The sequence below is a fragment of the Acipenser ruthenus genome, chromosome 4 (assembly GCF_902713425.1).
Source record: "Acipenser ruthenus chromosome 4, fAciRut3.2 maternal haplotype, whole genome shotgun sequence".
In the NCBI taxonomy this organism is placed as follows: Eukaryota; Metazoa; Chordata; class Actinopteri; order Acipenseriformes; family Acipenseridae; genus Acipenser; species Acipenser ruthenus.
The window spans coordinates 59,458,545-59,582,661 of NC_081192.1; the positions used below are offsets into that span (position 1 = coordinate 59,458,545).

General features: G+C 39.6%; 2 protein-coding genes across 4 annotated transcripts; both read left to right on the forward strand.

Annotated features, from left to right (window-relative positions):
• Nucleotides 1–11,611: 11,611 nt before the first annotated feature.
• On the forward strand, nucleotides 11,612–12,612 carry LOC131737055 (uncharacterized). Its single transcript, XM_059023466.1, has 2 exons — nucleotides 11,612–12,384; nucleotides 12,526–12,612. The coding sequence occupies exons 1-2, from the start codon at nucleotides 11,667–11,669 to the stop codon at nucleotides 12,579–12,581; spliced, it is 774 nt and encodes a 257-aa protein (XP_058879449.1). The 5' UTR covers nucleotides 11,612–11,666; the 3' UTR covers nucleotides 12,582–12,612.
• A 39,052-nt stretch (nucleotides 12,613–51,664) lies between these two features.
• Nucleotides 51,665–121,217, forward strand: LOC117399520 (zinc transporter ZIP6-like). 3 transcript variants are annotated; one of them, XM_059022602.1, is made up of 11 exons: nucleotides 51,665–51,726; nucleotides 54,035–54,841; nucleotides 66,964–67,132; nucleotides 73,945–74,004; nucleotides 77,746–77,915; nucleotides 83,294–83,500; nucleotides 92,931–93,024; nucleotides 102,535–102,915; nucleotides 108,426–108,506; nucleotides 111,784–111,974; nucleotides 120,225–121,217. In XM_059022602.1, the coding sequence occupies exons 2-11, from the start codon at nucleotides 54,038–54,040 to the stop codon at nucleotides 120,375–120,377; spliced, it is 2,310 nt and encodes a 769-aa protein (XP_058878585.1). In that variant the 5' UTR covers nucleotides 51,665–51,726; nucleotides 54,035–54,037; the 3' UTR covers nucleotides 120,378–121,217. The 3 variants fall into 3 exon arrangements, with proteins under 3 accessions (XP_058878585.1, XP_058878584.1, XP_058878586.1); XM_059022601.1 differs by having other exon boundaries at nucleotides 51,670–51,819; XM_059022603.1 differs by lacking the exon at nucleotides 73,945–74,004 and having other exon boundaries at nucleotides 51,670–51,819.
• The last annotated feature ends 2,900 nt before the right edge of the window (nucleotides 121,218–124,117 follow it).

The window sequence follows — 124,117 nt, forward strand, 5'->3', positions numbered from 1 at the left end:
TTTTAAATGTAAATGGCTGATTAGAAAATTAATTGTTTATAACAAATGTAAATTGTTTTTAATAGAAGTTTTGATCTAAAAAAAACTAATAAACTTTCAGTCTTAATTTATAGTTATCATAAACTCATAATAAGCTCTGATCTAAATACTGTAATCTATCTTTTCTAATTTGTGCCACCAAAAAATGAATAAGAAAAAAGAAACCAACTTTCATCAGTTTCAATATGCATTTATCTCAGGTTTTTCAAAGTCTATTACATGTTCTTGAAAATGTATTTTGTGTAAGTTTCAGGAAAATCTGTGGGATGCATAGATTTATTTTCCAGTTTGCTCTGAGACTTTTTTTTTTTCACTGTGTAAATAATATGGTTTAATAATTAAAAACACACAGGTAGAGTAAAACTGTGTAAAACTCATATATAACTAAACCTGAAACTGAAACTACACTAATGGTTTAACCTGTAAAAACACTAAATTGTTATATAAATGTCTAATAAATAAAAATTGTTGGCATCTTGAATTGAGTGATTTATGAAAGCATTTACACTTCTGAGGTTGGGGGATTCTAAAGGATGTGAATACCTCTTAAAGGTATACATTTGTTTTTTCTCAGATGAACCACAAGTTTCTACATATCACTAAACTGGTGTTTCCATATTAACTAAAACAACCCTCCATAGAATGTTAATTGTAAGGTTAATTAGAGTAACTCAGATAGTTCTATATTAAAGCTCAATGCAAGGTTCTTCAGAGGAACCAATATGGTTCTGTATTATACCATTAATATAAGAACCATGGTGGTTCTTTATTAAACCTCTAATGCAGGGTTTTTCCAAAGAACCATTTTAAAATGGTTCCAAATCTATACCAGCAGATAGAACCTTTTAGGGTTCTATATTGTACCCTTTTTTCTAAGACTGTACTGTAAATAAATAAAGTAAGTAAGTAAGTAAGTGACAAATTCGTTATATTGACACATTTGACAAAAATAAATTGAAAAGGCTTGTATTTGTGGTCAACGCGGTATTATACACTTGTCGTTTGCAGTTTCCAAATTAAATAACTAACTTTTTTATTCATCGATTAAATGAAATATTCTTACCTTGAGAATGCGCTCAGTCAAATGAAGTAAAAAAAGATATATAATCTTTAATCTATCTATATGTCTATAACCTAACATTATATATAGTCTATTTATATCTATCTATATAACTATCTATCTAACTATAACTAACTCTCTACTACTAGCTATCTACTGTCTATCTCTGATGATGATTTATCCTTTTCAAACTGTCGCCTACTTCTGCGACTTTGCTCAAGAAGTTTCTTGATTTAAGCTCTAGAGTACGGAGCCCAGGAGGTGACATGGGCTGCGCACGAGATATAAGACTTTTATAGATATAATTCTATAAAAAGGTCTGCATCTCTAGTCCCCTCACTCCAAAAGCAGCGAAGCATACGTATTCAATCATCATCATTTTGCTGCCGTTGCTGTTGTACATTAACAGTACTGTATTGATGATGATAAAATATAAATTTCAAGTCATTACATGCATTTGAGTGAATATGCAAAGAGGGTGAAGATGTTGATTAATTTACTGTCACAGCAAAATAAATGGCATGCGCTGAAACCTGTCTGAAGTCACTCTCTGTGGTCTTTTACACCTCAAACGGTTAAAGCCCACTGTATGAACATGACAATGCTACTGTCCTGGAAAAGAGGTGTTGGGGCCACTTTTACTATGGAGGTGTACCGAGATTAATCAGTGGAAATGTGATTTATTCACTGTCCATTTTTTTTGTTTAACATTGTTGTATGGATACTGTATCACCAAAACAAAAGTATAGGCTAGTGGATTGCAGCACAATGTTACCATTACTTCCATTGCACCACACATTCAGGAGGAATAAGACTCCAAAGATGATTGTCATGAATGATTTCATCATCACATCCAAAAGAAAAAGTATGGTGGATTCTGTGGAGCACAGTGTTCTTTTCATTATTGCCTCTGTTTTTACTAAGTTTCCAGCTTCATTACATGGGTTGTGTCATTTGTTGGTAACCCGGTCATTGATGGTGTGTAGAGTTGTATAACTGTACCACACAAGAACCTATAATAACACTGAGGAATAAAGGAACACCTAAACTGAACATTCAAGTGCTTTAAAGTGCTTAAAGTTATGAATAATGTAAATTCACAAACTATGAAATACTAAAAGTACAAATTGTAACCAAATTGAAATCAACCCTGGAGTATCTGACAAAATTAATCAAAACAAGCTGGAAATGAAGTTATTGAATAAAAATGTAATGATCTGAACATTAAACTTATTTCAAAACTTCCACAGACATACTGACGTTGTGCATACATTACAAAGAAAAAAAGGGTTTAGGGTTACAAATTTGACAACAGGTGGGAAGCTCATAAATAGTAAACACTACATTTCTTATAAGGCATTGTGGGTGGGTGTTACATGTCATTGCCAGTTTGTACTGCAGTGAAAACAGTCTGGGCTTTGCAGTAAAACTCATAAAAAGAGTAAAAGAAAAAGAAAAGAATCAAGCCTTCAGACTGGTGTGTAGGGGTTGTTCTACTGTACAACTCAGAGTAAGTACTTACTCTTTACTTGCCAAGCATTCTTATTCCCTACCCTTCCCCCAAAGTGTACACTCATACATTTCCCCCCCATGGATTTCAAACCATGGACTGGTGTAAGGAATATGGTGGAACCTCCCTCCAGCCATGCTTGCACCAATCCAATGCTATCAAATGTATGAGGGGGAGTGAAGGAGTGCACGCTAGGTGAAGGGTAGAGAATTGGAAAAGATAACTTTTTTGTTTGTTTTCAAACACAAACAGTATAGGCTAACATGAAAATGACAAATGTGCACTTCTGCAGTTTAATCCAACATTGGATTCTGCAGTTTAATCTAACATTGTTGTACTTTTGAGGTCATTTCTGACAGTAGTATGAAGACACATTTTTAGCTCTAAAGCTCTTACATTAAACAACGTGTTCATTGTCATTCATTCATTATCTTTTCACCTTTGTCCAAAAATGCATATCATTATAAAAACATGTTGTGCTGTCCTGTAGTACAGCTATCTGCCTGAGCTCTTTATTCATGACCATGGCCCACACAGAGCTCAAGAGTACTGCATTTAAATCTTTGACCCAGGCATGCATATTGTCATTGAAGCTCCATTTTTTTAAGTGCTAAAACAAAAGGTAAAATCCTTTAAAATGAATTTCAGAATTGGGAATGATAGTTGTAGCCTACTATCTATGAAACTTTACAATTTGAAAAAGAAATCTGCAATTGACAAATACAATTCAAGAAACAATTCAGCCTGGTCATCAATAGCTTATTCTTTAGTCATCGTTCTACAACCATGTTGTGCTGCCCGTTAGTACAGCTACTGTATCTGCCTTGACCTTGGTTGATCTACTCATTAACTTATATTATGTCCATGACCCAGACAGAGCTCTTGAAGATTGCATTAAAATCACTGTGTAGGTCTGGGTAGTTGCTGTAGCTGCGTGGTAACTTTAAGTAGCAGCTACAGGTGTGTGCTTGAGGTCTTCTCTCAAAGTCTGTGGTGTCTATGAAGTCAATATGGATGGAATTTCCCAGTAGGTTTGACCCTGTGCAGAAGCAAAGGAACAGCTGAAGTGTGGTGACATCAACTTCGCCAATATACTTCTTTAGGTAACGAGCAATGCTATTCTCAATGGGTGTCATTGCTTGAGGGAACACCAAGAGTTCTTTGACTGCTTTTGCATTTGGCGTCTTTTGCTGGATGATCCTGTGCAGGGCATCTGGGGGAAGGGTGCTTATCAAAGACAACATTATAGGCCTCCAACAGTCAATGACATACATGGGTGCCTGAACGAGAGCCTTGTGTCCAAGCTGAGACAACAATGGGAGCAGGTTGTCTTTGGTGGGTGAGCTGTGACAGTCATGTGCACCCAGGGCATCCAAGACAGCATCAATATCAACCGAATCAAAGTCATTTAAAGCTTTCAGAAAGACCTCTCTCTTGATCTGAAACATATTGTAGAAATGACTCTGTAAGGCTGCTTGTGCTTGCACCGTAGAGAACTTCCTCCAAAAAGGGGTCTGCGAGCTAGACAGGGAAGTAACCTGTTGTCTTCCACCCTTTTACCAAGATTCGGGCAATGGCTTGCCACTCCTCTGCTTGATAATCATGCCTGATGAATGGAACTTTGGCCCCATCAGCCCCCAAAGTGCACCTGCTGTAGAAGTCTGTCCAAAACTCTGTTAAGCAGTCCCGAACCACTCCCTCTCCTTCTTCCAGGTCTCCATTTGGTAGTCGCATTTTAATATGCACATCAGTTTCTGAAATGACAGGGTTTTTAAATGCAGTGATCAAGTCAATGAGGCAGTGGCCTCTCCTCACCATCACAGTTGTTGTTACTGGAGTTGATTCAGAAGGGTGTGTTACTTCCTCTTGCCAGGGCACGGTGTCATCCATTTGTAGGTTCTCATTTGAAACAGCCCCAATTACAACCTCATCATCATCTACAATGTCGTCTGGCAATGATTTTGTGTGGAATCTGATTGCTGGCAGCACCCAAAAAGTCAGACATCTCCAACTCTGTAAGGTCAACTGTCAGTAGATCTGAACTCACAAGGTGATGGTTAACATTTATATCCAGTTCACTGAACTGTGATTGTGCAGGGGAGGAGCTTGGGGTGCTGATAATGGCAGTCGGACTGGAGACAGGTTCAGCTTCTGTCGGCTCACCCATCTCTTCTTGTGTGCTCAGTTTTGTACAAAGATAGAGTCTGAGTCTCACTTTACTTTCCTCATAAAGTTCATCTACAGTTCTTGAACTGTTCAATTTGAGCTGAGAGAAGTCTCTGATTTCTGTGTAATATGCCAGCTTTTTCTTTTTAGAAAGTCAGTTTGGAAAAAATAGTTCCTCTGCCATTACTTTTATTTCAACTGTTATCTTTTTGTCAACAATGAGATGTCTTGTCCCTCCCCCTTTTATTGCTCTAACTTGTTCGTAACACTGATCTTTCTCATGAAAGTCCATCCAGCCTACTTCAACCCTGCGTTGTTTCTTTTGGGCACTAGTATTCCCTAGCCTTGTCGACTTTCTCGGAGTAGATGGCTTGTCCTCTCCAGGTAATAACCTGCCTCTCAACCTTTCCAGGATTGCATTCTTCCTTGACTCGGTCGCAGTCGATGCCTTAGGTCTTCTGCTGAATGCCACAACCGAAATCCTGTCTCTGTACAAGGGGATGTATTTTGCAAGATCGCCATCAGCCATGAGAGGGATGACAGATTCATCAATCTGCAACAAAACAAATGCAGCATTACAGCTTGAATAGGGTCAACTGTGTGATTCCTACCTATGTGGCATTGTACTCGCAACATTGGCCTGGGTATTAGCTTGAAATCAAGCTCTTACATGAAGCATTAAACCAATATGTCAGCCTGTAGCACCTGTTTCAACTTGGGCACAGCAAAACAAAATTGTGGCTTCCAGATTAACGGTTATTCATGTATTATTATCCTAGATATGTAGGTATTTGCTTATCAGAATTCAGTGTGTTACAAAATGTGATTTCCCATAATGTATCACAATTAATAGAAAATATTTAAGGAGATGGATAGGCCTACTGAAACACGGCAACTTCATTCCCCTGCCTGTTTGTCCTCTGTCATACAGCTGGCTGGCTTGTTACTTTTACTGTTAGCCTACTTGCAAAGTGGAGGGGAGTTTTCGATAGATACTTGACCATATTCAGGGGAGAGAAGCAACCTACTTGCTGAAAAGCCCTGCTAGACAAAAGGCACGGTAGAGTTGTGTGTCTAATATGGACAGATGAGACGATTTAGCTTCAAAGGATTATACACATATATACAACATCCAAATGTAAAAAATAATATGATCCTAGCAGTCTTGGGTCCTCGAGTAGGGTTACCATATTTGAACTTACAAAAAAGAGGACACTCTGGAGAGGGGGGGTTGGTGTATCTACCAACTCAAGTTGTATTAATATGTGTTTATATATATATATATATATATATATATACACTGTGTACTACACGTCTACACATCTACAACAAGTGTTATAGCCTCAGAAATCAAAGTCATTCAAATTTAAATGTACCTTTTTACATGTGGTGAGTCATTTTCTTCTGTGCTTCCTCCTGATGTGCTCATCAAGTAGCCATAAAAGAAAGTCTTTGCCTGAAATGTGATCCCTTTCAGTGTCTATTTATTTAAAAAAAAAAAGTGTAATGGCCTAAAAAAAACAACGAATTTAAATGTCTTTTTACATCCACCAGTCCTTTTTCAGTCCTCTTCCTCCTGATGTGCCCATGCATACTTCTCTGTAGATCGCACCTTTCTCAGCAGTGGTTGATTGCTCATCAAGTAGGCATGAAAGTCTTTGCAAGACGTTTGTCTGAAACTGTACTGTACAAGTAGAATCCCTTTCAGCGACTCAACAGTCAAGTGGTTCCTTTCCTTTGTCCACTGGCTTTGTATCAGTGAGAAAACTCGCTCTACATTTGATGTTCGAAAAATGTCTTAATCATTGTGGGTAGTTTGTCCTGTGACAGAAAGAACGACTTAAAGGCCGGAAACATCTGTAGCAGCCTTGTAATGCCTGGGAATAAGGACAGCCATCGTGTCTTGCTGTGAGAAAGCAGCTTTCTGTATTTGATATCAACAAACTCACAGTACTCTTTCAGATGCTCAGTTCGGACAGTATAGATATGAAAGTATTGGTAAATTTTAAAAATAATGTTCTCAATGTCAACATCCAGTGTGTCTGCCCCATGATGGACACAATTGTTCAAAATGTGTGCTGGGCAACCCACACTGATTAAAGTCCTCTTCTGCAACAAATTCTTTAAGTTTGCAAACACGTTCTTTCCTCCTTCATCACGCCGGAGTCATCCGAAATTTGTATTGCAGTTGTCCCCCGTAAACGCGATACACTTCTCAAACAAACCGTTCTTTTCCAGAGTTTCCTTGACGTATTGCGCAATCGTATCGGCAGTCTCATTAGGTGTGTTCTGGACCTCGATTAATTTTGACTGCAAACCGCCGTTCTTCCAGTCAAAATACTGAATTATTACTGGGAATATTTTCACTGAACCGTGATTGCTTCCATCTGTAGCAATTCCACAGTAAGCTATGTCATTTTTTTCAAGCGCTTTTAGAGCAGTGTCAACAGAATGCGGTGCAAGCAAAGAGTTAACAATCGCTTCTGTCTTGGTTCGAGCACTGGAACATTTTCAGGCTATCTCAGACTCAGGGAATGTCTTCTTCAACAAGACAGAAAGAAGTGCAATCCATTGACTTGAAACTATTGTGATGCTTAACGGTGTGAAATGCTAGAGCACCCTCAGCTGCAGTAACAGCATCCTCTGATTTGCTGCCTGGTTTTACAAAATAATCTGTTAATTTTGCTAATGAGCTCTCTCCTCGAACTGCCTTCTTATGCTTCTCAATTCCACATGAGATTGTAAATCAATAGCACCTTTATTTGCCACAGAGACGTAAGTACCAGCTCTACATACCAAGCACTCGGCTTCCCATTCTACTCGACCACTTCGAAAACACGGAAATTTTGTTTTTAATAGTAATACTGCAGTCAATTTACACTTTCGTTTTGGCATTGTGTTCGGTGGTAGGTGTCTTCATTTAAATAAAAGTGTTCAACAATTTCAAATCAAATTCTAGACTATTTCGCACCTGCTGCCACTTACCCCGCTTCTAGCTCTGCAGTGTCAGTTGGCTACGCTCGTGCCTGCACTATGGAAGCGTATTGCTGCCACACATAAAAAAAAAAATTATGACTTAATTACTTGATGACGATCACGTAATTACGTGATAGGGAACTAACACCTCGTGGAAGCTCACAGGAGCTGCTGACAATCCTTAACAGCAAGTTCCAAAGAGTAGATATTATTAAAGTAAATAATACGATCGAGGCTGTATGCAAGTTCAGTTTGTTCTTATTACGTGATAACTCCATATTACGTAATTACGTGATATATATATATATATCCGTACTGCACAGACGTTAAAGGCCTCTTCTAAACACGCACGCACACACCGTTCGTTATAGGGTATACGCACACTGGGAATTGTAGCTCAATGGAAAGAGCAGGGCAAAATCCCGGACATTTTTAGAAATTTAAAAAACCCGACCAGACGGAGATTTAACCCTCTATTGCCCACATTGTGAAAACATTGTTGAAAAAAATGTTTAATTTGTTTTTAGCACTTAAAATGGTCCAACTTAGCCTTACCAAAACTTAAATCCCCCCCAAAAAAATTTGGGGGGTTACTTTGGGGTTCGTTACCTTGAGGCAACATTGAACCACTATAGAACAAATTAGAGTAACACAGTTTTTTTAAAATCAAACTTTTTATTTTAATTTCATGCATGACATTACATTTTCTTCTTGGAACAAAATGATAATTTTGACTCAGATTTAAAAACAATGAATCATAATGCAACATTTTGAGTTAAAAATAAATTAAAAATAAACAAAAACTACATTTGTCCAGTGATCCTGTGCAAATGTGTTCTGTCCAACTCACTGCTTGTGAAAGTCCACAAAGCAGTTCTTCTGGGTAGCCTGGGTATTTACATCTACCTCTGGTTTCTGCCCAAATAGGCTAGTGGTCTGTGTTGTCCTGGCAGACTGGACCCACATGCCCTCTCTTCCTTTTTTCAGCCAGACTTGCCTCAACACAGTGGGATGGTCTTCCCTTCCGCTTCAGGTTGATTTTGTTCTGCTTGCAGAGACAGCTTGCTACCTCAGTTTTAAACTCCAGTAAACTGAGCTGCTCTTTCTTTTGGATGCCACACTCTCTGCAATCTCTCCGGTACAGGAAAAACTTTGATATAATATTCAATATTAGTATAATAAAATATATGGGAGAACAATATTCATTATATTACAGTAATAATGATGATAATCATAATCATGATGGTAATAATAGGCTGATTACGTTAGAATATTACCACATGTAAACAAAAATAAGTTGGAAATTGAGGTTCCATTGTGGTTCAATGTTGCTTTGAGGCAACATACCTATTTCATTAATTTATCATAATATATATTATGTGAAAATTAGACAAAGTGATGACAAATAATTCTTAACTTACCCAAGATTGTGAATCCATTTTTTATTGAAGAAAAAGCTGTAAAAATTGTTATTTTAGAGCAATTTTTAGGAGCAATCTAATGGCCGTCGCACACGTGCTATATCCTGATTTTAAAAGGTGTTGAAGAAAGGAAATACTCGTCATGTGACCAAATGTAAGTCTAATATTAGTTTATTTAGCTTCCTCCCTTAAAAAGAGAGAATTGCATTATGGTTGATGTTGTTTTTGTGTGTGTAAGGGAGCAAAAACTGGTATGTTACTTTGAGGTAACATTTGGCCATAGAGGGTTAAGGACCAAAAAAGAGGACATGTCCGGGAAAAAACGGACGTATGGTAACCCTATCCTCGAGACCAGTCCTCGGCCTCGAGGCCGGCTCGAGGACATTTTTTCAGGTCTCGTCCTTGGCCTTGGCCTCGGGGGTGTGGCCTCGGGTGTTTAAAACTGGTCACGTGTAATTTTTTTTTTTTACTGATAACTGATTGCTAATTCTACTTTTTAAAAATGAATCTGTTTTCCAAAAATTTTATTGTGAGGAGTTAAATTGGATTTTATTTATTAGTTGTGTTGCAACACGCACAAACTTTATTCACTGTAGCTAATCAGCGCACGGTATTTAGAAAAAAAAAAAACGGCGATTGACACTGACTGAGCATAACCAATGAACTTTTATTTGTGCTCCAGTCAGTTAACTATTTTCCCGCTCTGGAAATACAACACTGGACTCGCGTACACCTATAAATTATCTAAGTTATTTGTAATTTCTTATTTTTTGATAATGGCCACTGAACCAAAAATTGTTAAATATGCGTTTTCACATTTCTCCATCGAAGCAAACAAATGAGTGCCAACTGTCTTAATGCAAGAGACAACATCTGGATTTAATAAGTAAGTATTTTATTGTATCCCTGTTTATGAAATGTATATTCATGGCTTCAATAAATAAACAACAGCTAAACGTGAAAAAAAAATCCAGGTGTTCCTTACATTAACATTTGAATGGAAAAGTGCATTTTGTAAAACGATTCCGATCTGTGGTAATCCTAATATAACGTTGATGTTTTACAGCCTATTTAAAGATTTGTATGTCCATTAAAACCCGAGCATATAATTTAAATATCAGATGTTTATGAAAGTAAATGCTTTGGAAAAGTCGTTTTGAATTTCTAGCTATTTTTAATTTGTTCTTGTTTTAGTAAATATAATATATACTAAAATGTTTAGATACATATAGTTGAAGCAAATTGAAACAAACAAAAAATGAGCAGTCTATAGTGTATTTGAAGTCTTCTGTTCAGAATTATTTAAGTCTTGATTATTTTGTCTTCCTGATTATAATTTAGATTTCTAATCAGATAGCTGCAATAGAGCTGTTTATGTTTCCTTTATTAAAAATATCGTTAATCTAATAATAATAATAATAATAATAATAAAAATAAACCAATGTAATATTATTTTTTAAATAGGTGTGTTATAAATATTAGCATATTGGACAAATATTAAATTGATCACATTCAGTATTGTTGAATTTGGATATAGTCATGTATTATGTAAATAATTATTAAATTCAATGATTTATTTTTATAAGGAGAGAAATGGGAATGAAATGTCAAATATTACTCTTATTGATTATTATAACTGGAATTATGTTGTACAGTAATCTAAAGTATTGTTAGGAAATTAGGCAATATTTTGCAATGATTAGCTATTTTCATTTTTTTATTTTGCCACAACATATGCAAACATTCTAACTATTGCTTAAATGTTGATTTTTTTATTACTATTTGTTTCAGACATCTAAAGAGAAAGCACCCAGATATTCTTGATTCCTACAAAGAGGGAAAATCAAACGGACCCTTGCAGCCCTCTGTGACAGATTTCTTCTGGTCTTCAGACTCACAATATGGAAGCAATCATCCTCAGCAACAAAAAAAGGTTGCTGCTTTGGTAGAGGGTCTTATTGTTTCCTGTGGGCTACCAGTATCAATTGTGGAGAATCCTAATTTTAGAAAGTTCATGATAACTATGGACCCACGGTTTATGATGCCTTCCAGGCACCACATTTCCCAATCCATGATCCCAAAAATGTGTGAAGCTAAGAAAGAAGAAATTAAAACAGAACTAAGTGTAGCAAATTTTGTTGCACTGACTCTGGACCTGTGGTCAGACAGGCGTTGCCATTCATTTATCGCAGTCACCGGACATACATTTGTCAAAAATACACTTCAAACACACCTTCTTACATTTGCAGCATTTAAGGGAAGTCATACAGGTGTAAGAATTGCAGAAGAAATTGAGCACATTTTGGAGGAATTTAACATAAAAGAAAAAGTGGCTCACATTGTTACTGACAATGCCAGTAACATGAAGAAGGCATTCCAAGTCATTAATGAATTGTCTTCCACTGAAAATACAGAGTACCTTGAACTATTAAGTTTTGACGATGACACAATATGGCAAGACCTGGATACAGCAGATGCAGAGCATGTTCAGTGTATGTTAGATAGGACACCATGCACTCGCTTGTCATGCTTTGCACACACGCTGCAACTTGTTGTAAGAGATGGAATAAAGAAGCCTTCAGTGTACACCAGAGCAGCAATGGGAAAATACTGCAAATTAGCAAATCTTTCTCATGAAAGCACCATATTCCGTGAAGCATTTGAAAATACATTTGGAGCAGGAAGATCAATTCCAAGTACAAATTCAACCCGCTGGAATAGTTTGCATAGACAAATCAAAATCATTGTGTCCTTGGATCAGTACAAATTAGGTCAGTTACTGAGAGAACAGCAGCTGGAGCATCTTCTACCGACACCCAGAGATCATGCAGCCTTGACAGAATTTGTTAATGTTCTGCAGGCTTTTGCTGAAGCAACAGACCTGGTACAGGGTGACCAGTACACCACAATTGGATCTGTGATGCCTTCTGTCATAGCACTACATAGGCACTTAAAGGACTTGCATGGTCTAATTCGCTATCAGAGATCTCTTGTAGATGCACTTCTACAATCCCTTCACATAAGGTTCAGTGGACTTTTTAATTTGCTACAAATTACCCAAGACCACAGTGACAGACAGGATCCAAAGCCTTTTAGTGAGATGCTCTACCCAATGGCCAGTGTTCTTGATCCCACATTTGGGTTTCTGTGGTTGGAAGCAGACCATCCCGGCAATGACCAAATGAAAAGCAAGATACGAGAAGAAATCATTGGTAAGTGTTTCAGTATTGATAAGTTTATTAAATGTATTATGAAATTTTTACAACACCTCTAAATATATATAAAAAACATATTCATGAAGTGTGATTGTGTACATGTACTGGAATTTAGTGCTATATATTTTTTAATTTCAGATGAAATTGTGAACCAAGTAGACCTGATGTGCCCCAGAGAAATTGCAGGCCCATAAGAACAACAGGCGCCAGCAAGTAAAGTACCTAAGGGAACACTGTTTTCCACGTACGAGCAAGACGCCAGACCGTGACGACTGCTTCACCTTTATTAACAAGAAACATTGTGCAACGTTACTTGGATGACATCAGTTCCCAAACTCAAGGCACATCTTCAGGGACTGACCGCTGGGGTTCAGTACAGGAAACAAATGTTTACAAAAGGATGTTGCCTTTATTGGAAAAGATATTCTGCATTCCAGCCACATCAGCACCTGTTGAGAGGGTATTTAGTCAGAGTGGACTGGTAATGCGACCACACAGAGCAAGAATGGGAGACAAGCTTCTCTCACAGTTGGTGTTTTTAAAGTGCAACTCGTCAAATAAGTAAAATGCAAGTTTTTCTTGTGAGCAGTGTGGTTCTGAATGAATGTCTATCTGGTCAACAGACATATAATAGTGAAATATGAGCACAGGGTATTTGTGAAAAAATGCTATCATGATTTGACACAAACAGCATGATTTTCAAAAGGGGCAAAATAAGAACTAGGTCGCAAAATTCATTTTTTAAAGTCTGATTTATGCAACTAAATTACATTATTGATGGTTTTCAAAAGTTCGAGGAGTGGGTATACAACACATTTTATATAAACCACTTGAAAGCCATGTATTCAGTAACCCAAATAAGGTTTGAGAAATCACTCTGCAACCTCATTCTTATTTTGCCCCTTTTGAAAATCATACTGAAATTGCTTTTCTTTGTTTTTGTCAATGTCTTTGTCTTCAATGAAAAAATGCTTTACAAAATTACCTGTACAGCATAAAAAAGTGAAAAGTTGTAACTGAGTTAGTTATTTCTAAAAAAGTTCCCATTTAATTTGCTGTGTTTTCTACTCTGATGGAGTAAAGTGTTTACATTTACTACACTGTACGTTTTGGAAAAGAGCTGTTTTACAGTTTACAATTGTACAAATTTGATGAAAACTGTCTACATCTAACCCAATTCATCCCATTAATAAAACTGCATGTTTGACTGTGGCCTTGTCTTTTAAAATGCTTGTCATTGACCTTGACTGGGCCTGACCTTAAAGGCTCCCGGCCTCGACTGGCCTTGCCCTAAAAGGCTCCCGGCCTTGGCCTCAGCTTGGCCTTGTGGCTCCCGGCCTCGACCTTGGTCTTGGCCTTGTGAGTCCCGGCCTTGAATCCAAGACTGGATCCTAGTCACAGTTGAGGATAGCTGCAATGCAAACCAGGGGCAGAAAGCAAAACTTTACCTCAAATTGTCAATGTGGAAACGCAATTTGTATTTAGCTGTGTTACTTACCCCTCCAAATTAGCATCTGGTTAGCATCACAATACCCTGGTAAAGTGATTGCAGCTCCATAGGATATTAGCTATTTTAGCTATTTTAGCTAGATTGTTGAGCGTGAAAATATTTTTATTTGATATTCGAGACATGTGTACTAGTACAAGTAACTCTGGCTAACGTGACCAGTCGCTAATAATATAGCTGAAAAACGATTTTTGAAAATAAATATTCAAACCTGCGCAGTTTTTCACACTGTCTCCGTTCTGGGATGATGGAGAATGAGATGTTGAACCTATACTGAATGTTAGGAGAGCAAAAGTTGTACTGTAGTTTAATTGCATTATTAGAAAACGGCATCTATAGAAGCATATACATTCAAAGAATAGGTGTTGACTTATGCTGCATTTGATATGTATGTGAACTGTTACCTCATGATGATTTTCTTTTTCCTTTCTGTACCCTTATTATTATTATCTAATAATCCGCTACAATAATTTAACCTACCTTGTTGTGGTTGAGGATGTTTGGTGTGTTCATTGTAATTCCTCGATCTTATACACATCATTAAAAAAAAATAATATTGATGAGGTCTTAATTAACGTGAATGAATATTCCGATTATTTAACAGTTAACTAATAGATTGTCTGTGTTTAGTCGGTGATCTAATATGGTAATGGTCATATAGTATTCATTCAAGTTGATTAACGCATGTTCATTTGAACTGTATTAATTCTACAAGTTAATTAAGTGTTTAAATTAATTATTAAACAAACTAACGTAATTAGCCCCACACTGCCGATGCGCTCTAATTTCCTAACTTTTGTTACGGTGACCTAACATGACATATCTCAGCCGTCCAATCAACTATCTTGTTTTTATTGGGACATAGCCATGGCTACGGTGAATATCCCCATGTAATTGGTTTAGCAATGCGGTGGGTGTGGCTTTTTTATTTGAGTTTGACGATGAGTTTAACTTTTGCCTGACTTCAAAAGGAAAACTGTATTGACACTCACCCGTTTGAAGCATCCATATCTCCCATTTTACAAGCCCAAAAGTGCTGATCTACAACTCATCCGAAAGCTAAGAACTGGGACTAACTAGTCGCTTTCTTATTTTTCAATGTTTTTATTAAAAAATAACTTTTGTACGCTTTTTAAAAAATGACTTCCGGAATGTTTTTCGTCCTGCTGTGTGCCTGTGTGTGTGCTGCGGCTGCAGCAGGGCATGAGAAGATGCCGAATGACTAAGACTGAGAGACAAAAAACAAAATTACTTTAAAGACATCTAACATGGGGTTTCCATGCGGGTCAATTTACACGTGAAACGCGATGCGCATGCACGTTTGGGAGAATTACTCGTGTAAATCAAGTTTGTGGCTGAAAAAAACGGCCAAAGAGAGGGATAGGGTAAATCTCATTTACTCGTGTAAATGACAAAACACACGGGAAATCCATCCCCAGTTTTGCATGGAAACCCACATTTCACGTGTAAATGTTAATGAGCATTTTATTCTTAACTATAAATATTGCAAGGGAGCAAGTCAGTTGTTACTGTGGATTCCAAGACGGCAGAAAGTAGTGGCTGAAGGGCAATTTTATGGTTAGCAGTGGAGTAGTTCACCTTAATGGTAATGAGGGCGTTTTCTTTTATTATTATTATTGTGTTTTGCTGTGTCTGGTCTGTCATGTTGTATATCTCTTGTGGGTTTACAGTTTTGTATAAAACCACTTACCATGAACTGCATTATACCCGTGTTACAGTATTAATGCAGCTGTTTGAGAATACCCTTGCTGCTTAAATGTCTAAAAAATAAAATAACACTCAACAGAATAATGTTTTATATAGCATGTACTTGCAGTCAAGCCATGCATTCTATATTTAATTATTTGCCAAAGAAAGGCGGATCAAGGGACAGAGAAACGTCTGACAACCTGTGCATTTATTTATGTTCATTTAAGTTTTTCTTTTTTTAACGTTATGCACTCACTCAAAAGGAGGGTGGTAATTCCATTAATAAACCAGATTAAGACAAATCAAGCAAGTCATTTCTGGGCTCTTTGTAGAGTATCTTTAATTTGATGAATTGCTTGCCAAGGTAATATGGATACAAATATGGATACATTACAACATTACAACCCCATACAGCTTCAATTCAGAGGCTATATAAAGAAGATACTATCCAGTATAATACAAAACATGTTTAGACTTGATATATCTTCGTAAACACAGGTTGTACAAAGAATATCTAGAACCTTTGTGAATTATTAAGACTCAAGTTGTACGGTATAAGCATCAGTTCAATATTTATGTTAGACCTAAACAACTGACACAACTCACTCATTGCCCACAGTTTTTTGTTTTTTTTAATGAAAAAAATGTCCAGAACAAAAAAGAAACATAAAAATATAATAGTACAGAAGACACAAAGGTAATAATTTAGATATGGAAAAACATGTATATTACATTACACATCATAGAAAGGGAAGTGTAATAGGCAGTCACAGCTGAAGGGAGAATATTCTTCAACAAGAGATCTTGGTGCATGAACTCCAACATACATAACTAATGTGTCCATTAGTACTCTTGTGTGTTGTTTATACCCTATGTAAAAACAGTTCCAATGGCACACAGTATTAACCTTGGTACATTATCTACTGTAAGCAGCAGCAACATGCCGTGAATATTAGCAAGGTAGGCATTCAGGGGATCGTCAAATGTCAACCCTTTAAACTTTTACAGACCAACAGATATCGCTTAAAAGCAGTTAATACTTGTCAATAATCCGTTAATTGCCAAACAAACAAGATGTTAATTATGTTAATTGATTTCAGGCTAATCATTGATATTGTGAAACCCATTTTCTTTAAATCTGAAATATATATCTTCTCTGTGAATTATAGGGTAAAGACTACAGTTTATTTGCCCTATATGTGAACTTTCTTATAATAAAGGGGACTTAAATTAACTGTATTTTTTTATCCGCAAGAAACGCAGTCACCTGTTTCAATTCACCAGGCACAGAAGACACAAAAAATCTGAAATAAAGCAAAAGCAAATAATTTCAATTTCGGACATTATTTTAAGTTTCAACACGTGAATTAAAAAGATGAGGGTTGACATGTACCTTGTTAATGTTCACCGCACGTCACTGGTAAAAAGCTAAATCCTTATTCAGAGGTCACCTATCTCTAGTCCATTTCAAACAATATCATCTTAACAATGTGGAGAAGTCTGTCATGTTGCAAAAGGATGCATTTTGCCTCCATTTCTTTTGATGTACACACCATCAACTCATGAGGGTTCTGAACCTGAACCAAGAACTTTGATATATTGACATTTATATCAGAATCATAAATAGTGAACTGATTCTGCACCTTGGCTAACTTCTGGTAAAATATTAGCAGCTCTGAACAAGAGCATTCTTCTAAACATTGATATGCTATTGGGACCATGTGACAGAGATCGAATGAGTCTTAGTGTTAGATCTCCCTCTCGACCTGTGAGAGCACGGTATACGAGGAACAGAGTACCCTTAATGAAATGGCACGACAATTTATTCCGTAGGGTAGATGGAAGTCGGTCAGTTCGGAAGGGGGCGGAGCCATGGCACCCGAGCTCAGTGACCCAGACGGTAAGCGGTGTGGCATCCGAGGACTGGAGGAGCGGATGCGCTCGTTAACCTCGGGGTCATGGGCGAGGGTATAAATAGGGGGCATGGCTTGAGTGATCTGTCCCTTTGCAGATGGTTAAACCAAATAACCTAGAAGGAGCCTGTCTTGTTTGTGCTAAAACCGTGAGTGATTGCTTGTCTGTGTATTTGCACTGTTTGTCTTGTGTGTCGTTTCTCACAAAGATTACTGAGCACGATCCGGAGCTGCAGCCGCCGGCCAGCGAAAAACCCGGACTTCACCACGCACCTTTGCACTACAGGAACTGTCTTTTGTTTGCACCTTTAGCACTTTAATCACGCACTGTCTTTGTGTTTGTGTTTAGTGTGGGTGTCTGAACGGGACTTTGGGGTTGCGGGTCAAACCCGTAGGATTTAGAAATAGAAGTGATACACGCCGCTGTATCACTTCCAGCACTATTATTATTTGCAGGTTTTGCCTTAAGGCTCTGGACATTTATTAAATTAAATAAACACCCTTGCACCTGTACCAACGTTGTCTGTGTGATTCTTCTGCACTGCACTCACCTGCACGTCATTACCACTTTGCCACACGTGGTGTCAGAGTGGGATGGACTACGCAACACTGTCGGCGCTGCTGGAGCAGCTGGACAGCAGACGGGAGGGGGAGGAAAGACGGAGAGAGGAGAGGTACACCGCGCTGATCGAGAGGGTCGGGCTGGCAATACCTCCCACAGCAGCAGCGGAACGCGGCTTCATAGCGCCCAAAGCAAGGACGCATAAAATGACGGCGGATGATGATCCAGAGGCATACCTGGTGGCATTTGAGCGGCTGGCTACCACCGCGTCATGGCCCCGACAGTTCTGGGCAAGCCAGCTGGGACCCTGCCTGATTGGGAAGCGCAGGCAGCCTACCAGGCGATGGGGGATGACGACGCCGCTCAATATGACCTGGTAAAACTGGCTATTCTCCGCCGTCTTAACATTACGGAGGAAACGCACCGAGTGAGGTTCAGGGAGTACAGGAGGTCCCCGAACGTACGCCCCAGGGTGGTCGCGCAGAAGCTCTGTGACCACATGATACACTGGCTCACCCCGGCGCTAAAAACAACTGCCCAGATGGGGGAGGCCATCGTGATTGAGCAGTTTTGTCATGTGGTCGGCGCCGAGACCCAAGGATGGATACGGCGCCACAACCCCGACACCCTGGAACAGGCAGTCAAGCTCGCTGAGGACTTCGAGGACTCCCTGGTATCCGCCCAGACCGGGCTACTCACCCCGCTACCTCAACGGAGCAGCCGAGCCCCACCTCCTCTCTCTGCTCCATCAGCCCCACCACCAGGACCGGGTCAACGACCTCCGAGAGCACCAACCCCAATGGGCGACCTTGCCTCCTCTTCATGGAGACCAAGGTTGGCCCCCAGCTGGGGTAGAGGTGCTGCCCCTGCCCCGTTGCCATACCAGCAGCGGGACAGACCATTTAATACTGTGCCCTCCTTTCCCCCTACCTGTTTTAGGTGCCGCCAGCCGGGACATCAGGCTAGGTCATGCCCATCTGCGATGGAGTGTGACGTGGCCGTCTGTAATCTGGCATCTGAAGCGGGTAAGCGAGGGAAAAATGGTCGGGAGGGGCCTTGTATTGTTAAGGTGATTTTTGGAAATGTGAAGACCCATGCATTAGTGGACACAGGGTGTGGTCAGACCTTAATTAGAGCATCTCTCTTGGGCGGTATGGTGTGGCAGCCACAAGGTCAGGTGGCGATCTCCTGTATCCATGGAGACACGGCAACATACCCCACAGTAAAAGCATATTTATCGGTCGGTCCGATGAAACGTTCCCTGGTAGTTGGGGTAGCGGAAAGGTTACCACATCCCATTATTCTGGGTCGGGACTGGCCCAACTATAAAGATTTATTGAAATTAAGGGCAGTCCCGGCCATACATGCAAATGTGGCAGAAAAAGTAGAAGGGGAAATGATTGGTAATGTTTTTCCCTTTCAAGCGGAAATGTTCTCTCCTCTGTTCCGGCCAAAAAAAACAAACAAAGAGAGAAGGCTGCGGAAATGGGAGGGAGCGTTAATGAGACAAGGCTGGGGGCTGGTGGGAGCCTGTTATAACGGTGAAAAACGTCAGTCGAAGGGGGTCGGAACGCAGTGTGACCGAGAGGGCGAGGTTACTGGGCCATCAAGGGCAGATGTTACTCCCGCCCCGCTCAATATACCGGACATGTGGCACTTGAATGTGAACCTAGTGTGGGAGCAGGACAATGACCCATCACTGGTGCACATTCGGGGACAGGTCCGGTCCATTGAAGGTAAGGATGTTGAAGGCGCTGGGGCACTAGTATTTCCACACTTCATTATCAAGGGGCAATTACTATATAGGGTAAACCTGGCCGCGGGCACAGGACATCCTGTAACACAATTATTGGTTCCCCCGTCTTGTCGGCTGGAGGTCATGAGGCTGGCGCATGATATCCCTTTTGCGGGGCACCTCGGAGTTGACAAGACAAGGGAACGGATATTGGCTCGATTCTTTTGGCCAGGTGTTTATAAAGAAGTGTCGAAATATGTAGCCACATGCCCAGACTGCCAGAGAGTAGCGCCGGGTCGAGTGCGCCCCGCCCCTTTGGTCCCACTGCCGATTATTTCCACCCCCTTTGAACGCATCGCAGTGGACATAGTCGGCCCTTTGCTACCTTCTGACTCCGGGTATACGCATATATTAGTGGTGGTAGATTACGCAACGCGATACCCAGAGGCAGTTCCATTGAGGTCCACTAGTGCTGCTGCGATAGCCAAAGAACTAGTGCAGATTATGGCAAGAGTAGGGATCCCCAACGAGATATTGACTGATCATGGAACTAATTTCTTGTCAAATACGCTACAGCAGGTATATAAATTACTAAAAATACGTCCCATCAGAACGTCGGTTTACCATCCACAGACGGACGGTTTGGTGGAACGTTTTAATCAGACTCTAAAGGCGATGCTGAGACGATTTGTGAATCAGGAGCAAAAACATTGGGCATCGCTTCTTCCCTACCTCCTTTTTGCAGTGAGAGAGGTGCCGCAGAGTTCGACAGGGTTCTCCCCCTTCGAGCTCTTGTACGGCCGACAGCCTCGCGGCATTCTCGATCTGTTGAGAGAGGGGTGGGAGGAGCACAAAGGCTCGTCCAAAAATGTAGTGCAGCATGTGCTCCTACTGAGAGATCGCCTAGATTTGGTCGGTCGTTTGGCCCAAGACAATCTCAGATCGGCTCAGCATCGACAACAGCAGCATTACAATCAAAATGCATTAATCCGAACTTTTCGACCTGGAGACAAGGTAATGCTGCTACTTCCCTCAGCGGAATCCAAACTATGTGCTAAATGGCAAGGGCCATATGAGGTGATTCGGGCTATAGGAAAGGTGAATTACGAAATTAAACAGCCCGATCGCCGTAACAAAAAAGAAATTTATCACATAAATTTATTAAAGCCCTGGCAGGCAAGAGAGGTGTTATTTATAGCCCCAGGCAATATAGAGGATGATTTAGGGCCCGAGCTAGAACCCTCTAGCACAAAGAACATTTCGATGGGGGAACAGTTACTTCCTGATCAGCAACGTGAACTACGTAGGTTAATTGAGGAATTTAGCGATGTTTTTTCTAACACGCCCGGTAGAACTAACCTCGCTGAATATGACATTATCTCTCCCCCAGGTGTCACAGTGCGAGAGAGACCTTACCGGATCCCGGAAAGTCGACGGAGTGGCGTTCGCAAAGAGGTATGGGACATGCTCGAACTTGGGGTGATTGAGCCTTCCAGGAGCGAGTGGTGCAGTCCAATTGTGATAGTGGCCAAAAAGGACGGCACCAACCGCTTCTGCGTTGATTTCCGCAAGGTAAACGCTATTGCCAAGTTTGATGCGTATCCCATGCCTCGGGTCGACGAACTCCTAGATAGACTGGGGACGGCGAGGTTCATCTCCACTCTGGATCTGACGAAAGGATATTGGCAGATCCCGTTAACTCGTAGGTCTAGAGAAAAAACCGCATTTTCAGCACCAGAGGGGCTGTTTCATTTTACAACCATGCCGTTTGGGTTACATGGTGCGCCTGCTGCCTTCCAGAGACTGATGGACCAGGTTTTACACCCACATCGTGAATATGCGGCAGCGTATATTGATGATGTGGTCATTTACAGCTCCACCTGGCGAGAGCATTTGGCTAGGATCACAGCCGTCCTTCAGTCTCTAAGGGCAGCCCGGATGACAGCTAACTTGCGAAAATGTGCGTTTGCCAAAAGAGAAACACAATATTTGGGATTTGTAATGGGGAATGGCAGGGTGAAACCCGTTGTCTCCAAGGTCCAGGCCTTGGTAGACGCGGCAATCCCCAAAACCAAGGCTCAAGTGCGGTCGCTACTGGGGTTAGCCGGTTATTACCGCCGCTTTATCCCCGAGTATGCCACAGTGGTTAATCCCTTAGTTGACCTCACCAAAAAGAGCGCACCAAATTTAATTAAATGGTCAGAAGAATGTCAGGGGGCGTTTAATACTGTTAAGCAGAGACTTTGCCAGGCCCCTGCTCTCATCACTCCAGACTTCACTAAGAGATTCATCCTCCACACCGATGCTTCGGATGTCGGTTTGGGTGCAGTCCTGTCTCAAATGGTAGGCGGAGTAGAACACCCTGTTTTGTACATAAGTAAAAAAATGCTCCCTCGGGAGCGCAACTACTCCGTCGTCGAAAAAGAGTGTTTGGCCATGAAATGGGCTACTCACTCTTTAAGATACTACCTGCTGGGACACTCATTTGATCTTGTCACTGACCACGCCCCACTCAAGTGGTTAAGCACAATGAAGGACAGCAATGCCCGGATAACTCGGTGGTATCTGGCATTGCAGCCCTTCATGTACCATATGGTACACCGTGCAGGGAAAGACCACCAAAATGCGGATTATTTTTCCCGGGAGGGGGGAGTAATGGGAAAGGTAGGTTTAGCCGAGTGTTCCTTCGGCTCCACTCTGAGCGGTGGGATATGTGACAGAGATCGAATGAGTCTTAGTGTTAGATCTCCCTCTCGACCTGTGAGAGCACGGTATACGAGGAACAGAGTACCCTTAATGAAATGGCACGACAATTTATTCCGTAGGGTAGATGGAAGTCGGTCAGTTCGGAAGGGGGCGGAGCCATGGCACCCGAGCTCAGTGACCCAGACGGTAAGCGGCGTGGCATCCGAGGACTGGAGGAGCGGATGCGCTCGTTAACCTCGGGGTCATGGGCGAGGGTATAAATAGGGGGCATGGCTTGAGTGATCTGTTCCTTTGCAGATGGTTAAACCAAATAACCTAGAAGGAGCCTGTCTTGTTTGTGCTAAAACCGTGAGTGATTGCTTGTCTGTGTATTTACACTGTTTGTCTTGTGTGTCGTTTCTCACAAAGATTACTGAGCACGATCCGGAGCTGCAGCCGCCGGCCAGCGAAAAACCCGGACTTCACCACGCACCTTTGCACTACAGGAACTGTCTTTTGTTTGCACCTTTAGCACTTTAATCACGCACTGTCTTTGTGTTTGTGTTTAGTGTGGGTGTCTGAACGGGACTTTGGGGTTGCGGGTCAAACCCGTAGGATTTAGAAATAGAAGTGATACACGCCGCTGTATCACTTCCAGCACTATTATTATTTGCAGGTTTTGCCTTAAGGCTCTGGACATTTATTAAATTAAATAAACACCCTTGCACCTGTACCAACGTTGTCTGTGTGATTCTTCTGCACTGCACTCACCTGCACGTCATTACCACTTTGCCACAGACCACCACAAAAGAAGAAATTAACCCATAGGAGTGTTGTGTAGCTATGACAGAATTATTCCTGTTGTAACTTACTCCATATTCTTGGGTTGCTAGTAACTTCTTGAAAACAACACAACGCTTGTAAACGCAAGCAAGATTCTTCTGCAGGTAACAATTAAGTACATTATTTTTTTCTAATGCCACTCTTTCACTGGCAGTCAGTTGTCTTTTTACACCTTTTCCCAGGGTAACTATATCACCATTAATGTAGTTTCCCATTTTTGTCACAGGATTACAACCAGTCAGTCTATAGAAAAGCAGGTTTGCTTCTCTGGAAGCATTGTGAAATACAGAGTCACCAGTTCAAATAACTCTTTGGTATGCAAAGAAATTCCTAAAGATTTGACAAGGCACTGCTTGTGTTCCATAGAACAGATCAAGCAATTTTCCATTGGTACTTTCATACACAAATGCTGAGTTGGCCCATAATAGACCCCAATCCATAACACTCTGTGTGAGATGCACAAGCAAGTGAGAGATATAAGAACAGTGCTCAATGTCATAGAGCTCTGGAATTTGTGACACAAATTGAATGGGACACAATTCTGCACAGTTTAGCTGATCTTCAGTGGTCACACAAGAGAGGAGAATATGAAGAGCACATGCAAGAAGCATCCAATGGTTATAAAACTTTCTCTGTAAAATATTTTTCAAAATCACTGGGGAATACATGAGAAGAAATGCTCTCCATTCAGTGGCTTTCCAAAAATTTCTTTCTGGTCTCGGATTACGTCTCACTTCATTAGATGGTTTAATGTTGCGCATTTCATCATCAATAACCCTTAAATCCAAAGGCTGCAAATGGAACTCTTCTTCAGCATATTTAGGATCAAACCATAGATTTGTGAACTGCCTAACAACACCAAGGCACACTGAATGCATATAGTCTGGTACAAATCCCCTGATTATGTCAAAAGAAGGTAACAAAAGTAGGGTGCTTACGCCTTTGACACCCATCTCAGCTTGACCATTGTTCCTTTCTACTGCTGTTTCAGCCATCTCAATTGTGCCAGCCATTGTTCTCAATGGTGGTTCTTCAGCACTCAGTGGGTACACTCTTGTCTGACCCTTCCCTTTTGCAACAACTTTTCCTTCATGACAACAAAAACCACAGCCATATGTTTCATTAAACTGTTTAAAATTTTGAACCATGGCACGTGCAACCGCATCACAGACACAAATTAGTGCATGCACTCTGCTAGTATGCTGATGTCCATTTTTATTTAACCAAACAAAGCCATCAGTATGCAAACTCTGTAGTTCTGAAACAAATGGAGTAAGATATGTGTCAGTGCGTGGCTTTTGTCTTCCAAACCACAATGTATGCAACACATCATTACTACGTCTGTCTTTCAATGTCAACTCATTCACTGTGCACAAAATAGGCCATATTGAGTACTGTGAAGACTTGAACACAGGGCTACCATCACAGTTAAATGAAACAGTGATGTTGTCTTGATTTTCAACAAACTCTCCCTGCTCTTTGTACAGATTTCCGGTATTTATGTCACATGTGTCAGCATCAGGTCGAAAATGAGACCTTAGCGATGTTTGGCGCAAGATATTTTTAAGCTGTGGAGCTAGTGGCATAACCAAAAAAGTTTGCTGATTTGACTAGTTCCTGTTTATTCACAGTGCAATTACAGGCTTGACAGTGATCTCTAGTAAGATATCCTAAACACTCTAGGCAGTAAAAGTGGACTTCTGCTTTATCAGTCATCACCATTTATAGTGTACTTAAATTATAATATTAATAGTAACAGTTTACTACTGTAATAATAATTTCAAATACATCAACACTACTAGCAATCTAAGAGCATAAGTATTCTTTTGCATATCTAGTAGTATATGGTGTATTTTAAGTTCTCTAGAAATGTAATTAATTTACAATAAAATAATACTAACAGTGTTACGCTCAATCTTATAATTCTGACATTGAGCAAAATACAATAACCATTTAGCAATTTGACCATGACCATATTTGAAAACAAATGGCAAAATGGTAATTGTACTTTGCACAATGTCAAGATTTCTAAAATTGAGTGTAGCAATAGTTTTCAATTAATAAAAAACAAACTTGTTCAAGTTTTGAAGTCTTTTGAACACTTTTATTATATGCCTTTTATATTTCTACGGGAAAAACATATTTTTATCCTTATATTTTTAATATCTAAAAATTGGCCCTTTATATTTATCATATATCTCATATTTTCATATAGGTATAAAAAGGGGCCAATTTTTAGGAACATAATTTTTTTTTTACCATATTTAAAAATATATAGATTTTTTGCCATATGGTGAACATTTAACAACATCAATGAAATTTAAAATATAATTTTACCCCAAAGCTTTAACAATTTAAACAATTAGTAATAAATAATAAACTTAACATAGGCCCGGACCAAATCAAAACTTTGACCCACCCGCTAATCACAAATTACAAGCCCCTACAACTGACGGGTTCCCTCTGGGGTAGAAAGAATATCCCTCTGACAAGCAAAAAAAGTCGCCATCAGTACCAGGCTTGTAGTTACATGTGGGTCAAAGTTTTGATATGGTTTTGTTATTGCTACTGCTCCTTCTCCTGATGTTTCCTCATTGCTTGCAAGAGGCGCTGCTTCCTTCTGTCTGCCAGATCTTGTGCATTTCTTAGCCACAGCAAGTCCTGTGCTGTTTTTGTCAGGGGATTCCGGTGTACAGCATCTAAAATATCAATTTAACACAATTTTTAAATCCAGTCACCTGCCACAATGTAACACTCTAACAGAACATTGTGGACACAAAGTTATTAGAGTTTTTTTAGAATGAATAAATAATAAATAATTATTAAATTAAAAAAATCAGACTTGACAAGTCTACCGAATTGGGATAGCATGCTATCTCACACTCCCACACATCCATAAGCTTAACTCACGCATTTTTAATAAATATGTAAAGATGTAAAATACAGTAGACTCCAGATAACTTGAATATCAATGGACTCTGTAACAACTTTGACTCAACTTCAACAACATATCTAAAGTTACCATTCTGACCCAAAAATATAGTGTAATTCCGCCAACCAAACACCATCCCCCACATCATCCCCTCTCACTCTCATCCCCACCACCCTCACACACCTCCCGACCCCCCCACCCCCCCACTCCTACCTCACCACCATCCCAACCACCAGGAAAATAAATTACAGTAGTACTAGTATTGTTTTTTTCTGTTATCAAGTACTTCAGTACTTCTCTGTTTACTTCATAATATTCTTAACATAACATTTATTTAACATATCATGCAGATTTACTGCTCATTTGAAATGCAATGAAAAAATATCACTTTTTTTTTTTTTTTACTAATGTTAAGGTTCTACACAGGCAAAGTGTAACATATATGAGTAACTCACCAGCCATCACTTTTTGAAGTCTGAGGTCATAAAATGATCTTTTGTTTCCAAGTCCCTTCCAATTGAATTTGGTTGCTAATTCATTACCAAGTAAGGCAGCCATAATTCTGCGGACAGCGGTAGGAATATCCACCTCACCAATGGTTCCAAGGAGGCAGTCTGACAGAATCAAAAAGGAGAGTAGTTGGCTTTGGGTTAAGTTATGAGCATGCTTGCAAGACTGCAAGTGTTGTGATGTGTTAGTCCTTATATAGCTAAAAAAAATAAAATATCCACCTTATACACTAAAGCAGAAATTAAATATGGTTTTAAACTTAAGACAGCAATGTTTCTGAGATGTGCTCCCACAAAGAACATATTTTTGGTATTCTCGGGCTACATATTTTTCTAAATGTGTCCCTAACAGTGGTTGGTATAGTATATTTAACACTTTTCAAAGCCAAGTGTGAATGGATTTAAATTTAACCGCTAAACAAGAAGGTTGTTAAGAGTACATCATTTTATTTTTAAAGTTGCTCTATCTATCAGGTGAAGCTTGGTTCAGATGGGATTTTTTTTTAATTTGTAGGATTTTCTACTGATATATCACATAACTTTTATGTGGTATCACAATTTTTATAATGAATATTACCATTTGATCCTTGCAGCTCTTTTCTTCTAGAAGTTGTTCAAGGCTGTCCACATGTTCAAATGTATTCAGTGGCAGGGAGACATCATCTGGCAATGCCACCTCATAACCGCTGTTGAACTGCTTTGCTATATTTGCCACCATCCTCTTCACAATAGTCAGCTCACTGTTGATCTCCTCTAAGGAGGTCATAGAGTGACGGTTCCTTGCTGCAGAATGCAAAACTTTTATTAGCTTATATTTATTAATATGAGCCACCTGGTACGTGAAACTGTGTATAGTGTGGAAGCTACCAATCCCACAGCAACAGCATTTGAGATAGCAGGCTTTTTGGTGTCATCAAAATCAACTTCAATTTTTAAAAAAAGCAGTGACAGGTTATTTAAGATTTTTTTTTTTTAATCTAAAAATGGTTTTGTACAGTGACCCTGAAGTGCAAAACACAAGTGCAAATTCAAAAACACACAACTGCAAATGGTGGTGATGGTGGTAGTGATTTTTCCTTCCTACCGGTGCTCCTTCCTCACTGTCTTCTATTAAGTCAAAAAAAAAAAAAAAAATTCATTACACAACTGTTACTTGCATTGTATTACAAGTTCCTATTATCTGAAAAACACATTTATTTGACAAAAGTTGTCAAACTTGGAAATGGGTAATTTCTAAAACACTATGACAATAGTTATTAATGGTTTATCTCAGTTTAGCATTGATGAAAAACAAATACACAATTCTCTGTAGCAACTGTTAATTGTACATTTTGCTAATGCAAAACAAAAATAAATTAAATAAATTGCACAACTATATGCATTACTTTCTAGATTGTCAATTCCGCTGCAGATCGTCAACATCACTCTGCAGATTGGATTCCACCTCTGCTTTGGCTGCTTTTCTTCTGGCCTTCTCGTAGTCTGCTGCAAGACAAATAATAAGGCATTATTGGATGTAGGCGTCTAAGTGTGTTTTACTATGGAACTGTGTGAAGGCTGTGATTTTTAAACTAGCAGTCGTATATATCAATGGAAGGATTAGGGGTTTTAAAATAAGATAATAAAAATAAAAAACCTATCTGGTAATGGAAGTGGTGGCACAGGTGGTGTTTTAGTACAAGTATATAAGTCATGCATGACAATCACCTATGGCAGTGTCTGATGGCCACAGATTCTGTCAGTATCGTAGGTAGAACGAAGGGGCTTAACAGCGCCATCAAGTAGGTGTTTCCAATACTTTATTTTATTTGTACTAGTACGGTACTAAACAATTGATATATTACTTAGGATACTTCATTTTGGTATAATTAATTTTGATATAATATGTAAATTATTTTCTAATAGTTTAAGGGGATTGTAACTGAGCATTAAAAATGTATATTAAGTATAATAATCGGTTATCTGTTTTGGTGTGGGGGAACTGATAGTTTAAATTTTTTGCTTCACAGACAGGAAGCTAACACTCTCATTCAGATGAGATTCTTGAAGTCATTTATTACAGAACGAATTAACCCAAACTAAAAGCTGCAAATATATAGTTGCTTAGTAACATAGTATAGATGTTACTTTGTTACCTGATTTTGTCATGTACAAAGAAATACAGTTGCTGGTATACAAATAAAAGAAACTAAAACAGATCATTTGTGTCGGCTGGGGATAAAAACTAAATAAGGAAAGAACCCTTCTATCCACTTGGGGAGGGCAGCACCTTGACAAACTGCTAGTCAAGCAAGATATTTTGCAACTCCTTATAAATATGAATTTAACAAATTAACCAAAAAAAAAACAAAAAACTTTCAGAATGTTCAATAGTTTAACACATTTGCCAGCTACAGATATAATTTATAAATGTAGGTTTGTAATTTTTTGTTCTTAGTTTAAAAATTAAGTTTACCTGTTTCAGCCATACAATGCACAGCGTACATGCTCCATGTGGTCATCAGACTCTTCGGCTGTGTTCCAATTCATGGAAATGCGCCCTACGAAGTGAAGATCGAAGGGCGGAAGTGGGCGGCGGCCATGTTAAGGGGTGTTCCAAGCCGTAGTGAACATAAAATGCTCCCTTCGAAGGGGCCTTCAAGTGGGCGTTCCCGAAGTGTACACGCACTGTACACTTCTGCGGAAGAGATTTTCTATTTTTAGAAAGTACCCACCAAGCATTGCATGCTTAAAGACAGAGCGGGAAGATGGAGCTGGTCAACGAATATATTTACAAATGTAATTATCAATCATATAATATATAACAATATTATAATGTTTATTGTGTCATATAAATAACTCTTATTTGATAAATAAATTAATGTTCTAGGTTAAATTGTCTTCTGGTTTTAATTTTAAATACATTTTTTAATATTTATATTCACTTTTAATTATAATTTTTTTTTTTATTATTATTATTTATTTCTTAGCAGACACCCTTATCCAGGGAGACTTACAATCGTAAGCAAATACATTTCAAGTGTTACAATACAAGTAATACAATAAGAGCAAGAAATACAATAACTTTTGTTCAAGCAAAGTAGAAGTGTGACAAACCACAATTCAATAATACAGCAGATAATAGTGATAGTTACATCAGGGTATGATTAAATAGTGAGTTACATCAGGATAAGATTAAATACAAAGTATTACAGGTTAAACACTTGGCAGATTACTGTATTCTGAAGTACAGGATTAAATGCAGTAAAATAGGGGCAGATAAGAGCAAAATAAAGCACATTTAAATGAAGGGTGATAGTGTCCCAGGATACAAACAGAGGAGTTCTACAGGTGCTCTTTGAAGAGGTGAGTCTTAAGGAGGCGCCGGAATGTGGTCAGGGACTGGGCAGTCCTATTTGATTTGTATATTTACATATCTCAGTTGTGTTGGTTAGTATTTATGCATACTTTGCTGTTATTGAATGCAGAAGGTAACTGCTGCAGGATAGTACCAATACAGCATTGATGGTATAGGATATATACATATATTATACAGTGCCATTGTACTTTCACACGGATAACATTATATCGTATTAGCTTGTTTTCAAAATCCAGTGGTACACAAGTACCAAGCCATGGTACATAGGGCTGCCTCAGGTTCATAAATAATAATAATAATAATAATAATAATAATAATAATAATAATAATAATAATAATAATAAACACTTCATAAAATCACACTTAATTACTTTACAACTTCTCTGGCCAACCTCATAAATGCCACTGCACGACGACGATGGTGGGCTCTCCTTCTGATTGCAGATCCCGTCTTCCGATTTTCATTTATTATTAAAAATATAGCGATGGCTATTGCGGCTACAGCAATTATCTTTTTTCTCTGCTCTCCAGTCTCGGCGCTCACATTTCATTTTGAGCGCCAAGACTCTGGAGAGCAGAGGACATTAAAATAAAAATAACTTAATTGAAAAATAACTAGCTAACGTTTTTTTTTTTTATTGTAGTACCCCCCCACCCAAAAACACACACACACACACACTTTGCCATCCCCAGAAAAAGACACATGCACGCATATTATAGACAACACGAAAAGTCAATGTTTTATTAGCATGTGCTTTAAAATGGATATCTACTTTAAGCATAGCAGTATTTAACAGCTACTCTCTTACACATATATAAACAAACAAAAATGACAATGACCTCCCGAGTTCACATCTTCTTTTTGTCTGTACACATTTCCAGTGCTGATTAATGATGACGCCTTTTCCTGGCTGTGAATGATGACGCTGAAGTGTGTTTCAATTGAAACACTTTTGCGACCACTGCGCCCTATTCCCCCTGGAAGTGATTACTTTGAAGGGAAGTAGGGTGTAGGGGCGAGGTTCTGAAATGGAACACAGCATTCATGTGTAAGGAGGGCCTTCCGCAGGCGATTTGTGGACATGTATGGAGGCCAGAAGCATTTTCTTGCCCCTCTCATCCATTTGTTGCTTATGACTGCCACCTCATTTCTTCCAATGAATTCTGCTATTTTTGTACATTTCCATCTGTTTAAACAAACTGTCCTTAATTAAAAAAATTAAAAGAAAAAAAAATGTAAAGGCCTTTTTATTCACGCCGGGTAAGCGTGATATGTTTTTTATTTTCACAGATTATTCAAAAGTATTCACGGATAAAACAGATACTGTGATGAAACAATTTACAAAGTGTCTTCTTTCATTTAAAGCTGATTTGAAAACTTTAGCTGCCGTATTGAAGCATTTCAAGCCCTTTCAGTCACCCCAGCTAGCCTTTTCAGTTCACCTCAGAGACTGAATATTCTATCACAAAACTGGCGCTCATCGTTTAAATCAGACTAGCAAACTTCAGAACATTTCCCCCCCATCATCCTCCTGCTCAAGTGTCTATGGTAGGGATGATGGAGAATGCAGTGCTTTTCAAGCAATTTTAATTCATGCCGGGTATGCGTTTACGTCCACAGTAGCGAATATCAAATGAATATAGTACATCAAGCTAACTTTACCTCGGTCCTCCCCTCCTGTACTGAAAAAAAGACTGCTAAATACGCTACACTGACACATTTGACAAAAAGGCACTTGAACAGTTGTCGTTATTTAACACGGCACACATAAATTACACTATCATAATTTACAGTTTTCAAGTTATCTAGCTATACATTTACCAATTCACGGGGGCGTGAGCTGGGGTGAAGGATAAGGCAGAAGAGGCAGAAAGAAGCAGTTGCCGACACATGCCGACACATCCCAGGGGCAGAGGACCCAGCAACCGAAAACACATGAGGGTTATGACTCGGGGAGCCGCCCCTCGAGAGGAGATGAGAGAGAGAGGTATCCAGCATCTGAGACTTCTGTAAGGGTTGCTCGTTAAACCCGATTGGCCGAGACGTCACGCTGCCTGGGACCTGAAAATAAGGACAAAGCATAGAGGTTAGTATAGGACTCAGCAAGAGTGGCCATGTCCCAAAAGAGAGGCAGAATAGAACAGAGCCTCGAGTGAGGTAAGATAAGCTCAGGAGCTGCGACAGGACAGAGTATGGCCAGGGGTCCGCTCTGACTCACATGGTGAGAACCCCCCTGAAGGTAAGGGAGGCGGATGCCTAGCCCTGAGGTCGGGGAAGTAAGACTCACTTGCCCCCCAAAGGATGGACCCCCGGCACCTCACGAAATCTCCCACACCGTGAGACAAACAAAAGACAGCACATGCCAATGCATAACATAAACAAAAGACCAGAAGGACAAACGGGTCAAACAGAGGGAGATTAGTAATTTGTTAGTAGGATGTGACTATGTGTATACCTGCCGCTCAGTGGAGAGGAAAAAACCCCTTGAAGCCGATTAGGGGAAAACCTCTGGTGGCCCCGGCAGACAGGAAGCCCCCACTCCAGGCATACTAGCAATTTTTAAAAATGGACCACAACTATATGAGAGGAGGATGAATGAATGAAAGCATCCACTGCAGAAGGCCAGCTCCCTACATTCATGATCTGGCTGTGATTTATGTTGGCCCTCGCAGCAGAGTGGGCTGTGCCTACAGAATGATGGGGGGGGGGGGGGGGGAGGCCCGCTCTGGAGGCGAGGTAGGTTGAGAACCAGTGATGATTGATCGTAGGAGCGAGAGAAATCAATAAGCAGGAGGGGGGGTAGAGTAGAGGAGGGAGGCCTGCTCTGGAGTGTGGAGAGGTGGGTTGAGAACCAGTGATGAGTGATGATAGGAGGCGAGAGGAATCAATGAACTGAGGGTCCTTGAGGGGGGGGGCAAGGTTTCTTGCTGGGGAGATACCTTGATGTTGAACAGGGGCAGATAGGGGACTGTACTTGACAGCTGAATGAACTAACCACGCTGAAATTGATCCATCTTGGAGGTACAACCGAATGATGAAGTAAATTAGAAACAGAAGAAACTGTGAGTTCTGAGGAGACCAAAGAAGGCCAAGATGCAGATGAGATACCTTGACGTTGAAAAGAAGGGGCAGATAGGGGACTCTGCTTGACAGCTGAATGAACTGACCGCGCTGAAATGGATCCGTCTTGGAAGTACACAACTGAATGATGAAGTAAATTAGAAGTAGAAGAAACTGTGGATTCTGAGCTCCTGGGGAGACCGAAGGCGGCTCAGATGCAGATGATCTCCATAGGCAGATCCTTGTATGGGGAGAAGTGGCGTTTCCGAAGAGTAGAATGAGCAAACGGAGAATGTTCATTGATGTAGACAGGCGGGAACGTGAGGCAGAAGGGAAAGCTCTTAAGAATCCCACGGAGGGTCAGGCGAACTGCTGGTATGGAGAGAATGGGGGGGAGAGAGAGAATCCCTACCGTGGAAGATGAAAGTCAGGATCTGGTTTGATTGAAGGAATAGGATGAATCCGATTCTGGGCACAGAAGGTTGAAAACACTGACCAAGCTGTAGAATAGGAAGCTCTTGAAGAAGGGCGAGGGCTGCAGACATGAAATGCTGAGCAGATTGAAGGAGGTTACTGAGAGTAGGATTCAGTCAAATAGCAGCTGGTGAAGCTGGGGAGTCTGGAGGGGAGGGGGGGGGGGGCAGCAGACGAGACCGGCTGACGGAACTTGGATACCCAAAGTAGAGGCAGAAGGGGGGCTGGAACTGAGGGTTGAGGTAGCAGCTGGAACTGAACGAACATGTGTAAATTGACTGCTGGGGAAGCTCAGCACCCTTTGTGCTCCATTTTCTGGAAACGAGAGAAGAGATGAGATGTTGACCATCCTATGTGTTAGTTAATACAGAATCGATCAGCGGTCTGCTACTATCCTGTCTGCTTGAAATGGAAAAGGTGAACTCACAATCAGGATTGGGTTTCACAACTCCAGTCATTCTCCTGGTAGTGGAACTCCTTAACTCATAATCAAGACAGATTTCCAGTCAATAAGGGCGTTGCCGTGGTAACCATGGTCTGTGAGGCGCCAGTGGAAAAGTTACAGTACAATAATGTCGTTGGAGCATGTTGTGACCAGTCAAGTCACGAGCCGCCACTGGTTGAAATGGAGTTTGTAATGGGCTGGATACGACTTTAAAAAGGTTGAACGTAGCTGATGGAGGTCTAGGGCAGGATCTTCTGATGGAATGGTAATTGTGCTGGTTCTGTGGGAGCGGGGGAGGGGGGGAGGGGTGTCTGATTGCAGGCGAGGAGTAAAGAAATATTCCGCAGACAAAGCTTCGTGGTAGATTTAAATAGAGCTAAAGTAAGGCAATCGCAGACAACGGGAATATCGATGTCTTGTCAAAGGAGCTTGAAAGTTTAGCGGAGGACCAGACATTCTGATAAAGTTGCAGACAAGTTGAGTAATGAACCTGTGCTTTGGACAGATCTGATGCTGAGGTGGAGACTGGATGCAACAGGAAAGACTAACGTTGAAGCTCTTGAAGCCGAAAAGAGAAGCTGAATGAAAAGAAAGATCACCTGAGAAGGTAGGAAAATTATTGATAATATCTTGGCAGCGATGTGCAGAGAAATGACCTGCAGTGAGCGAGACAACGAAGTTTAGATATTAGCGGTGGAGCACGAAACAATGGCGTCTGAGCGTTTGCTACTAAAACGAAACACTAGACAGAAACGGTGCAGGTGATCAGGGCTTAAATAGAAAATAGATACTAATTAACAGGAAATTAGAAAATTAGAAGATTAGAAGCCCCCCAGCTCCACGCCCCCTGAATCACGCGGGCTAACATTTAAATTATACAGTATCCTTACCTTGAAAAACGTTGTCTCTTTCTGGCGTTTTCTTAATAATAATAAAACAATCTAACTATCTAAATCTAACTACCTATCTACATCTAACTATCTATCTAATCTACCTATATCTTGGCTATAGTCTATTCTGTTAAGCTATTATCACTCACTGTCCTCCTCTCTCCAACTGTCGCCAACGTCTGCGAATTCGCTCGAGCATCAACTTGATTTAAGCAAATGGAGTGTATATATATATATTCAATATATTAATTTAAAGCTTAAAGAATACACCAAAATACATTAATACTTAAATTTAATTAATCAAGTTAACTTGACACTTATTTATCAAGCTTTTTTTTTTTAAATGGGAAAAGCGGAACTCTGAAACAAATCAGCGAACGGCTAAGAAAAGGCCTTTAAAATAGAAACTATAAAACAACTATAATGTATGTATCATTCTAATTTAGTCCTATTTGAAGTACATTTGTACTTTCATTTTGGCGTTATTTTATAGTGTTATAGTGCTTTTGGCATCAGAAAAAATCATACAAATATGTAAATGAACACACATGGTTTTTCTATTATAGCTTCGGTTTTAGTGTGTACTGGTCCAGCATTGGCTCAGCTATGGTGGCTGTATTCTGCTGTATCCGAATTGGGCCAGTGCGGGTTTTGCATGGGCTGAACATGCCCATGGTGCCCATGTTTTGCCCTCATGGGCCCAATACTTACATGTTTGCTGGGTAGAAACCCAGAAAAGCATTTAACATGAGATATTTTTCTCGTGTAAATGTAAATGTAAAAGAAAACTTGCATGGAAACCCCATGAATGATAATGCTCTTATAAATGTTTTACTATTATTTTTAATTATATATGTTTTTATTTTCTTTCGTGTCCTGTTTTGAAAATGTTTCTGGATGGAGGCGACAGTAAAATACCTAATTATATATTAATTGAAAGGCTGTGGAAAGCAGATCTCTCGCTCTCGGATCGCAATGTTAAAAAATGTGAGGTATGACACAGGCCCGGTTTTTGGGATGGAACGGCATAACAGTCTCGCTTTTTGATTGGTCTATGTCTGTCACATGAATATGTCTTCCACACTATTACAGTTTTGTTGCAGGATACATTAGTTTATCGATAATGTAATCACAGTTATACATATAGTCTACCTATGTTTTCATTTACGCACCAAATTCTGGGCCGCTTTGGTTTTTAGATAACGTCCCAAATTCTGCATTTTGGAATTCAGCCCAGTTTTTGGGATATTCTGCTTAGCTGACAGCCGAGTTTCTAAGTCATGCATGCACAGTTTACCATAAACTGGATCGTGAATTAATTTAAGAGTAACCCTTAGTACATGAATCAAAGTTAATGTATTTTTTACTCTCCCCAGAAAACATTTAGGAATATGGTATTCCAAAAAAAAAGGACATTCATTTGCTTATTTAATGTCCATCAATATATAGTGAGGCGTAGGGGCTTATCAGACCTTCTGGGTTTAAGAGACCAGTGCCCTTCAACAACTTCAAATAAATCCTATTGTATTGTATTAGTCAACATTTTCCTTATCTATAACTAATAGTTTATACTGTAGGTCAGGGGTTTTCAACCTTTTTTTAAAACTGTACCCCTTCTATCTGGAGGTTTCAGCTCGAGTACTCCTTTACAATTTTCGCTCAACTGAACGGTACCGCAGTTACAATAAAATGGAGAATAATCTGATGAACAGGACAGACTAACAAACAGTAGGCTTAGTTATTAAAACATTTAACTATAAATATTTGGATGCACAGAATTAAAAAGACAATTATTGGGTTAGGAGCACACCTATTTTTTTTGTAACTTTGATGGCCTTTTTTAATTTTGACAGCCTTTTGTAAAAGTGACAGGCTTTTGACGGCCTTTTTGTAAAAGTGACGGCCTTTTGATACCCAGCATACACTGCAATACCCAACAAAGTTATACACTGATATTCTGATAGCACAGCAATTTAAATGAAGTTTGTAAGTAGTTGTGTTCCTCAAATACACAATAATCGTACCCCATGAGTCTACAAATCCTGGGCCAACAAACTTGTTAGTACTCTCTTTAGATGCACAACAGTCTTAGCTATAGAAAATGGGTTCCTTCGAGTTTGTACAGCCCACGACCGCCATTTGCCGAGCCTTACCCCGATGGTGTTTTTATAATAGGATTTGCCATAGGGAGGGGAGTGGTCTCTTATCGTACCCATAACTCCACGACCCCTGGGCCAACAAACTCAAAAGGGTGCTCTTTGCATGCACAAGAGTCTTAGCTAAAGAAAGACATCGGCCATGTGTTCGTATGACACCCCACCACCAGATGGCGGGCATTGCCCCAAAGGGGTTTTATAATTTCCCATAGACATTTTTCAGGGTGCTATATCTCGGGTTCTGGGGGTCCCCGAGACTTGAAAATTGGTACGGGGGTCCACCTCGGGGCCCCTGTCAATCCCTCCAAGCGACGTGTCCCCAGCTGGAAAGGACCCCAGTTTAGACTTTTTTTGCCAACCTGGAGCTCAAAAGCTATTAGAAATGCAACCTTGACACACCATCATGCTGAAAATGTGGAAAATTTGTTGAAAATGTAACATTTGAAAACGGATGGTTCCCTGTGAAAGAGGGCCCTCAGACATGACCCTAGGAAGTTCAACCCGGTTTCTAGGCCCTGGGGTCATGGAGATATGATCCCGAAAAGGGTAGTTTTTGGACATTTTTGACTGGATGTATCTCGGGTTCTGTGGGGGTTAGGAACTTGATTTTTTTCAGATGCCAGGACGGCTTTCAAAGTGAATTTTTTCGTCATGACTCGAGTTTTTGGGTGAACCACCGCGCCGCTTTAGGGGGTGGTTTGGGGCGCTCCCCTGAGTATATCACTTTGAATGGTGGTTCTATGTGCTCGGGTTCGAGAGATATGCCTAAAAATGTGTTTTTCAACCCTACCATAGACATGAATGGGGCTGAACACCCTAAACGCCCTGAAAATATTTTTGGCAAAGACTTGCTACGAAACTGGGCATATTACATTCAGGCTGGTCTAGAACCCTTTGAACTGTGGTTGTAGGTGCTCTGGTTCGAGAGAAAATGTGTTTAACACTGCCATAGATATGAATGGGGCTGAACACCCGAATATATATTTTGCAAAGAATTGCTATGGTGGGTGTACAGACGTACTCAAATTTGTTGGTACCCCTCCACAAAAAATGAAGAATGCACAATTTTCTCTGAAATAACTTGAAACTGACAAAAGTAATTGGCATCCACCATTGTTTATTCCATATTTAATAGAAATCAGACTTTGCTTTTGATTTTTTATTCAACATAATATTGTAAATAATAAAACAAATGAAAATGGCATGGACAAAAATGATGGGACCGCTAACCTAATATTTTGTTGCACAACCTTTAGAGGCAATCACAGCAATCAAACGTTTTCTGTAGCTCTCAATGAGACTTCTGCACCTGTTAACAGGTAGTTTGGCCCACTCTTCCTGAGCAAACTGCTCCGGCTGTCTCAGGTTTGATAGGTGCCTTCTCCAGACTGCAAGTTTCAGCTCTTTCCATAGATGTTCGATAGGACTCAGATCAGGACTCATAGAAGGCCACTTCAGAATAGTCCAATGTTTTGTTCTTATCCATTCTTGGGTGCTTTTAGCTGTGTGTTTTGGGTCATTATCCTGTTGGAGGACCCATGACCCGCGACTGAGACAGAGCTTTCTGACACTGGGCAGTATGTTTCGCTCCAGAATGCCTTGATAGTCTTGAGATTTCATTGTGCCCTGCACAGATTCAAGGCACCCTGTGCCAGGCGCAGCAAAGCAGCCCCAAAACATAACCGAGCCTCTTCCATGTTTCACTGTAGGTATGGTGTTCTTTTCTTTGAAAGCTTCATTTTTTCGTCTGTGAACATAGAGCTGATGTGACTTGCCAAAAAGCTCCAGTTTTGACTCATCTGTCCAAAGGACATTCTCCCAGAAGGATTGTGACTTGTCAATATGCATTTTAGCAAATTCCAGTCTGGCTTTTTTATGTTTTTATTTCAAAAGTGGAGTCCTCCTGGGTCTTCTTCCATGGAGGCCACTTTCGCTCAAAAAGCGACGGATGGTGTGATCAGAAACTGACGTACCTTCACCTTGGAGTTCATCTTGTATCTCTTTGGCAGTTATCCTTGGTTCTTTTTCTACCATTTGCACTATCCTTCTGTTCAATCTGGGGTCGATTTTCCTCTTGCAGCCGCGCCCAGGGAGGTTGGCTACAGTTCCATGGATCTTAAACTTCTTAATAATGTTTGCAACTGTTGTCACAGGAACATCAAGTTGCTTGGAGATGGTCTTGTAGCCGTTACCTTTACCATGCTTGTCTATTATTTTCTTTCTGATCTCCTCAGACAACTCTCTCCTTTGCTTTCTCTGGTCCATGTTCAGTGTGGTGCACTGTGGCAAAGTGGCTAGTAAGGGGAACAGGTGTAGCGGTGAGGCGATGCAGGAGTGACAGGCAGACAACGGTAATCCAGTGAAATTAACTGCTTTATTTATAATCCGGGTCTGGTGACCGTAAAATAATAAATCCCTGGCTATACACAACAATGTGTAAAGTGCGGGGATAACAAAACAGGGCACAGTCCTGAACCAAATGCAAAACACGGTCACCAGTCCGGGGTGGGTGCAGACGTGCAGGTGCTTGGTGCAGACACAGTGGGGTGGTGTGTAGTGGTGCTCCGGATAGTGCTGACCCGATTTCGACAGCTCCAGAGGTGCTTTAACTGTCTAAGTGAAAAACACAGAACGTTAACACACAAACACAACACATAATCTCTTTTTCAATACGAGAGTTCCTCTCTCGCTTCTTCTCTCTCCAGCGTTTACCCAAACAAAGGAAAAGATCAGCGTTACCCTGGCCCCTATATGTAATCCCGTATGATATCTAGGTAAACGGTTGCAGCTGCTTTATTACTTGCAGCTGCCCCTCGTTTATCTTTCAAGTCAATACGGTCTTACAACAGAGTCTCGCTTCTTTCCAGGCTGACCCACTTCCTGGTCCCGGAAACGAACCAGCCCTTCCAGATACTTCTCCTCCTGTTCTTTAGCGCCCTCACAGGTCGGGAGGAAGATTTATCACCAGAACTCATTGTATTTCTGTCACATGCACACAATGATACCAAACAGCACAGTAACTACTTTTCTCCATTTAAATAGGCTGAATGACTGATTACAAGATTGGAGACATGTGTGATACTAATTAAAGAAACTAATTAGTTTGAAATATCACTATAATCCAATTATTTATTATCTTTTCTAAGGGGTACCAACAAATGTGTCCAGGCCATTTTAGAATATCTTTGTAGAATAAGCACTAATTCATCTCTTTTCACAGCTTCTTTGCTTTATTCTATGACATACCAAAGGCATGCAAGTATACATGATAAAATAGCTTTTAATTTCATCACTTTTCAGGAGGAATGAAGCATTATTTCAATGAGCTGTAAGGGTACCAACAAATTTGAGCACGTCTGTATGCCTGCAGGGGTTGCATGGTGGTGTGTGCGTGCAGGGGTTGCATGGTGGTGTGTAGCGTGCAGGGGTTGCATGGTGGTGTGCGTGCAGGGGTTGCATGGTGGTGTGTGCGTGCAAGGGCTGCATGTTGGTGGTGTGTGTGCAGGGGTTACATGGTGGTGTGCGTGCAGGGGTTGCATATTGGTGTGTGCATGTAGGGGTTGCATGGTGGTGTGAGCATGTAGGGGTTGCATTATGGTGTGAGCATGTAGGGGTTGCATGGTGGCGTGTGCGTGTAGGTGTCGCATGGTGGATGTATACGTGCAGGGGTCACATGGTGGGTGTATACATATAGGGGTTGCATGGTGGTGTGGGTGTTCCGGGGTTGTGTGTGGATGTGTTTGGAGGGGAATTGGAGTGCAGGTTTTGCGCAAAAGAGGGAGTGGGAGGCGAGGGCATATAAGGGGGTGCAGGGAAAAGACTGGGAAGGGTAGGGTAAAAGAAAAATTACTACAATCATTTATTTTCACTTTTGACTCCCAGTCCCCTTTCCCTCACTTTTTGATTTTATTTTGTAATTATTTAATTATTGCCAAATAAAACGGCCTTCATCTGTAAAGCAAATGAGATGTCCTTTTTTTGGAATACCATGTTCCTTCCCAAAAATGTGTTTTAATATTAGCCTTTAATAAAGGAAAACAATTGCTTTAATTCATTTTCGTGTATCTATTTCAGTGCAATGTAGTTTCTTTATTGTAATAAGAAATACGTTTTTTTAACATTTACATTTTAGTTCTGTTTTTTCATTAAAAAAATGTTTTCTGGGGAGAGTAAAAAAGACATTAACTTTGATTAATATACTAAGGGTTACTGTGGCAATGTGCCCCGCCTCTGTGTGTATTCTTGTGTTTTATGTTGTATGTTACGTGTGCTGTGTTAATGTTGGTGTATAGGCATTGGTACACGGGATATAAACGGGTCTGTGTTTCACGTGTGAATTAAAATGTATAATTGTATTTAAGCACGGGATTGCACATCACTTCACCTGCATATAAAGTATATAATATGTGAGCACGAGGTTGCACATAATTAATTCACGTGCTGGGATTCAAGTGAATAATTAATTAGTAATTGAATCCCAGCACAACAGTATATATAGATGCACGTTTTACTCACTCGGGGTTGTGTGTTCGGTGAGTGGAGAACGGGAGAGAGAGCAGGAGAACTAGAGAAACTAAAACGTTTTTAACAATTGCTATCGCGTGCTGGTAGGACCAGCACGATATTTGTTTGTTTATTTTTACTCACCGTGTTTGTGTGTCTGTCCGTCCACCATTTGTTAATGTTAGTTCGTTTTGTTTGTCTATTTATTTTGGTGTAAAGTGCCGTGTCCTGTGTTTTGTTAAACCCTTTTTATTTATAATAAACCGGCGCAAGCAAGCGTCTTCATCATTTCATTTCATCTGTCCTGTGTTATTCATTTCCTGGATCTGACGGCACCACTCAGCCAGCCGTGTGACAGTTACTCTTAAATGAATTCACAATCCAGTTTATGGTAAACTGTGCATTGATGACTTAGAAACCCATCTGTCAGCTGAGTCCCAAAAACTGGGCTGAATTCGAAAATGCAAAGCGACCCAGAATTTGGGACTTTATCTAAAAACCAGAAGTGCTGGAATTTGGGACGTTATCTGAAAACTATAGCAGCCCAGAATTTGGGACGTTATCTAAAAACCAAAGCAGCCCAGAATTTGGGATGTTATCTAAAAACCAGAGGTGCCGGGAATTTGGGATGTTATCTAAAAAACCAAAGCGTGCCTGAATTTGGGACATTATCTGAAAAGCAAAGCGCCCCCAGAATTTGGGACGTAAATGAATACAGGGGCTATATGCAGCCTAAAACTGTGACCACATTAGAGATAACCCAATGTATCCTATAACAAAACTGCAATAGTGTATACATTTTATATTAAAATATATCGCGCAAATGATTTAGATATATGCTACTTGAACGAAAAAAGTACACCACCACAGAAAGCCAATTTGTACATTCGTGCATAACATGATAATTCATATAAAGTAATAACCCAGTTTATTATATTAGTACAGCAAAATACCACATTATATTTTAATTGAAAAGTTGTGAAAAGCAGATCTCTCGCTCTCTCTCTCTCTGATCACAATGTTAAAAATGCCTGCAAGCTTTCCCACTCGTGTGACGACAGTCATGTGACAGACATGAACCAATCAAAACGCGAGACTGTTATGCGTTTCCATCCCCAAAACCGGGCCTGTGTCATCCCAGACTCGTTACAATTAGATTTCATACAGCTGTGATAGCCTATATATTTTATTATAAACTATTATTATTAATAATTATGATAATAATATAACATCACATATTATTAGATGTACAAACATCATTTAAAATGTGTCTTTTGCACCGTAAATCAACTGGGCTAGAGAGAGAGAGAGAGAGAGAGAGAGAGAGAGAGAGAGAGAGAGAGAGAGAGAGAGAGAGAGAAAAGTAAATATTAGTGTTATCTGCTCACCGTGTTTTGTTCGTCTGTCTGTGCACTGTCTAGTCCGTTTTGTTCGTCTGTTTATTTTGGCTACAAGTGCCGTGTCCTGTGTTTTTGTTGTTTCAAACCTTTTATTTTCTGTCTGTTAATTATTAAATGCTGAGCGCGATCACGCGCTCATCCTCACCAAAACCCCAAGTCTCTGTTGTTTATTTCCTGGCTCTGGTCTGACGCCACCCACTCCGGCCGTCTTTGTGACACCCCCATATTGTTTTTGTTTATTAAAATGGTATGATATTGCAATTATTACAGCACTTGCCAATTTCAAGCATGACAGAGTTGTAATTAATAGGAAAACATTTTAAACAATGGCAGTTGTGTTCCACAAAGGGAAAGCCATCAGCCATGTTCATTATGTTGCCTGGGTGCGAAAAGATGAGCAATGTTTCAGTGTAATGTTACGCAATGCACACAACGCATCAGACTGCTTAAAAACCTGCAGGATTCTTACATGATCTTTCTAGAGTGGACAGAGCTATACATCATGAAGAATAACTGTCCTCAGCACTACTGTTCAAAGTTGTCCCCAGCCTCAGGTACAGTCGTTGCTGTCCCTACCTCTTCAGCCTCATGGGCAGGGAGTAACATTTTTCAGTCTGGCTTTAAAAAAAACAAAACTTTACACACTTGGTGTGTGTTTCTTTCTTCTGTGCTATTTAGTGTCTCAAGTTGTGTTTTCACCACTGCACTGTGGCAGATGTGGTTGTTTGATTTTCCAGGATGCCTTCTGCAAAACAACTGGCAAAAACTTCATTAAAGTAACATTAAAGTTTAGTTTCAAAAGTCCATAAGGTTAGTAAGTTGCAAGTGAAGGTAGCCACGCAACCTTAACTCTGCACCCTTATGTGATTGTTTCCCGTCACACTTGACATCACATATGACATCATCAATGACATTGGCAATGACATCACTAAGCACATGACAAATTCTCCCCGAAGACTGGCCATACAGACATAACACTGGGAAATCAGTCCTTCTGATTGGTAACATGTTCAGTAAACATTAGCATTCCCACAATGTTTGCTGTCAAGCTAATTATTTCACCAGTGTTCTAAGTAAAACCAATATACTCAGAATACAGTAGTGCTATAGAATTAATTAGGGACCTTCTATGTATTACTGGAACCAATGTTAAACAAGTCATATTTCACCAAATGCTATCAGCAATATTCATACAAACAATATGTTCTGTAAGTGGAATCTGCAACATTGGCTTTCTTGTATTAACTGCACTGTTTCATGTGGCAAAAGGAGTCACTGCATTTTATGCAGTATGTGTATGTTTGCAATGTGATTAACCATTATTCTTTCAAACTTTACAGTTGACTATGAATGCTTGCTAACATACTGTTATGGTGGAAGCCATTCACCATTGTGAAAATTGAACAGTACTCAATGAAGTACATAAACTAGAGGTGGATTGTAATGCGTGGATGTTATGCTTACAAGAGACATAAAACACTGCTTTGTGTACCACAGCATACATGTAACAACAGTATACCAGACAGTAATATAGTAGACACCTTTATCACCCTTTCACTGGCACCTTTTCAGTGAAATGTAATGGAAAGTGTTAACATACATGTAAGGTTTGACATATTGCATGTCCCATTTGTTTTCAGGTACTCATTTCCAAAGATCTAATACTCATCACTACATACGTGAACATCATTTACACATTTCTGAGTACAAGGAATTCTGGTGTTTCTTAAGGCACACACGCACACAGACAGCAAACATTGTGGGGATGCTAATGCAGTTACTGAACATGTTACCAGTCAGAAGGACTATGACTTCCCAGTGTTATGTCTGTATGGCCAGTCTTTGGGGAGAATTTGTCATGTGCTTAGTGATGTCATTGATGATGTCATATGTGATGTCAAGTGTGATGGGAAACATACACATAAGGGTGCAAAGTTAAGGTTGTGTGGCAATTTCCTAACCTTTTGGAGTTTTGCAAATAAACCTTAACATTACTTTAACAAAGTTTTGGCCATATATATATATATATATATATATATAGGAACCAGGGACTGAGGCAGATAGGCAAGCTCCTGCTTCAAGTAATCTTTAATTAACTACATTTGGTAACTCTGTAAGGTGGTGTTTGAATTAGCTGAGTTGGTGTGTGATTAGTACCAGGTGAGTGGTTTAATTGAATAGAAGTTGTTTTGCTATCTGATTGGTTTCCACGCAGTTGTTTTTTATATATTAAGCAGCCTATTTTAGCGCCAGCACGAAGCGTCAGCCAACAGAAGAGCCTCAACAAAAGAGCCGGAGTCTAGCTGTGGGAGTCCAGCAAGGGGAGGCCTGCACTGAGACGCTGTTCCAATAGATCCAAACCTAATGGGGCTCTAGAAGAAGCTATCTACTAGTCAGGTCTGTACCCTCCACCCTACTGCTCCTACTGTGCCTTTTGTCCTGCTATGGCTGTCTCTCACATCCCTGTTCTGTCCTCCCGTCCTCGTCCTCTGCCCTCCCTCCGCTGCTGCTCCTCCAACCCCTCTAACCTCATTTCTCTGCCTCTCCCCCCCTCCCGCACACTCTCTGGTGCACTCTGGAACTGTCACTCTTCTGCTAACAAAGCTGATTTCATCTCTGCCTTTGCCTCCCACCTCTCGCTCGATTTCCTTGCTCTCACTGAAACCTGGCTGTCCCCTGATAACACTGTTACTCCTGCTGCCCTGTCCTCTCTCTACATCCTGTCCCATACCCCGCGTCTCACTGGACGGGGAGGTGGGACGGGTCTTCTCCTCTCTCCCTCCTTACTCTTTTCTGTCCCCTCCGATCTCATCTCACTCTCTGTCAATACCTTTGAATTTCATGCAGTCCAACTAACCTTTCCCTGTCAACTCCTGCTCATTGTTCTGTACCGCCCCCCTGGGCCTCTCACTCACTTTCTGGATGAACTCGACTATCTACTCTCCTCCCTCCCCTCCCTGTCTACCCCGACTGTCCTGTTGGGTGACTTCAACATCCATCTCTCCAACCCCAGCCACTCTGCTGGATTCCTCCCTCTCCTGCACTCCTTCGACTTCTGTCTCTCTCCGTCCCCTCCTACCCACAAAGCTAGCCGTCAACTGGACCTCACCTTCTCCAGGGCCTGCTGCCCCTCCACCCTCTCTGTCACCCCCTGGACCTCTCTGATCACTATTTCATCTCTTTTTCTCTGTCTCTCCCCCCTCTCCCTGCTCCTCCTACCCCCACTGTCACCTCTCGCCGTAACCTCCGCTCTCTCTCCCCCTCAGTCCTTGCCTCCACTGCTCTCTCTCACCTCCCTCCTATCGACTCCTTCTCACAACTCTCCGTTGACTCTGCTACCTCCACCCTCTTCTCCTCACTCACCTCCTCCCTCGACTCCCTCTGTCCCCTCACCTCCCGTCCTGCTCGCCCCTCCCCTCCCCATCCCTGGCTCTCCTCTGCGCTCCGCTCGGCAAGAATCACACTGCGATCTGCTGAAAAGAAATGGAAGAGAACCAAACTCCCTGCTGCCCTAGACCTTTACCGCACTCTCCTCTCCTCCTTCTCCTCTACTCTCTCCTCTGCTAAATGTGCTTATTTCCAATCTGTAATCCAAGCCTCCATTAACAACCCACATAAACTATTCTCTACCTTCTCCTCCCTCCTAAACCCCCCCCCCTCCTCCTCCCTCCTCTATCTCCCCTGATGACTTTGCCTCCTTCTTCTCTTCTAAAATTTCAGATATCTGCAAACTCTTTAACACCTCTCCCTCCCCCGCACCCCCTCCCGCTCCAACTCCTACACCGACTGCAACCCCTACTAACTCACCCTCCTTCTCCACCTTCTTGCCCCTCTCAGACTCTGACCTCTCCTCCCTGCTCCAGGGTCACAAACCCACCACGTGTGCCTTGGACCCCCTCCCCACTCACCTCTTTCAAGCTGCTGCTCCTGCTCTACTCCCCTTCATCTCCTCCCTCCTCAACACCTCTCTACTTTCTGGTATCTTCCCCTCTGCCTTCAAAAAAGCCTCGATCACTCCCCTCCTCAAAAAACCTACCCTCGACCCCACCTCCCTCCAGAGCTACCGTCCTGTCTCCCTCCTACCCTTCCTCTCCAAAACCCTCGAGCGGACTGTACACCGCCAGCTCTCTGCTTTCCTGTCCAACCACTCTCTGCTTGACCCTCTCCAATCTGGCTTCCGCTCTGCTCACTCCACTGAAACCGCCCTCCTGTCTGTCACCAACTCACTTAAATGTGCCCGAGCTGCCTCTCTCTCCTCTGTCCTAATTCTCCTCGACCTCTCTGCTGCCTTTGACACTGTTGATCACTCTATTCTACTTTCATCTCTTGCTGACCTGGGGATCTCTGGCACTGCTCTGGCCTGGTTCTCCTCCTACCTCTCCAACCGCACTTACCAGGTAACCTGGCGTGGAGCAACCTCCACACCTCACCCTCTCTTAACTGGAGTCCCCCAAGGGTCAGTCTTGGGTCCTCTCCTGTTCTCTCTCTACACCCGCTCCCTGGGCCCCCTCATCGCATCCTATGGTTTCTCATACCATTTCTATGCTGATGATGCTCAGATTTTCCTCTCCTTCCCCACCTCTGACTCCACCATCTCCTCCCGTATCTCTACCTGTCTGTCTGCTATTTCCTCCTGGATGCACTCGCATCACCTCAAACTCAACCTCTCTAAATCTGACCTCCTTTTCTTTCCCTCCTCCTCCACATCCTCTGATCTCTCTATCTCTGTTCCTCTGGAATCTACCACACTCTCTCCCTCTTCCTCCGCTAAGAACCTTGGAGTCACCCTGGACCCCTGCCTCTCTTATTCCCAGCACATCTCCACTCTGGCACGCACTTGCCGATTCTTCCTGAGCAACATCCGAAGAATCCGACCCTTCCTCACCAATTATGCTACCCAGCTCCTGGTCCAGGCCCTGGTACTCTCCCGCCTAGACTACTGCAACTCCCTCCTGGCTGGCCTCCCTGCGTCCGCCACCCGTCCGCTCCAGCTCATCCAGAACTCTGCTGCCCGCCTGGTGTTCTCTCTGCCTCGCTTCGCCCACGCTACTCCACTACTCCGCTCGCTCCACTGGCTCCCGATCACCGCTCGCATCCAGTTCAAGACTCTTGTACTAGCCTACAGATGCCTTGACCAGTCTGCACCCAGCTACCTCCAGACCCTCATCTCTCCCTACACCCCCACTCGACCTCTCCGCTCCGCCTGCACTAGAAGACTAGCTCTACCACCGCTACGCTCCCCTGCCTCCAAAGCCCGCTCCTTCTCCACCCTTGCTCCGCAGTGGTGGAATGACCTTCCTACAGATGTCAGGACTGCCCAGTCCCTGACCACATTCCGGCGCCTCCTTAAGACTCACCTCTTCAAAGAGCACCTGTAGAACTCCTCTGTTTGTATCCTGGGACACTATCACCCTTCATGTAAATGTGCTTTATTTTGCTCTTATCAGCCCCCTATTTTACTGCATTTAATCCTGTACTTCAGAATACTGTAATCTGCCAAGTTTTTAACCTGTAGTACTTTGTATTTAATCACATCCTGATGTAACTATCACTATTTAATCATATCCTGATGTAACTATCACTATTACCTGCTGTATTATTGAATTGTGGTTTGTCAAACTTGTACTTTGCTTGAACAAAAGTTATTGTATTTCTTGCTCTTATTGTATTACTTGTATTGTAACGCTTGAAATGTTTTTGCTTACGATTGTAAGTCGCCGTGGATAAGGGCGTCTGCTAAGAAATAAATAATAATAATAATAATAATAATAATAATAATAATAATAATATATATATACAGTACTGTGCAAAAGTTTTAGGCAGGTGTGAAAAAATGCTGTAAAGTAAGAATGCTTTCAAAAATAGACATGTTAATAGATTATATTTATCAATTAACTAAATGCAAAGTGAGTGAACAGAAGAAAAATCTAAATCAAATCCATATTTGGTGTGACCACCCTTTGCCTTCAAAACAGCATCAATTCTTCTAGGTACACTTGCACAAAGTCAGGGATTTTGTAGGCATATAGTCAGGTGTATGATTAAACAATTATACCAAACAGGAGCTAATGATCATCAATTCAATATGTAGGCTGAAACACAATCATTAACTGAAACAGAAACAGCTGTGTAGGAGTAATAAAACTGGGTGATGAACTGCCAAACTCAGCTAACATGGTGAGGTTGCTGAAGACAGTTTACTGTCAAAAGTCATACACCATGGCAAGACTGAGCACAGCAACAAGACACAAGGTAGTTATACTGCATCAACAAGGTCTCTCCCAGGCAGACATTTCAAGGCAGACAGGGGTTTCCAGATGTGCTGTCCAAGCTCTTTTGAAGAAGCACAAAGAAACGGCAACGTTGAGGACCGTAGACGCAGTGGTCGGCCAAGGAAACTTACTGCAGCAGATGAAAGACACATCATGCTTAGTTCCCTTCGCAATCGGAAGATGTCCAGCAGTGCCATCAGCTCAGAATTGGCAGAAAACAGTGGGACCCTGGTACACCCATCTATTGTCCGGAGAAGTCTGGTCAGCAGTGGCCTTCATGGAAGACTTGCGGCCAAAAAGCCATACCTCCGACGTGGAAACAAGGCCAAGCGACTCAACTATGCACGAAAACACAGGAACTGGGGTGCAGAAAAATGGCAGCAGGTGCTCTGGACTGATGAGTCAAAATTTGAAATATTTGGCTGTAGCAAAAGGCAGTTTGTTCGCCGAAGGGCTGGAGAGCAGTACACAAATGAGTGTCTGCAGGCAACAGTGAAGCATGGTGGAGGTTCCTTGCAAGTTTGGGGCTGCATTTCTGCAAATGGAGTTTGGGATTTGGTCAGAATTAATGGTCTCCTCAATGCTGAGAAGTACAGGCAGATACTTATCCATCATGCAATACCATCAGGGAGGCATCTGATTGGCCCCAAATTTATTCTGCAGCATGACAACGACCCCAAACATACAGCGAAAGTCATTAAGAACTGTCTTCTGCGTAAAGAAGAACAAGGAGTCCTGGAAGTGATGGTATGGCCCCCACAGAGCCCTGATCTCAACATCATCGAGTCTGTCTGGGATTACATGAAGAGAGAGAAGCAACTGAGGCTGCCTAAATCCACAGAAGAACTGTGGTTAGTTCTCCAAGATGTTTGGGCCAACCTACCTGCCGAGTTCCTTCAAAAACGGTGTGCAAGTGTACCTAGAAGAATTGATGCTGTTTTGAAGGCAAAGGGTGGTCACACCAAATATTGATTTGATGTAGATTTTTCTTCTGTTCAGTCACTTTGCATTTTGTTAATTGATAAATATAAACTATTAACATGTCTATTTTTGAAAGCATTCTTACTTTACAGCATTTTTTCACATCTGCCTAAAACTTTTGCACAGTACTGTATATATATATATATATATATATATATATATATATATATATATATATATATATATATATATATATCCCTTTCATTCTGGCAATACAGCATATAGGGGATCAGGTGATGCTGCATATACTTCCCTGGCTTAGAAACCCTACCTGTCCAGACGGCTGACAGCTGCTGAGGAAGCATTCAACACCACGCTTGGGCAATAATAAGTATGCAAAAAAAACACTCAGGAGATTCTGAAGCCATGTGGCAAAAAGTTTTGTGGTCTGACGAAACTAAAATTGAACTTTTTGGCCTAAATGCAAAGCATTATGTTTGGCCCAAACTCAACACAGCACATCACTAAAATAATACCATCTCTACTGTGAAGCATGGCGGCGGCAGCATCATGTTATGGGGATGTTTCTCATCGGCAGGGACTGGGGCACTTGTCAGGATAGAAGGGAAAATGAATGGAGCAAAGTACAGAGAAATCCTTGAGGAAAACCTGCTGCCCTCTGCAAGAAAGCTGAAACTGGGACGGAAGTTCACCTTTCAGCATGACAACGACCCAAAGCACACAGCCAAAGCTACACCAGAGTGGCTAAGTAACAAAAAGGTAAATGTCCTTGAGTGGCCCAGTTAGAGCCCTGACCTAGATCCAATCGAAAATGTGTGGCATGACTTGAAGATTGCTGTCCATCAATGCTCCCCAAGGAACTTGACAGAGCTTTAACAGTTTTGTAAAGAAGAATGGTCAAATATTGCCAAATCTAGTGTGCAAAGTTGGTAGAGACCTATCCCAACACTCACAGCTCTAATTGCTGCCAAAGGTGCTTCCACCAAGTATTAACTCAGGGGGGTGGAGATTTATCCAATTATGATCTTTCAGTTTTGTATTTTTAATACATATTTTTTTTCTCAATAAAAACATTTTTCACCTTAACAGTGTGGAGTATGGTGTGTAGATAAGTGGAAAAAAATCCTAATTTAAATGCATGAGGGTGTAGACTTTCTATAGGCACTATATATATATATATATATATATATATATATATATATATATATATATATATATATATATATATATATATATATATATTATAGATACTACCAGAAACTATGACAATCATCATGCAAAAGTATTACCAATATAGCAATAATAACTGCACCGGGTACAAAAACGAAAGAAAAAAAAAAAAAGAGAAATCGTCACGTGGTTCGTCACTAGCTCTGTGTGAGCAGTTAAGGGAGCCGCCCCTGGAAAACACCGCGTGTCTTGTCTTGGAAATACAATTACCGGTATTTATTTATTTACATTCCTTACACCTAATCTTCATTTCAGTACACCACTGATAACACCACAGCATTCTGCGATTTCCGGGTATCTTAAAAGTAAGTGTGTGATCGAAATCAATTTTTATATTATTTGTTTCTTACACCAGCTTATTCTGTGTTTGCTACTGTCTGCCCCTCTGATGTTTCTCTTGTTTCCGGAGACTGCCTTTATTTTGTGTTTCTGCACACGGCACTGCCACGAGTGCAGGGTGCAATAAAAACCTGCCTGTACTATTTCCAGTTACAGCGTTTAGATGGTTTGGAAGAACGAAGCGAGACTGTGTGTGATACTCGCTAAGTATAATATTTTAACACTACGTATATAAGCCTTATATAGGGCCCAAAAGGTATCACAAGCACACACACACACACTCACACTCACACTCTCATTGCGGATGCAGTAACTGCAGTGTAACGTCACAGTGTAGTTATGATTGAAAATCTTATTTTTTATGCCTTGGTTTCCAAACTGTGTTTATTTTAGAATATGTTAGTTAGCGACAAAAGTGGTAATATAAAAAAATATATTTTCTATCAGTGTACTAATGGAAATCTGAAAAAGAGGATGATGAAGTCGTGATGAAGTCGTTTTGAAATCCAAATGCGAAATTCAGAACAGTGCAAATATACATGCATTTATGCAGTAAATTGTTAAATTATCAGGTCATTTACACCTTTATCCACTGCTTAATTAAATATTTGGGAGAATACAGAAAATTACATTTGTTGAAATAAATATTGTAGTATATGTAACTCGGATGTTGTCTTTTTATTTTTTGTTTACAAAGATAAACAATTACACATACAGTACCATTAGATTTTTTAACTACTATAAGACTTTACAGTAGATTGTCAATTTGTTTTTAAATGTCGTGTTTCGTAACAAAAGGAAAACAAAAATGCTTACTGGCTGATGGAAATACCATTTGAGTTAACTTACATTTGGAGATTTGTATGCTTTTTGACTAGAAGCCCCTGCCACACTAACTAAAACCAGTATTAAAGCCATCAGTGGGCATATGACGAAAAAGAAAAGGCAATGAACAGTTTAATGGAAGTAGAATAAGTGGTGTTTAAGACCTAGAGGTAAGAAAATTAGGTTTTTGTATATTAAATGACTGATTTTCAGTAAGTGGAATAACTTCTTGTTATCTTAAGATACATGTAAAAATGTAAGTGACAGACACACCATCATATATCTCCACAACTGATACACCCAGTAACTTATGCTAAATACTGTTCATATCAAGTTTCATAACAGTTTAATAAGCGCTTTCCTATATGCAAACATTTAAGTGTAATCTACAGATGGATTATTGTACTGACAGACAAGCATCCCCATTTTGGTGCCTATTGCAAAATATAGGCTAAATAAACAAGAGCAGCATTATTTTTGTTTATAAGTTTCGTGAAATGCATTTTGTCACACACAAATGTCACACAAAGAAATAAGACGTTTTCATAACTAAGGCATGCACAAATGTAATACCTGTCCTGTGAATTAACAGAACTATAAACTGTGTTTGAGATCTCGCAACATTGAAGAATTTTTGAATTGGCATGCAACATATCAAAAGTTCCCAGTATGTCCCTTTTAATATTCATGCAGAATGGGTCTTTTTCCCTGGAATATGAATGCAAAGGAAAATAGGCACAAGCCTTTCACACTTTCATAGTTTTACTTGGGTCAGTGTTTAGAAAACCACTTACTGTATTGCTTGTGGTAAAAGTGTCCCTCGGTGTATCCTATATTGGGAACTCAAATCAATGTAATATTCAGTTTGATTAGAACAATATTTATCAAATTATGCCCAACAAAATAATTTACCAGTAATTCCAAATGAAAACTTGCTGCATGATCTGCCATTTTTTCATGTCAGATGCATTTATTCATGTACAGTGCTTCCAGTGGTTCCCAGCATAAATACTAGCTTCTGTCATCTTTCCCAGCAAAAAATAAATAAATACACAGCTAATCTCAGGAAATCATATGATCGCGAGGGTAACTTATTACCAACACAGGACTTCTCTTAGAATATATATATATATATATAGATAGATATAGATAGATATTTATATAGATACATATAATTTTTTTGAGAAAATCAGGAAAAGACAGACAGTCATGCACTTCTTTATTAAAAGCAATATATGAGCAATCGATCTTAAAGAATGCTCTGTCGACAGTTGAATAAACTTATTTAAGATATTTTTTATGCAATCTGGTAATGGTCCATAATGAGTCATGTATTTTACCATGATTTTCTTTCAGAATATGGCCCTGGTGAGATGGCTGCCTGTGGCCATGCTACTCTTTTTGTTCATGGTGTGCAAAGGACGCTATCACAGCGATACTGACGTTGAGTGCAATAATGTAGCCGAGCACAGTGCAAGAGATCATCTGCTCAAAAGTGGCCATGAGATGATCCAAGCTATTGACACCCAAGCAGCAGAGCACATGCAGAAACATCACCTGGAGATCCTCTTTAACCGGTATGGGGAGAATGGCAGCATATCCATTGAAGGGTTGAAAAAGCTTCTGGAGAGCATAGGGTTGGACAGGATCAAAAAGGTGCCGGTTCGGGATGGGCACTTTGAGCACGAGCATGAGGATCATCATCAGCGAGGTCATAACCACCATCCGCACCACCACCCACACCACCATCACTACCCCTACCAGCACAAAATACCGGCCAGCAAAAAAGGTGCCGACACCCTCAAAATTATAAGGAACAACTTAACAGCAAGCAAGAAAACTGAAGATTCCAGCATCCACCACAACCTTTATGCCAAGAAAGTGATTCATGAAATCAGCACCACTCCTGTGTACACCACCAACATTTTGTTGAAGTCCAGTGAGATGCGGAATAGAAGAAGCGTAGACCATCCCAGCGATGCAGCAGGGCTTTCCACAACTGCTGGGACCGGCTTTGCCAAACGCGATGGCCTGGAGACCACAAAGCATAGTCCAGTTAGCAATTTGTTAGTTCCAGGGGAACACAGTGAGCCTGCTCAAGTTGGAAAAGATAAGCATATGCACACAGATGATCATGATCACCATGAACACCTTGAAAAAGAGGTAAGATGGATTTCGAGTTTGTACTAGACTTTTCTGCATTTGGGTGGGGAGTTAAAAATATATATTTTTACATGTTTACGAAGTTTGCTATATGAAAGCTATAGGTATTTATTCTTTCTCCAGAAGACTAAACTACAGAAGTAGATGGTAAACAATCAGTAGTCAATGTCTGTTAACCTTTTCGATAATGGTACCTAGTGCCTTAAAGATATTTTGTGGGTTAAACTCCTTTTATCATGTCTGTGGTGTGCACATCACAAAAAATATTTTACAAATGTAATTCTCTGAATATATTGTTATTTATAAATGTACATTTCATTGAGTTATTTTCATGTTCGTGAAAAGTTACTGACCGGATTTTTTCATTGTGACATACTACACCGCAAATACATGCTGTTGCTAAGCTTACTGCGCATTGTTTAAAACCAACACTATTTACAATACGCTGTTATTCAGAAAATACAAAATATGAAAGGTGGAAGTGACCTTTGATTTAATTTTTTACTTACTTGAGGATATTTTAATAGAGCAATTTCATAAAGATTTGACATAACAGATCTGAAGAATCCCCAGCCCGGTAAGGATAAGCTCTGTACTGCCTACTCTGTACTATTGCCTTGTAAAAAGTGATCAGTTACCTGACAGTAACTTCAGATCCGTTCGGGGAGCTACAATATTTGCTTTCCAGCTTTCCAGCAATACCAGCAATAACCGCATACGTAGCTCAGTGAGAGAGAGAGCGCTAGAGAACTGCAGGCTTGGACAGACACCTGTGAGAGCGAGAAACAGAGAGTTTAATCCATTGTGTTTGTGCCAGACAGGAACTGCTTTACAGAGTTGCACAGAAACTAATGGGACAGGGCCTGAGCATGTAAAATTGTATGTAAAGTTTCTTCAGTTCCATATTCTGTTTTGTTCAAAACAAAGTTGTGATTATGCTAGGTTGGTAAAAGGTCTAAAAAGGTCTCACCCAATTTGCATATTTTTTTCCCCCCATGTTCATGTCATATTGAAGTTCAGTGGTGTAGTGTTTTTCTTTTCTGAGCCATCTATGAATACAATATATATAGTAGTGACCAAACATGTTTTTTTGGAAAAGTGTTTTTTTTTTTTTTTTTAAAACATATATTCTCATCTCTACCACATATAGTATGCCTGATCCTGTTGCAACTTACATAATATGAAAGGAACTTTTGTGGCCTTTCATTGAATATAAATTTCATGCATGCAGCAGAAACTATCCAATAGTTAAACATACATAAATTAAAACAGGTGGAAATAGGGCTGAGTGTAATTAAGTAAATGCACCTCCTCTCACCCCTGCTCAGTTCCTTAGTGCCACTCCCCATAACTGCATCCTCCTTCTCTGAATGGACGGCTTAGTAGAGATCCCTGCTATCATTGGTTTTTTCAAGTGCTCATTAAAAGAAAATGATTGATGTTATTAACTGGAGCGGTTCCACCTATCACTCTTCATTTTTTAATAAAAACTTGAAGCAGCCAGTGATCAAATCAAATCAAATTTTATTTATAAAGCGTCCTTCATGGCAAGCCATCCCAAGGCGCTTTTAAAAGAAAAAGGACATTCGGAAGTAGGCTACATTTAGTACAATAAAAACAATATAAATAATAAAAACAGCAAAAGAAAACATTTTAACATTAAAGCAAATAAAAGCAAAAGATGAGGAACTCAAACCGAATAAATAGGAATAAAACTATATAAAAAAAGAAATATTATAAAGATATAAAAGCCCTATTATAGAAGTATGTTTTTTAATTTATTTTTAAAAATTGCCAATGTTGGTGCCCTATGACTGAATTCCTCTACCACCTGTCCTTTGCTTTAAAACCCTTGATAGCGCTAGCAGGGAGGGATTGTAGTTAGATTGGAACTCTCCCAGAGATGGTTGACAGCACCCTCGCTGCCTTTATGAAAAAATGCTTTCCTGTTAAAAATATACTGACGGTAAGCCTTTGCGTCTTAAAGAACAATATGGAAGTCCGTATTTTTCTTTATTGGTTTGCATGCATACCTGCGTACCAGTTATGTGAACCCCTGCTTATAAGTGATTATAAACAATAGCCAAAAAAACAATGTCAAAGTGTATAATAACTGTATTGCAAAAGCAAAGCAGCCCCATACCTACAGACATATAAAGACAGACAGACAGACAGGCATAGAAAGACACACAGACCTGAAAAGACAGACAGACAGACTGTCCGTTATAACTAAACAATAGCAAAAAAAGTGTATAATAAGTCTTATTATTTCTAATCATATTCTATATTTGTTAATAGCATAAGTAATAACATGTTTATACAGTAGATAGTTTATAATCCCTTATAAATTATATCTAAACTAAAGAGTTACCGACTTCTTACTGAGGATTGTTGTGACATCATTTCATTAAAAAAGCTACTGTTTTTTACAATCCGCTTCTACCACACATTAACCACATTTGTATACATAGACTACAACAATCAGAAACTGCAAGTGATTCGTTACATGTTTTAGAAGTCAATAAAGGCTGTTTTTACAGTCAAAGTTAGCACTGCTGCTGACCTTTTCTAAAACAGTCGCTCAGTTTGCATCCAGGTATGTTGTAAAGGTAAATGCCCAGGTTGCGTCTGTTACTGTGATGGCAAATATAATTTAGAAGTGTCCTGTATGTTGTACTGGAATCAGTGTTGTAAACATCGAAAGATTATACCGAATGGACTTCTCAGAACTACATTTCCCATCCTCCTCCTACTCACTGGTAAATCCATCGCTGTTACATATGTGAGCAGGAGGATGATGGGAAATGTAGTTCTAAGCGGTCCATGCAGGTACATGTGAAGCCATCTTGAGGCAGGGAATGCAATTTAAAAGTTTAAAAAAGTGGTCAAAATGTAAAAAAATACACACACCTTACAGTTGTAGCAACACATGGGAACATGTACCACAATAAAATAAAAAGGTCCTTTAATGCATTGTTCTTAATAGAACTTAATTCCTGACATTGACATGCCATTGAACTTTGGTGCAAGTCAGTGCCAGATAATTAAAGGATCAATGCTTTGATATTACTTCCAGATTATGATTGATTGCTCCAAGTCTGATCAGAACTCTTATTCCCAATGTTCAACAATGTGTTACCTTTTGTTAGGGCTGTATTTCTTTCACTGTAAAAATGGCTTATCTCACAGTCTAAAAATATTTGCTTACCTGAAAAACACTAAATGCTAAATTGTAGAATGTTTAGTTTTTTATGTTACCCTTTTAAAGATGTTCTATTTTCACTGTTCATGAATTATCAAACAAAACAAAAACATGAATAAAATATAAAAATAACAGACCTGAAATCTCCCCTTCTTGTACTGGATAGAGCGATCTTTAGCAGAAATCTTTGATGCAGCTGTTGTATTGTTTTCGTTGAAGACGTTTTAAAGATACCTTGCAGCTCTATGCAGCTTGTTCAGTCATTTACCGGAAGCAACCTAAACCGGTTGCCAGATTCCTAATGCAGTGGACCAGGTAGCACATCAATAAGGCAAACTTTTGCTGTATTTATTTTTAAGTGATACAAAATATATATATTTACACTATATGTATATTAACACTTCCAGAAATGGGTATTTACACAGGGAACTACATTTTACACAGCAATGAGTACATTTCACAGAAATCGTGAAAAACGTGAACCACACTAGTCAGATGCACAATAATACTGTGGTATTGAAAATTACATTTCTGACTTCTATTCTGTGTATAAATCCCTGATCCCCGATTCAGAAAATAGAAAAAGAAATATGAGGCTAAATTATAAAAATATGCTTTTCAGTTTCAATATCGAGAGGTTAACCAGTCAAATAACTAAGTCAATATAAGTTCATATATATATATATATATATATATATATATATATATATATAGGTTAAGAATCTGAAATCAATCATACATGCTTACTTTAGTACTCGTACAGTAACAGGCAAAAAGAAACTCAACATATACAAATTATGTTTATTAAGGCTCACAAAAGTAAGAACAAAATAGAAGTTAGAAATCATGGTACCAGAATTATAAGCATAGACACAAGCAGATTTTATTGGGAAAACATACTTCAACAGCTCAAATTGGTATCGGCAAGATTTGCTATTAATGATTCTAAAACCAATTTGTTTTTCAATTAACTTTTAGAATAAGGAAATTAGGAATTTCTATTCACTTAAACGTTCCATGGTTCATAGTAACAATTATGGGAGAAAGTTATGGCACATCGTATCCACCAGGTGTCGCATTTCTTAACCCTTTATAGTATATCTTTCAGACAGACATTCTTAATTAACAGCTAAGAACCAGCTTTGTTTGTTTAGACCAGACACACATGTCATCACAGCAGGTAATTTAAACTATTCCCAAATTGAAATATTTATGAGCCTCTGTTACTAATATCTAATCCTTTTGACGTAGATCTAGAGAATGTTATGGGGGAAGGAAGAGGGAGGACAAACTTAATTAATATCGCAGTATCTCTGTCCCATAGTTTAAAGGCATTTCCCAAAAATATAAGTAATACAAAGTTATTATAAACTTGTAACAGTGGGACACATTTTACAGGAAACCATAGAACTTAAATTGGCTTTAAAGCAACATCAATTTAAATACAGTGTAACCCGCTTAATATTCCCATTACCGTGCAGAGTTATTTGGGGATATTATGCGGGTTGGGATATAAACAGGGTCTCATGTTATCCTATGGCGCCACCACGCCGTAGAAAGTAAGGGGCATTTAAGCACTCCATATTCAACCGTTTTACATAAACAAAGAAAACTGAATATAATCCATATCTGTACGTCTTTTATTGCAATATTGTACTAACATTACAGTACTGTAACATCAAATATATATATTAGTGTCACAGTCTGAATGTTTCATTGGTGACGTTTTTTGTGGATTTTTAGTCATGTGACCACAAAAATACAGCTATTGTTGCAAAATGTAACTTTTATATAAAATATATTATACCTACATCATCCTTAGTCCCTAAAATCCTTATGTTTGATGTAAGATTTTAGAGATTTTTAAGCTACTCGATTTGCTCGATGTCTTTGTGTAAATCTTTGTATTCGTTTTGGGGGTATTACGTGCTCTAGACCGACACCAGACCACTTTTCTACTTTGCACTATGCGGCCTATAGCACCCACCCCAATTTCATGTACCAAGTACACCACCAAAGAATGAGATGCCGTGGCAAAAGTATATATTTTCTGAATCTGCACAAAATAAGGATTTTAGAAATGGGTAACAACATCTCCAGGCAATGGTTTGTTACCCATAATCCTTCTGGAGCCCGAGGTAATGTTGCCGCATGAAATAAAAACAAGTGATTTTTACTATCTTTGGTTACGTTGGTTTGTTTTAAAGGTTTATTTAGTCCTTCCAGTACTCCTGTACTGTGTGGTACTTTTGAAAACACTCCTCCAAACAGAGGCTGAGAGGGACAGTGTGGACAGTAGTACCATGTATCCCTCCATATGCCCTAGCGGGAACATTTTAAGGATAGCCTTTTCTCCTGGACTGTGGCGGCGTTCGAATAAAATGCTGTTCAGTAAACCTTGCCACAGTTTCTGATCTTTCAGTCTCTGGTACTCCTTGTATATTGAACAAAATTCTGGAGCTTACAGAGCTCTGAAATTCAAGAAATGTGAGCTGAGGCTGTGGTGCCGTACTTAGGCATTGTACAATGAAGTCTGGACCATGCACATGCCAAGCTTCTTCTACCATGCCATGGCCTTGCAGCATTGTAGAGCTCCAGCATCTGGTGTGACTTATCCACGCTTTCCATGTATTTGTTATTTTTTTTAAATGGAAGAGGGCACAAAAATAGAATGAAACCAACAATTACAATCAATTTGTAGTTATTTATTTATTTATTTATTTTATTTTTTTAAGGTAGAAAAAAATATATATCCTGAAAGGTTTAGAGGAGTCGGGGAGAGGAGAAAAGTCAATAATTACTAATCTAAATCGAATTTCTTTTTTTTTCTAAAAAAATCTGTATAAATTATGAATAAAATTGTCAATTATATGTGAATTATTAATTTAAAAAAAAATACAAATGGAGGATGGTAGACAAATACAGTTAGAGCAAATATATATAGGAGGTCCAGTGGTTAAAGAAAAGGGCTTGTAACCAGGAGGTCCCCGGTTCAAATCCCACCACAGCCACTGACTCATTGTGTGACCCTGATTAAGTCACTTAACCTCCTTGTGCACCGTCTTTCGGGTGAGACGTAGTTGTAAGGCACTCTGCAGCTGATGCATAGTTCACACACCCTAGTCTCTGTAAGTCGCCTTGGATAAAGGCATCTGCTAAATAAACAAATAATAATAATAATAATAATAATAAAAAATAATAAAATTATAAAAAGTCAAATAGTCCAATTATATTTAACATAAGCAGATCAATTGAAAATTAGCTGAACTCGTTTCAGACTCCTCTTTGGGCGCTATATTTAAACTTAAACAAGCATGAACTTGTTCTCTTGGATCTGGACTCTCATCTCGCCATGAAATAACCACTGACCTTTCCTTGAAATAGGGATCCATTGAAGTGTCAATTATCTTCGTCCTGAAGAAGACTCCTCGCCTCTACCTCCTGCAACTCTACGTCTTACGAAGTATTCCAACTCAACCAGACAACGCAGTTTGAGATACAAGGTTGCAAGTGTAACAAAAAAAAACAAAAAAAACCCCACCTGGTTCCTTTGAGCCTCTGATCGCTGCCCTCAGGCGTCACTGGAGAAAAAAAAAAATGAAGCCACATCACTGAGTATCTTTGGCCACATGTTTCAAGTGCCTCCCCACACATGTGAGAAATTTCAATAATGTCGGTATGACAACCTCAGAAGTTGAGGGTCTTTCTGTATAGTCACATCAACAAAAGATAATGCAGTACAGTGCAGAGAAATGCAGGTACGTCCCTTCAAAGCTAATTCCACGGAACACAAGCTGGTAACACAGCTCCTAATCAAAGAGAACTTTTTTATTATTTATCCTCTTTGCAGAGAAACAGAAGTTACATGCAGATTGTTTTAAATTTGCTCCGGATGTACCATAGCGCTGGCTAACGCTAGCATTCAAGCAAGCTGTAAATTAGGTCTAACAACTGTGTCACATTGAAGGAGTTTTATCACTAACATAATGAAATTCACGACCACATATTATCTGTACGAGCTTCTCAATGATCGATCCCAAGTGAAAAAACAGCAATCGGGTGTTTATTTATTTATTTTTAAAAAAACATGTTTTTAATTCTTGCAATAGGCAGCACTGAGCAAGTGTTGTTGAGGACGAGACATTTAGGTTAGTCAGCACAGAAGTGGTTACTGTAAAAATCGTTGTATATGTTGCACTGGTGTAAAAGTCACTCTTTGAGATTTCAATTTTAGGAAAACACATTATTTGTGTTAAATACTTTTTTTACAGTTGTTTTTTTATCCTACATGCACAACCACGATAAATAAAGAATACACAGGTTTAGTTTTGATGAATCCGCTTTATATCATGATTGCCATGCGGGCATAGTTTGTGGTATAAAGCGGGTCATGATATAAACCGGGTTTCAGGTTTGCCTATGACAGCACATTACGAGTGCGAGAAAAAAAGAAAGAAAATAATTAAAAAGCAGTGTTTTAATATTAAAGCTAAAGTTGCCGAGTATCACAAGCAGGAGGTTATGGAATTGGTAAAACAGTCTGGTTGCTTGTCAGTGGTTACACTGACGAGTCGACTGATGCCCAAGATCAGTATGGGTTACACAATTTATTTGTTTTGCAAGACCTAAATGGTGAACATACACCTGACGCGCTGGAACTGAAAGCTGTCCTTGCAGATACACTTTACCTGCAGGCTGTTAATTACAACATCGTTTCACAAGCTATTGTAAAGTGCTTGAATAACTTTGATGTTAATTTTGATATCAGTATATTTATCTGTATAGTTGCTGTTTTTTTAAAAAAATAAAAAAATAAATAATAATCTCTACATGTAATTTATAACATATTTCCGTGCACATTCCACGAAATACAATACTTTACTCGTGACGCTGCCGTGAATTTGAAAGAAAATGTCAGCGATTTTCACAGGGCCTTAGCTATACGTGCTGGCTTTCAACCAGCACGATACTTGTTTGTCTGTTCATCCACTGTTTGTTTGTTTGTCTTCATTTGGCCAACGTGTCGTTTGTTTTGTGTCAGTGTTTTTGTTTTGTTTAAACCTTTTATTTTTATTTGCGTCGCAGCGTCTCAGTTTCACCTGACGTCACCTCTACAGCCAGCCTATTCACAACGGGGCATGATATTAAGCGAGGTGATATGAAACGGGTTCATCTGTAATTTTACAGTGTTGTTTTTAGTTAAACTGCTAGAAACTATTCTGTTTTTCAAAATTTATAAAAAGTAAAAATTAACAGAGCGTAAAATCAATAACCTATTTTGTTTTAGCTTATTAAGTACCCAAACAAGTTCAAGAACATATCATCTTTGCTTTACTGAACATTTCTTTCCAAAACCATACTTAGACAGTAGTTCCAAATGCATTGGCTTTTGCAGATTAAAAGCATTAAAGTGCTGCTTGCATCAATAAAAAAAGCAAAACAATAAACTAAACAGTGCACCATCTAATAACCAGTAAACAAAACATCTTAGTGTTGCACACGGTGCAGCACAATTGCATTCAATTTTCAGCTGTACAAATACATTCATTTTGTTTTGTTAATCAGAACCATAACCATACACATGCTTTACAAGTGTACCACTGCGTTGCACTGACATGTAGAACAAGTTACAGTATGTATTGAAGTCATTCAAAGTACTCCATTCAAACAAAATGTGTTCTACACTTTCCTCCTCTATCCGCTCATTTTTCTTTTGCCATTTTAAGCTTGTCTCCAGTCACGTACTGTTTTTCAGCATTGTGATTGCCATGCATTTCGGCAAATTCAACAACGTGCAATTTCAAACCTGTTGTGTAGCATTTTCGTTTTTTGTCTGGCTGTCCTACTTTATCCAGTCTCAAAGTCACTTGCATTATTATAGCATTGCAGATATACGAACAGAAGACTTGATAAGTTTACTTGGCTTTCTAACCAACATCTGTTTGCTACGGATCCCAGGGGCGGGTTCAGTATCAATTTTGACAGATCAATGGCTGGGGAGGGTGAGAATAAGGAAATTCATAGAGACTGACAGCTATTGGAGGGCCCTATGAACTCCGTTTTATTATTTTGAATTTTCAGATTTATTTTTTCCTGATTTCGTATTTTTCGGTTTTAAAAATCTGTAATTTGTCAGTTAGTTTGTTCTCCCTGAGAACTTTGGAGAAAATATGCAGCAACTAGACCCTACATTCTGCAGTAGTCATTACAGTACTGTCTGCTCAGAATAACTTATAGGTAGTGGTTTTCCCCCAAGTGATAACGGTAGCTAGCAAGTGAAGTGGCACAAGAGGCAGTGCTTTTTTACAGTTAAAATCACGGTCGTTTATGGTGGCTGAGAGGTGGAAAAATAGTTTTTTCATGCATTCCCATGACGTGTGTTTCATGAAGCCTCTTGTCTACACTGTGCTATTTCAATGTACTTTTTAAAATATATACATATATATTTTGTTTGTTTAAACTGATTATGTGGTAATGACCTCGGGTGCCTAATTCTGTTTTTTTTCTCTGAATTCCGCGATTCAGTCTGTTCTCCGCAATGCGGATTTCATAGGGCCCTACTATTGTGTTAACAGTGAAGCAGTATAGCTGTGACGTTTTCGTATTCTGAAGATTGATAACTTTAACCACTATTTGTTTTTTCCATGTACGCACGCTCCCTGCTTTTAAGGGCCCCACAAAAATGTCTAGAAAATCCTTATTCTGTACCCGAGAGAGGGAGAGGAGTATGAAACAAATCCTGAGCAGAAAACATCCTGTTAAGGAAAGACAGTAAACAGCCCATTAAATTCCTAAAAGCTCTCTGGAAGAAGGAAGTATTGGTTTTACACTTCAAGCTGCACCTCATGATTACTGCGGTATACTGTAGCAATGCTTAGAGGTACCGCAGATTTGCCATGGCACGGGAGAAGCTTTCCATGGAACCAAATGTAAGCATTTGTGGTATAAACAAGATATGTCATGAAAAAAACCTGACATACAGTATTTGTCATGGGCGTTCCACGGCGGAAGGACAACAAACTAGCCCAAGGGCTCTTTGTTATTGCTATGGCCATCCATGACAGAAATACCATATGTCCTGGTTTTTCATGACATATCCTCTATTTGTATTGAGGCATATTTCAGCATGTTTTGTCTAGGGTAATTTGTCCACCACATACTCATGAAATTCAAGTAAAAATATATTTTGTATCAAAGTGGTATAGCAGATTCCTAATTATGTATTTTTACTTAAAGCACATGTCTCAATTGAATAATTTATCTTTATGCCTGGGGTTCATTTAAATGCTTGATGGTGCTTTTTGAACATGCTGAAAGAAAAAAATTGCTTCAAAATGTATTTTATTTATTCAGTTACAAAATCTACTAATCACGAAGTACGAGCCTAACAGTATAACTTTTACCAAATATGTCATACACATGTTTAGCCATCAGGGGTAGGATTTTCAAAAGTTTGTAAATGATAACTCTAGTGTTATTCAACAAAAATCATTGTGTAGCATTGATTATGGCATTTTCAAGAGGTCATTATGCCTATCTCGTTATTAAATGATCATGCTAACGCGATTGCTGAAATTATGTTGATTTACGAAATAATGCATAAACCAAAGTGAAGGAACAGATTGCGATTCTCCGTCCCCTTTTATGCCGTCACACATGACCCCTTGGTAAACGAGTGCAACTGCCTCTCCAATCTGCGGCTGCTATGTCGTTTCCCTTCTGGGTCAATGCGTTAATGCAAGGGAGTCCCATCCCCTTTCTAGCTGGCCGACTTCCCTTGAACCCTGGAAAAGAACTGTCAGGCCAGCCCGTCCAGGGAGCTATGTTCTTGCTGCTTAGCGCCCTCCCAGGTTGGGAGGGAGATTTACAACCAAGAATCATTTTATTTCTGTCACACTCAGAAACAGAAATTTAACAGACCGCGGCTGTGCCGTCCGATTTTTACCCACACGCCAGATAATCGTTAACCAGCATTGAATATGTGAAGTTATCTAAATAAATGTACATTCTGTGTGACAAAATGCACAATTTTAAATTTAAGTTTACAAATGAGATGTTCCCATTATTTTTTATTTCATTTCCATTTGGCTGCTGCTCGCAGGTGGGAGAGCCGTCTCCTTGTATGCTAATAGTTTCCATAACCATTAATTATGCTTCCATTCATTTTTTTTTATCTTGTTAACATGCATTTTGATTAACGAGTTCCCCTTATTTAGTCATTGAGCCCGGAAGTGATGTACGTGACCTGCGACAATTTCTTAATGAGAAATGTGTTCATTAACAACCTCATTGACTCAATTTCAAAGCATTGATTGATTGATTTAAATAACACATTTTGTTTGAAAATCACTTGCTACTAAAGCTCTTGTTACTATACCATGAGTTCGATACAATAACACTGTTTTTTAAAATCCTGCCACAGATATCGTCAAAAGCCATCAAACATAATTCTAGCAATATGCAACGAGAAGTCAATAAATTGCATAATTACCCTCCATTCTATGGTGGAGATTTGATTGAGAATTTTAGTTTGAAAAAAGCAAAATCTTGCAATGGTCATTGTTCCTTGTTACTTGTAGGAAGTTAATTTGAAGAAAAAAAGTTTGATGTCTTTCCACGGTGAAATGCCTGTTAACATAAGCACGTTAACATATGCTGTCGGAAATCATGTTAGAACCTCACTGTTCCACAATCTGAGGTAGTGTATAAATATATGTAAAAAAGTCCTGTTCTCATGTATACTCAGTTTTGCACTCTTCAGCTTGACAAAAATAGTTCAGGATTGAAAGGGTTAAACTGCTTTCTTTTTTTTGCAGCTTTAACACTTAACAGAAAAGACCATTTGGGTGTGAAATGTTGTGATTTGCAATTTCATGTAAATATATGTTGATGTACTTCTTTGCTTCTTTTTCCATTCCAGTGTTTTAATGCCTCTAGAATACTGTCATCTCATGGGATGAATATGGAAGCAGTTCTTACGTATGTGGAATTCAGTTACCTTTGCCCAGCACTTCTAAACCAGATTGACAGCAAATCCTGCATACAACACACAGCTTATCTCAGGAAACCAGATGATCATTCACATGATGGTAACTTGTTTTCTTAATTACTATGATGGCAGATACAAATAGATAAGTAAACCTGTTCATCTAGAACCTTTATTTTATGTATTGCAATTTCAAAGTAAGCCTTTAGGCAAGGTTCAGGGGACGGGAGCAGGGGCTCCAGCTGTACCCTATTAAACAATGAACACATTCAGTTGATACATTAACACCCTATATGTTAATCATGTAACTCGCCTATTTAAAGCCTAAGCACAAGCACCTCCTTGTCTAAGTGTTTCAGTTATTGAACAGGACACAGCAAGACCTCTCCATTTTTGCTATTCCATAGTAAAAAAAAAAAAAGCCTGCTACCACGGCAACCAGCCGGATCCTTACCTTCTCATCTGATTCAGACGAAAGCCAGCAGCCAGGTCCCTCAACCAGCAATCCACCTATCAGCACAGCAACTTTGTAGATCCAAGCGACAAAGTTCAGCCCTGCAACTGCTTCATTACAAGGACTGGCCGATCGCAAAAATCCTGAAATATCTATTTAAAAAAGGTATAACCATTCCAACAGGAAGCGATCGACTGGCATTATTTCAAGTCCTCTGCACCAGCGATTCCTCCTCGCTTGACAGACAGCAGCCAGGCAACTTCCAGCAAAAATAAATGCCTCTCTATCCCCAGGGACGCCATTCCAGCATACAGTGAAGCATTACAACCATCAAACCCAGTACAACCCGGTCCCGTTTACAGTCTGCACCAGGAGATATTCAAAGACATTAAAGGATTGATGCAACCAGTAACCGAAGCCATCGCAGCCATCAACACCAGGCTTGACAAACTGGATAATCAGGTAGCAACTCTAGCTACAGCTGTCATTATCCCTGCCTCTGCAACTCCAGCCCCAGCCAGGCCCATTCCTGGTTTCTCAACCCCGGTCCTCACAGCTGACAATCCCACATACAACCTGGCTACAGCAAGAGTGTCAAGATCACAAGCAGCTAACGCCACTTGACGCCACTGCTTGTCTCCAGCACTCCACCGCAGCATTATAGAAGGTAAAGACATCAATCTCATTTCCATTCTGATAGCCACATCAGAATTCTTAGATCACAGGGTTGTCGACTGTGGGGATTTATCAGTAACATTAAAATCCAGGGATCCAAGCCTCCTAAAAAATCTTACTTTGGGGGAATTTGCAATGGCTTTTTAAATTTACCAGGACGTCCTCTGCCCTGTTTACCCTCATTGCTGGAACGAATTGGACCAACACATGTTTCACGTTATGGAACTGTCAGTAAGATATGGAGGCACCATGTTTTATGAATACCACAAATCATTTTCTGCAAAAGCTGCTTCTGTCCTTACAACAGATAACCACATCATAATCATCAATTGGTCCTGTCCAGATCCAGACCTGTTTAACAGAATTTTTAGTGGTCTGTGAGGCAACGCATGCAGAGTGTGCGCCTCCACCGCCCATTCCACATCACTGTGTACAAAAGCAGACTCTGCATCAACCTCATACCGTCAAGGCCGCCGCTCCACCCCTCCTCATTTCAACACCAGAGTCTCAGCTCCCAACCCAATCCATGGCTCTGCTCCACCCGACTAATCGACAGCCATGGACAAATACGGACACATTATTTTTTCAGGCAACAGGCAGATCTGTAATAACTTTAATAATACAACCTGTCTATCTAGAGCATGTAGATGCCTCCATATCTGCAGCTTCTGCAGCGACGCACATTCAAAAATCATCTGTCCCATAAACTGGAAATGACAATTGCTTTCTTTTCTCTCCAGCATATCTCCTGCAAGTATCCACCCCGAATAATGTGGCAGCTTTAGCCGAAGCCCTCCACCATCCAGATAAGAAGGGGTCTACCTAAATTGCAATTTCACGGAAATCGTGAAATTGAGGGGTCACCGTGAAATTCACCTCTTTTAGGGGCCAATGCATATCGAAAAAGCACGGAGAGGGAAAAAAAAACTTGTTTAAATGAACTACTGCACAACACAAGCGACGCAAACTACATATCTTCCTTCTGTAGATAGCCCTTTTTTAATTCCTTCGCCGTCCTGTGTGCATTGCACTTAAGCAAAAAAACAAACAAACAAAAAAAGTCCACAAATAACATTTACAAAACAAATTCTCCAAAGCGGTTAACGTTCTTGTTTATTATTATTATTATTATTATTTATTTCTTAGCAGACGCCCTTATCCTGGGCGACTTACAATCATAAGCAAATACATTTCAAGTGTTACAGTACAAGTAATACAATAAGAGCAAGATAAATACAATGACTTTGTTTACTATTCAAATGACAACAAAGTTTTAATCAGCTATCACTGCTTTTCTGTGACCTCATCTCCGACCCTATTATCAATTCCAGCAATCTAGCTGACGCTTAGAGGGATAGCAAAAACTTCAGCCCCTGTTTCCACATCTCGGCTACCTATATCATCAGACCTTGCTGATTCTGATCCTCCGGAAAGGTTGATTTTTCCCCTTTCGACGATCTACTGATGGAAACCCTATGCTTTACCGCCTTCCTCGGATTCCTGAGATGTGCCGAATTTACTGTTCCATCAGTCTTCAGCTTCCCTTCCCTCGGCATCCATTCCAGCGATATTAGCCTAGTACCTGACTCCCACTTCATCATCTTCCTTCGCACCTCCAAAACGGATCAGTTGTGCCAAAGACAATTCATCCAACTTTCCAAACTTAACTCCACGATATGCCCGTATAGATCCATGACAAGATACATGTCCCAGAAGAAACCTTTCCTCCAATCGGATCCTCTATTCATCTACAATTCACACTCAGTGGTAACCAGGCACTGGTTCTCAACCCCCATAGCCACCCTCATCTCTAGAGCAAGGCTACCACCTCAATTAAATACCCCCCACTCTCAGGATCGGAGCAGCCACTTCAGCAGCTAAAGTTAACGTCAGTCAACATCTTATAAAGAACATAGGGAGCGGGACATCGTCAGCAGTAGAGGGTTACATTCGTTCATCAGTCTTCGACATCACCGCAGCCCACTGAGTGGCAGGTATAAAATCAGTCGTCAAATGTTGTTTGTCTTGTATGTTTTTCATTCTAGTGTATGTGATGCACGGCACGTCTTTGTTGGTCCCGCAGGTGTGGGGTTCTCCGGGGAGCCGGAGGTCCATCTTCTAGGGGGTAGAGAGACTCACTTCTCCAACCTCGGTTTGGACTCAAAACATGCAAGCTTCTGTCGAGGGGACCCCCAGCCGTACTGTGTATCAGTGCAGCTAAGCACTCTACTTCGCCTCACCGGGATGAGGCTCTACTCTAATTCCCTTAATCAAATTCGGGACTCGGCCTGCTCATCTTTCTCAGCGATCGAGTCCCCAACTAACCTAACACCTTACCGTTCTTTCCTCTTTCTGTCGACGTGCTCAGCAAGCTGGACCAATATAAAAAGTGATCTAGAAGCCATTTCACATTTTAAGGACAAGCATTTCATAAAAGTTGCACTTCTGTATTGTAGTAGCCTATACAGCATATTCAACATGCATATGTCCTAAAAGTTCATAAATATATTAAAATATATATATATATATATATATATATATATATATATATATATATATATATATATATATACACTACCGGTCAAAAGTTTTAGAACACCTCAATTTTTCCAGTTTTTATTGAAATTTATGCAGTTTAATGTATCAATCTACTCTGAAATTAAAGCATAGAACAAATAAACAATTAGAGATAAAAAAGAAATCATGGAATCGTTTTAACAAAATTTAATCTAAATTTTTGACTCATCAAAGTAGCCACCTTTTGCAGATATAACAGCTGAACACACTCATGGCATTCTTTCTACAATGGAAATCAAATGTTGTTCGGAAAGTTCTTCCCAACACTGTTGCAGAAGTTCCCACAAATGTGTTGCACTTGTAGGTTGCTTTGCTTTCACCCTTCTGTCCAGTTCATCCCAAACCAGCTTGATGGGGTTTAAGTCTGGAGACTGTGCTGGCCATTCCATGATTTGAAGCCTACCGTCTTGTTCTTTTCTTCTAAGGTAGTTCTGACATAGCCTGGAGGTATGTTTTGGGTCATTATCTTGCTGTAGGATGAACCCCTGACCAACTAGGCGTATACCAGAGGGTATTGCATGACGCTGCAAAATGCTGTGGTAGCAGTTTTGGTTCAGGGTGCCACTCACTCTGTGCAAGTCGCCGACTCTGGATCCAGCAAAAGAGCCCCAGACCATCACGCTTCCTCCTCCATGTTTGACAGTTGGTGTCACACACAGAGGAACCATCCTTTCGCCTACTCGACGGCGTACAAAAACCCTGCGTGATGAACCGAAGATTTCAAATTTTGATTCATCGGTCCATAAGACCTTCTTCCAGTCTTCAGTAGTCCACTGGCGGTGCATCGTGGCCCAGGCAAGCCTCTTTTTCTTATTTTGCAATTTTAGCAATGGCTTTCTTACTGCCACTCGACCTGTCAAACCTGCAGCTTGAAGTCTTCTCTTCACAGTTGAAACTGAGACTTGCTTACTTCGACCAGTGTTAAGCTGTGCTTGAAGCTGTTGTCCTGTGAGCCACCTATCACGCAAGCTGTTGACTCTCAGAAACTTGTCTTCTGATTCTGTTGTGGCTTTGGGTCTGCCAGACCTCTTCCTGTCAGAGTTTCCTCCAGTTTCCAAGTGCCTTTTGATGGTGTAGGAAACTGTACTCACTGACACCTTGGCTTTCTTTGCAATTTCTCTAAAGGAAAGACCTACACTTTTAAGGGTTATAATGGTCTGTCTGTCTTCCTTTGTTAATTGCCTTTTTCTCGCCATTATGAGAGCAATATACAACTTCCTGCAGTACAATACTGTCCAAATAATGCTTAAGAGGGTGTAGTAACACAGTCTGTTCCAACACTGCTTTTATACAGACAGAGGGTTTGTAAGTAATCAACAAAAGTTGGGACACCTGTAGGAATTGTTAGCATCAACTTTCAAGGCTTAATTTACTTCCATTGCTGCAGAACAGCTGTAAGTTGTTAAACCATTACTTCCCTGAAAAAGGCCTTTTTGTATAACTGAAATGTACATTATTTTTTAGTTTTTGGTAACCTAAACTTTTTTTTTTAACCTCTGGCAGTTTACCGCTTACCTTTGTACCATTTCAGGTTATTCACTGGACTTGAACTGCTTAAATTTCAATAAAAACTGGAAAAATTGGGGTGTTCTAAAACTTTTGACCGGTAGTGTGTGTGTGTGTGTGTTTATATATATATATATATATGTGTATATATATATATGTGTATATATGTGTATATATATATATATATATATATATATATATATATATATATATATATATATATTTATTTATTTATATATAAACAATCAATAAATGCCTTGAATGTATTGCTCAATTCTGGCCCCTCAGTTTTTGGCTAAGTTGTTCTTGACTGTGTTTCCTTTTAGTGGTAGGCAGCACCTTAGAGTTCCACAAACACTGCAGCAAATAATTAAAAACATGTTGGCGCTTCCCCCACTCAAAATAATTCACTCTGAGTCGATCCTCTTGGTGAAAATGCGCTCAAAATGAGTGAGACAGTATACACCATGGAACTGTTGATATTAGGTGTGAATCATATTCACAAAGGTTATTGGAAGCAACTGTTTTTTTAGACTTTTGGGTTACTTTCTACAGGGAACCCCTTCAATACTTTCATGGATCGCTCTGATCACACCATTCATATGTATATCCTTAGTGATGAGGGTCTGATTGACTGACTTCCTTTAAAACACAAAAACCTTTCAGCCTGCCCTGTTTTACTGTATACCTTTGAACCAATCCGTTGCCGTCCGTAATGGCTGACAAGTCACTGAGGCCCTTTGCCACTATTAAACCTGGATCACAATGATCATGCATTGACAAGAAGTTGGAAAAATGTTCCTTAACCCCTTTGCAGCCTCCATCATTTTTAGAATATCACACAGTTAATTACTTACATGCATTAGATGCTTTTGTTGTCCTTTGAAGTAGAAAATAGAAATAGAGTTTCTCCATGCAGGCGATCTGGGAATGTGGGTCTGAGTGACAGCTGCAACACCAATCAAAGCAACTATCTTCAAAGACAGCCTGTCAGTCAAGCTGAGTAAGTAAACAGAAACAAGTCTGGCAGGTTCGCAAAGGGCTTGTCTGTACAAAATTTGGTGCAGTTTAATGACAGAATGCCGAAGGTACACAGCTATGAAGGGACGCATAGCATGAAATCGAGCATGGCTGATAGTGGCTACCCAAAGACCACTAGAGGAATCGACTGCAAAGGGGGTAAGCTGTCGAATATGAGGAGGCTAATTAATGCAGTGGACAAATCTACAACCCTCTCCTGCCTTTCACCTCTGGAGATCTGATCTCAAAAGTATCTTGGGTCACAAGTGAAATGAGTTTGGTGTTTTCAACATAGCCAAAATTGTAGCCAGTGCTATTGTCCTTCGCTTTTTGTGAGCACTAAATTCCCTCAAACCACTAACAGAAGTTTAGACATACAGTACCTAAGGAATGGCAGTGCACTAAAGATTTCATTAACTTTATGGACTTGAAAGGGCTGTGTGTGTCCCTATAGTTGTGTTAGTTTTTCAGTGATTTGTTTTGGTTTTAATATAGTTTTTGTAAGGCATGTAAACATCTACCCCCAAATAGGTCATGTCCATAGTTTTGAATTATGAAAACTATGTTGAGGAATCTGGCCACATATATTTGACATTCTGTGTTATAGTGCCTGCAGATCTAAGTATATATCATAAACCCACTCCTTTTAATAACAAAGCATTAATGTTTCTCTCTCTGTCCAGATCATGAAGCTGATCACACAAATTCAGACACTTCTCAAAAACCTAATTCAATTGAAGCAGGTAAGAAAGGACAAATGTTTTGTTTTTCCCTCTCATTTCTTACTGTAATTATATTATTTATAACTTGATCTCTGCATAACAAAGGGTTAAGTCCTGATTTCAAAAGTGACCTTCATACTGTTGATTTGATGGACAACGACACCTGGATTGCTGGATTGTAGATTAACATTCTTAGAGAGTATAAAAGGGTTAGGCAAAGGATGATTGCTGTCATTACCAATAAGTCAATATGGGAAAAAGTAAAGAACTATCTGAAGATCTTAGGCAGAAAATTATGTATTGTCATAAAGCTAGAGTATGATACAAGAAGATTTCCAAGCATTTGAGTATCCCAATTTCAACTATTGTTTCTATTATCAAGAAGTACAAAGCTCCCTCGATCTGGAAGATGGAAGGTTCTTTCACCAAGAACAAGTAGAAGAATTGTGAGGAAGGTTAATAGCAATCCGAGATTGACTGCCAAAGATATTCAAAGTGAATTGGGGCTCCTGAGTGGCGCATCCGGTAAAGGCGCTCCGCGTGGAGTGCAGGATGCACTCTATAGCCTGGACGTCACCGGTTCAAGTCCAGGCTATTCCACAACTGACCGTGGGGGGCAGCGCACAATTGGCCGAGCGTGGCCCGGTGGGAGGGAGGGTTAGGTCGGCCAGGGTGTCCTCGGCTCATCGCACACCAGTGACCCCTGTAGTCTGGCCGGGCGCCTGCGGGCTTGCCTGTGAGCTGCCTGAGAGCTGCGTTGTCCTCCGATGCTGTAGCTCTTGGGTGGCTGCATGGTGAGTCCGCAGTGTGAAAAAAAGCGGTCGGCTGACGGCAAACGCTTTGGAGGATAGCGTGTGTTCGTCTTCGCCCTCCCGAGTCAGTGCAGGTGTGGTAGCGGTGAGCTGAGCCTAAAAAATAATTGCCCATTCTAAATTGGGAGAAAATAATAAAAAATAATTGGCAACGACATGGTGAAGGTCTCAATGGTCGCAGGCCAAGGAAAAAGCCACACTTAGGAAAACATCACTAGGAAAATCGCGTAAAGTTTGCAAAACAGCATAGTTGTTACGTTAAACTGTGTGTCTTGAGAAACAGGGCAAACTGCTGTGTCTTGAGAAGGGGGCCCTTTGGTTCCTGGACATACTGAACTATGTGACCTACTGATTAGAGGACTGGCGCCTGAACTGGATTAGGCTGAGCGGAGAGTTGAATTATGTACAGATTCAACGTGCAATAACAATCGTTTTGAGGAAGACATAAACTATCGATGTCCCAGTGGAAAAGTTTAAAAAAGACAAGATACACAAATGATCTCATGAAAGTGGCTAGTTAGCAGAGTGAAAAGACTATAAATATTTAAGCAAAACTGATCATTTTGCGCTCCAGATCAAATGCTAAACAAGGTGCTGTCACTCTGCTAAGTAAAGCTGCAACTCCAGGCCTAAAAACGTAATCAAGACAGGACTCTGTCCTAAAACAGACCCAAGACGAGGAAGCAAGCTGCAAACAAGTCAACGACCACAAGCAACAAGACTGTGGCCCAGCTGAAGGACTGCCGTGAAACTTACAGAGACTTATTAGACAAACCAGTCTAGGTCTGCTGTACACCTAAAACCACAGTATCCAAAAGAAACTGAGCCCTGCTACCTGCGTAGCTAAAAGATTCAGCGGACAGAGCGGACAGGCGCTGTTGTGGATCCTATAGCATGGACTGAAGACTTTGTTGTAGCTGTTTGTTGATTCTGTCGATTAATTGAAAGCTTTGTTGCCGAGTTTGATCTAACGTAGGATTGAAGATTTCGTTGCGGAGAGGAGAGCTTAACAGATTGAGTTTCCAAGCCAGCAGACCAAAAGTTTAAGCTTCAAGGAACCGTTGAGTATAATTCCAGTTGCATTTTCCTTTCATGGAACTAAATTAATTAATTGTAACACATTCACATAGAATTGTACTGTTAATTATTTAGTTTGCACACTTGTGCACGCGTGTGAAATAACTTTTAGTGAAACTTGATGAAGTAACTATAAGTAATCTACCTCGTATTGTTGTATGAAGAATTTCTTTAACCCTTAGCGTTCCATTTATTCAGCGCGTGTTAGGCGCGTCAGGTCCAATTTATTTTCACACGCGCAGTTTATTTTAGACGCGCTGTTTATTATTATTATTATTATTTGTTTATTTAGCAGACGCCTTTATCCAAGGCGACTTACAGAGACTAGGGTGTGTGAACTATGCATCAGCTGCAGAGTCACTTACAATTACGTCTCGCCCAAAAGACGGAGCACAAGGGGGTTAAGTGACTTGCTCAGGGTCACACAATGAGTCAGTGGTTGAGGTGGGATTTGAACCGGGGACCTTCTGGTTACAAGCCCTTTTCTTTAACCACTGCACCACACAGTAAAACAGGTTAAAAGGCACTGCATATCAACAGGACACTCAGTACTGCATCTCCAGCACCGCCCTACCCCTCGTTCGCTATATTTTTAAAATAACTCTTAATAGTACATACCGATAAATAATTTCTTGATCACTCGTTTTATTACCAAACTCCTCAATAATGCGATCCAAGTCGTTATTTTATTACTATAAAATCTAAAAAAAAGCTCTGCAAATGTCTGTGATATTCTTTGATCGCTGGATGCGGAAGCAGCTATCTTGTTTGTTTTTGTCCGTGTCATCTATGTGATGCCGGGTCTATCAGTGTTCATGAGATACGCCCTTTTTTTTCGGCTTCTCTCGGCTCCTATCGGTCTCACTCGGCCACTGAATGGTTTTCTCAGTTTTTTCCGGAGAAAAAACGACTAGAGACCTGTTTTTTGCGTCTTTTTGATGATGTCGGACCCTGTTGGACCGGAAAGGGAAAATTGCGATGTCGGACCAGGTCCGACATAGGACCGCAAAGGGTTAAAAGTAAACTTACCATATACTAAGCTTAAAGTGATATATTCTAAGATTGTCTGCATCATCTCAGTTGAGGCTGTGAGCTTGGATGTGGGGGTGTGTGTGTGACAGCAAGCTACTACGTCACAGCCTGCTTGCTTGCTCGAGTGCTGCTGGTGTGTGAGGAGACAGGCTGTCATATTTCAATTGCCTGCTAGTCAAGTTAAGGCAGTGAGAATTTTGAATTGTGTTAAAGACTAAGACATTCACTTTCTGACTTTTCTGATTTCTGTTTATTATTTTTGTACTTAATAAAGTACTACTATTGATTAACCATTCCTTGGTTATTGCTCAAAAGTTTCTGATAATTACCCTTTACTTTCCTGATTAAGTCATATATTTTGAGCAACTGTTCCTACAATTAGGAAATATAGTTCCACACCTAGACAGCATTTATTGTCTACTCTGTATGTAATAAATAAATAAATACAGGACTCCATAAATTAGCATCTACATATCAACCGTACAAACCTCCACTAACGCTATTTATATAAACAATAATATATGTCTTTGTCAATGTCTTTTGTGTCTTCTCGTAAAAATGTATTGTTTTTTTGTCTCGAACTTCAAGACTGATCAATTAGCTCTGTTCTCTTGCAACCAGAGGATCCTTATAAGCGAAATTCAAAAGCTAACTTTTGTTTGGATAAAGTAATTAATTATTATTTAGTACGTTGCTACAGAGAGTTGAAAATGTACCACTAACCACCATATAGTACAATATAGCTAGCAAACTGCATTTTGGTTGGTATTTGTCTGTTTATATTGAAATGTGTGCATTTAAAGTCTTGTTCTGTGAGTTTATTTGTGCTGTCTTTTTGCAGCTTGGATTGGAGGCTTTGTGTCGATCACAATTATAAGCCTATTGTCACTTCTGGGAGTGATTTTGATCCCTCTGATGAACCGGGTGTTTTTCAAATTCCTGCTAAGTTTTTTGGTGGCGCTGGCAGTGGGAACTTTGAGTGGAGATGCTTTCCTGCATCTTATTCCTCATGTAAGTAAGATATAATTATTTGTCTTATTTGTGTGTGATCCAGTGTCCCAGTAGACAAGAATATCTAAAATAAAGAAAGAAAATGGTGAGCATTTACTGTACAGTTGTGATGGAAATATGAGTTCTGTTTGTAAATCTCCCTTCTGACCTGTGAGGGTGCTAAGTAGCGAAAGGGAAAGGCTTTGGACGGGTTGGCCTGACAGTTCATTTCCTGGGTCGGAAAGTCAGTCAGCCTGGAAAAAGACAAGGCTCCGTTGCAGGAACGTATTGACCCGGGAGGTAAACGAAGTAGCAGCTGCAGGCAATAGAGTCATTTGTAATTGTTTACCAAGGGGTCATGCATGATTGCATAAAGGGGGCCAGAGAATTGTAAATCTTTTCCTTCACTTGGATTCAGAGACGCACGGAACTGGAAGGACCGGGAGAGTTCCCAAAAAGAAACAGTAGCACTGTTAGGAATTGTCTTTTGTTTGTAAATTCACTAGACGACTAACACGTCTCTGGAGCTGTCGCCTTGGGCCAGCACTACCCGGAACAACAACACCACAGTCACTGTTATTTGTTATCACCCACCTTGAGCACTACTGCACGCATCCGGACTGGTGATTTGTGTTAGTAGTATTGTGGGAGCAGATAACGTGTTATGATTTGTTTTGTTTACAAATCATTATTATTATTTTCCTGCCGAGCTTTACACCAGGGTGTATTTCCGGAGGATTATTGTTTGGTTGCCAGACCATGATTTGTGTAATAATAAAAATAACATTTCTAAATTGGATTATATACCACCCAGACACTACCCAGATCAGGTCGCCCTCACAATCTGAGCAGCCGGGCAAGCAGGAAACTGGTTCGGGATGTCACTCTGAAGCCAACAATGACCTTGAAAGATCTGCAAAGTTCTGTGTCTGAGATTGGAGTCAGTGTTCATACATCAACAATAAGCTGGTCCCTCCACAAAGCTGGCCTGTATGGATGGGTGGCAAGAAAGAAGTCATTACTCAAAAAGCCTCATCTTAAAGCATGTATGGAGTTTGCAAAAAAGCACGTAGATGATACTGCAGACATGTGGGAAAAGGTTTTGTGGTCAGACGAGACAAAAATTGAACTTTTCCAAGCGTTATGTCTTGAGCAAGCCCAACACTGCACATCACCCAGTCAACACCATCCCAACTGTCAAGCTTGGTGGTGGCAGCATCGTGTTATGGGGATGCTTCTCTTTAGCAGGGACTGGGAAGCTTGTCAGAATAGAGGGGAGAATGGATGGTGCAAAGTACAGGCCAATCCTTGAGGAAAACCTGTTTGAGTCAGTCAAGACTCTGAAACTGGGGAGGAAATTCACATTTCAGCAGGACAGTGACCCGAAGCACAAAGCCAACGCCACACTGGAGTGGTTGAACAAGAAGAGAATTAATGTTCTTGAGTGGCCCAGTCAAAGTACTGACTTGAATCCAATTGAAAATTTATGGCGAGACTTGAAGATTGCAGTCCATCGACGATCCCCAACAAACTTATCAGAACTGGAGCAATTTTTCTGTGAAGAATGGGCAAAAATGTCACCACCCTACTGTGCAAAGCTAGTAGAGACCTATCCCAAAAGACTCATAGCAGTCATTGCTGCAAAAGGTGCTTCTACCAAGTACTGACTTAAGGGGCTGAATACTTATGCAACCAGTAAATTTCATGTTGTACATTTTCTTTGCAAGTTTTACTGACATTTAACCTCCTCCTCATATAAAAGTGTTCAGTTTAACCATTACAGCTTTGAACAAAAAAAAAGTTTGTTTGATAAACTGTGCACACATTATTTATAATTCAACACAATGTGACATTATTGGTAGGGGGCGAATACTTCTGCAAACCACTGTATATCTGGCTCCTAAAGGAACTTTATGATACTGTTAATACAATGCCATTACATGTTGTGTCCAGTAAACATTCAAGCTTAACAAAAACCAAAAGTCTACTATCATTACATGCAAGTTTACCCGTACTCCGATGCACTGCACTTCTCTTTGGATGCAGTTTGAACATTAACATCATAATGCATCACCTGCTTTTGCAAAGTAAACACATTCTTGGTGTCAGAACCATGGACGACTGGGCGGGGCCCAACAGAAATTACCATAGAGTAAAAAGAAAAAAAAAAATTGTTCTAAGGTCATTTAAATGTTCCCTCTACCAATAATTGTTGCTAAGAGATTCAAAACAACCAGGAATCAATGCAGAAGAAAACCATAAATTGTATTTGCGTTCAGTCCAGTGACAACAAAAAATACACATTAGTTTGACGTTAATGCCTAAATCCACAGAAGAACTGTGGTTAGTTCTCCAAGATGTTTGGGCCAACCTACCTGCCGAGTTCCTTCAAAAACTGTGTGCAAGTGTACCTAGAAGAATTGATGCTATTTTGAAGGCAAAGGGTGGTCACACCAAATATGGATTTGATTTAGATTTTTCTTCTGTTCCCTCACTTTGCATTTAGTTAATTGATAAATATAATCTATTAACATGTCTATTTTTGAAAGAATTCTTACTTTACAGCATTTTTTCACACCTGCCTAATACTTTTGCACAGTACTGTGTGTGTATATATATATATATATATAATATATATATATATATATATATCACATCTATCACACATATATCTAACATCATGTAATCAAGAAACTATAAAATCATATCGCAAAAGTCTAAAAGCCATAATAGTAGTACAGTATTTCATGTTAGATTCTGAACTGTCACATTTTTAAATTTGTCAGTTTTTTGCAGTATTGAAAACTACAAAGCGGTATGTAATTCAGTACGTTAATATTATTCAGCAGGTTTCATTCGACTTTATGAAGCACAGTTAGTTTTAATTTATTAGGGTGATGCAAAACTTCTCGCCATAGCTGTACATGGTGAGCATGATAACTGGCTTCATTTTGCACAAATCTTCACCAAATGTTTATCACACACTGCTAGCCTCATATAGACTTTTTAAAAGTGATTTGCTAGCCTCGTATAGACTTTTAAAAGTGATTTGTGTAAATCCGATACATTTACACAAATATTTCAATGTACATGCACTCTTTCATGTTTCTAGCATAAGGTGTAGGCTACATGTAAACATAGATCACAGTGAAGTTAACAAATAAATTGTACTTTTTTTTTTTTTTTTTTTGGTTGTATTCGAGGACAAAAAATGCTACAACCTAATAAAATAAATGTATAATCTACTTGCATGGCTAGCTAATAATGTCCATAATAATGACCTTAAAATTACACAATTGGGGCTCCCAAGTGGCGCATCCAGTAAAGGCGCTCCACGTGAGTGCAGGATGCGCTCTATAGCCTGCAAGTCCTTTGCCGATCGAGGACGGGAGCTTCCAAGGGGCGGCGCACAATTGGCCAAGCGTCGCCCGGGGGGAGGGAGGGTTAGGTCGGTCAGGGTGTCCTCGGCTCACCGCGCACCAGCGACCCCTGTAGTCTGGCCGGGTGCCTGCAGGCTTGCCTGTAAGCTGCCCAAGAGCTGCGTTGTCCTCCGACGCTGTAGCTCTTGGGTGGCTGCATGGTGAGTCTGCAGTGTGAAAAAAAGCGGTCGGCTTGACGGCACGCGCTTCGGAGGACAGCGTGTGTTCATCTTCGCCCTCCCGAGTCAGCGCAGGGGTGGTAGCGGTGAGCTGACCGTAATAAAATAATTGGCCATTCCAAGGCAGCTAAGTCATGATTTTAATGTTCAAATTGCAAGTAGGAGACTAAACATATCTAATTAAAAGGTGAAGCGTGCACAAAACAAAAGTAAGCAAAACTAAAGTACACTTTTAAACCTATAGACATTTACTTTGTTTCAGTGTTTTTAACCGCTGGGTGTATCATATTTTTTTATATGATGGTAGATTTCTTTGCCGTTTAACATGCACAGGCAGTAAAATGTGCTGACAAGACACTGTAATACTGTTCTGGGCTTTCCATTTCTCCATGAATGAAATGTAATTAACACAACTGCTTTCAATAAATTATCAGCAGATTAATACTGTAAATACAGCAAAAAGAATGACAAAGTATTAGCTTTATGGCCCATATGTCCTATGTCTAGTAATAATGATAATAATGAAAGTCTTGGGTATCGAGGAATTTGCTGTCAAACCCTCACTGAAGGTAAATCCATTATCCTCTACTCAATGTGTGACTAGACTCTTCCCAAAGTTACAGGTGTAATGCCCCATACAGGATAAAACATAGTTATTTTAGAAGGTTGAAACTATACAAACCTAATGGGGATTCAACAATATCTATACATACTCCCTATAAATCGCTATCTGTATCACAAAAACAAATTGTTACATGACATGATTGTGTTTTATGACTGCTTGCTTTCTCCACCTACGTCTCCATGTTTTAATCTGTGAGTCAGTGCAAGCCAGTGCATTTAAGTTTTGTATGAGGAGAGCTGAGAGCAGAATCAGAAATAGTGCTGTACAGATGTAGTCAAGAAATCACCATACATCATGGAACTAAGATGTTGAAATCTGTAGTTTTAGAATCTTATGTCACTTCATGGTATCAATGTATCAATGTATTCTCATACTTCACTGTGTTTTACTGAACTGTATCTTCCCTCCTATCTACACTATTTTATACTGTCATATGAATCAGTATTTTTGTTTCACTGTACTGTATATTTTAATAGCCATGTGCAGTGCATTCAGAGTGCATGGATGGATATATGTGTGAACATGTGGGGACGCAGAATGTATTGAGGCTAAATTAGCATGTACTTGGGAACCATACAAGCTGCCACTAATGCTGTTCAAATAAAAAATAATATATATCTTTGTCAATGTATTTTGGTGAAACCGCATATATATTTTTGTCTCCAAATTCAAGACTGATTATCATTTAGCTCTGCTCTTGTGCCACCATAACCCTTAAAAATGAGATTCAACAGCTTGGCTATTTTTTGGTTTAGCTACTTTCTAAAAAAAAAGTATGGACTAAGAATCTTAACGTCCATTTAATTGACCTTAAACTTTGTTTTAAGATTATGTTTTAACCTACTACAACTATTTGTAACTAATCATAATAACTTTCCATTAGTGTGCTGTTACTTTTTATGATGCTTTGAATCTGTACATTAATACTTATGTGTAGGCAGATAAGACTTTGAATACATTACTCTACTCTGCACACTGACTACTGTGTAAACACTTAGCTAACAGATATTAGACTTGCATATTTTTGACTGGTTAAACATTTAGGAAAAATTCTAAACGTTAAGAACTTGGAAAAAGTTGGAAAAACTGTAAACACCCTTAGTATGCACAAGAGGATAAACTATGAAAAAATATGGTCATTTAAAATGTGTTGTTGTTGTTGTTGTTGTATAATAGTCACAAGGATCACATAATCACAACCACAGCGCTCACCCAGGGAATGACAGTGATCATCATCATCACCACCATGCTGAGGGAGGAGGAAAGGAGGGAGATCTCGACTCTGTGTGGAAAGGCCTAACTGCCCTTGGAGGGGTCTACTTCATGTTCCTAATAGAGCATTTCATCACATTAGGAAAGATGTATAAGGACAAGAAACAGAAGGTGAGAATGTATGCTAATACAAATGATGATAAATACTAGCAGTAATGGAAAATTCCACTGGTTGATATATAGTTTGAGAAAAAGGAAAACTGCTATGTACCAAAATGATCAATAAGAAAAAAGAAAAGGATATTTCAGGTACTTAAAAAGGTAGAATAATTGATTACAAATCAATTATCAGGACGTTTCGGACTACAAGCCTTTCATCGGCTGAATTCTTTCTTAGACATTTCCATCATGGTTTCTAATTGTACCACGAATACTACAATTTTCTACAAAGAAACAGACTCTTATCTAAGATACGACTCCTCACATCCCAAAGCTTGTCGCAACTCCATTCCATACTCCCAATTACTAAGACTGAGACGCATTTGCAGTGATGATAGTGATTTTTTGAATAAAACAAATGACATGTGTGCATTTTTCAGAAACTGTGATTTTCCAGACACTATACTTAGAGAAGCTCAGTTAAGAGTATCGACAATAAACAGAAAGGATGCCTTGTACAAAACCAAAACACAGAATACCAACAATCGTATTCCCCTTGTTCTTACATATCATCCTATGACCAAAAAAGTAGAACACATCATACAAAAAATTTTAGCATTCTTCAAGATGATCCTTCTACAGCTCCTGTTTTCAATAACCCTCCTCTAATGTCATATAGAAGAGACAAAAATCGAAGAGAGCATCTGGTCCACAGTAACATTCGACCCAATCTAGACAGACTTAAGGGGACGTTTCCATGCAATAGGTCACGCTGTGCAACTTGTAAATACATTCACAGCAACACAGTAGTTAAGGGAGCAAAATCCTCATTTACTATCCATGATACTTTTACTTGCATTAGTAAAGGAATAGTATATTGCATTGACTGCATCAAATGTAACAAGCTATATATTGGTGAAACAAAACGACGCTTAGCTGATCGCTTCGTGGAACATCTGAGATGTAAATGAATTAAATGTCGCCACTATAGAAGACATAACAATTTGTGTGATGGTTCAATGCTATGGAGCTAATGCTGTCAGGAAACAAAAGGAATGTGAACTTATTTTCAAACTAGGCACTTTGGAGCCATTTGGAATGAACATTCTGTTCTGGGGTCATCATCATCATCATCATCATCATCAACATTCTGGAATTTTGTTTTTGTTTTTTTATCAACTTCTTTTTTGTATTCAGCCGATGAAGGACTTGTAGTCCGAAACGTCCTGATAATTGATTTGTAATCAATTATTCTACCTTTTTAAGTACCTGAAATATCCTTTTCTTTTTTTTCTTTTTTCTTATATATATATATATATATTTCAAAGAAAGACATCTGTGCACTCCGATGTTTAGCCTCCACATAGGCTTCTTTTATTCTATATATATAACCTATATTAGTGCTGGGACGAACACAGGATTTTCATGTTTGGAGATTCGCTTATATTTTTATGTTTGGCTATTCGGTCATAATTTAAATATTCGTTCGGATATTCATTTGTTTTTCAAAAATAAAAGCCATTATATTGTTCTGAATGCAGGCAGAGCCAGCATAGCAGTAGGGGCAGGGGACGTGGCCATGGCCCCTGTGTGTGTGCCTTTATTTTACAGCAAGACCTTACAGTATGTAACTGACAAGCTGGCTTTAGTGCTTACGTCAGACCAGAAAGGAGTACACAGACAGATGGTAGTTGGTGGTGAATCTGAGACGCTGTTGTGCTCAGTGAGTTTATTGTAAAATAAAAGGTTTAAACAGAAAACAGGACACGGCACTTGCGGCCAAAATAAACAGATAAACAAAACGAACAGACACTAACAAACAGGGACGAACACTAAACAAACATGTACCACGTAGCAATTGCTTTATTTCTCTCCTCACTCTCTCCCGTTCCTTCGCCCTGAACACACAACTCCGAGTGAGTGAAACGTGCATCTATATATACTGTTGTGCCGGGATTCAATTACTAATTAATTATTCACTTGAATCCCAGCACGTGAACTAATTCTGTGCAACCCCGTGCTCACATATTATTAAATACTTTAAATGCACGTGAAGTGAAGTGCAATCCCTGTGCCTAAATACAATTATACATTTTAAATAACTTGTGCTACACCCATTTATATCCCTTGCAGCCATCTCTATACACCAACATTAACACACCACACGCAACATTTAAAACAGAAATGCACACAGAGGCAGGGCAAATTGCCACAGTAACACATTAAAATAGAAAAATATCCCAGGAGTAAAGAATAAGTTGTGTAGAACTTACTTTACTCCAGTGAATTAACTACAAAACAAAGGATGCCAAATAACAGTTAAAGTTAAACGTTGTTTTGTTTATTCCCGAAATAAATAGTACATAAAGTTGACAACGCATTTCATTTATTTTTTCTTTCCTTGCCATTGCCGTTTCTTCACAGTAAACAGTGGCCATCGACACGTTTTCACAAACAAATAACAAGGTTTACTAGTGCCTTTTTGTAGCTGAACAAGCGAATCAAAACTGAAATTTAAACTTTAAACACTTCAAATAAAACAAATGTGGAAATGGCGTTTGTAAAATTAAGGTGAAAAAATCTTACCATTTTGCTTCTCATTTATTGCATTCCACATAACAGAAAGTTACAACTAGGGATGCACCGAATCCAAGTTTTTGGGATTCGGACGAATACCGAATCCATCTCAAACGATTCAGCCGAATACTGAACCTAATACTGAATCCTACAAAAATTGTTAAGAAAACTGAAGGAAACTGTTGAATGACAAACAAAAATTCTGTGGATGGTGTCATGATTATTAGAATAGAATGTTTATTCATTCATCCACAGAATTTGTGTATAATTAGAATTCTTGAATAACAACAACTTTACTGCACTGTGTTTACTTTTCTTTTTAAACAGATGAAGAAGGGCTTTTGCCCGAAACATCCTGAAAATTATATATATATATATATATATATATATATATAAAATTTCTTAATATCCTGTTAGGTCAATCGCAATGTTTTTAACAGTTATTTATTTTTACTTTTGGTCTATAAAGTAAACTTCATGCCTTTAAGTTATATCCATGTTGTTCTGTAGTACTGTAGGTATTTGTACTCCACTGTTCAATATGATTTGCATTGTGGGCCTGGCGCATATCTACATGGGGTGGTACAAACCTCAGTCATCTATCGGGAAGCTCTATTGGCAATGGTTTCCCGCTTTATGAAAGATACTAATTATGTGTGTGTTCACTCAGTGTCGGTCACATACTGCAGCATAAAGTGTCAGAAAAATGCTACTGCATAAAAAAACTAGTAGCAAATTAAGAGTTGAGAAGCAAAATGCTACCAAATATACGTTAACTTTGAGCTTTGATAATATATACAATCTATATAAAAAAATCACTACACAACGTTTTCGGTAAGTTGGATACTGTTTAAGCGAGGCATTTCAGAATGACTTGCTTGTCTTTTTTCTGTCCTATGATATTCTGGCTCGCTGTAAAATAGCACAATGAATTTTTTGTCACAGATGGCTTCCCATAGAGACCACTATGAGTACGCGCACATAATCTGGTTAGTTTACTTTTTGCTGTTAATTAGAGCTGCTGTGTTCATTCTGTGTTTTTTTATATATATTAATTTCACAAATCACACAGAGCTCTTTTTCATTTGCCATTTTTTTAAACTGTCACGCAAATTCTGGTGAGGCGGTAAATAAGTGCAAGGTAGTTTTGTCATTTGTAGCGAATACAAACATCTGATTTTTGTATCCAAATACACTAATAAAAAAAAAAATATATATATATATATATATATATATATATATATATATATATATATATATATTTAAAACACAGCTTGGAAAAATAACCACCTCTAATTGGTTAAACAGCATCACATGACCCCGCTTGTACATATAGCATATAGCAGGAGTAGTCAGTTCCAGTCCTCGAGGGCCGAACTGTATCTGGTTTTTGTTGCAACCAAGCTGTCTGTTAGTTAATTGGCCTAATTATTTGATTATTAGAAAAAAGTTTACACTTTCTCAGACCTTATAATGTGTTATAGGTATCTTGAATCGAGTAGATTATTTAAATCATTGAATGAAAAATGCCCTCAAGGACTGGAATTGACTACCCCTGGCGTGTAGCATGGCTTGCATACTAATGAGCCACTTCACACTGAATAAATCGCTACGCACCACCATTCTAAATTCCATGTCAAACTGCCATTTTATTTGCTATTAGTTACAAAACCACATCCAAAAATGAGTAGCATTTCACCTATTTCCTTTAATATATTTGGGGATGAAACTCCACATAATTGGTACAACACCAACTTTCTGAGTGAAGTCCATCTGAAAAAAAATAAATAAATAAGAAAAATAAGGGCACCAGCAAGTGTAGACACATAACAGTAGATCAGGAACAGCTAAATAAAATAGAAGAAAACAAAGATTTAAATAAAAACACTAAAAAAAGAAACTACAGCATGGGCTGGTTAATGTACTTAAAGAAAAAAATTTGGACATTCATTTTATGGAAATAAATCTCAACAACATTAAGGGAATTTTATCCCAGTGCAAGAAATTCAGCTGGGGACCAATATTCAGTCTCCAGTTTTATAACGCTGAGCTGGACTAAATACATATTTTAACAGTAGAAGTTTAACGTCTCTTCTGACAGCTAGTTTAAAACCAGCAATAATGTATTCCTGTTAGTCAGGAAAACTCTTAGAAAAGCAGGTAAAGACAAGGCCAGACACCACCCCCCGAATTACCAGCCTGGATTTGAAGTGTCTGCAGGAAACGGAGTGACTGTCCCGACACCGCGGTCTGATTGGTGCGTAAAGTCTGGTTCGATCGTCAACTTAATCTGGCACGACTTGGACGCGAGGGTGTCCGACAACTAACAAAAACATATTTTGAGATCCAAAAGGATGAAAACCTACTAGAATATGTGTGCCTCGCATATAACAAGTTCACAAACTTACCTCAAGATCCGGCTTCAGTCTCCATCACAGCTGCTCCCCTTACTTCCTTAAACTCCTTTTGAAACTCCACCCATCATCACAGCTTGTGCTCAGTCCTCTAGTTTCTAGTGAGATGACACTTTCGATGCCGAAATTCACAATAAACAAACATGTACAATTTATTTTTAATAAGCGAACAATGAATTAAATTAAATTAAATTTGGGACTGTATTACACTGCGGATGTATAAAAGTCTCTGGTTTTATAATAATTTAAAATATGTTTTAACTATTCAAATTATTTTTCAACCCCCAAATGACAGGTAGCTGTGTTATAAGCGGTATAAACCACTTCAGGCCGTGTGGTTCTGATAATATACAGACGTGCTCAAATTTGTTGGTACCCCTCCACAAAAAACGAAGAATGCACAATTTTCTCTGAAATAACTTGAAACTGACAAAAGTAATTGGCATCCACCATTGTTTATTCCATATTTAATAGAAATCAGACTTTGCTTTTGATTTTTTATTCAACATATTATTGTAAATAATAAAACAAATGAAAATGGCATGGACAAAAATGATGGGACCGCTAACCTAATATTTTGTTGCATAACCTTTAGAGGCAATCACTGCAATCAAACGTTTTCTGTAGCTCTCAATGAGACTTCTGCACCTGTTAACAGGTAGTTTGGCCCACTCTTCCTGAGCAAACTGCTCCAGCTGTCTCAGGTTTGATGGGTGCCTTCTCCAGACTGCAAGTTTCAGCTCTTTCCATAGCTGTTCGATAGGATTCAGATCAGGACTCATAGAAGGCCACTTCAGAATAGTCCAATGTTTTGTTCTTATCCATTCTTGGGTGCTTTTAGCTGTGTGTTTTGGGTCATTATCCTGTTGGAGGACCCATGACCTGCGACTGAGACAGAGCTTTCTGACACTGGGCAGTACATTTCGCTCCAGAATGCCTTGATAGTCTTGAGATTTCATTATGCCCTGCACAGATTCAAGGCACCTTGTGCCAGGCGCAGCAAAGCAGCCCCAAAACATAACCGAGCCTCCTCCATGTTTCACTGTAGGTATGGTGTTCTTTTCTTTGAAAGCTTCATTTTTCCGTCTGTGAACATAGAGCTGATGTGACTTGCCAAAAAGCTCCAGTTTTGACTCATCTGTCCAAAGGACATTCTCCCAGAATTAGCAAATTCCAGTCTGGCTTTTTTATGTTTTTCTTTCAAAAGTGGAGTCCTCCTGGGTCTTCTTCCATGGAGCCCACTTTCGCTCAAAAAGCAACGGATGGTGCGATCAGAAACTGACATACCTTCACCTTGGAGTTCAGCTTGTATCTCTTTGGCAGTTATCCTTGGTTCTTTTTTTACCATTCGCACTATCCTTCTGTTCAATCTGGGGTCGATTTTCCTCTTGCGGCCGCGCCCAGGGAGGTTGGCTACAGTTCCATGGACCTTAAACTTCTTAATAATATTTGCAACTGTTGTCACAGGAACATCAAGCTGCTTGGAGATGGTCTTGTAGCCTTTACCTTTACCATGCTTGTCTATTATTTTCTTTCTGATCTCCTAAGACAACTCTCTCCTTTGCTTTCTCTGATCCATGTTCAGTGTGGTGCACACAATGATACCAAACAGCACAGTGACTACTTTTCTCCATTTAAATAGGCTGAATGACTGATTACAAGATTGGAGACATGTGTGATACTAATTAAAGAAAATAATTAGTTTGAAATATCACTATAATCCAATTATTTATTATCTTTTCTAAGGGGTACCAACAAATGTGTCCAGGCCATTTTAGAATATCTTTGTAAAATAAGCAATAATTCATCTCTTTTCACAGCTTCTTTGCTTTATTCTATGACATACCAACGGCATGCAAGTATACATGATAAAATAGCTTTTAATTTCATCACTTTTCAGGAGGAATGAAGCATTATTTCAATGAGCTGTAAGGGTACCAACAAATTTGAGCACATCTGTATACCACTTCTGGGGTGGTTAAAGGCTGACGCCTCGGGCCTTATCACCACCCCAGGAACCGCACGGCCCGTCGTGGTTTATACCTTATATATATATATATATATATGTATGTATATATACACAGTCACCTCCAAAATTATTGGAACCCTTGATAAAGATGAGCTAAAAAGACTGTATAATACCAGTACTGAGCTATATTGTACCCATTGCCTGATTTATGAAGGTCAACAACCATTTGTCTCTTTTCGTTTGTGAGTTCTTTGCCTTTCCCCATGGTGATGGATGACAAATGGATTTCATATGCGTGTTACCTCATTTTTATACTCCAGTGAAGGCCATGGAAGGCCACAATAAAGTTCCTTAAGACTGAGATGAACTTAAAGAAGTAGAATGTTAATGCAGATTTAATTTTGTTTTTTTATTTTCTTTATAAGAATCTTTAGGGGTGCCAATAATTCTGACACCTATCTTTTTGAGAAAAAAATGTATTATTTCTAAATAAAAAACTTATTCTCTGAGCAATTGTATTAGAATAAAAGAATATGGTTTTCCCATATATTTGAGCATAAAATATAGCTCATTACCTGTGTTGTTTATTTTTGCTCATCTTTATCAAGGGTGCCAAAAATTTTGGAGGCGACTATATAATATAATTAGGGTGTGCTGATTCATCGATTCACATGGTTACGCGTTTGAGTGTTATGCAAACATTTAGTATTTAACATCGTATTTAACTCACTGCAATTTAAACCTTGTTTTTACTGAAAAATAAATAATAACATGCAATTATAAGAGCTGTCTGTGTTACATGTTGTCAGATCAGGACTTCACTAACATTGAGCATGGGAACTGCAGCATGCTGTTTCTCATATTCCAAATTTACACAATTAAAGGTGCGGTCACCAATTCCAGACACAGTACTTGTTTGCAGAATATTTTAAAATATAAACATGCAATTGCAGTCGTCAGATGGATAGATTAACCACTCGACAGAACGTGGCAACAAACAAGTGAGTACAGACATTAAGTTATTGAATTTGGCGACCAATATTTGGCCAAAAACTTTGTCTGGAGCCCTGATTTTCTAATTTTGTTTTAAAGAAATGTATTTTAAAAAATACATAGGAAACGAAAGCAGAACAGGCCGTGAAGCTCATTGTACCAAAAATGCTTTACTAGTGTTATTTTGAAGAATTGCACAAGCAAATGTGGGATTTTTATGTTTCATGCTTAATTTACTGTATCGCATCGTGACGCTCGTATCGCAATACATATCGTATCATGAAGACACTGCCGATACCCAGCCCTAGTATACTGTATATATTTCTACCATGCTATCTGAAGAAGTCAGTAGTCGAAACATTGTAGCTAATTATTAAAATAGTGAGTTTTCAGTTTATCAGTTGCTTTATTATACAGGTGTATGTGCATATACATGCTACTTGGGCAAAACCAAAATCTGTCCTGATCTGCAATGCTGCCACATGGGCCTCTTTCGAGATTTTTATTAAACATTATAATTTAGATGTGTCTTGCTCTCAACCTACTTTTGCTCACTCTGTGTTACCTGTGGCATCCTCTACTAATATTTAACCTTCCACCCTCTTGTGTACTTGCTTTGGTATAGTTCACTCTATGTGGAGTTCATCAGACGAGGTAAGAAGACAAAGATTCTTCGTAGGGTGATGAACTCCACACACCTATATCCCACCCTTCTTTCCTCTTTTTCTTTTTGTACTGTCTTATTTTAAAAATTTGGACAACAATACGTATTTGGAGGAGGGTTTTATAGGGGAAGGATAAGTCCTATGGCACCATAAAGGACTATATTGCAATGATCTTTGGGTTAGAGATCTGTTTGTTCTCCTGACCCAAGCAAAATGGAGTTCATCATCCTACAAAGAAACCATAATACAGGTAGTCTTCGTCTACTTCCAAATATGTCACCCTCATATCTTATGTATTCTAAAGGTTTCTTGTCAAGTTTACTCAATAACATTTCCTGCCAGTTACCCATATACATGTTTGCAAAATGCATGCCTAATTTGTGAGCTTATCACTGTGCCATTATGCTGCTTGGGCCAGATTTAACAAGTCTTTACTTTAAAAGGTCTTCACATTTGCATACTTTTAGTAAAAGAAAAATAACTTCAAATGTTACAGATGTTTAGTTCTAGTTTTATAACAAAAAAATGTGATTTTTGATGTGAAGGCATGAATCAATTTGAGCATTATGTAAGATATTCCAGGTGATAATAAGCACTTCTGTCAGAAGCTGCCATCGACTGGAAAATCACAGCTTTACATTTATTGAATTATCAGTTTTTTAATTTTGAAAAAGACTGCTCCAGTCTTCTACAGCATTATCTATGTGAGGGATGGAATGATGTGGTCCAATAAAGGGAAGCAAGTTAAAAAGGAAAGGCACAACACTTGCTCCCCTCCCCTTCATGAAGATGCCTTAAAATGGTTACGTTTTGTACATCAACAGAATCAGAAGAAATGGGATCACACTGAAGAGAGTCTGGGTGTTGATGACCAGCAACCATCTAAAGAAGAGTGTCAAGATATAAAACAGAATAATGGTAAAACATGCTTTAATTAATCTTAAAGTATATATAGTCAGCCAACAAAACAGCAAATGAAAAGGTAAAAGGAAACTGACATTTTAGAAGACAAAGACATATTTACAGAAACATTGCCTAGTGGTGGATGACAATATGTACAGTAGCTGTACTTGTCAGAGCTCCAGATAATGCACTTGTTGCTTTTCAATGGGTATTAGCTAGACCAGTGGTTCTCAATCTGTTGCCGGGTCCCTTCAGGTGGTCTGTAGAAAGGTTCCATAAGTAAGGAAAGGAAGCGGCAACATAGTTTATAGATCCCATTGCAAACATAAAAACTCAGCTACAGAAGCAGGAAAAAAATGCATACATGGAGAATATCTCCAAGTTAAAAAATGGTCAAAACTCGTCGTCATATATAGTTTTGGAATGTCCAAAATATATTCCTTTTTTTTCCCATGTGTTGCGCTCACATGCACTCAACACAGCAGCTTAAGGGATAACACATGACAGGGAGAGCGTTGTGTTGCATTAACATACAGCTGTAGTTGGGTTCATCAAACAAAGCTGTATGTTAATGCAACACAACACACAAGCTCTGGGGTCTTATCCCGCTTATAAAAACACTACAATAACAAAAGTTTTTTTTGTTTTTTTTTAAACAAACAATTTTACTATATATCCTTCCGCTTTGGAGAAAAAATATTCCCTCAAACAAGGTTCTATTTGTTGTAAACATTAAACTGGAGGTTTTCAACGTTTCATTTTATTGTGATTAATTAAAATGAATAAACAGAGCTGACATAACCCGCAATGTTAACCTTGTTAGTGACCAAGCATTTAAAAATGTTAGTGGTGCAATGGGCAACCTAATTTCGATTGTTGTATAGGCATTATCAATGATAATCGATGCATTGACGTTTTATTTTTCAAAATAAAAAAAAAAAATAATGTTTTTTCTTTTTTTTTTAACAGAAGATACAATAACTAAAAACACCATTGTGCATAATAGCTAAACAAAAAGCCACAACTTGCACTCAAATTAGAACACTTCAGATTTATATATACAGTGCCTTGCAAAAGTATTCAGACCCCTGACCAATTCTCTCATTATTATTATTATTATTTATTTCTTAGCAGACGCCCTTATCCAGGGCGACTTACAATTGTTACAAGATATCTCATTATTTTTTTACATTTAATTACATTATTATTTTTTTTTTTTTTTTTTACACATTATTTTTTACATACAATTACCCATTTATACAGCTGGGTTTTTACTGGAGCAATCTGGGTAAAGTACCTTGCTCAAGGGTACAGCAGCAGTGTCCTCCACGGGGATTGAACCCACGACTATCCGGTCAAGAGTCCAAAGCCCTAACCACTACTCCACACTGCTGCTCTCATATTACTGAATTACAAATGGTACATTGAAATTTCGTTCTGTTTGATATTTTATTTTAAAACACTGAAACTCAAAATCAATTATTGTAAGGTGACATTGGTTTTATGTTGGGAAATATTTTTAAGAAAAATAAAAAACTGAAATATCTTGCTTGCATAAGTATTCAACCCCTGTGCTGTGGAAGCTCCCAGTTTATACCGATGAAAGAAATTGCTCTAACGAGGACACAATTACCTTACCATTGGCCTCCACCTGTGAACCATTAAAGTTGCTGTCACATTTTCTGGATAAAAACCCCACTGTTGAAGGATCACTGGTCAGGCTGTGAATCTGAAGGAAAATGAAGACCAAAGAGCATTCTACAGAAGTTAGAGATAAAGTAATACAAATGCATAGATTAGGGAAAGGGTACAAAATAATATCCAAGTGTTTGGATATCCCAGTGAGCAGAGTTGGATTAAGAATCAGGAAGTGGAAGCTGCATCACACCACCCAGGCACTGCCAAGAAAAGGCCGTCCCTCAAAACTCAGCGCTCAGACAAGAAGGAGACTTGTGAGAGAAGCCACAGAGAGACCAACAATCACTTTGAAGGAGCTACAGAGTTCAGTGGCGGGGAGTGGAGTAATGGTGCATCAGTCAGCCATATCAAGAGCTCTGCATAACACTGGCCTGTATGGGAGGGTGGCAAGAAAGAAGCCGTTACTCAAAAAGTACCATCTGAAAGCACGTCTGGAGTTTGCCAGAAAGCATGAGAGTGACCCAGCTGCGATGTGGGAAAAGGTTTTGTGGTCAGATGAGCTTTTTGGCCAAAACTCAAAGCGCTATGTGTGGTGCAAACCTAACACTGCCCATGCCTCAAGACACACCATCCCTACAGTGAAGTATGGTGGTAGCAGCATCATGCTGTGGGGATGCTTCTCATCAGCAGGGACTGGGCATCTTGTTAAAATTGAAGGAAGAATGGATGGAGCAAAATACAGGGAAATACTGCAAGAGAACCTGCTTCAGTCTGCTAAAAAACTGAAGCTTGGGAGGAAATTCACCTTTCAGCAGGACAATGATCCCAAGCACAAGGCCAAAGCAACATTGGAGTGGCTCAAGAACAAAAAGGTGTATGTCCTACAGTGGCCCAGTCAAAGTCCTGATCTCAATCCCATTGAGAATCTGTGGCACTATTTGAAAATTGCGGTCCACAAGCGTTGTCCAACCAACCTGAACAACCTGGAGCAAATCTGCCAAGAAGAATGGGCCAAAATCACTCCGACACTGTGTGCAAAACTGGTACATATTTACCCCAAAAGACTTGAAGCTGTTATTGCAGCGAAAGGTGGCTCTACCAAATATTAATGTGTGGGGGTTGAATACTCATGCAAGCAAGATATTTCAGTTTTTTATTTTTCTTAAAAATATTTCCCAACATAAAACCAATGTCACCTTACAATAATTGATTTCGAATTTCAGTGTTTTAAAATAAAATATCAAACAGAACGAAATTTCAATGTACCATTTGTAATTCAGTAATATGAGAGAATTGGTCAGGGGTCTGAATACTTTTGCAAGGCACTGTGTGTGTGTGTATATATATATATATATATATATATATATATATATATATATATATATATATACACAGTACTGTGCAAAAGTTTTAGGCTGGTGTGAAAAAATGCTGTAAAGTAAGAATGCTTTCAAAAATAGACATGTTAATAGTTTATATTTATCAATTAACAAAATGCAAAGTGAGTGAACAGAAGAAAAATCTACATCAAATCCATATTTGGTGTGACCACCCTTTGCCTTCAAAACAGCATCAATTCTTCTAGGTACACTTGTGCACAGTTTTTGAAGGAACTCGGCAGGTAGGTTGGCCCAAACATCTCTCTCTTCATGTAATCCCAGACAGACTCGATGATGTTCAGATCAGGGCTCTGTGGGGGCCATACCATCCCTTCCAGGACTCCTTGTTCTTCTTTACGCTGAAGATAGTTCTTAATGACTTTCGTTGTATGTTTGGGGTCGTTGTCATGCTGCAGAATAAATTTGCGGCCAATCAGATGCCTCCCTGATGGTATTGCATGTTGGATAAGTATCTGCCTGTACTTCTCAGCATTGAGGAGACCATTAATTCTGACCAAATCCCCAACTCCATTTGCAGAAATGCAGCCCCAAACTTGCAAGGAACCTCCACCATGCTTCACTGTTGCCTGCAGACACTCATTTGTGTACCGCTCTCCAGCCCTTCGGCGAACAAACTGCCTTCTGCTACAGTCAGATTTTGACTTGTCAGTCCAGAGCACCTGCTTCCATTTTTCTGCACCCCAGTTCCTGTGTTTTTGTGCATAGTTGAGTCGCTTGGCCTGGTTTCCACGTCGGAGGTATGGCTTTTTGGCCACAAGTCTTCCATGAAGGCCACTTCTGACCAGACTTCTCCGGACAGTAGATGGGTGTACCAGGGTCCCACTGTTTTCTGCCAATTCTGAGCTGATGGTACTGCTGGACATCTTCCGATTGCGAAGGGAACTAAGCATGATGTGTCTTTCATCTGCTGCAGTAAGTTTCCTTGGCCGACCACTGCGTCTACTGTCCTCAACGTTGCCCGTTTCTTTGTGCTTCTTCAAAAGAGCTTGGACAGCACATCTGGAAACCCCTGTCTGCCTTGAAATTTCTGCCAGCGAGAGACCTTGTTGATGCAGTATAAATACCTTGTGTCTTGTTGCTGTGCTCAGTCTTGCCATGGTGTATGACTTTTGACAGTAAACTGTCTTCAGCAACCTCACCTTGTTAGCTGAGTTTGGCTGTTCCTCACCTAGTTTTATTCCTCCTACACAGCTGTTTCAGTTTCAGTTAATGATTGTGTTTCAACCTACATGATTTAGATTATTCTTCTTTTCCCTCACTTTGCATTTAGTTAATTGATAAATATAATCTATTAACATGTCTATTTTTGAAAGCATTCTTACTTTACACCATTTTTTCACACTTGCCTAAAACTTTTGCACAGTACTGTGTGTGTGTTTGTGTGTATATATATATATATATATATATATATATATATATATATATATATATATATATATATATATATATAAATATTTATTTATATATAAATAAATACAAAGGACTTGAGTTTTTAACAACTGAAAAGAGTATGTGTGCGTCTGCATCAGATTTCCCTTTAACATTCCCTTTAACTGTATTTTAACAGAAGTAATTTCTGTCTGTTGTTCATTTACTGTTAACATTTTATATCCAAAGCAAAACATTTTAATTAATCTCACAAATCCTGACCAATTTAACTTCCGTACTAAATTCAGCTTCTTTTTATATAATATTGCCAAATCCAAACACATACTTTGAAACAAAAGAAGGTAATCGGTAGATTTAATATTGGCATTTTTTTTAAATGATTACACATAACATATGTTGTGTTCTTGTACCTTTCTAGTGCAAAGAAATGCATAGACTCACCAGTGAAGCAACTCAACTAATTTTATAACGGGTATATCCAATGCGAATCTAACGGCCTTGTTGTTTATCTACCGTAGTAGCACTAAAAGAAACACACTCAATGTTTTAATGCAAACTGACAACAGGAGACGTCAAACTGGGTCCTAGTTTGATACGTCGATCATCGATTAATTGTTGCACCACTAAAAAATGTCAATCATGTATTTTTGTTGATAATGAAAAGATACAGAAAAGGAGGCAAAGACAAAGTTCATTATCCACTCATTACTACCGCTGACCTGGAGAAGCCAATACAAAAATACATTATTGGCATTTTTAAATGCCTGGTTACTAACACTATAATTGTGGTTTATGTCAGCACTGTTTACAGAGCGATTGAGACCAGCACGGAGGCTAACAATTGAGTACTCAGCCGAATTACGCACTGAAGCATAGAATTATCGTAACAGACTATCTACATTTTCAAGACTAACTGTTTTTAAGTTGATTTACCATTTCTTTGTTTCATCAAATCAATAAAAACACCAGCTGCCCAAACAAATCAGTAAAAACACCAGCTGCCCAATCAAATCAATAAAAAAACAGCTGCACAGTCAAATCAATAAAACCACATCCTACCCAATCAAATCAATAAAAACACCAGCTGCACAATCAAATCAATAAAAACACATCCTACCTAATCAAATCAATAAAAACACCTGCTGCACAGTCAAATCAATAAAACCACATCCTACCCAATCAAATCAATAAAAACACCAGCTGCACAATCAAATCAATAAAAACACATCCTACCCAATCAAATCAATAAAAACACCAGCTGCACAATCAAATCAATAAAAAAAACAGCTGCACACTCAAATCAATAAAACCACATGCTACCCAATCAAATCAATAAAAACACCAGCAGCCCAATCAAATCAATAAAAACACATCCTACCCAATCAAATCAATAAAAACACCAGCTACCCAATCAAATCAATAAAAACACCAGCAGCCCAATCAAATCAATAAAAACACATCCTACCCAATCAAATCAATAAAACAGCTGCTGCCCAATCAAATCAATAAAAACACCAGCAGCCCAATCAAATCAATAAAAACACCAGCAGCACAGTCAAATCAATAAAAAACATGATGCCCAATCAAATCAATAAAAACACCAGCAGCCCAATCAAATCAATAAAAACACATCCTACCCAATCAAATCAATAAAAACACATGATGCCCAATCAAATCAATAAAAACACCAGCAGCCCAATCAAATCAATAAAAACACCAGCTGCACAGTCAAATCAATAAAACCACATCCTACCCAATCAAATCAATAAAAACACCAGCTGCACAGTCAAATCAATAAAACCACATCCTACCCAATCAAATCAATAAAAACACCAGCAGCCCAATCAAATCAATAAACACACCAGCAGCCCAATCAAATCAATAAAAACACCAGCTGCACGATCAAATCAATAAAAACACCAGCTGCACAATCAAATCAATAAAAACACATGATGCCCAATCAAATCAATAAACACACCAGCTGCACAGTCAAATCAATAAAACCACATCCTACCCAATCAAATCAATAAAAACACCAGCAGCCCAATCAAATCAATAAAAACACATCCTACCCAATCAAATCAATAAAAACACCAGCTGCACAGTCAAATCAATAAAACCACATCCTACCCAATCAAATCAATAAAAACACCAGCTGCACAGTCAAATCAATAAAACCACATCCTACCCAATCAAATCAATAAAAACACCAGCAGCCCAATCAAATCAATAAACACACCAGCAGCCCAATCAAATCAATAAACACACCAGCTGCCCAATCAAATCAATAAAAACACCAGCTGCACAATCAAATCAATAAAAACACATGATGCCCAATCAATAAAAACACCAGCAGCCCAATCAAATCAATAAAAACACATCCTACCCAATCAAATCAATAAAACAGCTGCTGCCCAATCAAATCAATAAAAACACCAGCAGCCCAATCAAATCAATAAAAACACATCCTACCCAATCAAATCAATAAAAACACCAGCTGCACAATCAAATCAATAAAAACACATGATGCCCAATCAAATCAATAAAAACACCAGCAGCCCAATCAAATCAATAAAAACACATCCTACCCAATCAAATCAATAAAACAGCTGCTGCCCAATCAAATCAATAAAACAGCTGCTGCCCAATCAAATCAATAAAAACACCTGCTGCACAATCAAATCAATAAAATCACATGCTACCCAATCAAATCAATAAAAACACCTGCTGCACAATCAAATCAATAAAAACACCAGCTGCACAATCAAATCAATAAACACACCAGCTGCCCAATCAAATCAATACACACCAGCTGCACAATCAAATCAATAAAAACACCAACTGCACAATCAAATCAATAAAAACACCAGCTGCACAATCAAATCAATAAAAACACCAGCTGCACAATCAAATCAATAAAAACACATCCTACCCAATCAAATCAATAAAACAGCTGCTGCACAATCAAATCAATAAAAACACCAGCAGCCCAATCAAATCAATAAAAACACCAGCTGCACAGTCAAATCAATAAAACCACATCCTACCCAATCAAATCAATAAAAACACCAGCAGCCCAATCAAATCAATAAACACACCAGCAGCCCAATCAAATCAATAAACACACCAGCTGCCCAATCAAATCAATAAAAACACCAGCTGCACAATCAAATCAATAAAACCACATCCTACCCAATCAAATCAATAAAAACACATGATGCCCAATCAAATCAATAAAAACACCAGCAGCCCAATCAAATCAATAAACACACCAGCTGCCCAATCAAATCAATAAAAACACCAGCTGCACAATCAAATCAATAAAAACACCAGCTGCACAATCAAATCAATAAAACCACATCCTACCCAATCAAATCAATAAAAACACCAGCAGCCCAATCAAATCAATAAACACACCAGCTGCCCAATCAAATCAATAAAAACACCAGCTGCACAATCAAATCAATAAAAACACCAGCAGCCCAATCAAATCAATAAAAACACCAGCTGCACAGTCAAATCAATAAAACCACATCCTACCCAATCAAATCAATAAACACACCAGCTGCACAATCAAATCAATAAAAACACCAGCAGCCCAATCAAATCAATAAAAACACCAGCAGCCCAATCAAATCAATAAAAACACCAGCTGCTGCCCAAGCATTTAGTTTTCTTTGATTTCATTAAGTTGTTGATTTGTTAGATCTTTGTGTCCTCGCTTTTTTTTTTTTCAACTGAGGTTTTGTTTCTTGTAATTCTAACCATTTGTCTACTGTCATGTCTCCTGAAAAGATCAAATGTGACAAAAGGAATGTCACTAATTTTTAAAAACTTTAAAAGACGTCTTGCAACAATGTGTATATTTATTGCAATTTTTAACATGTTGTGTATTGATAATTTATTAATTGACTGTGCTTCGGCAAAAATAAGTTCTAGCTTTCATTGTACTATTTAACTGCAGGGTAAAAAATCCCCAACAGCCAATCAGTGTGCAGCATCCAAACATTCCGATTTATAAGTAAAGATTATAGCTGGAGATTCGTAGCTGCAACTGTGCTGGTACCTCATGGGTGTATTGTAACTTCACAGATTATTAATTAACTCAAATTAATTTCTGCTGTAATTATCAATTTAAAAAATAAAACAGTCGTCGTCCCGTCCCCCCCCAAATTATTGTTAATGAAAAGTAAACTAGAACCGTTCTTTTAAAACTCCAATTTTAAAATAACTTTGCTCACAGAAACCGGCCCACCCAACGCATTAAAACAAAGATAAGTTTACGGCCATTCTTAGTGTTATAGTCATTTCTTTATGTGCTTATTTTTCAGTCAGCTATACTGTTTATTGTGTGGTCCACCGAGATAAAAACAAAATTCAGGTGGTTCGTGAACAAAAAAGTTTGAGAACCACTGATCTAGACTACAACATAACAAAAACTGCATTTGCAGGAATTTTTAAAAATAAAGACTCAATATAACTCACAGACTACTGTATTGTGTCGGCAATGAAGAAGGGCAATGTTCTGCAAAAGCTATGCATTATTGAGGCATGTTGTTTTCCTCAGTGTCTACATTTGGCTATGTTATGTTGTGTATTTATTCAGGAACTGTCTGAGCATGTGGCAGCTGCCCTCAGAGTTATAGGACAGACCTTCCGATTGGGAGCTAATGTGATACTACAGATATTGTACTTTTTTTATTGTGGAATCTTCCTGAAACAAAGTGCAGTTATCTTCTATGCCACTTTGGCAACATACAGTGGATTTAATAACCCTGCTCTACAGACAATATCCAGAGGTTTATGTATTCACCCATGAAAGCTCATTTAAGTTGCTGCTGAGTCTGCTGTATCTGCATTTAGATTAACTTTGCTGTATCTGCATTTAGATTAACTTTGATGCATCTAATAAACAGTATTTTTTCCCCCGGGACAAGACGCTTACTGTACATGCAGTATGTCTTAAAGGGGTACTTGATATTTGGTAGTGCATGACAGTGTATCTCTACTTGTTTTATTGCAATGTATACAAAGTCTCAGAGAATGTGCTTACTTGGCCAGAATGAGACCTCTCTCCTGAATTCTGCTCTCCTTTTAGATCTAGAGGGTAAAATAGAGAGCAATATGAAGGACCAGTCCCAGTTTGCTCCTCAACAGCCACCAGATACCCCAGAAGAGGAGGAGGTGATGTTAGCCCCTGTGCTATCCCAGGATGGCTATAACGAGTACACAGCCCAAGGCTGTGAGAACAAGTGCCACTCTCACTTCCACGACACCATTGGCCAGGCAGACGATCTGCATCATCACCACCACGATTATCACCACATCCTGCACCACCACCATTCCCAGAACCACCACCCCCACAGCCACAGCCACCACTACTCCCGGGAGCAGTTCAAAGGGGCAGGCATTGCCACCCTGGCCTGGATGGTGATCATGGGGGATGGGCTTCACAATTTCAGTGACGGCCTGGCCATAGGTAACCTTTCCAAACTGTCTTTTCCATCCTCTGTAAACCTTTGTAACCAGAGATGAATTAATCCACTTTCTCATCTAGTTCTTAATAACTTTGTTTTTTCTTCAGAAATGATGAGGTGCCAATTAAGGCTGTACAAATGTGGGTTTTTTTTATTTTGTAATCATCTTTTTTATTGTTGTACACATATACATCAAACGGAACATTTGCAAACATACAGCACTGTGCATTTTCCACATTTATGGTCCTCCCTCCATCAACCTCACAGCAATAAAAGAAAAGAAAAAATAAAACACCTTCACCCTCCCACCCCCCCAGAGCAATGCTATCATTGTATCTGTCTCTTAAGTTTACCAGTAGTGAGTCCTATCTTGAACTTGAACTGCTTGGAGTAGTACAAGAAAATAAGTACCTAGTAATCTAACCTATACCACTTCTAGGTTCTGTTTGTGGTTTCTGTACCCTGTGCACTCAGGATAAAAAGGGATTCCACACTTCTTCAAACACCTGCATTCTGTTTTGTATTTTGTATATCAGTCTTTCATAGGATGCTATCTCAGCTAAGGCATTGTACCATTCCTCATATGGTATTAGGGTTTGATCTTTCCAGTGATGCAGAATAACTATTTTAGCTGTTTCAACTGCCAGCACAATCCAATTAAATATTTACCCTCCACCCTTCCTTCAAAATGATCTTTGTGTAAAAGATAGTGCCGAGTCAACGTTAACTTTAATCCCAATCACAGAGCTGATATTCTCGAGAACCTTCCTCCAAAAGACTGCCAGATGTACCATATGTCCAACATTCTGTGTACATCTCCAACACGTTGGCCAGTCCCTCAGTCCCACTACATACATTCTTGATGGAGTCCAATCTATGTAGTATTTTAAACTGTATTAATTTAAGATGTGTTTCTTTGGGTCTATTCATATTAGCAAGGAGATTTTCCCAGTCCTCCTAACTCCTGATGTAATACCCAGGTCCCGCTCCCATGCTATTTTCACTCCAGTCAGGTTGGGGTTGTATTATCTATTAAAAATGAATATATACCAGAAGCTTGTGGGACTTAAGCATCCACTGATTTCTGCATTCCATAATGTCTCTTCCGGGTTTTGGTACAAGTGTTATTATTGCACTATTCATGCCAGTGGGTAATATCCCTCTATCCCATGCTTCATTGTAAATCACACACAGGACTGGGGTAAGAATGTCTCAGAACCACTTGTAAAATTCACTAGGCAGATCGTCCTCCCCTGGCACCTTCCCTGTTGACATTGATTTTATTGCTTCTGTAATCTCCCCTTATGTTATTTTTTTGTTAAAAAAATCTCTTTGTTCTACATTAAGTTTTGGTAATTAAATCTGGGAAAAGAAGTTCTTATAATCTAGAGTTCCTGCTTTTGATTCTGATTGATATACTTTATGGTAGTATTCTTTAAAGGTGCTATTAATAGACTTAGGGGTAGATGTACTAAGATGGGCCAGTTGCAGCGCAAACATATCGCAATTTGCATTTTCGGTAAGACAATTCGCAAAGTGCACATTTTGTTATATGTACGAAGAAAAAATATGGTAATGAAGAGAGCCGCAATATACTAATTTAAAAATTATTTGCGTCATCTTAGCGAGATCTCTAGCGAGAGTTGTGCGACATTTTTTCAAATAAAATAGCGGCAGTTGAGTTGTGGTTTCCTGCAGCAGAGAGTGCCCGAAGAATAGCGTCTATACATGCAAGGGTGCATGAATCAAAATAACATTGTTTTTGTTAAATGTAAACGTCATCTGTACAATGCATTCTGTTCTGCCTTCATTTTACCTATTTTAATACTGTTATAAGAAAGTTTACAAACGAGAGGAGGCCATTTGGCCCATCTTGCTCGTTTGATTGTTAGTAGCTTATTCATCCCAGAATCTCATCAAGCAGGATCCCAGGGTGTCAGCTTCAACAACATTACTGGGGAGTTGGTTCCAGATTCCCACGATTCTCTGTTTAAAAAAGTGCTTCCTATTTTCTGTTCTGAATGCCCCTTTATCTAATCTCCACTTGTGACCCCTGGTCCAGGTGTGTATGTGTGTATGTGTATATATGTGTGTGTATATATATATATATATATATATATATATATATGTGTGTGTGTGTGTGTGTGTATATATGTTTATATATATATAGTGCCTTGCAAAAGTATTCAGACCCCTGACCAATTCTCTCATATTACTGAATTACAAATGGTACATTGAAATTTCTTTCTGTTTGATATTTTATTTTAAAACACTGAAACTCGAAATCAATTATTGTAAGGTGACATTGGTTTTATGTTGGGAAATATTTTTTAGAAAAATAAAAAACTGAAATATCTTGCTTGCATGAGTATTCAACCCCCACACATTAATATTTGGTAGAGCCACCTTTCGCTGCAATAACAGCTTTAAGTCTTTTGGGGTAAGTATGTACCAGCTTTGTGTCGGAGTGATTTTGGCCCATTCTTCTTGGCAGATTTGCTGCAGGTTGTTCAGGTTGGTTGGACGACGCTTGTGAACCGCAATTTTCAAATAGTGCCACAGATTCTCAATGGGATTGAGATCAGGACTTTGACTGGGCCACTGTAGGACATACACCTTTTTGTTCTTGAGCCACTCCAATGTTGCTTTGGCCTTGTGCTTGGGATCATTGTCCTGCTGAAAGGTGAATTTCCTCCCAAGCTTCAGTTTTTTAGCGGACTGAAGCAGGTTCTCTTGCAGTATTTCCCTGTATTTTGCTCCATCCATTCTTCCTTCAATTTTAACAAGATGCCCAGTCCCTGCTGATGAGAAGCATCCCCACAGCATGATGCTGCTACCACCATACTTCACTGTAGGGATGGTGTGTCTTGAGGCATGGGCAGTGTTAGGTTTGCACCACACATAGCGCTTTGAGTTTTGGCCAAAAAGCTCATCTGACCACAAAACCTTTTCCCACATCGCAGCTGGGTCACTCTCATGCTTTCTGGCAAACTCCAGACGTGCTTTCAGATGGTACTTTTTGAGTATTATTATTATTTATTATTATTATTATGTATTTCTTAGCTGACGCCCTTATCCAGGGCGACTTACAATTGTTACAAGATATCACTTTATTTTTACATACAATTACCCATTTATACAGTTGGGTTTTTACTGGAGCAATCTAGGTAAAGTACCTTGCTCAAGGGTACAGCAGCAGTGTCCCCCACTGGGGATTGAACCCACGACCCTCCGGTCAAGAGTCCAGAGCCCTAACCACTACTCCACACTGCTGCCCACAGTAACGGCTTCTTTCTTGCCACCCTCCCATACAGGCCAGTGTTATGCAGAGCTCTTGATATGGTTGACTGGTGCACCATTACTCCAGTCCCAGCCACTGAACTGTAGCTCCTTCAAAGTGATTGTTGGCCTCTCTGTGGCTTCTCTCACAAGTCTCCTTCTTGTTTGAGCGCTGAGTTTTGAGGGATGGCCTTTTCTTGGCGCCTGGGTGGTGTGATGCAGCTTCCACTTCCTGATTCTTGATCCAACTGTGCTCACTGGGATATCCAAACACTTGGATATTATTTTGTACCCTTTGCCTAATCTATGCATTTGTATTACTTTATCTCTAACTTCTGTAGAATGCTCTTTGGTCTTCATTTTCCTTCAGATTCACGGCCTGACCAATGATCCTTCAACAGTGGGATTTTTATCCAGAAAATGTGACAGCAACTTTAATGGTTCACAGGTGGAGGCCAATGGTAAGGTAATTGTGTCCTCGTTAGGGCAATTTCTTTCATCGGTATAAACTGGGAGCTTCCACAGCACAGGGGTTGAATAGCAAAATATTTAAGTTTTTTATTTTTCTTAAAAATATTTCCCAACATAAAACCAATGTCACCTTACAATAATAGATTTTGAGTTTCAGTGTTTTAAAATAAAATATCAAACAGAACGAAATTTCAATGTACCGTTTGTAATTCAGTAATATGAGAGAATTGGTTCAGAGGTCTGAATACTTTTGCAAGGCACTGTGTATATATAAATAAAAATGAAAGGCAGTTTAATCCCATCAGATTCTATAGTGGGAGCACCTTCACCCCCAAATAGTTTTTCATAATCATACAGTAGCCCCTGGCTAAACCTGACATGTTTGTCCGACATAAGGAGTTGTCGGGTTTAAAAACAATACAATAAAATCGCACACACATACATTTACAGTTCTCGATGTATTTTAAATATAATTCACTGTGCTTAAATAATACTCATGTGTTTTGGGTAGGCTACACATTACATTATGTAAAAATATAAATCTGTACAGTAGCCCTATACAGTATGCAGTGCAATAGTAAAATCAAATAAATACCTAGCACACTTTTTTTTGTACTTTTAGCCTACTGGTAACACAAAATAAATCATGCTGCTGCATTGTACACATTGGTGTACAATGCGAATAAAAGATTATTTAAAATTGAAACGGAATGATTTTAGAATATATATATATATATATATATTTTAGCTCAAAGAGCCAGCTGCCAACAACATTTCACATTTTAACTTGAACTTAATGTGACTTAAAATGTCTCCTTTTTTTTCTTCTAGTTCCTCTCCAAAACCTGGGAGTTGTGCTTATAGACAAACATTCAATGTGCTCTCTGTTTCCATAATCGGGTTCCCCCCCTGCATGTCGAAAATGGCTTTTAACATTTTCACTATGAAGGCCGATGTGTTCTTATTTATTAATATTATTATTATTTGTTTATTTAGCAGACGCCTTTATCCAAGGCGACTTACAGAGACTAGGGTGTGTGAACTATGCATCAGCTGCAGAGTCACTTACAATTACGTCTCACCCGAAAGATGGAGCACAAGGACTTGCTGAGGGTCACACAATGAGTCAGTGGCTGAGGTGGGATTTGAACCGGGGACCTCCTGGTTACAAGCCTTTTTCTTTAACCACTGGACCACATAGCCTCCTATTTCCCTCCTCTGCTCTCTCGGGTACACCAATAATCCATATATTATGACGTCGACTTTGATTTTCTAAGTCCTGCAACCTGTCCCATAGCTTTTTATGCTGTTTCTCTGTCATTGTGACCATATTTTTTATGGCCTCCATTTTGTCTTCGCCGTTGCCATTCTTGAACACAGGTCAGAAATGTTATTTTGTACAGTTTCTACGCTAGTTTTTATGACAGTGATGTCTTCAGCCACCACCTGTAACAAAGCCTTTACCTTCTTTAATTCTTTGGCTATTACCGAGTCTGTCTCTGCTCATGGGTTACAGGAGCTTTCCCAACTCATGTCTGCTCACTCTGACATCATCACCTGACCCCCACGCTGTGCAGGTTTTTAAACATTTAAAAGATAAACAAAAACAGAAATCTCTAACTGCATATTGTTTTATTACATGTTTAGCTGAAAAGGATCTTGCATTGATATTAAGTTTCACAAAAAGTTGCTATGACACTTTGGAATGTAAATGTCTTTGTGATTTGGGGTGTTGAATCTTTCAATATTATTCCAATTGCAGGGGCTGCTTTCACTGAAGGGATATCAAGTGGACTGAGCACATCTGTTGCAGTTTTCTGTCATGAGTTGCCTCATGAGCTTGGTAAGGCCATCCGTGATACTATAATAGTCTAGAAATATACTGTCAAAAGATTAGTTTGCAAGGTTTTTTACAATGGTAAGTGCTGTTAATTGGAAGTGGCAATGAGAAAAGAAAGACATACTATTCTCACCCTTCCCTAGAACCCCACAGGTCTGAACTTATTGAAGAATATCAGTCAACTGCTTTAAGGTAGGTCCTAACAAATCAAATTCTGCAGGATAATCATATTTAAGGTTTAGTGGCTCACAAAAATTCTCATTATATTTAGCCAAAACTGTCATTTGGCCCGCATTCAGAGGGCAGTCCCCTTCTTGAAAGTGAGGGCATTGTCATATTGAAATTGAGGCCATTCAGGTGCATTCCATTTTAAAGATCAATTAAGATTAATTCAATATCAATAGAAAGGGGTAGGGTGACAAAATAAATTTTAAAAAAAGGGTGTCTGGGTTCAGTTTATTAGTAGGCCATTAAAATGTAGCTGTGAAAATCTATGATGTATTTCAAAATAATAAGTATGTCAGTAACATACATCCCCCACTGTGGCTGTAAATTCATATTTAGAGCCATCACTATGATGAAAATGTTGATGACCATGACTTACATCAACAGTATATATTTAACAGTGTAGAATAAGAATTAGTAAAACATGTTTAATCACAATTTGATATCCATTATCCAGATCTGTGGCAAAGACAGATGGATGAACAGACAGGCAGACACACCCATAACCACAGAATCTGATACTCTCAGTAACATGCTAAATAATGTTAATACAAAGCTTTACGACAAATAAGTGGCTCTTCAGATATATGCAAAGACTATGCCATGCTAAGTACAGAAGTATGACTGTCTCCACTATATCCTCTTCTCAGGGGACTTACTCCCCAGGGATAATAAAAACATAGCAAAGAGAATATATTGCTCTTCCATTATTAAAAAAGAAATACAATAAATAAGTTTGTTATAAATCTGTAGTTTTTATATGATCATTTACACAGATACACCTTGAACAGCAGACATGTTTTATCCTCCAGTGGCTGTAGGTATTATATCCAGGAAGAATTTACTAGAAATTAAGTTGATATCCAAAAAGCTGATCCAGGTTAGGCCTAGTTAGTACTTGTATGGGAGCCATAGGAACTTGCGTCTTCCCTTAGCCTGCGCAAGATGTTGGAGAGTACTGTGCTGTTTGTAGCTCACATTAAAATAAGACCCCATTACACTGTTTAAAAAACAAACTGGTTGTGTTACCAGTGGATATACGGTAAAGTTCCATGTCATGGAGGATAAACAAGATATATCCCATACACATTAGACACCTTATTCACCAGATCTAGTTCAAAAAAACAATCGAAACAGAATTACATTATTTTTCTCTGATTAACTTACAAGACTTAAAGCTGTCCAATGATGTCCTTGATATAGTTAATTGCTCTTTGTCATCAGGAAGGTTTCCTTCTTCTTTAAAAACAGCCTTAGTGAAACTTATCTGGATAGTTCAGTTCTAAGTAATTTTAGACCTTTTAAAAACCTTCCTTTTTTAGCAAAGGTACTTGAAAAACTCATTTTTAAACAAACTATTAGTTTCCTTGGAAATAATAACATCTTTGAGAAATTTAAATCAGGATTTCGTGCTAACCATAGCACTGAGACTGCACTTGTCAAAGTGTAAATGATCTACATATAAGTACAGATTCTAAGTGTTTATCTGTACTGATTCTCTTAGATCTGAGTGCTGCTTTTGATACTGTGGATCACAATATTTTAATTAATCGTCTTAGAGAATGGATGGGCCTTTCTGGTAGTGTCCTAAACCGGTTCATATCATATTTAATGAATAGACAGTAATCTACATCTGGACTAGCTAATATTACATGTGGTGTTCCGCAGGGCTCCATTCTTGGTCCCATGTTATTTTCTTTATACATGCTGCCTCTCGGGGAGGTTATTCGTAAACATGGGGTGAATTTCCACAGCTATGCAGATGACACACAGATTTATATATCTGTTAACCCAGGTGACACAACAGCTATCAATGTCCTTTTCAAATGTCTAGCCGATATTAGAAGCTGGATGTCTCAGAATTTCTTACAGTTAAATTCCGATAAGACAGAAGTCTTACTTTTAGGCTCTAATCAACATTTGGACTCAACAAATATTGATCTAGGTATGCTAAAATCAAATGTAAAATCTGAAGTGAAAAACCTGGGAGTTATTTTTGATTCTGCACTTTCCTTTGAACCACATATAACATTCATTACTAGAGTGTCCTATCATTTAAGAAACATTGCGAAAGTTAGATCATTCTTGTCCTTGGATGATGCAAAGAACTGAGTACATGCTTTTATTTTTTCTAGGTTAGATTATTGTAACACGTTATTCTCTGGACTTACAAGTCATGCTATATCACACCTACAGGTAGTGCAAAATGCTGAAGCTAGAATGCTAACTAGAACAAAAAAAAGGGCTCACATTACGCCTGTGTTGGCATCATTGCATTGGCTTCCTGTGCATTACAGAATTGATTTTAAAATTCTATTACTAGTTTTTAAAACACTGAATGGACTATCTCCACAATATCAGCCTGAACGCACTCTGAGATCTGCAAATGCTGGCCTTTTATGTATTCCGAGGGTGAATGGTAAAAGGATGGGCAAGGCTGCTTTCTGTTTTAATGCCCCCACACTCTGGAACTCCTTACCCTCTTTTATCAGAGATTCACCTTCAATTGAAATCTTCAAATCTCGATTAAAAACATACCTTTTTTAATATAGCTTTTCCATAACATTTTTATGTTTTATTCTGAGTTTTATTGTTACTTCTGTTTTTAATAACTGTACTCTTTTCTTGCTGTTTTATTGTATTTTGATATATTTTTTTTCTGTATGTAAAGCGCTTTGAATTGTATTGTACATGAATTGTGCTATATAAGTAAAGGTTTATTATTATTATTATTATTATTATTATTATTATTATTATTATTATTATTATTATTATTATTATTATATATGTGGACCAGAGTTAAATATTAGTTTTTTCTATTGTACTTGGTTAGAAGACAAAAATTGACCAGGGATTATATAGTTTGAGTCTCAACAACATATTTAGGAAATGTGAAAATAAATTAAAATGGTAGAAGAGATTACAGTGGAATACAGAGAGTGGAATACAGTGTACCTCACCCTATGTAATTAAAGTATTCCCCATTTAATTGATTTGCTTTTAAAATTGTGTGTGTTTCCAGGTGAAACCAAAGCCATTATTATTGTTATTTCAGGGGACTTTGCTGTACTCCTCAAAGCTGGCATGACAGTAAAGCAGGCCATTCTGTACAACATGCTTTCAGCAATGATGGCATACCTGGGCATGATAACTGGGATACTCATCGGCCATTATGCTGAAAATATATCTATGTGGATATTTGCCTTAACAGCTGGGTTGTTTATGTATGTGGCTCTGGTGGATATGGTAAGTACATATTTATCTGACACCTTATATTATGTATTATATTATAATAACTTCCAATTCATTTTAATGTAAGCTTTTGCCCACATCATGTGCCTCGCTGAGACCTGGCAACAGCCAAATGACTTTTATCAACTTAATCAGGCGATCCCACCCAGTTACTCATACATCAGTCAACCTCGCTCTACTGGGCGAGGGGGTGGGGTTGCTGTACTGTATCGTGACAATCTCAAAGTCAAGTCTGTCAGTGTACCCCAGCACTCTTCCTTTGAATGTCTGGCTGTTAAACTCCCTGGCTCTCAACCGCTGATCATTCTAACCATTTATAGACCACCTAAGCCATCTGATCTGTTTTTAAGTGAACTGTCCTCATTAATGACTTCTGTCTGTGACATGTCTCCCAATGTACTGCTTGTAGGTGATTTTAATATCCACGTTGATGCCACTGCAAGTTGTACTTTTGCTGCTGACTTTATGTCCTTGCTCCAATGGTTTTTTTGGTTTTTTTTTATTTTTTTTATAAATTTAGTCCTTGCCAGTTATTATTATTATTTTCTCCCAATTTGGAATGGCCAGTTATTTTATTATGCTCAGCTCACCGCTACCACTCCTGCGCTGACTCGGGAAGGCGAAGACAAACACACGCTGTCCTCCGAAGCGTGTGCCGTCAGCCGACCGCTTTTTTTCACACTGTGGACTCACCATGCAGCCACCCAAGAGCTACAGCGTCGGAAGTCAACACAGCTGTCGGGCAGCTTACAGGCAAGCCCGCAGGCGCCCGGCCAGACTACAGGGGTCGCTGGTGCGCGGTGAGCTGAGGACACCCTGGCCAACCTAACCCTCCCTCCCTCCCTCCCCGAGGGCGGCGCTCGGCCAGTTGAGCGCCGCCCCCTGTCGGCAAAGGAATAGCCTGGACTCGAACTCGCGAGGTCCAGACTATAGGGCGCATCATGCACTCTACGCAAGTGCTTTTACTGGATACGCCACTCGGGAGTCCTTTACTCGATGGTTTTGATGTCACTCAGAATGTTACTTTCCCCTCTCACAACAAAGGTCACATTTTAGATTTAGTCTGCTCCACTGGTATTCTTCCTTGCAATATAACTGATGGTGACCTCCCCATCTCAGATCACAAAACTGTTATGTTTGAAGTCTCCGCCCCCCTTTCCAAGCAAAATGTCAAACGCACTATTTCCTTTAGGAATGTAAAAAACATAAACCCCACTGATCTCATGAGTCTGTTTAACACATACCCCGGTCCCGACTCCCAGTCCCCCCCGACCTCATCACTCACTACAATGACTGTCTTTCCTCCTGCCTGGATACCCTCGCTCCCCTCATAACCTGCTCAGACTCCTTCACTCACACTGCTCCCTGGTACACCCCCGAGCTACGCCAGTTAAAAGCCAGTGGATGGTGTCTCGAGCGTCTGTGCAAAAGGACTGGCCTAGTAGTTCATTCTCAAGCATACACAGATCACCTGTTGATATATAAGAACACCCTCTAAGCTGCCAGAACATCCTACTACTCCGACATCATCAATTCTGGTAAAAACAACTCAAAAGTCCTCTTCTCCACAGTGAACCGCTTACTTCAGCCTCCTGACAACTTCCCTGCAGACCCCTCCCCCGAACAGTGCAACAAGTTTCTGAATTTCTTCCACGCCAAAATTCACGACATCCACCAACATCTTCTTACAATGCCCAGTATTTCTGCCGACAATTTGTCCTGGATGAACACCTCGGAAGGCTCAGTGTACACCACCTGCCTCTCTGACTTCACCCTGGCTACTGAGAATTCCATCACTGAGCTTATCTGCAAATCCAAATCATCCACCTGCCAACTTGACCCCCTGCCTACCTGCCTGCCTTCCATCTCTCCCTTGCTCACTGGCATAATTAACTCCTCCCTCAGCACGTACCCTCCACTCTTAAGATTGCTGCCCTTCCTCTCCAAAATACTGGAGCGGGTTGTGGCCACTCAACTGCAACACCATCTCAATTCTAATAACTTTCACAAACCATTCCAGTCCGGTTTCCGCTCCAAACACAGCACCGAAACAGCCCTGGTCAAAATCACCAACGACCTCCTCCGTGCAGCTGACTCAGGCCTGCTATCCATCCTCATCCTCCTTGACCTGAGTGCAGCCTTTGATACCAGCCTTTGATACCATGTCACGGGTGTTGCGCTCTCCTGGTTTTCCTCCTGCCTCACTGATCGCCAACAGTTTGTGCAACTGAAAAATCACAGATCAGGGCGTGCGGCTGTCTCACAGGGTGTCTCCCAGGGGTCAGTGTTGGGTCCTCTCCTCTTCATCATATACCTCCTACCCCTGGGTAAGATCATGCAACATCACAAAGTTCACTTCCACTGCTATGCTGACGACACCCAGCTCTATCTCTCCACCAAACCCACCACCCCTCCCTCCCACCTCCCTCATTAACTGCCTTCAAGACATTCGGAGCTGGATGAGCATGAACCTCCTCCAACTCAACAGCAACAAGACATGCTCATCGGCTCCAAATCCACTCTCTCCAAACAGCACAACCTCAACATCACCATAGATGGTTTCCCGGTCCCTCTGTCAACACAAGTCAAAAGCCTTGGTGTCATCCTGGACAGTTCCCTCTCATTCGAATCCCACATAAAAACCATCACCCAGACAGCATTCTTTCATCTCCGCAGTATCTCTAGGCTCCGATCCTCACTTTCACACTCCAGTACTGAAACCCTTATCCATGCCTTCGTCACTTCCCGTCTGGACTACTGCAACACTCCTCACTGGTATCCCCACCAAACTCACCAACAGACTCCAACTGGTCCAGAACTCTGCTACCAGAATCCTCACCCGCACTAGATGAACTGAACACATCACACCAATCCTCATCAATCTACACTGGCTCCCTGTGCAATACCGTATTGACTTTAAGACACTCCTCCTCACCTACAAAGCCCTCCATAACCTGGCACCCACCTACCTTTATGACCTTCTCCCAGTCTATGCCCCCTCCCGCTCCCTCTGCTCCTCCTCTGCTGGTCTCCTTATTACCCCTCCATTCCGCCTTTCCACCATGGGTGCCCGGGCCTTTAGCTGCTCGGCACCCAGGCTCTGGAATGCACTCCCCCCACACATACGACATGCAGACACAGTCTCATTCAAAAACCTCCTGAAAACACACCTTTTCCAGAAAGCCTATGACCTTTAGTCTATGGTCTGTTTGACTGTGTCCTACCCCCCCCCCCATGCCTTCCCAGTATCCCTATGTATCCCTATGTGCCCCCTCAACCTAAATCCTTACCCTAAACCGGGTCCGTATCCTATTCCCAACCCTACCCCCTAAACCTAAACCCTTACCCTAAACCAGGTTCATATCCTCTACCCAACCCCTCCCTCCTCTTTTTATCTGTCCTGTTTTGTCTGGTCTTTTAACTTTAGATTTTTAGATTTTAAATTGCACTGTTGATTGATGCACTTGATTTTATGACTTTATGGATTGCACTTGATTTTATGTAGGCCTACTTTTAATGTAAGATGTCCTTGAGTGTCCTGAAAGGCGTCCGTCAAATAAAATGTAGTATTATTATTACAATCATGTCCATAGTCCCAGTACAAACAATTCAATGGTGTCTGTTAACATTATTCCATAGTTTGACCTTTTTTGTACATGGTAAACATTCCAGTTTGTTCGTGTAGTATTAGGTTAAAATATCACATTAAGTGTTTGCCTTTTTTCCAATTTTTTTTATAATGATACATATTGAGCTGATATGTTCAACATGGGCTTTTAATGTAACAATCTTCATTTAAAACATAAATCGATAGATTTAATGGCACAAGTTTTAATCAGTTCATGAATCAAATCTTTCACTTAAATAGAATACACTAAATGCTAAATACTTACAAAGTCAGCACTTTCATTTAACATAAAGGCACTGTGCTCACAGATCTCAGTACCATTTTTCCTTTCAAGACTGACAAAATATATTTACACAAAATATATGATAATGAACTAATTGCTGGAGTAGTTTTTACTATTTACGCATATTGTGTGCACTACAGCCTGTTGCTTTTTACGTCCTGCGTGAAGCCAGCGGCTTGAGTCACTCCTTCCCAGGGATCCAGCAACATACAGTTGTAGTCAAAAGTTTACATACCCAATGGAAATTTTATAATTTTATAAAACTTCTGCTACAAAGCTGCATAGCTCCGGCTGGAGTTCTTTTATTTCTTGTTTTTGCTTTTTTGCACCATATGAGACATTTATATTATTTATATAATTGTTATTTTGTGTTGAGAAAGTATTTTCTTTTTGTGTGTTTTCTGTTTTTTAAAGATGCTATGCCTATTCAAGGACGCTGCCTGCCCTAACAAGCAGTGCCGGGTCTCTGAGGTGATCCGCTGCACAGCTAGGTAACTACAACAGCATCCTGGTAGCCTACCAGTCGCATTATTTGCTGCAGTCCCTCTCTGAGAACTAAAGGCTCTCACCACAACAGCTGGTTAACAAAAACCTGCTCTGTGTGTCCAAGCTCAATGGACAGGCTGTAGGTTTGGTCCCGTGGTGGACGAGATGCTGCAGTGCGGGAATCCACTAAGGAGCTGGTTCGTCTGCTTTCCAAGCGACCACCTCCAGTACGTAAACCAGCGGCAAAATGGTGCCCTAGGCACCAGCAGCCTCAAAGACCGGCAAAGCTGGCTGCGCCCGCTGCCAGAGATAATGTTCGGAAGCGGCCCACAGCTGCTCACCGCAGAGGCTTTAATAGGTTCCACCGCTCTGCGCAGAGACAGAAGCCGGAGGCTAATCAGCAGCTCTAGGAATTTGCTGCCAGGTGCCCAAGCAGGATGGTGCCCTTCAGACAGATCCTCAACCTCAGACAGGTCAACCTGTATCTTAGCCGAAAGAGGTTCAAAATGTTGACAATGCAACAGCTGTTGCAGTCAATCAGGCCAGGCGACTGGTCCACCACGGTTGACCTCAAAGACACTTATTTCCACATCCCCTTAAAACCAGCACTGTGGTTCATCTTTCAGGGAACAGCGTACGAGTTATGCTTCTTGCCATTTGGCCTCTCCCTGGCTCCCCTGTGCCTTCCCGAAGTGCATGAAAGCTATCTTCGCCTCTGAGACTCAAAGGCATCAGAGTACTCAATTATTTGAACGACTGGCTAATTTGTGCCCAGTCTCCAGCAGGCAGAGACCCACACAGAACTTCTCACCGGCCATCTTCAACAGGTGGGCCTTACGGTGAATCATGTGAAGAGCCAGCTCACACCTTCCCAGACAACCTCCAGGAGTGTGCTTTAACTCCGGGGCCATGCTGGCCACTGTGTCAGATGGCAGAGTGCACAGAATAGCCACCTGTTTGGTGCTTTTACAGCTCAATAGAGTGCTCACGGTAGTAACGTTTTGAAACTTCTGGGCCTGAAGGCAGCAGCAGGAGACATGTGCTTGACATGTGATCAACCACCAGGGTGGCCTCAAGTCGCCCAGTCTTCATCGTGTGGCCCACAAGCTTTTGCTCTGGGCGAACGAGAATCTTCTCTCCCTGCCCGGGGTGATAAACTGGGCGGCGGAAGTCCTCTCAAGGGTAGTCCCCAGCAGCTCAGTGGAGGCTTCGCCCCGAGGTGGTGAGCCTCATCTGGGAGAGGTTCGGGAGAGCAGAGATAGATGTCTTTGCTTCCCAGGACTCAACCCACTGTCCCTTCTGGTTCTCCATACTGGGAAGCGTGGACCCACTGGCAATAGATGCCTTAGCACACCAATGGTCGAGGCATCTGTTATACGCCTTCCCACCGCTCGCCCTGCTCCTGCTGTGTCTAGAGAAAATCAGGCAGGACCAAGCCAAGGTGCTCCTAGTAGCCCCTTATTGGCCCAGGAGACTGGTTTTCAACACTGATGCAGCTCCTGAGCCTGGCCCGTGAACAGCTGCATTTGAGCCATCTGCGTCTGTCCAACAGGTTTATTGACACCCTACAAAATAAGTGTGGCGTCTTTCAGACATGGTGTCTGCTTCGTAGGTTCGACCCCACAACTTGTCCCATGGCCGTAATATTGCAATTTTTGCAGGACCTGTTTGAGGAGGGGAAATCCCCAGGTCTATGTGGCAGCTATTTCGGCTTGCCATGTCAAGATTGACTTGGTCTCCCCAGGAGCTCACTTCCTGACGGGGCAATTTTTGAAAGGGGCTTGGCGGCTTCGGCCGCCTATGAAGGACATTGTTCCTCGCTGGAGGCTATACATGCTTAATGACTCATGAAGCCTCCATTTGAGCCCCTGCTATGATATATTTTTATCATTTAAAGTGTCTTTCTTGCTCGCTATCACCATCGCAAAGCAGGTGAGTGAGATGCAGGCATTCTTGATAGTGAAAGCCTGCTTATTTTTTACAGAGGTCAGGACAAAGGTTACGTGCCATACCAGTCCTGCCTTTTTTTGCCGAAGACAGTCTTGGCATTCCATGTGAACCAGTCTGTGGAATTGGAGGCTTTCCATCCACCTTTCCAGTGTGACAGAGAGCATCAGCATACACTGCCCAGTGCAGGCCCTGGCGTACTATGTTGACAAGACGAAAAGTTGGAGTAAGTCTGAACTATTTTTATCTGCAATGGGACGAAGTCCCATATATAAGCCCTGTCTAAGCAGCGGCTGTCCAAGTGGATAGCAGACATGGTCAGGACTGCCTATGAGCTGGCCAACTTGCACCCGCCAGAAAAGCTCACTGCCCATTCGTGGACTTTATTCCAGAGTGCATCTGTTGGAGACATTTGCAATGCAGTGGTGTGGGCTACTCCCCATACCTTTACTTGGTTCTATAGACTTAATGTCATGGATCATCAAAACCCTGGTTTTGGAACTAGAGTGGTAAGGGCGGCTTTTCAGTCGACCCTTACAACACAGACATAGAGGTGACTACTTCTTACTGGGGTTCCGTATGGTAACACACAAGGCAGCCTCGGCTTATCCTTGTAGCATTCCGGTCGTGTAGCAATCTTGCCCTTGAGACAGCTTGGGTATACTGACCCATTCAGTAATGGTTACATTTTGTACTTGAAAGGGAACGTTAGGTTATTATCATAACCCTGGTTCCCTGAAATAGAAATGTAACCATTAACCTTCAAGGTCGCTGCCATGATTGCAGCAGGCTTGAAAGAAAAATGAAGCTGAGATCTGTGAGCGCAGTCCTTTTGTGCCCTCGGGGGCATGCCATGACTGCATCACAGGCTCAAAGAGCAGCTTTGGTATACAATATTCAGGATTTGGGTCTTTAGTATGTAAATACCCATTTGGTAATGGTTACAATTCCATTTCAGGGAACCAGGGTTATGATAATAACCCAACGTTTACTTATTTTCTACAATTCCACATCATTTTGGATAGATAAAATATTGTTCACATGCTGTGATTAGTTGTTGGTGTTGTTTTATTTCATTTTTACATTTTACTCTTTTAATACTAAAACTACAATACATAGGTAGCTCAATATTGTATCCACTCATTTAATTATTTAAATTGGAAATTAATTCTATCTTTATGAATCACTTCTTATGCTGAGACTTAACTATACCCTTAATTGAACTGATAATTTGCTTAATTGTTTTCAGCTCTTAAACAGTTGCTATAACATTTTATAAGTAACTTGAACTCTGCAAAAGGTCTAATTAAGCAAATTGCCAGTTCAATTAAGAGTATAGTTAAGTAATTGAGAGCTCAGTTGGAATGAAAACCAGCAGACACAAGGGGTCCTCAGGACCAGGGCTTGGGAATCACTAGTACATATTTAAATATGCAAGACTCAAGATTGCAACATGCTTTCTATTCAGCAGTATATGCATGATAAAAACAAAAACATCTCTCAAATATTAATTTATTTATTGATAAATTATGTTCCTGAAATGAAGCTTCCAACAGGGCCCTGCTCTCCCATAACGAAATGTTTCAAATTACAACATTCCTTTCTGTGTTGTTTGAGGGGAAATGTGTGCAGCAGAGAGGATCCTTCCAATTAAAACTGAATTTTAAAGTAGTGTAAAATACAGAGTTTATTCAAGGTTAATTGGTGTAATTAGATCAGCTAATGGAAATTAGTGAAATATTCATGAGGCCACCAAGTGTTTCTAACCTGAAAAAAGCAGTAGCTATTCAAATACTGCACTGTGTTTGTGTGTATATATGTGTGCTAAATTTCGATGAAAATAGAACATGCTACAGTATGTGTATTTACTCCGGTCTAATATTAATTTATTAACTTGCAGGTGCCTGAAATGCTGCACAATGATGCTGGCGATCATGGCTTCAGCCACTGTGGCTACTTCCTGTTGCAGAATGCTGGGATTCTGCTGGGGTTCAGCATCATGCTTGTCATTGCCATATTTGAAGACAAAATTCTGTTGGACATTAAACTGTGATGCAGTACATTTAGCCCTGTTACTCCAAAGCTATTGTTACACAGGTCAACAACAGTAGAACTTCTGATGCTTATATTTATTTCTCCCTTGAATGCCTTTACTTATAAGGGATTTTTGTATTGCTTTTGTGTTGCCAACTGTAAAGTGACTATTTTCATATTGTTACAAATGCTGCATGTTACAGAATAGTCTGCAGTGTTCATATTACATTCTGTACTGTGTTATAATGAAATTTGCTCTTTGCTTTAAATGTGCGCTGGGTCATGAAATGTATTAGTTAATGCTCACCAATAGACTTGTTTCACAAGCAGTTATTACTTGAGTGTTTGTGCTGTGTTTTTTTGTTGTTTTGCCTAGAAGTGTGTTCTTTTGTTTAAAGCTTTTATTTTGCCCCTTGTGCCATGTTTTGTTTGTTCCTGTTTGTTTTTGTGTTTAATTAACGGGCATGTGCTTAAACTGCAGCTTTCTGTATCTGGGTCTAATTCGTGCTGGTAGCTAGCCTGGCTGTGACGCTACCCTGTAACATGTGGTGTCGGAAGTGAGATAGTGTCCCTTGTGACCCAGAGCAGGACTGCAGTTTAAAAAAATAAAATAAATAAATACAAATGGATAATTGGATCACCTGGAACCCTGACACATCCCAAACCCAGTGGACTGGACCTCCTCGGTGGCCTCAAAGCTTTCTCTCTGAGTCTTATTAATTCCTGCCGGTAGCCAGCCTGGTCCATGACGCTACCTTGTCACAGTTAAATTGTTACAATGCCTAACGTGGGGGCAGCACTATGTTGTAGCATATAATAACATGTAAGCCTACTACAGTAAAGAAAATTATTATTATTATCACTTGGGTTTGTCTTAAACTTGTGCAAAATGTGAGGCTCTGTTGTTAAGTAGCCTTATAAACAGTTTTCCAAGTTCAAATATTGATCTACCTAACTGTGCATCTATATGTATGCTATGATGTCTTTTTTCTTAACGTCTCGTTTGAAATATAGCCTACATTAAAAAATAAATCAGTTAGTACTGTATACTCAAGTTAGTATAACACTACTACTACTAATAATGTCTTAATCCCCATCATCATTAGTTTCCCAATCAGTTTATTTCAAATATGATTGTATTTTTTAACATCACACACAGTACCCTTATCAAAATGACCACAATAATTAATTTGTACTAACTAACTAATTTACAGACAATTACAGATGATAAATGGATCCCAAATTGTAATAGGGATGTGAAACCTATTTAGGTAATGATTTGTCTATTAACTAGGGTTGCTCCGATTAACAGATTAATATGACCGATTAATCAACTAAAGAGGTGATAGCAGATTATAATTGTTTTTTGGTTTTTTTTTTTACAATTTAATCGTGCAGCATTTTTTATATATATAAAGTAAAATCAACCAATAGGAGATCTGCATTTTCACCGCGGCAGTCCAATCATAAGTGAGCAGAGGCAGGACATACACTGTTGAAGGTATTCTCCATTTCAGCTGAAGGTCTTGTGTGAGTTTAACCAATGGGAAAGTCAAATTGGTTTTGCAGCTGTCCAATCATTAGTGAGCAGAGGCGCGACGTAACTATGCTAGGGTAAGCGGTGTAAGAATAGCTGAATTGTGCACGATATTGCTTATATTATAGAGACCGTTATTGAGAATTATATTGAGAACTTCAAAGTAATATTTAGAATTGCTTTTTACAAATTAAAAAAAAAAGTCATCAGACAACAGACACATCGTAGTCGATTTGGTTATGAATCAATTTTCAAGAAGAACTTTCTCAGAATAATTGTTTAAAAAAGGGAGGTATATACCACAAATACCCAAACTGACACAGGAAGGGAAGGGATATACTCACCACTTCCAACATTCAAATTATTAAAGGTATCCATGGCTTACCAGTAGCTGTCAATTAAAAAAATAATACGGCGGTGTGGCAAAGTGGTTTGCAGTGCACAAGTGTAGTGATGCAATGCTTAGAAACAACAGTCCAATAACAGTTCAATGGTGAAAACAAAGCTTTATTAATGGCTTTTAAATAATACTACTGACTATACACAACGATGTGTAAAGTCAGTAAAACCACGGGGTTCAGTCCCAAAATAATAATATCAAACACACACTTTAAAACACCTACACGAACACCAGTCCAACAGTGAGCGCTCCGGGTGCAAGTGGTGTTGTGAATATGAAACAAGTGCTAACAGTGGTGCAGTGCAGTCCGGGTTTGATGTCGGCTTATCAGCTACAACTACCAGATATTTAGCCGTCTACAAATGACAAACAAGAACAGTTAATAGACAGACAGTAACACTAAACACTCCCGGTTTCTTTATACTCCTCTCGGTCAGTCCGTAACCATAACAGGAACAGATTGCTTGACTGCATTCCCTGATATGCCTTCAGTCCCGCCCCCTTCAGTAGCAAGTGCAATCACAATCCATGACTGACACATCACCTACAGGATTAGGGGCTTCTGGTATTGTGGCTCCGCCCCCTTCCTGGATGGCCAACTTCCAATTGACCCTGGAATGAACTGTCAAACCATCCAGTCCAGGGCACACTTACTGTTACACAGCGCCCTCACAGGTCGGGAGGAAGATTGTTGACTTATTCATTTGCTCCCTGTCACAGGTTGGAACTGTCTTTTGTTCAGTACAGAAAAGGCAATATGGAACAGCACTGGCTACAGCAATCTAGGATGTCTATCGAAGTCAGCACAGAAACATGAGCATTCCCAAAGTCACTTACGAGCAACTGTTACACTCAAAACTTTTGGATAAACCCGGATTAATGTTCAACTGGATGAGCAGAAGCGTAGGGATACAATACATAACAATGAGCAAGTAAGAAATCATGGGGTTCTTAAATGATTGATTCTGTTGTTTACCTTGGCAAGCAAGAACTGGTATACAGAGGGCACAATGAAGGCACCAATTCCCCGGATAGCGGTAATTATGTGGAATTACTTTTTCTCATTTCTGACTACGATAGCATGTTATGCAATCACTTGTCAATAGCCACAGTATTCTTGGGTACCTGTAACAAGATTCAGAATGAATAAGAGCAGAAGTACAGGAAGCTGTAATGGTGTATTAAACAACCAACAATGGAAACGCAGCTCAGCTGTCTTGTGTTTTCAGATATGTGACAGTGGCCCAAAAGAACGGTTTTTCTGTGAAAATGTGTTACATTTACGAAAATAAAAAAAATAATAAAAATGCTTTAAAAAAAAAAATCCAATTTTTAAGATTCTTTAGATTTTATTAGTATTACTGTGCAGGACAGCCACTAGAAGATTGTTAACTTTATCAAAAATGTAATTTTTCTCGTTTTGGCTTGGGACAAAATTACACTACGGTTTGTATAATTTAAGTAATTGTATCATTGTATGTGAGAAATATTCTTTTCTCATTTTTCACAAAGACTATGCGCAGGCTTGTCTGCATTGTGTGCTGCGGCACACACATAGTGAGAGCAGCTACTGGGCTTGGCAGCGCTGCGCAGGACCAAGAAGCTGCTTCAAGAATCCCTCCCACAGTATCTTGATGCCATATGGGTGACAGCTTTTGCATCACCATTACAAGGGCTGTTAGTTTACTAACAAGCAGGCTTCCCTCAGTCTCATGTGGGTACTGACTGAGTCAACGACCCGCATCGTTCCTAACCTGTTACCGTCCATACTGAACCGGGACCAAGGTTATCACACTGGTACAGTGCCGAATAAATGATACCG

Bases quoted from the DNA above. Each gene is read 5' to 3' on its own strand.
- LOC131737055 (XM_059023466.1), top strand. From the start codon at position 11,667: ATGTTAGATAGGACACCATGCACTCGCTTGTCATGCTTTGCACACACG. The intron at 12,385-12,525 runs GTAAGTGTTTCA...TTTTAATTTCAG, and splicing joins GATACGAGAAGAAATCATTG to ATGAAATTGTGAACCAAGTA.
- LOC117399520 (XM_059022602.1), top strand. From the start codon at position 54,038: ATGGCCCTGGTGAGATGGCTGCCTGTGGCCATGCTACTCTTTTTGTTC. The intron at 67,133-73,944 runs GTAACTTGTTTT...CTCTCTGTCCAG, and splicing joins AGATGATCATTCACATGATG to ATCATGAAGCTGATCACACA. The intron at 83,501-92,930 runs GTGAGAATGTAT...GTACATCAACAG, and splicing joins ATAAGGACAAGAAACAGAAG to AATCAGAAGAAATGGGATCA.